The following is a 125,181-nucleotide window of genomic DNA, read 5'->3' as shown; positions in this document are numbered from 1 at the left end:
TAATAAAATATTTTATATTAGTTTTAACTTATATAAAAGAAAGAAATAATGATAATTTTTTAATACTATTTATAATTTTAATATATTATAATTTCTAATATTAAAATATAGAAATATTTTTTTATCTCTGCGATATTTTAGAAAACATAAGTTTTTACAATCATTTAAAATTATGATGTCAGAATTAATGTATAAAAAATTATAAGCATATAGCTAAATTATAATTATTTGTTTAATAAAAGTACAATGTTAAAAGTAAATAATTAAATGAAAAATAATAATATAGTATTAAAATATATTTAGTATATTAATTAATAAATATATTATTAAATTAAGGGTTAAATATGTTTGTAGTTTGGCCATTTCTGGTTTTCGTCCCTCTTTCAAAGTAAGGTACAATTTGGTCCTCATTCTTTTCGAAACGTTCGTTTTAGTCCTCAGAATTTTGGTTTTAGTCCTCATTTGTTGCTAAATGAGGACCGAATTTTTAAACAGTGTTTAGTTTTCGAGGACTAAAACGAACGTTTTGAAAAGAATGAGGATCAAATTGTACCTTACTTTGAAAGAGGGACGAAAACCAGAAACGGCCAATAGTTTAGGGACTAAAAACATATTTAACCCTTAAATTAAATTAAGTGTTAAAAAATATAATTATACTAATTCTAATATTTTTTATTATTTTTTTTTATATTAATATTTTCATTTCTTATCATTGAAACCAGTTCTAATCAATAATTAGAATAAAAAACTATTAGAATATGTGATTAATGTAAAGCTAACATATATATTTAATAGTAATGAAAGTAGAAATTGTTGTATTTAATGAGATTGAAACACATTTAAAAACAAGATTTCGTCTATAGAGGTAGACAATACGTCTTTCATAAGACAGTTACTTGTTTTTCATAAATTTTTTCCTATATTTTTGTATGAAAAAATTTCTTATTTTGTTCTTTTTAGATTCTATAATTTTGAACCTTTTTCTAAAAATTAATTTTGAATTTCACAATTTAAAAGTCAATTGATATTTAAAATGTGTCATTCGAAAGTCAAATTCTTCTCGTATTAGAAATCCAGAAACTTTTTTTCCGATTGCACAATGTGTAGAGGTATTCTTCTCCTTACGCAAAACTCATCTCTTAACTCAATGATTGAGAGTGATGAAGTCGTCTTAATACTACTCTCCGTCATCTTAGTAACAACCTCTTTGAGAGAAGAATAAAAGTTGTCCTTCAAAAGAATGATACGACATAATCAATTTGAATAACTTGTTAATATTGTCATTAGGTCACATACTGGAAAACCTTTAACCAATTAGAGTTGCTAGAGGACATCCTTAGGCTTTATGATGAGTTAGTGTATGGCTTCTATGGGAGAGGGTCTCTGCTACATCGATCTTTATACGACCTTCGAAGATGAGGGTTTGACAAAGACGATATCAGTTTTGTATCGGGTGATTGATGTCATTACCTCTTATAATATCTTGTTGGGACAATCATCATTGAACATGTTGGGAGCTATAGTCTCCATGTCACATTTGGTACCATGATAGATCTGGTAGGAGAGACCAAGTGTTTCCTTTTAACGAAGGACTGAGAATTGAAGATGGGGGTGGCCATAGACAAAAGGGAATTAAAGACATCTATCCTTTACCAAGCATTGACTAGTTAGTAGATGAAGTCGTCAATCATAATACGTTGAGCTTTCTGGACTCTTATTCCTAGTATAATCAAATACGCATGGCTGAAGATGACAAGTTAAAGGCAAGTTGAAGACAACCTTCATAATAGAGGAGGCCAATTACTTCTATGAAGTAATGCCCTTTGGTCTCAAGAATGCAGGGGCAACTTGGTTTGAGACACAAGGCATCATTTTTTTAACAGTAAAGATTGATAAGCATTGTAACCCTAGGTACACTCTTTCCTTACCTGATCTTTCATCCCTACAGAGGGTTTTGGCCGAGAAGGTTTAACGAGGCACCTTACTTAATAAAACAAGGGTCTTTTTAATGCATTACTTCTTCAAGGCAAAGTTATTTATGCTTTCATACAGTTCCCCATCAACAACCAATCAATATGGATCAAACTTTTCATGTAGTTCCCCATCGGCTGATCACCGGTCCAAGTCGACCTTTAATACAATTTCCCATCGGCTACCAATCGGTCTAGGTCGAACCATTCATGTAATTCTCCACCAACTAATTACTGGTTTGGGTTGAACCATAAAATATCAGACACCCTTTCATTCAGCAACATTGACAATGCAATAAAGTAATCCACGCATCTCGACGAGAATAATGGCAAATGTGGAAACACAAATATGAAACAGATATAGGACAAATACACTTCTATTTATAATTTTCAAGTTCTTAAAATACAAAGGCCTACTCGACCATACAAAATAACAGGGCCAACTAGACCATGTGCATTTGTATACAAAAGATATACTACAGAATAAAAAAAGAAATGGTTTTTAAACTTTATACAGAAAATCTAAAAAGTTACTTCTCCACTTCATTCTCTTCATCCACCACAGTGACATCAACATGAGTAAAAGGACTCAGTCTAGCCTTCTCACCCGAGACCTCATTAGCATCCTCCTTTACCGCCTCCTCCTCAACCCCTTCAATAACGACTCTCTCAACTTCCTTTGTGCCTTCTTTAGTGAAGAAATTTCCGTCACATCGAGCATCCAACCATCATAAATATCTTTGTTCACATCAAACCGACAATCGGTAGTCAACACCTCTTTATAAAGAAAATATATGCTTGACAAAGGGTCTTTTTAAAACCTCTTTTATGCTCATTGAAAACATGGTTATACAGCTCTTTCACCTCCTCAGTGGCAACCTTCTCCCTCTTGAGGGATTTTTTAAGGAGTTATTAAACTCCTTCATTTTCTTCTCGCCCTCGAGGCATTAAGTCTTCCATGACTTCAAACGTCGAACCTCTTTCTCAAGCAGCTTCTTCTCTTCACCAAGTTTTTATTTCATCAGCCAAAGAGCTTCATTCCTCTTTCCTAGCCTGTCTCCCCACAACTAAGTCCTCAGAAAGCTTCTTTTTATTCTCCCCCTTTAGTTCCTTCTTGGCTAGGTTCACCACTCAACGACTCAACACCAAAGCCCAACTTTAGAATTCAAGCAAACCCTAGAATAGAACCTTGAGATATGAATCATTCATAACCTTGAGGTTACGACCACCTAGCTTAAGAAAGACCTCCTTGCGTATGCGGATCAGTGGGCTCTTTAGCTCACTAATATCAAAAGCTCCTTTTCCAAATTTAGTGGAGGGCCCTACTTCATATGGAATAGCATGCTTAGAAAGAGATAAACCTAAGACTAATCATGACATTTAAGCAATGTAATTAAAAGATTAAAATGGAAGAGAGAAAGGATAGGAAAACTTAGGGAATTGAAGACACGCCACTTGAAATGATCCAAGATAAGTGTCAAGGTTGGGTCGCCACTTGCTTGTCACAAGATAAGACCCAAAAGATGACTAAGAGACAAAATTCTATCTCAAAAAAGATAAGCAAATGAATGAAAATCACTATTATATTCATTCAATCAAAGGTGTGTTACAAAGGAGACCGTTATGTTGCTTATATAACCTTAAGGAAGAAGTAGGTGAAGAGAACTAAAAGATGTGGGACTTGAAAAGCCTTCAAGTCTAGACCAGCAGCACCTCATGGTGATCTTAGTCCCACATCTCTCAATTCTTCCATTTCTTAAGGGTTCATAAGCTTCCTAACTAGTCTAGAAATCAAAACTAAAACTATACATGTGGTAACTTGCATTACAAGCAACTCTAAAGAGAAAAGACTTATTTAATCTTCTTTCTTTTAATTCCAAGCTATGTGAAGTCCCACATTGCTTGTACCTTAAAGAAAAGAAGAATATATAAGCTTCTTTACAACTAAATAAAGAGAAAGAAACTAGAAACTAGAATAGGCAAAATACAAGCCTAAGAAAACATATGCTATTTCTTTTTATTCTTGTTGTCACTCTTAAAACTCTTCATTGTTGCCCCACCTATGATCATATCACTACTAGCCCCTCCTTGTTCTTGCCCTCACCCAATAGGGCGGTCCAAATTTTCGTCCTTTCCTTGCAGACCCCGTAGGCTTCCTAGGCTCTAGCCTCTTCCTCACAAACCTAGGATAATGGATATTAGCCTCGGGCTGTTGTAGATTTGGGACATGGGCCTGTCCCGCCTCCTTAGCCTTATCCTTCATCTGCTTTGGAAGCTTGATGAAGAGGTTGTCCTCATTGCCAACCTTTTGCATGTGATGGGCCATGAAACTTGCAAACATGAAAAAACGTTAAGATCAATTCAACAAATGCCCTTACGTAACAATTTTTCTTTGCTTAGCTTTCAGTTCATATATAATATTACTACATAAGTAAATCCTAACAAGATTCCTAAAAAGCATCTGTTGAGGTAATTGCTCTAATACCCCAATAACCTTCCTGTCTTCGATAGATAACCGATCCCAAGGCTAGTCTTGATACCTTAACATATTACATGTCCAATAAAAGGGAAACTTCCTTTTATCGTCATAAAAGTGGGACCGACCACTTTCATTTATAACTATTCTAAAAATTCATTTGTTAAAATTTTTGAAAGATTATGAGTATGGTCTGAATAAGGGAACCCTTGGTTTCCTTATTTGAGATACCCAAGATGTCGACTTTCGAGGATGGGTACAATAAAAATATAAGAAGCACTCAAGGATCGAATCCATGTACAATCACTAGCACAAAAGTCTGAAAGCTTGTATACATCCCTACCCGTTTGGATGTAGTTACGTTGGGGCTACATTTAAGAGATGAAGGATGCCCATTGTAAATTCATTAAAGGAAATCTAGATGTGAAGTTGCGTGAATATATTGGTATATGCGTAGAATTGGTATATGCATAGAAAAAGTCATAATCATAACTCTCCATTCTTAAAAATATAAATATTGCTTACCTAATTATATTGTCTAGGCCCACCTATAGTTTGACGTCTAGGTCCGAACTTCAACTTCTACCCAGTCATACCCTTCCCTAGCTTCCCAAGAAGTCTTAGCATGTTCCTCAGGAGCATGTACCTGGGTTTGTTTGAAGTGCTCGGCGCTTACCCCTAAACCTAAGGAGGATGAAGTGTCCAAATAGTCGACACCCTACTACCAACACTATTATCACTAAAAGACTCGAACATACTTGATAAAGAGGGAAGGACACTTCACTTCAACAAAGAGAAACTTCTTTGGCAGGCGCAAGATAACAAGAGCACATATACTAGCGAAACTAAACAGTGAATTATGGTCCTCCCCTCCCTATTTATAACAAAATGGTGACGGTTCAACGTTTAAAAATTGTTGGGCCACAACCATTCAATCCAAGCCCGTGGACCTTATGCTTCGTCGTGAATCGTACTTACCTCATTATAAGTTGACACTTGGATTTACGTGCCAACTCTACCACTAAAAGTCACATCACTGCATCATGTAAACCCCTTCAGCATTTAAACCTCTTTACCGTTATGCTATTTGAGGCCTGGGGTCTACTATACCCGTAAGGGTAAGACCAAATATAACATTTTTTCTTTGCAAAAGCTTATTATGCAAATATCACAAATAATTGGGCTACCGAATATCGGGGCCGAAACATTGCTTCGGTTATGTGGGACAAAAGGCACTATTTACATGCCTTGCAGTCATATAAAGACTAGGGGATTGATGTACTATGTAGGGCTAAAGACCTTCTAACCATTCCAAATAAGGTCTGTAGTCTTAACATAATAATATATCGGGCACCGGGCACTAGGTATCCCAATCTGGATACCGGGTACCGATGTCTCTTAACGAAAAGCGTGGAGGGATTGTCAAATGGCTAAAGCTCATGGTTGGGCCTAAATAGGTAATTAGACCAGTGGGTTTCAAGGCTGATGGACCCACATAAGTGTGACCTATCCAGTTGAATTCATGATTTAAGGTCAAACACTACAAATAGAACAATAATAGTAATTTATTATTCACTTTTGCATTAATTGAAATTTGAACAAGGAGCTCTGACCAATTAGTAACTTAAGCATCATATAACCTTTTATAGGATTTTTTTCCCTATGGTTATATTTGGAGTACTAGAGGACATATACTAAGTACCGTAGGACGAATGTTGAACAATGAAATAGACAATAAATAAAAAAAAATCTTTACAATATATATTCAATCCTAAAATAAATACATACCTTAAGTCTAATAAATCAAATACATTCGGACTAGAAGAAATTCTCATATCGATTAAGTTTGATAGCATATATTTAAATGTTGAAATAACTTGTAGTTAAGTCAAGCAAATACTTAATAGTAAATACAAAAATATACAAAATGTGGTACACTTATCTTATGGAATAGTACCTTACCGTCATAAATCAATAAATTATGGAGACATACTTGAATACTTTTTCTCTTTTTTTTTTAATTATGTCATAAATTAATCTCTTCCATCGTATTATGATCTCAGTGTTTTATTGAATACAATTTTTTCATTGACTAAGATAATCTTGATAACATGTATGAGTAGCATGTTTAATCACTATTTTTTGTTTTACACTCTCTCCCATAAGGTTAGTAAGTTGTACTTGTAGGGTTTAAATGATGTATTATTTTGGATTTTAATTTCATTAACACATATATACCATTTTCAAGTTTAATATTGAATTAGAAAAAGAAGAAGTGACATCAATTTTTCAATTATAAAATTCGAAATATCACTAATGATAGCTTATTTAAGATGTAATTTTAAATACTGATGATTATTTTCAATTGATTAAAGATAAAAAGGTATAGATATCCTCTAAACATGTAAGTTACCCAAGGATCCACCATTTTTAAATTAAAAAATAAAATAAAATTTAGATTTATATAAAAGAACTTTGAAAATAATTAAATTTGTTTTCTTGTCCCATCTTCTATTTTTTTTTTCTCACTTTCCACAACCAAAAGAAACATATGTATCAACTGGGAATACGAGGTGGTAACAAAACTCTATTCTTTTGGTCCCCATTTCTCGTTTCTCGTTTGATCCACAACGCAACAGCGCGCAGCTGCGCCAAAAACACAATAACCCAAAATCCTCACTCACTTTATTTGCACTCTCTGCTATTCTCCTTTTTCAATCCCCACACCATTCATCACGCTGTTTCTGTAAGTTCCTTTTATTAATATTATTATTATTATTATTATTATTATTATGTATAATCATTATATATAAGATAATGATTTTAGTTCTCGAATATGGATTTTTTTTTATGCATTTTTAGGTTAACAAATTTGTACCTGTGTTTTGTACGGTGACATGTTGCCGTTGTACTTAGCTATAATATTCGATGCTATTGTTTCTTGTCTTTGGTTAGTTAGACTAATTGGAATTATTTTGATGGGAAATGAATATCAATTATTATGGGAAAATAAAAAAGTTTTTATTTTTCTCATTATTTCCTTTTTGGGGTGGAAATTACTTTTAATTCAGTTTGAGGAATGCTAGTAGCACACATTTTGCATTCATATTCTCTCCTACTAATGCAGTATGAAATTTTATGACTGCAGAAGTTGGGTTATTCTTAAGCTTATGCATAGAGTTGAGTTTTGGTTAATAATAGGGTTGGAAAGAAAATCTTATTCAGTTTTATGCCCTAGGAAGAGTGAAGAAGAGCTTAAAATATGACAAGGGTTTGTTTGATTTATGAAAATTCTTATAGTTTTCATTTTATTACTTATAATTACAAAAGGGTCCCGTTGTTTTCACTTTGATTCTTGTTTTCAAGGATTTTCATAAGAGTGGTGTAAAAATTCGTTGCATCATCAAATGAAATGAAATGAATGTGGTACTTTTGTAGGTATTTGTCATTTTATAAAAACGAACAGGCCTTAAATTTGTGTTGCCCAATAATTAATCTGCACTCCACCTTTTCATTGTCGTTGTTTTTTCCCCCCGGGATGGGGGAGAGGGTACTTAGAATAAGTAGTAGGTCTGTTGGTGTGATGTGAAGGGATTTTCCTTTCTCATTTACTATCTGGTTAAATGAGAATAAACACAGTCTGGAACTTTTTTTTTTGCTTGTTTGACCCAGCATGTTATTTTCAAAAATTTACTTTCTCTGTGAATGAATTTGTTTAGTATATATATTGAGAAACTTCTGAATATAAGGGACGGGGAGAGCTGGAAAACGAGGAGGGTTCCCCCTCCACTTTACATGTTTTGCTTGTTGTGAATCACCAAACTATTTTTCGAATCATGGATTGTAATTTTGTACCGACTTAAGATTTTGGTGCAGTAAAAAATATTTCAAATATAGCATATATAGTGTTCAATGTAAACAGTTACAACTAGTAATAGGTAAAAACAACTTAAGTAGAATTCATACAAAAACATTAGTTATATAAGCTTGTGAAGTCTTTATTTAGAAGAATGGAAACCGAACAATTTAAGAGCTATATAGAGTACATGCACCTAAGGTGAAAAAGTGAAAACATATGAACCGTTGAATCGTAAGGGTGATACAAATTTCATAGATTTAGTCATGTATTTTGAGATACAAAGTCATTTACGATTCATCTTGGTATACAAATTGGTAGATAGCCAGAATGTATAGAGTTGTGAGATGCATATCATGAATCTTAGGAATCTGATAACAGTGCTCCTAATACCAAGCTTGGGAGGATAGGACGATTATTTAGTAACACATTCCAGGTTAGTTAAAGGGGATACTAAAAGATTATTTTAAGATTTTAGTATTTAATTTATTACACAAGGCATTTGAGGTATTTATTTAAGTGACAAAATTTTCTCTTTGGCTGTTGATTGATAGAATAGAATACTCATTGACCTGATAGGCTAGTGATAGTGATAGGGTCTTAAGGGTTTATGTCAGGAGAAAAGGGGAAAAAAACAGGACATAAGGTGGGATGGAGGGGGGAGTTTATTAGGCAGTTATGTTTGGGTGGTTGTTTTAGGAATTAGCTATATAAAGAGGAATAAGTGTCTTGAAGGGACACGTTGTATTGTTTTGTAGTTGGGACAAGAATATTGCATCCTGTGGGGAGGAAGATAGGCTTCCTTGAATGCTTTTGTACATGGTTGTGTTACTAGAAATACAGAGGTAGATATTCTTTTGTGTGCTACAGTGCGAGTTATGTGTCTGGTGTTCACAGTAGGATAGTTTTTAGGGTTTCTTGTCACCATGAAATTCAACAAGTGGTCGTATCTACCAGATTTCAAAAAAGGGAAAGAAATGGAGGGAAGAATCAACATGATAGAAAGGATGGTCAATGAGCACGGAAGGGCGTTAGAGGATCTAAGGGATGGTCATCAAGAACTCACAAAGATTATTAGAGTTCTTATGAAAAATTCCAAGAAGTCAGACAAGAGTTCAGAGGATAGTCAAGGGTCGATGAATGGGGAAAGATTGGGAAGGAAGGACGAGGTGGAGGAGGAGATGGAAGAAGAGAAGGGGGAAATACAAAGAGGCTGGATGAAGAGAGTAGATTTGCCTACGTTTGAAGGGGTTGATCCAATGGGATGGATATCTAGAGCAAAGAAATTTTTCAAGATCCAAAATGTTTCAACAAAGGAAAACATAAGACTGACATTCATTAGCATGAAGGGAGGAGCCAACCTCTGGTTATAGTTCTAGAAAAAAAAGACCAAGAATCCTTCTTGTGAGAAACTAACGGAAGCTTTGATCAGGAGATTTGGAGGAAAAGATAGGTGCACAATGTTTGAAAAACTGGCTGCGATAAGACAAAATGGGTTTGTGAGGGATTATATTCAAGAATTTGAGAGGCAAGTGGCATAAGCTACTGAGTTGACTGAGGAACAACTACTGAGGTACTTCTTTGCTGGATTGCAGTGGAGTATTAGGACCCAAATCAGGCCCCACAACCCTATAGAATTGCTAAGGGGTATGGAGATAGCCAGGGATGTAGAGGAAGTTATAACAGATCCCAGACTAGACAAGGGAGTGGCCAATAAAGGTAGTCAATCTTCTAGAAGATATTAAGGGGGGTTTGGGGTTGTTTCCAAAAGAAAGACGTACAAAGGGGCCAAAAGTGGACAGGGTGAAGTATCGAGAAATATTAGAAGGGGGGTTGAATAGTGTTTCTGTAAATCCTTTTCGAAGTTGATATCTAACAATTGTTGATAGAGATTGAATGATCCTCACGAGTGGCTAAGTTCTTAAGCTATAAACGTTGTTCTGATAGGCACATTTATAATCCTAGTGTTTAGCTAATCTCTGTAGCGTTTAGGAGAAGTAGCTCTTAGAGGAAGGAGTGTCTGTTATAAGCGTGCATGTTAATGATTTGCTTTTCGCACATCTGATTTATTTGAAAGTGGAATGTTTTTAAAGCTAAGACATGACATACAAACATTTTATATTGGTTCACTCAACTGAGCAACGTCCAATTGTCGAGTTTTCCGATATCTTCCTGATACACTGTCTAATCGAGTTTAACCCATTCCTAGTTTTCTCTAGACAAACTTGTCTAGCTATCGTTTAACTCCACCAAGTTAAATGTCACTGAGTTTCACCTAGTCCTGGTTTCCACTAGACACACATGTCTAGCTACCGTTTAACTCTATTAAGTTAAACATCACTGAGTTTCACCCACTCCTATTTTCCACTAGACACACATGTCTAGCTAGTGTTTAACTCCACCATGTTAAATGTCAAGTGTTTGAATTCTCTTCAGAATTTACAATCAAAAGATTGAATACAAGTCCTTAGACGATAACTCTCACAAAGAGGATATGTATGTAATACAATTTAATCTAATAGACTCACTGAACTTTTCTCTCTCCTCTCTTCTTACAACGGTAAGCTTATAAGTCAATGAAGTTTGAGAGTCTTCTTCTTCCTTTTAAGCTTTTCTCTCTCTTTCTTCTTACACAAGAAGGTCTGATTCTAAATAGTTTTGAGAGAATTATTGATCTTTCCATGAGGATGATTTTTCTTTTCATTCCTTAAGTGTCCATCCTCTCGTTCTTCTTCTTCAAAGATCTTCTATTTATAAGCCTTTTGATAATGTAGTCGTTAGATGATGCTTGTCCTCGAAATTCGGCTCTTTGTAGCCTTTATCATAGGTGACTGTCATAGGTTGAGGTCTACTTGTCAAAGCAGACTTGCTTTTTCAGTACTTTATCAAAAGTAGATTGTGTAATCACTTTGGTGCGACTTTTGATGAGAAGATCGTTCCACAAATGTCTTCTTTTCTCTAACATCTATTTTTGCCTTATATTTGATAGAGCTGGTAGATGTGAGTAATAGAAAATCTACATAAAGTAGAGTAGATATGCATGAAACATATATGTCTTTTCTCTTATCACGTTTGTTGTTTTTAAACATTGAGCATTTAATGACATTTAATGTCTGCTCAGAACAACAAAGTGCTTTTTATGTTTTCTACTGTTCAGGCAGGATTTGATCGTTTAAGCTTTTCATTAAGATACCAAGCAGTTGATAAGATTTCATAGTTGGATGAAAACTTTGTTTTAGCACACGGTATCGTTTAGCCTATGAAGGGCTTTTCTTAATGGCACCATGTTTAGTAAATACGCGTTTAGTTCAAGAGCATGCTTAGTAAGATATCTTTTAGCATATGTTTATGGAATTATGTTTGTACCTTTAGTACGATTACCATAAACATTATTTTATAGTGAAAGTTCGTTTAGCTCGTTTAGCAAGGTGTAACACGAGTGATTTAGTAAGACTCTCATTCAGTATGATTTCTTGGATTATGTTTAAGACTTTTAGCTTACTTTCCAAAAATATCTTTTGACAGTTTCATCTATCAACATGTATTGAGAGTTCGTTTTATCATCGCTTAGTGATGTATAACACTGGTTGCATCCAGACTCTCATTGACATATTAATAGGCAAACCGTTGAATGGAGCGTCTTACAAAGGCTTTTTCTTCAGCCCTATTTATACGTCGTTTTTCCATTTGTGTTGTGAATTTCAGGAGGATAATACTTTGTTAAGCATCTTTTGGCTCAATGCTATTCATTAGTCCTCAAGAAGTGTGAAGTCACTAAACGATCTTGGCCTTTCCCTTAACGACCTTTCTAGACTAAGAGTTGATTATTACGTTTTGCATATTAAGTTCTTCAGATATTGTACTTGGTGCGCTCAGTGTTTCGTCAGTTTAACTTGGATGTTTCTTGTACTTGTTATATGTTTTTAATTCTTCTGTGTGAACTTCTGTTATGCTCCTATGTTGTTTTATCTTTTCTCTTCTATTATTTAACATCTTATGTAGCTTTTGACACAACTTTGATTAGGCTTGTTGTGTAGATGCTTCTTTTGTGTGTTTGATTACCCAAGACTATTTCGTTTAATGTTGTTTGTTAAACTTCAAAACTAGAGATGTTGTAGACGATCCTAGTCTCTCTCTCAGACGATCTTGTCTTAACACAGGGTACTTCAAGTGACATAAGCACAACAAGGAATGAGGGGCCGGTACTTTGGGAGTATCCAAGATTGGAAGTAATATGGCTAGAGATAACCGAAGCAGAGGGATAAGGAACCTTCCTTATCTAGAGTACATCCATACAAGGGAAAAGGGGAGATGTTTTCACTGTGGGGGCCTATACAGTCTAGACCATAGGTGCCCAGAAAGGAGTATGAGGATATTGATTATGGCTAAGTGTGAGGAAGAAGGAGAAGGAGAAGAGGAGGTGGAAATGGAGCATAAGTGCATGGAGTTGTCAGTCTTCTCGGTTGGGGGCTGACATAGTCAAAGACTTTGAAATTAGAGGGATGGGTAAAAGGAAGACGTGTGTTGATGTTAATTGATAGTGGCGCCAACCCCAATTTCATTTCAACAAAACTGGTGGCTGAACTAGGCTGGGTGGTGGAAGAAACCCCTCCCTACAAAATATGCTTGGGAGATGGACACATGAAGACTACAAGCAGATGTTGTAGCGACATTTCAGTGGTGTTGGAGGGGTGGAGGTGAAGGAGAGGTTTTATTTGTTTGAACTAGGTGGGGTGGATTTCATATTGGGGTAACATGGTTGGCTTCACTAGGGGAAAGTCAAAATCAATTGGGGAAATTTAACTATGAGTTTTGCCCAAGGAGAGAGGAAGGTGATGATTAGAGGCGATCCTACTCTGGCCAAGAAAATGGTGACCCCTGCGGCTCTACTAAAGGAAACTGAAATTGAAGTTGTTACTTTAGTTTGGAGTTTGGAAAAAACTGAGTTGGAAGAAAAAGAGAGAAGGCTGGAACAGTTATCGTCAAGAGAGTCCACATAACTTGAGAAGATTTTAGGGAAGTATGAGGAGATTTTCAGGGAACCAACAAAACTACCACCCAGAAGAGACCATGATCATAAGATCCCTATTAAAGTCAGAGTGGACCCTATCAACGTGAGGCCCTATAGGTATCCTCACCTGTTAACATCTGAAATAGAAAAACAGGTAGCTAAAATGCTGGGAATGGGGATAATTAGGCCCAACAAGAGCCCATACTCTAGCCATGTTATCTTGGTGATAAAAAAAGATGGCAATTGGAGTTTTGCATAAATTACAGATCTTTGAACAAGGCGATCGATCATTCCAGACAAGTTCCCTATTCTTGTTATAGAAGAATTGTTGGATGAACTACAAGGGGCCAGTTTTTTTTTTCAAAAGTGGATCTAAGGGCAGGTTACCATCAAATAAGGATGAAGGAAGAAGACATCCACAAAACAACATTTCGCACACACCAAGGACATTATGAATTTTTGGTCATGCCTGTTTGTAAGGGACATAGTAAGACTACACGACATACCTTCTTCCACAGTAAGCTATAGAGATCCTACGTTCCTAAGCTTGTTTTGGAAAGAATTGTTCAGATTTTAGGGAACAAAGATGCTGAGGAGGACAGGATGTGGCAACCATGAAGGACCAATTCTCAGATTTTCACCTTGAGGACAAGATTGTTTAGAGGTCAGCGAGTAATGAATGGGTCTTAAGGGTTTATGTCAGGAAAAAAGGGGACAAAAACAGGACATAAGGTGGGATGGACGGGGGAAGTTGGTTAGGCAGTTATGTTTGGGTGGTTGTTTAAGGAATTAGCTATATAAGGGGAATGAGTGTCTTGAAGGGACATGCTGTATTGTTTTGTAGTTGGGACAGGTAAATTGCATCATGTGGGGAGGAAGACAGGCTTCCTTGAATGCTTTTGTACATTGTTGTGTTACCAGAAATACAGAGGCAGATAATCTTTTGTGTGCTAGAGTGAGTTACGTGTCTGGTGTTCACACCAGGACAGTTTTCAGGGTTTCTTTTTTTTGTCACCAAGAAACGCAATAGATAGTTCATGATTGGAGTGGATTTTTTGTGTTTTCTTTTAAATTTTTGCATCATTATAAACTCAAATTATTTATTGTTATGCCAGTTAGTAAGAATATCTATTGCCAAGGGGAAAAGAATCTTGCCTTTGGTTTTGTTTACATAGTGTATAACCTAGAGAATGTATTTTAGCGTTGAGCTTTTTTATTATTGTGACAAAGCGATGGATCAACAACATGAAGATCATTTTGATAAGAAAGATTAAGAGCTCAAAATACTCACAGGGTAATATATTAAACTCATTGAAAATGATAATGATGTGAAATAAAAAATTCTATTTATAGATCTTATTGGACTGTAGTAGTCATATGTTACTAACCATAACAAGCTTACTAATCATGTACAATAATTATTACACTTAACTGCTCTGCCTTTGGACATTCAGTGTTCTTTTGGCAACAACTGCACCTAGAAGCAATGAATGATAATAATTTAAGGTGAGACTTTTTTTATGAGAAGACTAGAACATTTTAATTTGTATGACTAATTCTTTTTGACTCCGTGTTTTCGTGGACTATTTTACTTTTTCAAATTATCTTGTATTTAGAATCTTTTATGTAAGATGCTTACCTTCATTATACTTCCATTGATGTTACATTTTCTATTTATTGATCTTTAATTAAAAACCGTAATTTTGTTTTGATCTTATTATATAAGTAGCAATGATTGAAGCATACATCTGTAGCAACATGTGGCCATGACATTAGTTAAGCAAGAAAAAGAATAAAATGCTGTTGACTACTGTCGCTGCTCAGCTTCCAAGTTGTTGGTACCGCATTCCCAACCATCTTAACGTCCATCATCATGCCCAACAAAAGAGAAAACTCACGACTCTATCACTTGCCAATGCAGATAGCCAAATTTCCCTCAAAAACTTATGTGGCCTAAGTCTTCCTCAGACCCACAATTGCAGCAAAGGGAAAGAAAGCAATAACCGTTCAGTTCACAATTCCAATTCAAACCAGAACCACAAACACTTATTATTTCTACAATTGTTCCCTGACAGTGACACAGATGACATCAATAATCAACATCCAAGGACAAGAAACCACTACCATCATCAAGTAGACGACCAAGGAGAATTCAAGGACAATAACAGGGCTAGCCTTTTCACGAACATGTGGTGGGTAGATGTGAAAGCAGCACTTGGCCAAAGAATAAACTTGGAGGCCATTCTATGTTCAACTATGGTGATGTTTAAAGACCCAAAATTGGCAATGCCCCATATTTCTGTTCCTGATATACGGTACATTGATTGGGCTGTGCTGCGCAAAAAGGGATTTAAGGGAGTTGTCTTTGACAAAGACAATACTATTACAGCTCCTTACTCTTTGAAGCCCTGGCCACCACTTGCGTCTTCATTGGAGTGTTGTAAATTGGCATTTGGTCATGATATTGCTGTATTTAGTAACTCTGCTGGTAATTCTAGCTTGAAGCAATTAGAAAATGTTCTGAATTTTATGGTACAAGTTGTTCACTGTGTCACTTAAATTGTTTTCTGCTGCTTTATTGTTGTGAATCAGGACTTCATGAATATGACCATGATGGTTCAAAAGCTAGGATGCTTGAAGGTGCAATCGGAATTAAAGTAATCCGACATAGTGAGTTTTGCCTTCTATTTTAGAGCATTTTCTGCAATATTTCCTTATCTTGGAACTTGAAAATACATGGTCTCTCTGCTCTGTTTAAAATGTTGGGAGTGTGAATTATTCTCTTGGGATAAATTGCTTTGGTAGGGATGTTGATATGTGTACGAACGTGTTGTTAGTAAGACGTTAAATGCATTACTAGAAGTTGGTAGAATATTAAATGTATTAGTAGAAGCTAATAGAAGTTTCTAGAGGGTTTTTAGAAGATTGTAGAAATCTCTTTGTAATTATTACTTTAGGGTTAGAGTTCTCTATATATAGAGATTGATGTACTCTTTCAAAGAATCAATTTGAATAAAAATCTTCTTTCTTTCATATTAATCATTTCAAGTTGGTATTAGAGCTCCCGATCTTGGGAGCCTTGCTTCCGCATTTCTCCTTTACTTTCTTAGTTTTAGTTCTTTTTAGGGTTACTTGAAGTGTACCCAACTTGTGGAGTTGTTGGACCTTTGTCGGAGTTGTTGTCAGACCTTAGTTGAAACCTTTGTCAGACCCTCACCGAAGCTGTCGTTAGAACCTTGCTGGAGCTGTTGTCAAACCTCTCGTTGAAGTTGTCATCAAACCCTCATTGGACCCTTGTTAGAGTTGTCATCAGACCCTCATCGGAGTTGTCATCGAACCCTTGTCGGACCCTTGCCAGACTTCTACCGGAGTTGTCAAACCTTTTTGTTGGAGCTTCCGTTAAAATTGTCGTTGTTGCCACCTTTAGAGCCTTTTGTCTTATTGTTCTTTTTTAGTTAAGAGGGGCTAAGAAATCCCTATTATTTACTTAAGCATGACTGCTCCACTAAGCAATGTTGAGCTTCTAACTTTAGAGATACATGCACTATGTGCTGAAATTGAAGATTGAAAACTCTCATGGAGTCTACCAGTAGGTCACCTTATGGTACTTGCTTTCTAGCCATACTGGTAAAACTTCAATTCCTCTTTTAATGTTTCTAAAATTTTATGTAAGGACTCTTGGGTTCTCAAACCTGATACCGCATACCATATCCCTCATTAATCTCTTTTAGGCTATTGGGGTAGGTGTGTTTGGGTTAAGGTGTTAGCTATAAAGGGGGGAAGAATGTCTCGAGAATGACACATTTTGACAGGAATATTACATTATGTGTGAAGGAAGAATTGCTTCCTTGGATGCTTTCGAACAATTCCTATGTACCTCAAATATCAATACAATTTACTTTTTTGTGAGTTGTGTGCGTGTTGTGTGCTTAACCAAGGGTTGGTGCTACCAAGAAACCTATCAATTTGTTTGACCTGCCGAATCTCTGAAGGGGGGAAGTCATGGAAGGGAGAATCTAGAAATAATGGTTAACAAACAAGGAAGGTCCTTGGACGATTTATGGAGGAGACCAAAGTGTTCTTTAACCTTCATAAAGGACGATTTATGAAGGTCCCATGACATAAAGTGTTATGTAACCTTCTTTCTTACCCATTGTGTTTCCCAGAATCTTGCACTATTTTTGTGCCTTCTTAAATTACCTCTTGTCTCCAATCTTTCTATACTTTAGAGTCCTCTCAAAGTTGGCTTCTCCATCATTGTTTAGGACATCCTTAATTTTTTGCTCTAAAGTCCATGTTCCCTTCCTTATTTTTGAAAGAGTTTGTTGAGTCATTTAAATGTGATGTATGTCAACTTGCAATACACCATGTCATCACATATCCTCCTAGTAATACAAAGAGTGTATGTCATTTTGATTTAATTCATCATTTTGATTTATTTCATTTTGACGTTTGGGAGCTTGCATCAAACTATGATATATCTTGTTCTAAATGGTTTGTCACATTTATTAATGATTATACCCATTGTACATGGATTTTCCTCATGAAGGAAAAATTTAAAGTTTTTACTTATTTGTCAAATTCTTCCAAATGGTAAAAACACAAATTTTGGAAGTCAATTAAATATTTATGTTATGGTAATGGGAAGGAATATGTGTATCATGACATGTCTAAATTCCTTTCCGAAAATGATGTTGTTCATGAATTTACTTGTGTGAGTTCACCACAACAAAATGACATTATTGAAAGAAAAAATAGGCATCTTCTTGAGGTGGTACGAACACTTCTTTTCGAAATGAATATCCCTAGATCTTATTGGGGAGAGACTATCCTCACTACAGCCTATCTTATTAACTGATTACCCTCTCGAGTCCTATATGGTTCTAGTCCCATTGAGTTCATATTTTCCTTCTTTCCATATGTTCCTTTTCTCTCTAGTCTTCATAGTCTAATGTTTGGACATGTTGTGTTTATTCGTATTCATAGTCAATTTCGTGGAAAGTTAGATGTTAGAGTTGTTAAATGCATATTTGTGGGTTATGCATTTTATAAAAAAGGGGTATCGCTCTTATCATCCTTTGGTTCAAAGTTTTATACCTCCATCAATGTCACTTTTGATGAAACTAAATCTTTTTACTAATGTCCTCAGCTTTAGGGAGAGAGTTCTTTTGAGGCCAAGTCTTTTGAATCTCTTGAATAATGTTTTATCACTTTCATACAAGAACTGTAACGCTCCAAATTTCAGAGTGTCACGGGTTATTCAAAAACCGATAAAATACATAACTTTATCATAATGCAGAAACGTATTTTCAAAAACCTTAACCTTTAAACGACATAATGTATTCAAAACATAATAGTTCCAAAAGCATTTGTTCCATAGAAATAACGAAGGAAATAAAACAGTTTCAATTACATTGTTTTAACATTCAAATGCAATAACTTTGAAAAAAAACCCAAGTTTGTCCTCGTCATCTCTCGAATCAATCATGTCTCAGCATCATCTGCAACATCATCTGTACACATATAACGCATTATACGATCATCGCCGATAATTTTATTTACAAACACGTATGGGGTAAGCTCCCGATAAAACAATCATAATAACAAGATATAATATTCTGATTATATTAACAATATAATCCAACACCCCATAAATAGTAGTAATAACAAAAGAATTTCTAATCCTCTAATCATAACACTTCAATCACCATGAATTACTCTATCCTCGATCCTCAATCCTTGATCATTGATTTTTGATCTCTAACTGTTGATGTCATCAGTAACATCTCACACATAGATCATCATGATTATAACTGATGACAATCGATTATTGTCGAATTGAAACACATAATGGACATGATTCAAGCATTTAAACATACATACATCAATCCTAGATCACGTGGAAACATACTTAACACATCATACATGCATTCAAGCCTTACATACCCATGTAAACATACTCAAACACATATGAACTTAGAACTTTACAAAGTAACATTAGTTGCTAAAGGATTTAGTTAGACTTATGGTGCCGATTATGAGGAGACATTTGCTTCAATGGCAAAGATGAATTGCAATAATTTGAAGTGAAAAATGCTTTCTTGCATGGACAATTAGAGGAGGACATCAACATGGAAATTTGTCTAGGTTTTAGGCATATTGAAGAGGGGGGAATAAAGTATGTAGGTTGAAAAAAGCCTTGTATGAACTCAAGCAGTCACCTCATGCTTGGTTTGGTTAACTCACTCAAGTTATGATCTCCATGGGGTATCGACAAAGTCAAGGTGACCATATCTTGTTCATCAAGCCATCCCCAAAAGGTAGATTTCCACTACTCTTGGTTTATGTTGACGATATGATTGTTGCAAGAGATGATGAACATGAGAAACAAATCTTGAAAGAAAAGCTTGTCACTCAATTTGAAGTGAAGGATCTAGGAAGGTTGAAGTACTTCCTTGGGATAGAAGTAGCTTACTCAAAGAACGACATCTTTATATCCCAAAGAAAGTACGTTATTGATCTTCTCAAAGAAAAAAGTATGATTGATTGCAAGACCACTGGAGTTCCTATAGAACAAAACCATAAAATTTGTAGTGATGAAGGCACTATTGTGAATAAAGGCCAATATCAAAGACTTGTTAGGAAGCTCATTAACTTAGCTCACACCATACCAAACGTAGCCTATATTGTGAGTGTCATTAGTTATTTCATCCATGATCCAAAGGAAAGACATTTAGAAGCTGTAAACAACATCCTTCAATATTTGAAGACAAGTCTAGGAAGGGGATTATTGTTCAAGAGAAATGAAAAATGAAAAATTGAAGCATGTACATTTGTCACAAATAGGAAGTCTACCATAGGATATTGCATGTTCTTGGGTGGAAATTTGGTGACTTAGAGAAGTAAGAAACAAAATGTTGTTGCAAGGTCTAGTGCAGAGGCTAAGTTTCGAGCTATGGCACAATGGGTGTGTGAATTATTGTGGCTAAGAATTATCTTAAAGTGGCATGTGAAGAATTATCTTACAATTCTTTATTGTGATAATAAGTCAACTATTAGAATTGCTTACAATCTAGTTCAGCGTGGTAAGACCAAACACATAGAGATAGATCTGCCACTTTATTAAAGAGAAATTGGATAGTGGCCTTATCACTACTTCATACGTCCATCTGTGCTTCAGCTAGCAGATTTGTCTTTCCACTGAACAATTTCATGATTTCACATGCAAGTTGGGAATGATAGATATCCATTCACCAGTTTGAGGAAAAGTGTTGTTAGTAGGATATTAAATGCATTACTAGAGGTTGGTAGAATATTAAATGCATTACTAGAAGCTAATAGAAGTTGTTAGAAGATTCTAGAGATCACTTTGTAATTATTATTTTAGGGTTAGAGTTCTCTGTATAGAGACTGATGTACTGTTTCAAAGAATCAACTTGAATAAAAATATTCTTTCTTACATATTAATCCTGTCAAGTGAATGCTTCAGGGGTGAAGAAGCCAGGCGGTACAGCTGAAGAAACTGAAAAGCATTTTGGTTGTGAAGCTTCGCGATTAATTATGGTAGATAAGAATTCTGTAGTGTCCACCTTCTATCAGCTACTTTTTTGTAGTTTGATTCAGATTTATGTTAAAAGTTAAAGCATAATATCTGTGGTAGGTGGGTGATCGGCCATTCACTGACATTGTTTATGGCAATCGGAATGGGTTTCTAACTATTTTGACAGAGCCATTGAGTCTTGCTGAGGAGCCATTTATTGTTAAACAGGTATGCTTTTCATTTTACATTCTGGGTGCAAGAATTGTTTGTTGTGATTAATTTTTCTTGATTAGTGGAATTAATTGTTCATTAATGGAAGAGAAATGAGAAGTTCTGTTTGACAGATCCTATAACGAAAGAGAAATATAGCAGAGATAAAATCTTCAAGCTTAAAAGCTCCCGTACCTCTTGTATAGTCAACTTATGAGATTCTAGTAAAACTAAGAAAATATATTTTCCACAAAAATTGTGTGGAATGACTCATCTGCATCAAAAGCACTGTAGTAGTAAATTCTTAGAAAAGCTTGAGTGTGACCAAGTAATCTAACTCAACTCATTTTTAATGGAACTGTTATACATCTCTGGCATGATTCTTTGTGCCAATGGGGAATTCATGGTATCATGGCTTAAAGATTCTTTCTGCTATGGGTTGTGTTGGTGTGAAAAGTCTCTATAGATCTTTTATATAGCTTGTTAAGAGTAACTTGTTCGATAGAAATAAGCTCCATAAATAAAGCACTTAACCACTATTATTGTATCTTTTGTCAATATTCAAATCAATTACTCAATGTGTTACTTATCTCTATGAAACTTCTCTCATTCTTTGAGATCTATCTATCATGTATCATGATCTTTGACCTGATCAACGTGTAGTTACTTGTATATGTTATCTGCTTTCTGACATGCTTTGATGTTTTAATACCATTCGAATGATGGGTGTGTGAATTCTGTTTGACAATGCTGGCTAAACATTAGACAAATTTTATTCATGAATATTAATTAATTTCTTATGTTTGATTATTATTAATCAATTTGAAAAAAGAAATAACATTCCCTTAATAATTTTGATGATAGGTGAGGAAGCTAGAGAATTCCTTTGTAAGGTACTGGTCCAGAAGAAGGTTGAAGCCACTTGGCCAGAGGTTATTGCCAGATCCAAATATATGTGTGAGAGAGCCACATCCTTCACAAGACTAATCTCTAAACACTGCCTTTTTTTTTTACCATATTACTGCCCTTGAGTAATGCATACATGTCAATATTTTTTTAAATAATCAATTAGTTTATTTTTTACCAAAATGGAAAACATTCCCCAGCTGTCTTATATGTGGCAATTTATGTCATCTGGTTAGAGCCTGTTTAAATAACTAAATTTAAAAAATAATCTTTTTAACCAGTGTTTTTCTTATTGTAATTTTCACAAAATTTTCTCCTGTTTGTTAGTTAAGGTTATATTACACCTTACCGTAGAGCAGCGGCAACTACTGTCGTAGTGTAAGTAAATCATATTAAAAGATTAGGCTTTTTAATACAATATTAACTATTAATATAATATAATAATATAATGTATTATAATCAATAAGGTTAAATATGTTTTGAAGTTTCTAAACTATTGGCTAAAATCATATTTCGTCTCCGCTTCAATGTATATGTTGATTTCGTCTTTACATTTTATATGTAAAGTGTCTTTGGTAATAAATGCTAGTTATCGCTTTTAGAGTCTTTCTTCTTTCCTACAACTTTCTTTCTCTCCTTACTGCAAATCTTTTTTCTTTTTTTCTTCATTGGAACTCTTTCTTTAGAGGTGGGTTTAAAGGTAATGAGTTTGGTGGTAGTGATTACGGAGATAGATAGCGGTTACGAAGGTTGGTGGGGATTTAGGATTTTGGAAATGCATTTGATGTGGGAGTTATTCCATTCAACCCTGACGGTTGGCGATTGTTGGAAATTGCGTTCGTGGAGTGGTACATGTTCCTTTTCTTTTCTTGTTTGTGATTTCTGCCTCAACTTTCTTATTGCAACATTGTGGAAATTGATGCTATGGTTGGAAACGCCACTTAAGGTTGAATTTGAGGTGCGACGGAGGCTTACAGGAAGAATGAGGGATGAAGGTATGAAAAGTAAGAAAAACACTATAAAAAGGGTATAAATAGTGTTTTTAGATTCTTTTGCAAATGAATGCTTATTAACTTTATTAGAAAAGGGGTATAAATAGTGCTTTTAGATTCTTTTGCAAATCAATGCTTATTAACTATTGCAGGGTTGGATGATCTCTTATAGTAGTTAGGTGTGTGTTTCTAATAAAGTGTTTTAAGAAAACATTTTAAACTAGGAAACAATAACACAAATATTTTTATACTGAATTACTCAACTTGAGTTACATTCAACTTTCCTTAAGATCTCTTAAGGGGTTTTACTAATTTTTTTCAAAGATTATAAACCATTCCTGGTATACAATGAGTATTATTAATCACTCTTGGTTTCCAAATATTATAAACCATTCTTGGTTCCTCTACTTAATCTTGACTAGTTTGAGTTTTACCACTCTTGGTATATAAGTGGATAATGCTATCAAGTTAAGGAAGTTGTCACCTAAGTTTCTCGACCCCTATGAGCTTCTTAGGCGGATTGGACTAGTAGTTTACAAGATAGCGTTACCACCGTAATTGGCGAACCTGTAAAATGTGTTCCCTGTGTCATAATTGAGGAAACATGTCCTTGATCCAACTCATGTGTTGGAGTTAGACGACATACAAGTTCGTGAAGATCTCACTGTTGAAGTGGACCAGTAAGAGTATTAGATGTTCAGATGAAGAAGTTGCGAGGAAAAGTGATTCGCACAATGATAATGCTTTGGAATAAGGAAACCCAAGCTGGGCAGTTAGAATAATACTTGCGGAAGGAATACCCTCACTTGTTCGAGTAGTAGCTTAATTTTTGAGGACAAAATTTTTTGGAATTGGAAAGAATGTAAGATCCGTATAAAAGTAACTTTTTATTTTGTTATTGTATTTCATGGTATTAAATAAGTATTTATGGTATGTTATTGGGTTAGGAAAATGTTGAGAAAGTGAATAAAAATTAGTTAATATTAGTTTTTATTTTAAATCAACACAATTATATTTTAGGTTTAAACCCTCGGTTGGTCCTCGTATATATATGGAAATCTCAAAAGGGTCATCGTTTTTTTTTCGGTCTCAATTGGGTCATATTTTTTGTAAAAATGAGCCAATTTTACCCTAACCGTTAAGTTGTTCCAAACGGCGTTAAATTAGGTTGAGCTGTATATTTTGCTTTGATGATGTGGCATTATGCATTTAATTGAATTTAATTGAATGATCTCCGTGGCTACAGTGCTTCTTCTTCCTCCAATCACTGATGCAGACTCCTCCCGTGGACGCACAAGGATTCCGCCGTTTATGCGCTTCACACTGCGTGCTTCACACTGCGCTTTCTATCCAGAAAATCCAAGAAAGACAAAAGGTCTAAACCAAAGAATGATGTGCACAACCAGGTGACCCCTCTTCCTGAGCTAATTGTCGAGCCAACAAATGCAAGATCAATGTCCTTTGTTGGAACACACGAGTACTTGGCCCCAGAGATCATCAAGGGTGAAGGGCATGGAAGTGTTGTGGACTGGTGGACATTTGGCATATTCCTGTATGAGCTTCTGTTTGGTAGAACACCATTCAAAGGTCCTGCAAACCGTGCAACTTTGTTCAATGTAATTGGTGAGCCTCTAAGATTTCCAGAATCTCCAACCGTTAGCTTTGCTGCCAGAGATTTGATCAGAGGGTTGCTTGTGAAGGAGCCCTAGCATCGTCTCGCCTATAAACGTGGCGCCACAGATTAAAAAGAAAAACTTTGAGAGAAATTTCAGGGTTTTTTATCATAAGGAAATCTGAAGTTTTTCCCTTTGACTGGCAAGTTGAGCTAAAATTGTGAAATTTCAGTCTTGATCTAACTGCCATTCTCGCGCCTCTGTAGTTTCCAAATCCATTCAATTCCAATTTCAATTTTTCTCAAAAAGATAACAATGTTTTTTATGTCTCGTGAATTTTGGGTTTTAATTGGGTTTTGTTGTTTTGATATCAAAATGGTTTTGTTGCAGTGTGGTGTCATTGCAGAATGGAAAACAATGGAAAAGGACTGGAAAAGTTGAAAGATGAAGTAGAAGAGGAAAAAACAAAGAAAGATTGCAGCTTTTGAGCGTTGGAAGAGATGGGAGAGAGAGAAAGTGGTGAGACAGAAGAAGAAGTTGATTTGAGATGTGACGTGAACAATTTTAAAACACATAAGCCATTCAATTTTAATGAACAATGCCACGCCATCAAAATATAAAATACAGTTCAGCTAAACTTAACGCCGTCTGAAAGCATTTAACAGTTAGGGTAAAATTGGCTCATTTTTACAAAAAATATGACCCAATTGAGACAAAAAAAAAAACGATGACCCATTTGAGATTTCCATATAAATACGAGGACCAACCGAGGGTTTAAACCTATATTTTAATATTAATAAATCAACACAATTATATCTCTAATATTTTTTTACTTATAATAATATATTTTTTTCTAATTTATTATAATAAGTCTATCAATAATATATTATTATTATTATTGTATAATATCTAATTACATCCAATAATATCTTAAGATATCTTTTAATTAACAATATCTAAAAATATCTTTTAAAATATCTTTTAAAATATCTAACAATATCTAGTAATGGTTTTTTCTAATAGGCATAATACCCTATTTTGTCCCCAGTTTCGCTCGACAATGTCAAATTAGTTCATCTTTTAAAACGTGCGTCAATTACGTCCTTCCGTTAAATCCGTACAAACGGTGTTAATTATTTTTCTCTCTCTTCTATTAACACCGTTTGTACGAATTTAACGGAAGGGATTTCATTGATATAAATTTTATTAAGTAAGGACGTAATTGACGCACGTTTTAAAGGATGGACTAATTTGACATTGTCGAGCGAAATTGGGGACAAAATAGAGTATTAAGCCTTTCTAATAATAATATCTCTTTTGATCTTTAAACCCACGAAGATTAAATCTCCTATTAATTTTTCATTTTACTTAATTTGCATGTTTTTCCTTTCTATACCCCCTATTTTAATTTCTTGCACCTAATTAATAAAAGGTAAAAGACTCTTTTACTCCTAGGAAAAAATATAAATAAAATTAAAGAAATAACATAAGAATTATGTTCTAACAAAAATATACACTTAAGAACACTAATTTTCAAAACAAAAACTCAAAGTCTCAAAACTATTTTATTTTTAAAACTCCTATTTTCTCGGATATTATAATTGGTATTGGCATGAGTTGCCTTTAATGGATCGGTTGTATAGAGTTAATGGGTTGATCATGATTCCTTTTAAGGGAATATATGGTTTGTTATTTGTTAAGACATCGACCAGCGTACCGAATCGTATCAAGTAATAAACTAGTAAGACCATATATCGTTTTCCAAGAGACTCGTGTGACACTAAACGATCTTATGATTATTAAACTAATTAAGACTAAAGAATGATTTCATTGAGTGAGATTTAAGTGCAATAAAATTAAACATAACGCTTCAGATGTAAAATGATCTTTTGTAGCTAAAACAAGAGTAAATGAATGAGATTAAAGATGATATGAGTTGGTAATGTTGGGGTTAGATGTCACCTACTTCACTTTCATGTATATTAGAACTCATCATCTTCATTTAAATGATAATATCAACTTACTAAATTACTCAAAACCCAATTCCTTAGAATAAAGAGCCTAGACTTGGTTATTAGACTTCAATTTCTTGAAAACCCTAATAATCACTTCCGTATTAAGAAAAGAAGTTTATGATAACTAAAGGTCCTAGCTCTATTCCTAGATACTATTTCCTTTAGGTAGTTTAATCCAAGTCAAGGTTCATAAGTTATTTTCTAATATCAAATAAACCCCAAAAATCAAGTTATGAATGGTCAAAAACATAACAAGCATTAAGAATAGGAGAAAACTACTAAAATTCAATGAAAGAAGCTTAATATATTCAAAACATGTTCATATACATGAAGTTCAGAGGTTACATCCTTCTCCAACAAAAAAGAAGTTAGCTCTCCATTGTCATGGAGAGCTTGAGCTTACAGTGGAAGAAATGGAGGAAATGGGAAGCAATGGAGACCCAAGGAAGAAGAAGGAAGAGCTCCCACACACCCAAGCTTTCTCCAAGAGCTCCAAAAGTCTAAGTTTTGTGCTTCAGCCGCCAAAAGATGATACACTCATTGCATGGTAACATTAAAAATAGGGTACCACATCAGCAAGTGTCACGCTCAACGCCCAGACAAAAGGGTGCCCAGGCGCGAGAGTTACGCAATAGATGACACTCAACACCTTGAATAGGGCGCGCATGCGCCAGACTTGCGCAAGGAATGACGCTCAACGCCCTAGCTAGGGCGCCCAGGCATGGAAACTGTGAGGCAAATGGCGCTAAGCGCCTCTAGAGGGGCGCGGAGGCATGAAAATTTGCCTTCATTGCCTTATATTTTGATGCTTTTACTGCTTTTCTTGGGTTCCAATTCCTTGATGATTTTGATGCTCTTCCAATGCACATAAATTGCCTACAAAGTGAGGGAATTAGTGATGAAAACCATTAAGTGTGACCTAGACTAAATTTATTCACAAAAGTCAGAGAAAAGAGAGGATTAAGCAAGCTTCAAGCTAAAGAGAGTTGATTTGGTAAAAAAAATGCACCACAGATAATGTTAAGATTTACCGTTATCATTATTGCATTACTGGTTATAGTCTTACTATGTATTGATGTTATTTGTTGTGATAAGATCGTGGTAAAGACTTAATGATTGAGATATAAATGTTGCATTGTTGTTTTGATGTTTATTCGGTTATCTCACCAATAATTTTGTGTGTGTGGTGATGATCGTATAATGTTTGTGTTATACGGGAGTAGATGGAGATCTTGCAGGTACTGAGTAGACGGTTGAGAGAAGGAAAATGTTATCTCGGGTTTCATATGAATTATAGTTTCGCTTTGGAAAAGAAATTCAAGAATTTATATATTCGGTACAATTGAATTTTAGTATTTGGTTTGGTAAAAGTTTAATTAACATTTGAAATTTATTAAATGTATTCAATTTATTTTTTTAGGATTTGGATAATGTTACAAAAACGTTTAATTTTAGGGTGTTTTAGTGACTCCTGGAATTGAGGTGTTACATTTTCAGCCTAGTGTTCACCTTCCTCAAGGCATTCATTTCTTCAATGCTCATTTTCTTGAACTCAACAAACTCCTGCTGAAGTTTTGCCCAGGCTTATAAGAAAGTAACTATGTCGGTCGAGGAGGGTCATGCTTAACTCTCTCAAGTTCTCATAGGCACCATAAAATTTTCTCTTGACAAAATATAAGTTGATCCCACGATAGGCTCTAATTGTTCTTATAGAGCTAAATATATCATGCGAAGACTTTCAACAAACACTCCAAGCGCTTCAAGCCTTCAACTTCAGGAGTATTTGTCTTCTTTAAGAGTACTCACCCTCTCTTAGCTGAACATGGGTTGTGCCTATAAAAGACACTCTGACACCAAGTTAACTTAGTGCATTAAAAGATAATCAATGCAATAATAAATGAATGTAATTAATGTACCTCGTAAAATGTTCTATTTATACTTATTGTTCATGGGCGTTTACCTGGATGGGTATAACTTACAAATTAATGTGACTGATAATGCAATTGGTATGACCTCATCTTGGGTGAGTAGGTGTGGACTGAGTATATGTCAACCTAGTAGGCTGACAATGTATTCAGCTAGGATTAGATTATATACGGTCATGGCCAAACAATACTTCAATGTATATGATACAATAATCATTCGAATTTAAGAAGTATTTCAATGCTCAAATGCTTGTATTTTAAAAGTAAGTACAAATGCAAGGACTAAATAAAAGATAATACATTTTTAGATTAATCAATAAATTAAAATTGTTTTAGTATCTTTTGCAATTCTAAAATTCTTTTTATGTGTTGGATTTGAAAATATGTGAATTTTCGAAGCTTATGATATGTTAGAAATATCTTATGATTGCATCCAAATTTAAGATGTATTTTAATGCTTAAAAATTCGATAGGATGACTGTTAAGACTTCGACAAGTGTACCAAATTGTATCAAGTAATATAAAATGGTAAGACCAAGTATCGTATCCCAAAGGACTCACGACACTAAATAGTTATATAATTGCTTAACCAATTAAGACTTACGAAAATTTTTTGGGGGTTTTCAATGCAAATGCAATAAAAATAAACATGAATGCAATTTGATCAATTGAGGCTAAACACATAGATGAATGGATGAAGTTTAAAATATGAGATGAGTATGTTGTTGGGGTTTAGATTTCACCAAGTTTCCTCTCATGCATATACGAATTCTACTTCTTCATTAATGTCAATGTCACTATCTAAAGTACTTAAAACCCGATTCCTCGACGAAGAAAACCTATCCTTAATTATAGGTCATAATGTCTTTCATCACCCCTAATAATTAATTCTTATGAACAGAAGCTTAAGACAACCAAAACTCATACCCCCATTCCTGAGCAATACTGCTTCTGGGAATAATTCTCCAGAACCTGAATTGTAAGATACCTTTCGGTACTCATGCAAATCATACATCATGCTAATGAATGAGTTAAACAAAGCAAGCATTGAGTGAAGAAGAATTACCCTAACAATTAATGAAAGAAGCATAAATAATTAAGAATCAATTCAAAATACATGAGAATTTAAGAGGTTACATCTTTCCCCAACAACAAATAAGGTTTAGTTCCCCATCATCATGGAGAAACTAGATGAACAATGAAATAATGAAAGAGATAGAAAAACCCTAGAAAGAGAAGAGGAGAGCTGTCACATCCCCAAATCTACCCCAAAGGGGTGAAAAGTGTGTTTCTGTGCTCAAGCCATCAAAAGATATAGTCCCTAGGACGTCCAAGTCCTTAAATAGAACTAAAAAATAACAAAAAACAGGTCCAAGCCCACTTCGCTGACGCTCAGCGCCCTAAGTGAGGCGCCTAGGCGTGGTACGAGTCAAAACTGGCGCTCAGTGCCCCTGGAAGGGCGCCCAGCCATGGTGCGGGAAGAAAACTGGCGCTCAGGGGCGCTCAGCCCTGGCGGTAACATTCCAAAACTCACTTTTTTTGCTGTTTTGCTTGTTTTTTTTGGCTGATTTAGCTCTATACAGCTCTATATATTGTTGGAGATTCTTCCAAGCACATTATTAGCTACAAAATAAAGGGAATTTAGTGATAAAATCATACAGTATAACTTATACTCACTTATTCACAAAACTAAAAGTAAAAACACGAATTCAAGCAAGCTTCTAAGTCAAAAATGGTTCGTTTAGTATCAAAATTATATCACAGATAATCATATTTTCAACCGTTATCAATGACCTTTGAGTAGTGGTATTAATTTGACCAATGACCCTTAGGTAAATTCCAATTCACTCCTAAATAAGTACCTATTTTATGTGACCATCAATTGAGGGGTCTCGAAAAGCCTTAACCCCTTTTTAAAGTGGGTTAGGGTTAGAGCCAAAATGAGTTTTTGTTATAAGATTTTAATTAACTCCTAAATATATGACCTTAAGCTCGAACTAAAGGTTGAGCCGAGTCGAATCGTGCCAAAGGTCCAATTAACTCTGCCATGACCTTCATCCTCAATCGACTTTCGTAAATCTTGAACCTCAAGCTAAAGCACCTCAACCTTCAACCCTTTCAAACCAACCAAACTTGACTTGACCTTCAATTTATTCTAACTTGGTTTAACCTTCAGTTCGAACCAACTCATCTCGACCTTCAGTCCAAGTCAACTCAACTTGACCTTGAACCCGATTCGACTCACTTTAACCTTTAACCAAATCGACTTGCCTCAACCTTCAACTTAAGCCTATTCCACTCAACCTTTATCTGATACCAGCTTAACTTGATCTTCAGCGGGACAACTTGCTTCGACCTTCGGTTCAGGCCAACTCATCTTGATTCTTCAATTCGAGTAAACTTGCAATTCAAGTTAACTAACCTAGCATGGAATAAATCTAACTCAAACATGAGTAAATCTAACTCAAACTGAACTTTACCTAGACTTAACCTAGACAGAAGACTTAACTTGCACAACCTATTTCAACTTTATCTATAAATTATTTGGATCTAAAAATTAATATTAATTGAAATAAATTATATATATAGTTTTAGATTTATTTTTTAATTTTCTGAAAGTCATAAAATAAAAGAGTAGAACAAACTAAACTTATTTAACATGCATCAGTCTTACTTTTGACTATTGCTTTAGACAATCTCACATTTATTATCTGCACCCTCACAATAATATAAAAAGATTCAAATACTTTCGCCACAAATTATTGTCCTTGCTAGTAACAAGCCGCTGCAGAGAAAGAAGAAGAGAGATAATGTTGCAAAATATAATGAGAGAGAATATTCTGTTCAGAACACATTTTATGTATTTCGAAAATAGATTTCATGTAGAGTGTTCAAAAGATATATATATATATATATATATATATATATATATATATATATATATATATATATATATTCCAAAAAGTTTATTTTAGAAATTTTATTTCAGAAAGGTTATTCCAAAATACATTTTTATAATGTAGATATTTCAAAAATTTTGTTCAGAAAATTTTATTTCCAAAAATTTTATTCGGAAAATTTTGGAAAACTTGTTTTTAAAAGTTTTTGAAAGATTTTAGAAGTCACTTTATGAAGGGCAAAATGCTATTTTGAAATTTGAGCGGGTGTGCAAAGAAATTATGTGGTGCAGATGTCTATTTTTCATCACCAATTTAACAATTAAAAATCAATCAGTATAAAATATGAAATAAAAAACATAACATTAAAAGATCATATATTTATCCAATTTCTTGTTGTGTAAAGCATTAAATGACTGCCACATGCTACACACCCCATTTCCCATTAGTCACACCGAGATCACCTTTCAGGTTTATCCTTCGTCACCAGGACCTCCAAGCCAACCCATATGAGCAAACATCAGCTACTTTTCTCTCGCACTGTCTAACAACTCTAGCTCAAATGGAAATCATATTTGTACCTTCTCTCTCCCTTGCAAAATTCCCAAAGTCTCAAACTTTGTGGAATTCACCACTCTCGCTTCACTGCAAACCCACCTCAGTTGCTTTCAGTTCAGTAACCCACCATCATTTGCCCAAGTGCTTTCTGTTGCATCCACAATCTGGTGTTAGATCCATAGCAAAAGAAAAGCAGAACCTTGGAGTTGTACATGCATCAGAGGCTGCATCCTCAACAACAACCCCTACAACAAATGCCAATAATGCAGAAAGATGGCTTCTTGAACCAGTTGGTCAGTTACATCTTTCTCCTCTATAGAACCCTTTCTACAAACTAGAGCTTTAAATAATCCCTCTACAATTTTCTGTTTTCTATAAACTAAAAATCTTGCATACAATGTGCTTGGAGTTATGCAGATAGGATCATAGGAGAGTGTACTTGAACATGGAAAATTGGTGTTTATTTTTATTGATATGAACCCTTTTTATGTAGGGGTGGTGGGGAATTGTACTGGTCTATATTATGAGATGTTTTATAATTATGTACCCAATCTAGGATGCAGCATGCACACCCTTGATGACTGATGAGCACCTGTTACTAATTCCTAAAGGTTTCAATATGAAACAAAGAAATTCATGTTAGAATTTTATCCCAGGATTCCTTTACGTTTCTTACAGGTTATTCAATATTAGAGGAGTTATATAATTTGTCAAAAAAGGTGGTGACACCCTTCAATAGATGATTGAAAATCCTGTGGGAAAATTGGGAATTCCCTGCCAGAACAACTTTGAGATTTGCCTAGTAAATAGTTCTCACATTTGGTATAGTGCTCACATTTGAAATTTTGAAGACAGATGATATTATTTAAAGGACATTGGACCATAGTTTTATTTGTTTGGGAGGGTTTTCTTTTTGTTTGTTTTAGTTTCTTTAACTAGGGAGAGGGTAACTTTGTCATCTGAGACCTGTTAAAATACAAATGAATTGTTTGAACATGGTATTTTGTAAGATCCATCACAGTTATGCATGATTTTTCTTCAGAAAAATTGAGAAATTAGTTTGGAAAATGTAAGTTACAACAGCAGCAAAGCATTTGCCACTTGGTGGAGATGGCTAAATATTATGTTCTGTACTAAACCAATTCTTCAAAGAATCCATTTTATCATAGAGCCTTTTCATCAGTTTCATTTTGAATCTATTTTGGTTCTAATCCACCTTTTTCTCTAACTATTGGGATATCCTCTGTTTGATCAACTCTTTCAACTGGATTCTGTTAATCTTTTTCTCTAATGCCCAAACAATCTTGGGCTCAATTCTACTATCTTCTCAAATGTTAGATACCAATAAACCTTTATCACTCATCAATGCACTTAGCAGCCTTTATCATATGCTCTTGTGTTCTCCAATATTTAATACAATATAGCGTCATTAGTCTTGTGGTTGTGCAGTGTCAAAGTTTCTGTAGTTTTTTTTTTCTTGTTAGTAGACCTTAGTTGGTTATTTTGTTAGAAAACGCTCTTCTATTAGTTGCTTACTGCTTTCAAAACTAAACAAAACAAAACAAAAAAACTAAGATAGAGATCCCACTTTTATTTCAGAAAAGAGAATTATGTGTCACTAAAGTTAAAAATTACATGATTATGGATTTGGTTGGATGAATTTTTCCATAAATTCTTTTAGGAAGAAAAAATAAGAAAAAACTTCAAATTAGCTTCTTCACGAGCTAAAATTAATTTATTCATACTCTAATTTGTAAAAAAAGAAAAACTAAAAACTGCATAACCAAAGAGATTTGGATTTATGTTAAAACAGAAGAAGCCTAACACTTTCTTGGCCTAATCTATTCCTCATTCTTCAGCACACTCTTGACTCAGTCCAATCTGTTATATTGTTATGTTTGCTTTAAATATTAGTAGGTTCTAGAATGTTTTAGTTGTATTTGCTTATTTTGTCGTTTATGTTATCCTGGCTGATCCCTATCCAAAATGGTTTTTCACTTTGTATATATATTTTCCCTGTTGGGATATGCAAGATAGAAGAGAATATTTCGTGTACCTTCTTTTGTCATGCTCTTTTTCTCCTTTACATGTGTCTGAATTTAACCCAGAAAAGAGACCTAAGGGCACCTAAAACCCAAAACATTAAGACATTAATATTGTGAGTTTTCTCTTTATATATTGCTCATCTTAGCCATCTTCACTTGATGTGAGACTTTCAACTCCACACTTAATTCCTCACACTTTTTTTTCTGGTCTGATCACTTATTTAAGATGACATTATCATCTTTGCAACCCACCCTTACTATATTACTCTCATGCCAGCCCTTTATTTCTCGACATTCATTACCATAATAAGCATCATCACTTGTCATATGGAGTAAAATTTTTCTTTTAGCTTAAGAGACACCTTTCCATCTCCAATAACACCAAAACCATCCCTTGATTTCATCCACCCAGCTTAAATCCTTTGATTTAAATCTCCTTCTATTGCTTGTCACTTTGTGTGGTGGATCAAAGTCACCTAAAATGTGTGACTTGTAGTATAAAATAATCTGCATTTTTTTTCTCGAAGTCAGTGCTAGTATATGTCTTGTTGAACACTCATTCTTTATACTCTATTGCAACTATAGTTAACAATAAGATACTAGGAAAAGCCCAAATACGGCGAATTTTTTTCGTTGCCGTCGGAAAAAGTAGAAGTCCCACTCCTATTAACATTGGAACTGGGAATGGAATAAAAGGTATGATCCATGAATATTGATGTGTATATTCCATACAATAAAGAAAAAAATTAGGATTCTAATGAATTTTGTTTCTTAGGTTTTTCTTTTATCTTTTTTGTATATTGCTAGTTTGATACATGGACATTTAATATTCTGGAATGTTCTAAGCTTCCATGACTGCTTGAAGGCTAACGAATGGTCCACCAATCTTTTTGCCTCGGAAAGACTAGTCAATATAACAATCTTTGCTTCTTCTTTGATCTCAAACCTTTCAAGTTAAGCATTAAATAAGAAATAAATGGTTTAACTTAAGATTTTGATGGGGCTAGCAGTCCAAAATAGGAATCTGTGAGGTTTAAGGTAAGAGGCCCAAAGGTCCACCACTTTAAGTATTTGTTTTAATATGATTTTCTTTTTGTCAAGATTAACAAGGCTTTTTATTACATTGGAAACATAATGAATGTTATTTGATAGGAGATGGTGATACAAGGCACATAGGGTACAAGGTTGAGATGCCAGGTGTATATGAAATTGCTTCTGTAAGTAATTTTATGATCAATAATATTGTGTGGCCTAGTATATTTCTGAATAACTGGCTTTTGAATATGTAGAGTGAGGTGACTGTTGGACGTGTACCAGACAAAGCTGATCTAGTAATTCCAGTTGCAACAGGTATAGTGTTCCATTTCAGAAAGTAATAAGGTTGGAAAAATATATAAATCCATTACAAGTTTTTCAATCTGTTAATGATTAATTAGCAATTGATTTTAACTTCATATCTTATTTAGTTGTCTACGCATAAACTTTCTTGTTCGTCCCATTGACTCTCTTCAATCGGTTATAAATTTTGTTCAAAATTATGATTTTCTTTGTCTAGCAAGTTATATGATAATACTGAAGAAGATATTTGTCTATTCATTTAGTTGAACATTTATTATTCTTTGTGAACAAAGTTATAAAGTACTCTACAAAGAGAAAAAAAGATAATGTGTGATGAGAGAAAGAAAAGTTTGACATAGAAGCAATAAGAAAAAAAAGTCTTTCGATGGAAATTCATTGCACCAACATCGTTGGTGAAGAAAATGCCAAGTATTTGAGAACTTACCATATGAGATAGATAAAGAAAAAGTCTCAAGGTTTGAAAAAGATTGTTTAATAATAAATTTTTTTCATTCTACTAAAAAGTCTCGTGAAATCTTTTTATACCTTTTGAAAATGAATACCACCAACATATTTCTTATAAATAGTAGAAAAATATCTACTTATATGACCGACTTTCATTGTCCCCTTTAAAATTTTCGTTGAATACCAAAATAAAATGTTTTTTTAAAATCTTCTGAAATCTCAATTTAATACACCTAAAATTGTTGTCCTCCTTAAAAGATCATAATTGTCCTAATTTAATGACACTAGACATGTTATATCGTTTTCATTGAATATCATAAAACCTTTTATTCACAAATCTTTTAAAACTCTTTGAAATCCTAATCAGCTAATGTACCTGAAGTATAGTAATAAGTAATGTGAGGATTCATAAAGATTGTGGATGTCACATAATTCTTCAGACATAAAATATCTTGTTTGGTACAAGATCTCAAAATAAGAGATTGTACTATTTTTTGAGTATAAAGTCCAAAGATTTCAAAAGACTTGATTTAACTTTTGTCTATGGATATCTGAAGTTACAGGTCCCAAGGATTTGATAATTGAATTTTTAAGGTATGGAAATAAAATATTATAAAGGATGTTTGGAATTTAAAAGGTTATATGATATTTGCAGTGTCCGGTGTGCATGCACGGATTCAGAAGAAAGAAGGTAATCTTCTTGTCACAGATTTGGATAGCACTAATGGGACATTCATTAATGACAAACGTCTGAGACCTGGAGTAGCTGCAACTCTATCACCTGGGAGTTCTATTACATTTGGTAACTTTTACAAACTTCTAATTTTTCACAATTTTTTATTATATTTTAATAATATTTAGGATGTTAATGAAATGCAATAAATTTAATATGTTTGTAATTTTTAAATTTTAATTTAAAATTAGAATTTGTTTCTAAATTTTTATATATTTTAATTTTCAAACTTAAAAAGTTAAATTAATATAATTGTTTTAATATAATGAAGCTAATTTTTTTATGTATTAAATAATGGTTTATGATGACATTTGACTGTTTATATAATTTATTATATTTTAACTCAATTATCAATCCGAAATACTATTTAATACAAAAAAATTAATATTATTAGACAAAATAACTATATTTATTAAAAACTAAAATATTTTAAAATTTTGAAGAAAAGACGAATTTTAACTTTATGTTTAAAGATTAAAACATGTTTAATCTTAATATATAAAGATACATGAGTTTTTTAAAAGAAAAATCATTATTCAAATCCAAAAATTAGACATCGTAGCATATTTTGTCTGTCATTACAAATCTTACCATGTTTCAAAATGATAAATTGCTTATTTGTGTCCTCATCTTATATTTTATATGAATTTTGAGACCTAATTGTTATTAACATTTACAGGAGACACCCATTTAGCTATGTTTCGTGTATCAAAGGTGAAAAATGCGAAGGTTGCTGATACAGATGGGCAAACTGAAACTGAACTAGACACAAACAAAAAAAACGATGATACCGAAACAAGTTGAACATCAACTTCTAGTGTTCATGTTTATAGTTAAAATAAACAAATGGTGAAAATTTTGACTTTGGTTAATTAACACAATTAATGTATAATTCAATCTTGGTTTTAAAACGTTGATGTATACTTGTTAACAGGTTATTTATGATTTTGTTTGAATTTAGGTAAAAAGAAAAAGGTCATCAAATTTATTATCCTATAGAAAATTAAGTGCTGAAATATATTATATGCAAATTTTAAAAATTTTGTTCTAAAATTTTGATCACCTAGTAGTAACTTTTCATCACAAAATCACTGAAATACTTTATTTTTACAGTTAATGATCTATTGAAATATATAATTTCATAATCATGTTCTTGACATACCAAACTTTTTTTTTTACATAAAAATTTTGTTTCAGCAATTCTAAACTTGCTGTTGATGTATGGTTGTCTAAAACAATTTATTGAAGAGACTTTTGTAATGCAAATTATTCATAGTATTTTTCTAACTTATATTGAATCTCTTTTTTAACATTCTAATAGGATTTGAAAATTTTATTCTAAATAGCTTTTTATTAGGTTGAAAAGTACTACAAATTTTGTCAATAATATATGGTTGGATCGTGATATTTAACAATAAATTTTTGATAATGTCATTGTTTCGTTTCAAAATTATTTTTAAAACCAAAATTAGGGATGTGGAAGGAGAAATTAGGTCGAAAAGGTTTTGTGGTTTCTCCCATTTCACTGTTGCAAAAAGGTTTGAACTCTCCTCATCTTCTCTTTGTTCTCTCTCTGATTTTTCTCCTTAGTATTTTTCTCCTTTCTCTCTTTGTTCTCTCTCTGATGCTTTCTCCTTTCCTCCACCACCTTTGGCATGGTCATGTTACCTTACATCTGTTTGGTGGTTTGTTGTTTCGATAGCTGAAACGCTCCAAATTTTAAGATATCACGGGTTATTAAAAATTGGTAAAATTTAATATTTGTTTCTGCTGAATGGGACCGGGAAAAACTCCTGCTGCCTCCGCTCAGAAACACTCTTCCTCTACCGATCGGTTTTTAGTCTTTCGCCTTCCTTACGCTCGTTCTCAGTATAAGTGGGGTGACCTGCAGGAAACATTCCGACGCTCAAGTCAGAATTGGTCTTTACAGGTCTATGTAATTGTAAAAAACAGAGAGTTTACCTTCTCCTTCGATTGTTATTTATATGATTTCAGAGAATATTACCCATTAATTTACCTCTTAATGGCTTTCAATGCTAATCTTAAATACTCGACAACGACCGTTACCTCATTAATTACACATTCATGAGCATTCAACCGTTGTCTCCAGCAAACAGTTTTAGAGTCCCGCTCGATCGGACATATTCGACTTGAGAAACCCGATCGGACATATTAGACTTTAGAGACCCGATCGGACATATCTGAACACACCCGGTCGGTTACTCCGCCCTCGGTAGTAACACAAGTCCCCCAAGCCCTAGCAAAAATACCTTTTTGCGCAGGGTTTTGGAGCGGTCTCCGTTCGGCTCTCCTCTTTCTTTGTCCAAGCCTTTAACCTGCTGACACTTGCTCTGGCGAGAACCGTAAAGTCATGACTGTAACTTTTAGGCGGGAAATGTAAAAAACGAAACGTCAGATCGCTTGAGCCGTCAGATCTTTCTACAACTGAAACGTCAAGTCGCTTGGACCGTCATATCTCTTGGCGTTTGACGCTTCAAATGTGCCAGTTGAATCGGTTTCTATCTTTGTATAAATACCCATACTTTTACCCTAATTTTTTACTTCAGTCTCCTCGCCGTCGCCAGCATCTTCTTCCTCCCTGCTTCCCTTCTGTCCTTCTCGTCTTCAACTTCTCAGGTAACCATGTCTTTTGACTTCTCCGGCGACGAGGGTAGGGGGTACGCCGACGATGACGTTGCCAGTCCATCTTCGTCCTTGGGTGCCATTACAGGTCCCGACACTAGGGCTTCTCCTTCAGGGAACTCCTCCGATCTATTGGTGGACAGTGATGCTCCTAAAGAAGTTGCCATCCATGTGGACTCCACCGGCGCTTGGGATGGGAAGCCCCGAGCTTGGCCAACTGTCCCCGGCTATGACTGGGTGCCTCACGAAGTTAGGCAAATTTCCTCTTCTTTTCACCATCGCCAGCCCTTCCGGGATTTAATCGGCCACATTTCTCTGGTCAAGGCGGCTGCCGACGCTAGGCATTTCAAACTAGCCATCTGCCAAATGACCGAGCGCGTCTGCCATGATCGGGGGAACTACCCCACCGACTTCTTCTATGTTTATGTCACTATGTTCAAAGATTTGAAGGTTCTCCTCCACTTCTCTGACTTCCAAATGGGTGTATTGAGAACGCTAAACGTGGCTCCCACGCAGCTTCATCCAAACGGTTAGGCCTTCATGCAAGCGTTCTCCGCCATCTGCTCCGGCATAGCCCTTAAACCGACTCCTGCAGCCTTCCTTTATTTCTTTCATGTGCAGCCTCACCAGTCCAAACCTTGGGTCTCCCTTCGAACAGTCGGGAACAAACACCTGCTGACCCTTTACAACAACTCGTACAAAGACTTTAAAGGGCAGTTCTTTAAAGTCGTGCCCAGAGAAATTGGATACCAGAGCTTCTGCTCCCCGACCAAAGAGGCCAAGTTTCCCTTCTACTGGACCAGAGATCCTCAGAAGGTCATTTCCTGGCCCAAGCCTCGGATGACTCCCGAGGATCTGGACTTGATAAATCAGCTCTGTCAGCTACCCCCTAAGTCCTCTTGCCGTGTTCTGATCAGTTTTCTAGGCAACAAGAACCTTCCATCTAATGTGTTCGGTAAGCTATTTTTGACCGCCTTTTGTTGAGCAGCCATTTGGAACTTATCTGAATTTTCTTCCGCCTTGCAGATTACCTGTCCAAAATGGATCCATCAAAGAACAGCACCTTTACCCGCCTGTTCGCCTAGAGGGGGGGCGAAGTAAGAAAACCGGGCGGGAGCTCGTCCCATGCCCCGTCCACTGTTGCCGCGCCTGCCACCTCCCTTCCAGTCCAAAAGGCGTCCATTCCTCTGCCCCCAATCGAGGTTGTTACCGATCAGGCTCCCCCGCTCGAGTCCACCCCAAAGAAAAAGGGGAAACGAAAGGCCGCTCGGGAGAATTCGACTGAGTCCAAGCATGCTAAGAGGGGTTTACCTGTTGGGCCTCCCCTCTCAAGGCTGCTGAGTCCAAACTCATGGGTGGCGAAGAGCATCCATTTTGACCTCTTTGTTGAGGAAAAGACCCTGGTCAGTGGGATGACTGAGGAAGAGGCCTCCAACATGGCTCTAGAGTTGACTGCGCGGTCGACCATGTGCTTGACCTATGCCCCCCAAAAGAGAGCTTCCGCTTCCACAGAGCTTCAAGCTCTTCAAGCGATTTTTGATTCCGCCTTCAAGGCTAACCAGGACCTGACCCTTCGCCTGGTCGAGACTGAGCGAATAGCGGCAGAGGACAAGAAGAAAGCCAACACTCTGTTGGTCGAGGCTCGTGCTACTCAGTGCCGTATGCAACGTTCTTTGGACGATGCTAAACTCGACCTCCAAAAGGCCACCTCTTCCAACACGAAGGTGACGGCCGAGCGGGATTCGCTCTAGGATCGGGTGACGAAGTTGGAGGCAGAAAACAAGCTTCTGGGTGATGAGGTGGTAAACGAGCATCTGCTCGGGTTTGATAAGGCTCTCGCCCAGTGTAATCTTCTCTTTCAAGTGCCTACCGACGATCCCCGCATCGATGTGAGCATGATGGTGGTGGATAATAAGCTAGTTCCAATCCACATTCCCCCATCCTCTCCTCCGGCCGCCCAGAATGTCGACGCTGCTGTCGAAGTGATAGGAGAGACCGATGAAGCGGAAGACCAATCCTAGGTGTTAGACATAGGATTTTACTGCTTTTTGTTTCAACTTTATCTTGTAACAACTTTTGAACTTAATGAATATACGCCTTTTTAGTCTTTGCTTTCTACACATTTCTTGTATTTTCCTGTTTTACTTATCAACTTTTCGCGCATAGCCTTTCGCTTCGTGCTTGGGTTGCCTCCTAGGAGTTCCGCTCGGTTTAGGTCTTAGGAGCTCTCTAGAAGCGTGTCCTAAGACCAAGGTGAGATTTCACAAAAGAAATCTGCCTCACTTGCTCGGCTGCTAAGACATGACGAAGATTTCGTGTGATAAACATAATATTATTAATATGGAATAATAAGTACAAAGCTCTTAACTGAAATAAAATTTTAAGTGGGATGCGTTCCATGTATTGGGTATAGCCTTTCCCGTCGGGTGCTCCAGGCGGTATGCTCCATTTTGTAAGTTTTCCACCACCCTGAAGGGGCCTTCCCAATTCGCGGCTAATTTTCCCGCCAATCGGTTTCGTCGGGCTTCAGCCGTTTTTCTCCACACGAGGTCTCCTTCAACAAATTGTCGAGGCCTGACCTTGGTGTTGTAACGCCTCGCCAGCAGCCTTTTCCGAGCCTCCGCTCGGATCATTGCCACCTCTCTTCGTTCATCCAGAGTATCTAGCTCCACCCCAAGCTCATCATTGTTATCTTGCAGACTTTGAACTCCCCTTCGTATGGTAGGTTCTCCTACCTCGACCGGTAACATTGCGTCCATTCCATAAGTAAGGTTGAACGAGATTTCCCCAGTTGTACCGTGCGACGTGCAATGGTATCCCCACAGGACTTCCTGAAGCTCATCGACCCAGACTCCTTTGGCATCTCCCAGCCTTTTCTTCAGCTCGGCGACAATAACTTTGTTGGCCGCCTCCACTTGGCCGTTCGTTTGTGGGTGCTCTACCGAGCTCGTGACATGTTTAATTCCCAGCCTTTTGTAAAATTCTCCTAAGCCTTTATCAATGAATTGCCGCCCGTTATCTGTAACTATGACTTTGGGAATTCCAAATATGCATATGAGCGTCCATACAAACTTTTGAACCCGAGCGGCCGTGATCGTTGCGAGCGGCTCTGCTTCCACCCACTTAGTGAAATAATCAATCGCTACTGATAGAAATTTCTTTTGAGCTCGGCCCACTGGAAAGGGTTCAACAATATCTATTCCCCATTGCGCGAACGGCCAAGGTGACATCAAACTGTGCAATTCTACCGGTGGTAGATTGAGATTCTTGCCATGCTCCTGACACTTCAAACATTTCTGCACAAATTCTTTGCAGTTCTTTTCCACCGTCGGCCAGAAATAGCCCTCTCTTATCACCTTGGCACGTAAGGCTCGTTGCCCTGTATGCATTCCACATGCCCCCTCGTGCAGCTCCCTCATCACATACTCGGCTTCCTCCGAAGATACACATTTTAATAAGGGTGAGGAGAATCCTCGCTTATACAGATCCTCCCCTATTAATAGGTACCGAGCGACCTTTTTTGCCTCAGTTGCCCGGACGTGCAAGCCACTCTCCTGCCTCTGAATAATTTCTTTGATGGCTTTTCTCCAATTAGGTCGATCGGAGATCTCGTGAGCTGCCAGACACTCCACCGAAGGGTTCATCATAACCTGCCTTATGACCAACGACAAGTGATCCTTCCCCTTACTATTGGCGAGCTTAGATAAGACATTCGCACTCGCATTCTGCTCCCTCGGCACATGCTTAAATTCCACCGTCTGGAATTGCTTCACCAACTCCTTTACCTTATGAAAATAACGAAGCAGCTGATCATCTTTGGTCTGGAAGCTCTCAGTCAACTGCCCTACGACCAATTGGGAATCCGTTCGGCATTTGACCGAAACCGCCCCCAAGTCCTTAGCCAGTTCGAGCCCGGCTATTACTGCTTCGTACTCGGCCTGATTGTTACTTATCTTGAACCGAAAGACAATTGCTTGTTCCACGACAAAGCCGTACGGTCCCTCCAACACAATTCCTGCCCCACCGCCGGACCGCTCAGAAGAGTCGTCCACATAAAGGATCCACTCTTGGTGGCATTCTTCTTCCCACGGTAACTCGACCGCGAAGTCGACCAAATGTTGCCCTCGGATTGACCCTCTTGGTTCGAACTAGAGCCCAAATTCAGACAACTCCACGGACCATCCTACAATTCTCCCGGCCAGGTATTGTTTGCGTAGGATTTTCGCGATCGGGTGATCTGTTCGGACTATCACCTGATGACTCTGGAAGTACGGCCTTAGGCGCCGTGCCGCCATCACCAATGCCAAAGCGATCTTCTCGACTCGCTTGTATCTGGTTTCCGCCGGTTGCAATGTTCGGCTAACAAAGTATACGAGTTTAAACTCAGGTTGCTCTTGCACCAAAGCTGAGCTTACCGTGTCCTCCGAGACCGCCAGGAACAGTTGTAGCGCATGCCCCGAATCAGGTCGTCCCATGACCAGCGGGCTGACCAATATGCGTTTAACTTCGTCAAAGGCTTGCTCCCACTAGTCGTCCCAATCAGTGCCCGCACTTTTCTTCATAATCCTCACTATCGGTTTTATCCGCTCGGCCAGCTTTGGAATAAAGCGAGATAATGAAGTCAGCCTCCCCACCAGCCTCTGAACCTCCTTCAGCTTCTGAGGACTTCTCATTTCCAGTATTGTTCTGCACTTGTCGGGGTTCACCTCTATGCCTCTAGTTGTTAGCGGGAACCCTAGAAACTTTCCCGCCGGTACTCCGAAAGTGCACTTGGCCGGATTAAGGTGCATGTTGTACTTGCGAACCTGATGGAAAACCTCTGCAAGATCTTTCACATGGTCCTCTACTGAACGGCTTCTTACCACCATGTCATCCACGTAAACCACTTGGCTCTGTTTCCGAGATCTCTACAATAGGCAGTGTTTGGGCGCGTGCGGAAGATGGACGATTAGCTTGCGCCCCTCTAGCCGCATCCCGCTCGCCCCTAAGGGTTTCAATCTCTGCCTGCATTGCTTCCATTCTTCTTCTCATCTCCTGTAAAAACGCTGTCGGGTCTTGCTCCATCCTTACGGTCGTAAAAGGTTGTCTTCAATGATCCTCGGCCCTACGGTGGGTACCAAAATGTTTCTGCTGAATGGGACCGGGAAAAACTCCTGCTACCTCCGCTCGGAAACACTCCTCCTCTACCGATCGGTCCTTCACCTTTCGCCTTCCTTACGCTCGTTCTCAGTATAAGTGGGGTGACTTGCAGGAAACACTCCGACGCTCAAGTCAGAATTGGTCTTTACAGGTCTATGTAATTGTAAAAAACAGAGAGTTTACCTTCTCCTTCGATTGTTATTTATATGATTTCAGAGAATATTACCCATTAATTTACCTCTTAATGGCTTTCAATGCTAATCTTAAATACTCGACAACGACCGTTACCTCATTAATTACACATTCATGAGCATTCAACCGCTGTCTCTAGTAAATAGTTTTAGAGTCCCGCTCGATCGGACATATTAGACTTGAGAAACCCGATCGGACATATTAGACTTGAGAGACCCGATCGGACATATCTGAACACGCCCGGTTGGTTACTCCGTCCTTGGTAGTAACAATATTTATTCTAGCATGAAAAAGTACTAAAAAAAACTTATCCAATTACATTATTTCGAGTAACAAAATAATGAAGAAAATACTCTAATTATATTGTCTTAATTTTTAAAATAAAATAGTTTTAATTAAACCCCAAGGTTTCTCACCATCTCTCTTGAGTCAATCACGCCTCTAGAAGTAGCATTTTCCTGATGCTCTATCATCACCATACTCATCAACATGTGTACATCCATCATGATCACTACCATGAGTCTCCTCAAATACCATAACTGATGTGATCATGGATGGGCCAAGTAATGAAGAGAATAAAAGGATGACAAGAAGCATGACTAAAGGGAATCATTTTACTTCTTGTCTTCTTTACATGTTTGTATCAAAAAAAGTAGAATAGGTTCTCTTTGGGCGTGTATTTGCCTTTTGATTTCTTTCTCTTAGTTCTTGTGAATATTGGCTTATAAACTCTTCTTTCTCTTTAAGAACAAGCAATGTGGGACTATCCATGGCTTGATCTTAAAAAGAAGAGAAGAGAAAGTGAGCATTCTAGGCGTGTAGGAGTTAGTAGCATAGCTAGTTTTCATATTTTGAACTATAGGAGAACTAGTTGCCTTATAAACCCTTTGGAGTGGAGAGAATTGAGCAATGTGGGACTCAAAAGTCCCTAGCAGCTGCTGGACGGACTACACCCTCAAAAGTCCCACATCTCCTAGATCTTGCATCTTAGCTCACTCCAAAGGTTATATAAGAAGGCTTAGGGGTCTCCTTTTTGTACACCTTACCTTGATTCAATGAATTTGAGTTGATTTGCACTTTTGCAATCCTCTTTGAGATAGAATTCTGTCTCTAAAGTCCCAAATTTGGGCAGACCTTATCTTGTTCAAGCAAGTGGCGGTCCTCCTCTTGATGCTTATCTTGGAAGCTTGTTCAAGTGGCGCATCTTCATTTCCTAAGTTTCCTTTTCTCTAATCTCTTCCATTTTTAATTTCTCTTCCATTTCTTAAATGTCATTTAGTATATTCTCTCTAGGTATGCACTTCCCCATCAATAACACCCTAGTGGAAAGAATTAGTCACACTCCTATACCCTACCTCACCGACTGTAGTCACTCTTACAACCCAATCTGTAGCCTGCCCTACAGATATGTTCGAGTAGTCCTGCAGTCCAGCTAAAGAACATGTCTTCCTGCCACACAAGAACAAGGAAATCATCATCACCCTAACACAAGGAGGGTTCAATACACGAACAACCATAACTATTCGAAGACAAAAATCAGGATTTACTAGGTACAACGAGTAGACTTTTTCTTCAACTCTCATGCTCATCAACCACACACTTAGGTACACCCCAACACTCACTCATTCTCTTATCTCATCCACAAGTCAAACCTAACTCTAAACACAATTACTATTCTCATCCCATGTCTAACCTTACTCATTTGTCACTATCAAAAATTTCATTCAAACATGTAGGCTCAATGGACCCCTCAGGGATTCCACTCAATCATTAGATTACCAAACAAACAAATAAATATAATTCTATATCAAACAAAAAATAATAAATCATTTATTACATTAATTAATCCTTAAAGCTTCATTATTTTTCTTTTTATTACCATTAATCATTAAGACTTAATTATTTTCCTTTTTAAACCATTAATCAATAAGACTTTATTATTTACCTTTTTAAATCCAATTAACTTTTATTTCCAATTATACTATTAATTAATTTGATTTCTGATTAATCAATATTTTCTCATATTCATTTAACTTCTTGTACTAGATTTAATTAGGGAAGTGTGCTTAAATGTCCAATATTTCCTCAATTTTGATATTTGTGCTTAATTTGATAAGTAATTCTTATTTTAATTAATTTGAATTATATCAGCTTAATTATTCCCGTTATTATTTCTAAGGCAATGTATTCACGAATTTTAACCGATTATGTTAGTAATGTAATTGATTAAACCTTTCTCAGTGTTTCTCTATTTTCAAAAGTTTGAGACTGGTTGAAGTTTAATTTATTCAAAAACTAATAAAATCGATTAAACTGTTGTACTGGGTTTTTCCAATTTTCAAAAATTCAAAATGGCCTTCACTAAATTTAATCAATAAGGTCATTTATAAAACCCTATCTGTGTACAAGTGTCTTTGTGAACCCTGATTCTGTAATGGCTTCTTCATCTTCTCGCCGTGTAAACGGACAACACTAGTTAAAAGGCAAGCAAATCCCACAGGATGGATTAGTGATGAGAAAAAGCAAAGTGACTTCGTATGCTTCTGGGGATTCAAAGAAGTAATCAAACATAAGTTTTTGGGTCTTCTCTTCTTCTGTAGTGAAGGATTTATATTTCAGGAGTGCTGATTTATCAAGGTCTGGCTAACTTCATTGAAATGGATGGTGACTACTACCCAGACTTGGTGAAGGTATTCTACGCAAATCTAAAGCTTGAAGATAGTCGTATTCTTTCTCAAGTGAAAGGTGTTGATGTTTGTATTGATGAAGCAGTATGGAAGGCAGTTGCAGGGTTTCATCCTGTAGGGATTCAGTCTCATTTGGGTATGACTAGTATTAACAAAATGACTATTTACAAAGATTGTCTAAGATTTCCTGAAGAACCAAGATATTTCACTCTCTTCAGGGTTGGTGGTTTAAAAAGGGATGAGCATCTCTGTGCATTTGTTATAGCTTGGGTTCTGCTACCTAGAGGTGGAAATCATGCACAACTCACCACTAAAGATGTATTTCTATTGCATGCTTTGCGGGCTTAAGTTCTCACAAACTATATTTCTGTGATAAGTGATCATATGACCAAGATCACTAGGCAGAAGGTATACCAACTTCCATACGTTGTCTTCATTAGCAGGATATTGAGACATCATGGAGTTGATGTCACAAATGAAGTAACTGGGGTTGCTCAAAGAAAAACATGATTGAAAAACTTGTCCTACACCATATGGGACTGAGAAAGGATGAAAACGGTTGGTCATTCAAGGACGAACATCTACTTGTGGTGGAAGAGGTTGAGCCTATAGGTGTTGATAAGTCTAAATATTGTTTCAAGCCTCAATCTGAATTTGAAAAATTTGTGGTTGAAGAGTTTAAGAAGCAAGATCTCAAGTTATCCCTGGTACAAAAATCATTGTCTGGTTTGCACAGGAAGTTGGACTATACTGAAAATCAATGCCTTTGGGGGAACATTTGAAGATGACTCTATCAATGAAAAAGACAAAATAGATGAAGACTTCATAAAGATAGTTGACTCAGATTAGGAATTAGAGTCTATGTTTTAGAGTTTGTTTTGATGTTTTGTTTATTTTATTTTGAAATGAATGTAAAAATTGGCTATAAAGCCATTTATGTTTAAACTTTGTTATTTTGGTATAATGAATGAAATAGATATATTCTGGATTATATCATGTTCTTGATCAATTGTTTGAATGAATCTGATTGGATATATCTGTTGTATGAGTGCAAACTACTATTTTAACTGTCATGCACATTATTGCATACTCATACTCATTTGATGATTCTTATTGCTTCACAATTGTGTTGTATCACTGAACTAACACTCAACATAGTTGAGAAAGTTGTGATTTACAGGTCTATTACTGAACATGACAAGTTTACATGAACATACCATTGGTCTTAAATGGATTATCAAATACTTTACAAGAATTAATCGATTGCAAAAATAGTGAAATCATTTATCACATAAGAATGTGGTTTGATTTTCTTTTCTGCTGAATCATCAATTCTGAAACATTTATTATGAAGTTATATGATTTCATGCATTCTAATACTCATTATTTCATGCACACAAAAATTCATTGGCATCAAGTATTACTTTTATTCTTATACATTTCAATAAATATGTTACATGCTTGAAATAATTTCTACAATTCATAATCTGATACTTTCATTGAACTATATAATGTTAAATGTTTCTGTTAGCTCTCATACTAAACTAAGTTTTGTATTTGAAATGGTTGAAAAGAGCTACTGCATAATGATAGGGGGAGCATAAATTTCTACAATTGATCTGTAAAAATACATATTGATGTATCTCTGTATGCACTTATGTTCCTGTTGTTTCATATCTTTTTTGCTAATGCTCAAAGGGGGACAAATTGGAAATAAAACTGGAAATAACTGGAAAGATAGTTTCTGGTTGTGCATCATCAAAAAAGGGGGAGATTGTTGATAGGCGGAGCAATGTGAAAGCTAAACCCAATCCCTTGTGTGTTTTTGATGATGACAACAACTAAATGTTTCTATATATTTCTTGCACAACAACTAAAATGTTTTAATAATCATAGTTGCATTTATATGTTTCTTTGTGCTTGAATTGTTTGGTTTGCATACTTATTGTGGTTATACATGTGTTTAAATCTGTAGTATTCATATTCATGTTTTTAAGTGTCAAAACTACTTGAACAAAGCATATATGTATGAAGTAATCGATTACAGTGTTTATGTAATTAATTAAGTTCATCAGATATACGTTAATGCTTAATTGTAGCAAGTTACAAGTTTTAATCGATTACATTATATGTATAATCGATTAAAACTCGTGCCTTTGCTAACACCTGTTTTCTGAGTGCAGTGATGAGTTTTCAGAAGAAAAAATTTTCAAAATTGCTTAAGTGTAATACTTAATTGATTACACAGTTTCCTTAATTGGTTAAATCTGGTACACATTGAAAATCGTTTTCATGTTAAGTCTTAACTATCATAACTATCATATTTTAAATTGTTTTGACTTACAATAAGTGTGTAATCGATTACATTAATTGCGTAATCAGTTAAATCTGTTTTGATGTAATTCTGGTACAACACTGTTAAATGCTTAACCAATTACATTAATTTTGTAATCGATTAAAAAGTGTAAGACATGAGGAAATCTATATATTGACGCATAACGCTCTACATTGATAACTTTTGAGCTTTTGATCTTTAATATCTGACTTAAGAGAGTCAAGATAAGATTTTGTTGGTGTGTTGTTTCTCCAAGAATTAAGAAACGAAAGTTTTGCAGATTTGAAGGATTCTTGAAGGATTGATTTGTACTTTCATTGGTTGATCAATCATTCGCACTCTAAGGTGTATTCTTTGCAGATAAGTATTGTGTTTACAATCCATAGATTGTGGTTTCCCTGTTGCGTGTTCACTACAAGAAAATTGTGTTTTATATACGGATTATTACATACGGATTTTAATCCGTATGTATTAAACATATTACATACAGATATTATATACAGATTTTTAATTAATTAATAATTAAAAAAACTTTAGAAAAAGCTCTGATCTTCTTCTAACTTTGAAAAAAAAAACCTAACTACAACTCTCCAAAATGAGTCCCTCACTCACTCACTCACTGACCCTTCCTTTCTTCCTTCATTTCGGATAAAAAAAAACCCACAAATCCTTTCTTCTCCCTTTTTCTCAGTAGAAGAAACCCTCAGATGGTTTTGTTTCCTCATCTCACACCCTTACTTCTTTCTTCTTCCTTCCATCCTTGTAGCCACGCGTTCTTCCTTTGCCACGTCTTCATTCAGACCGCATCATCAGCCACGTTCATTTTCTTCTCGAGAGCTCACCATCAACGGTAAGTTTTCTTTCTCTTCACAGATTCATTATCTTATTTCATATTTCTTTCCTTCCTCAGCCTATTTAAGAACAAAATTCCTCTTCCACCGATTATCTTCATCTCCTTCTAGGGTTTCGTCATCCTTTCACCATTTTCTTGAAGTTTCACCGATTAAATCCTCTTTTACTCTGTTTAAAAGCTTTTCCTCCGATTGAAAATTCTTTTCCACCGTTCAATCTCGTTTTGAACCGATTAATCGGTTCATTTTAAGTTTCCTCCCTTTCTTGGGTTCCTTTAGTCCAGATTAGGGTTCCTACTCTATTTAGGGTTTCTGTGAGTCCTATCTCTGATTCGGTTCGTTCTCCTTCAAATTCTCTCTTCTATTTTTGCCTAGGGTTGGCGCAAAGGTTATCGCCATTAGGTCTTGGTAGAATCTTTCTTGATCTCTAATTCCTCGTTATTTCGCTGCGTTTCATTCTCGAAGAAGCTTCAAGATCCTTTAACTCAGCTCGCGTTGCGCATTCAGTCCTCTCTTCCTTGGAGCCTCTTCCATCAGGTGGTATTCAGAGCTCTGATTCTTCCACGCAATTCAAAAGCTAAGTATCTCTCTCCTTTGTGTCGTGTTTTCATTTGATTCATTATTGTGTTGACACTGTTTCGCATCTCTGTTTTGATGTTTTTCTCTGATTCATGTAAGGTTGAATTTGTATTGGCATGTTTTGTCTTAATTCTGAGTATTATATGTTAATTCTGCTCATAAAGTGTTTGTTTAAATGTCTAAGAGAGATAATATTGATATTGTTCATTCTTGATAACTTTCTACTCTTCATATTAAAATGCGCTCTCTGTATCCTCACGCCAAAGGCATACTGTTAGGGCTCAAAGAGAAAGGCATCGACGTTGCAATCGCTGCTCGCTCACCAACTGCTGACATAGCAACAGTTTTCTTTAACAAATTGGGCTTCTCGCCGTTGATCAATCTTTTTCATTTTTCTTTGTAATGGAGGTTTCTTTTTGTCATGTTAATACAGGGTTTGATCACAAATAATGAAAGGCATTAGAGGAGCCATTTGTGGATGAAGAGGATAATTATAGCGGTGTTGCATGTTTGAATGTGATAGCAAAACGAATTGTTACAGTTTTTGCTTCTTTAAGAGGATAATTATAGCGGTAATACTAGGATTAGACATCCTCTTTTCTAATTCTGAATGTTGTTTTTTCTTTCTTTTGGAATGATGGAATTTTGACAATGAAGTATATTTTATAGGTATGTATTTTTAATGTATGTTAATTATGATGCAGGGGCTAGTTTTTTAAACATTATAGTTTGTTCTATCATCCAACATGATTTGATTTTTATCTCTGCAGTCATGTCGGTATCCAGGTGGAAGATAATATATCTATTCTATGCTTAGATTTGTGATGAATGGTATAAGTAAAGATATCCTTGATTTCTTCTATTTATTTTAGAGGCGGCTTGGTTTCTACTATTTAACCATTTAAGCTATTTAGATTACTTAGTGTGTTTATAAAGAAATTTAGTTATTGTGTTTCAGTTCAATCATTTCTATAAGAATAAGAATCAATTAAAAAGAAAAAAGGCTTTATCATTTTTCTGTTAACTGTTCTAACTATATAGTATTTGTAATTTGTCTATTGATGCGGGTGCTTCATGCTACAATGATGAAGCGGTTTGAGATTGCAGAGCTGGTGGAGAATTTGAATGCATCAAATAGTCAAGTAAATTTCTTTTTGGTAATATTTTACATTCCAACATTTTATATGTACCAATATTTTACCCTCCACTTAATACTTTTTTATATATCAGCTTTTCTCAGCTTTGCAATTAATATTATCTACACATTTATATTGTAATTAATTTATTAATTTGATTTATGTTACTGGTTTGATTTTGAACCCAGTAAGTTATACATATTATACTATTTGCCAAAGAAATTAATTTTAATGTTTGAATACTAAATTAGAAATTAATGTGATTAAATAATTGATTAATTATTGATCAAATGTTATTACATTATTTGTTAGCTCTAAAAATATAAATAATGTGAAGATGCAATATTAGAAAATATTTTAGTTATGACAAAAGCTTTGGACTTAGTCAAAGTTGTTTTGATTTTGATTATGGTGAAGAAAGTCCGTATAGTTGATTGTCTATGTAGACCTACATAATTATCATACTATAATATTACAAATCGTTTTCTTATATATTAGTAGTAAATGTTCAAATGCATTTCCCAATGCGAAAAAAGGTGTGCTCCTTTTTGTATTTGTCTTTAGTCTATAACATGCATTTCCTTCTTAGTCTATAACATTATGCATTTTCCCTTTAAAATCTTGCAACTTTAAAGGAGCACATTTCATAGTCTTTAGTTACATTTGTGAATATTGTCTTTGTATAATACGTCATGTCTCAAGAGTGTTCAAGTAATGTGGTCTATTTTATATTTGCAGGTGTTAGAATTTTTTAACAATCGCATGGATGCCCAAAGAATGGATGGTGGATGGTCAGTCAATGAAGTACTCCAAGTGGTAATTGTAAACTGTCGATCTTGGCGTGTTGATGGGATGAAGGTAAAATGAAAATATCTATCATTTGTGGTTTCTCATGATCACTTGCTTTGCTTCTGTAAGACTGTATCTTGTTTGGCAGATGTTTACTCAACTGCACTTCACATATGAACAAGAGAGTCACCCAGAGGAGTTCTTCATCCCATATGTCTAGTACTCTCCAAATGGTATAGAGATTCTCATCCACACACCTTATGATGACTATTTGCAACTTTTTTCCTCTTTTATTGTTCGAACTTTGTTGATTATGGGGGTATATTAAATTCATTATCTTGTTTTTTACTGTAACTTTTGTTGATTACCTTCAAAAATGGTCTTCTTGCTCTGTGCATGTTTCTGATGTGAAATTTCTGTCGTCTGCAGTGAATTTGAATTCAATGCAACAACTATAAATTTGTTTCCAGCTGATATACCTACCAAAGTACGTATATGAATCTCCAGTATATATTTATATATATTTTTTCGATAAGCTCTATTATATATCTGTATAGCACTCCTTGTAATCAAATAACACAACTGTCTTTTTCCTCTAGTATTTTTGTTCCTCAATCCTTCCATAGTATCTAAACATGCTTGTTGCTGCCACTGCTTATATTACTGTTTCTATGATGGAATGAATACTACATTAGAATTTGTTTTTCCTGATAAAAGAACAAGCTAAGGAGTTAATATAAGTTCAGCTCATCATCTCTTTCTTTTCACGTTTGAAAGGAAATTGAGTTGTTGTTGTCCTGTGATCAAATTTATTTTCTGTGGTCAAAATGGAAAAATAAAGGATAATGTTTTCCTCTCTGTTTGGTTCACTTTTTTTTCAAAATACTAGAGTTCTAAAAACAAAGTAAAAGTCGTTTTGCAGCTTTGTTTCTCCATACAACATTGCTTCAATTATTTTTAAATGAGAGAAAAAAGGAGGCTAGAATGTGCAACTTATTTCTAAAAACTACTTCAGTCAGTTTTCCTTTTCTTGTCTAAAACCCACTTTATCCCTGCCTTTCTTTTATCATCAGCTCCCTAATCCGGAAGAGTTTTTCACCATTTTTTTAAGTAGAAGAAAAACTAGGAAAAAAGCTGAGTCAAGCAATACTAGTAAGGTCTTGTCTGCTGTCATTATTTCAAGTGATAGAACTTATTCCCGTCACATTTGTGTAATGCATAATTCTAGCTACGTTTCCTTTAATTCCTAAGCAACTTAATTGTTACTTGTCAGTAAAGAACCTAATTTGCACCAGCCATTCTCTTTGACTGATGAAAAAAATAATGGAAGAATTGGTTTTTTATGGTATATGATTTGTTGCTTTTGTTTCTTTTGCATAGGTTTGACATACTTATACATTAACTTGGATTATTGTCTTCAATGACAAAATTCACTGTGTTGCAGAAACTTGACAATGAGGTGGAAGGAAATACATTCCAAAACAGTGACTTTGACGAAGTCTGAGTATCAGCTTGATCCGTTGCCAAGTACTCCAATTCTGTTTGTGAATATTTGTATAGATAAATTAGTTACAAAAATGTAATGTTCTCATTCTTTTCTGTTCATAAATTTTGAGTGTAATTCTTCACTCCTGAAGATGAAAGTGGTTTGAGATATCCATGTAATGAATAAATGATGATGCTAACATGTCATCCATGTTATGAATAAATTTTTTTTTTCTCTATTGTATGTTACATACGGATTTATCTGTATGTAAAAAAAATATTTTTTTTATATATTATATACAGATATTATATACGGATTTATCCGTATATAATTTATATACGGATATATCCGTATATAATTTAGCTACAATGATTTTATATACGGATTTTTGTCCGTATATAAGTTGTATGTAACCAAGTATTATATACGGATTTTGGGTCTTATATACGGATTTTGGTTGTATGTAATTCAACTTTTTCTTGTAGTGGTTGCCAGGAAGAGAACGTGTGGTTCTAGTATCTTTGAGAGGAGTCTCAAAGGGGTTCTGCAGAAAGAGGGTTGTTCTTTCTGTATTGATTATGTTCCTATATTAGATTTGGAGTTGGAGAGAAGATTAAATTGAGAGAGGGTCTCTGTAAGTCTTGTTGTATAACTCAATCTTTATAGTGGAAGGTCTTTCAATCTCGGGTTGATTGAAAGGGACTGGATGTAGGCATTGAGGTCAAACCAGTATAAAAATCCTTGTGTTTGATTTTCTATCCTTTGACTCTTTTAGTGCATTATTTTCTTTATTGTCTTGTGTGTTCAAGAAAGTGCTAAAGATTTTTCAAAAGTTAATAAAAGAACGTATTTTCAATAAGAACCAATTCACCCCCCTTCCCCTTCTTGGTGTTAAGAAATAAGGCCTAACTATTCTTACATTAAGATTTTTACTTTTATAAATATCATAAACGCTAGAGTCTTTTTCTTTCCTTTCTCCTCATCCTCGTTCAATCTCCCGAGATCCAATTCATGCTCTCTGAATTTACCAAACAATGCAGTCATTGACATAACATTGAGATTTTGTGACTCACTAATAATGATCACCTTTGGTTACCAAGTCATGTCCAAAGATTTAAGAATTTTTATATTTAACTCATCATTATCAAAGGACTTACCTAACCCAATGAGATGATTCACAATATGCGTGAAGCGCTTCTGAACATCCACAATGGTTTCTCCCTGCTTCATGTAAAACTCATCAATAGTTAAAGCAGATGATATTATGTTACGAGCCCTTACATCCTATTTGGATCTTCTTTTATCATCAGCATTCCATTGCTCACATAGTTTGGGTCCTTGAAAAAATTGATTCCATAAAAAATTGATTCTAACTTTCCAAAAAGCATAGTTTTCTTCAATAAATAGTGGAGGTCTGTTGATAGATGCACCCTTAACAAAGGTTTGATGTTGCCCTGTCATTTTGAATTACTATCAAAGCAAACTCTGATACCAATTGTCAGAGCGATGTAGCAGAATGGTAAGTGTGAACAACAAACCAAAATGTGGATGAATTGGTTTCTTATCGCAAATCGTGCCTTTAATAATTTTCTCGTATTATTTAAATTCCTTAATGACAAATTAAAACAAATAAGAGAGTAAGGAAGAGAGAAAATTGCACAGATGATTTTTATACTCGTTCAGATCACATAGATTCCACATCTAGTTATTAATCTTAAAAGAGAATTAACGCTTCACTATCACAAACCAACAAACTATTACAATCACACAAAAAATAACAAAGTTTAAAGTTAGAACACCTCTCTTGTTATCACAAGAGATAAAACTCATTTTCCTTGAAATCCACAAGGGATGAACACCTCCTCCGAATGCTTCACGAAGGATGAACACCAACTTTGAATCTTCACAAAGGATGATAGGCTTTAACTTAGCAACAACAACAATACTCAATCACAACTTCAGTGAAAGTTCTCACTCTATGCCAACACCAAGTTCTCAAAGCCAAAGCATAAGGGTTACATAAACCCTAGAACAAATTTATCACAACACACAACAAAACAGATAAACTTTTCGAAATTCACATATTTCATATATTAGAATGAGAGTCTCAATCCAATTTCTAGAGATCTCACTTATAGATACCTCCAAAAGCTCGTTGTCAACTATTTAACGCGTGATTGATTATCTAAATGAGGTAATTGATTATGCATTTAATGAATGCACAACAGTCAAAAGCTTGCTTGAAAATTCTCATTAATGCTCGTGATAATCGATTATGGAAAATCATAATCGATTATTGATAATTGATTATCATTAATTGATAATCGACGATGCTGAGTGAAAATGAGGTTTTCTAATGCAAAACGAATTTTAACGTAACCTAAGGCAAACAATACACGGAATCAAAGATAAACCACATCCTATACATAATAACTATACTAAATTACAAAAGCTTTAATAAAAAAACAAATTTTCATGAAGATCTTCTTGCAACAAGAGCACTTGAGACTTGACTTTGAGACCTCATCAAAACTTCTAAGATTCATCTTTATGCTAACAAATTGTAGAAAACATGCAGTGGACTATTTAGCGTAGCTGACAAAAACCAAGAGGGAGGTGAATTGGTTCGAGTTAAAAATCACTTTCCTTTTAACAAATTTTTGCTTTTAAAAATTTCTTTGATAAATGTGAAAACTTACGTTGATTAAAAGCAAATAAATAAAGTAGATAAGGAAAGTGAAAAATTACCCACGTAATTTTTATACTACTTCAAATCAAAAGATTCTACGCGTAGTTGTTAATCTCTCTAAAAAATGGATTAACCTTTTAACTAAAATGAATAACAATTTACAATAGAGAATTAAATATGAGATTAGAAAACACCTCTCTTAATAGATAATAGATGACCAACACCTTCTTTTGGCACACAAAAGAATAAACAACTTGATTTTGCTTGGTAGATAAGCACCAATAACTTAGACACACTAAGTAAGAGCTTTTCCTTCTTCAAGCACCGAAACCAAAATCTTTCTTAAACACTCAGAGTTTTTCCAGACTACACTCTTGCTTTGTAATAGTTTAAGTAACACTAAGAGAATTCTAAAACACTATATTTATAACACAAGGTTCAAACTAGGTCAAAAGCTTAAAAGACACTTCCCAATTGCCAATGATAATCAATTATCCCAAACCATTGTAAAAGGATTTTCTCTATGATAATTATTTGTCAACCTTGGTAATTCCTACTTTCGGGAATAACAATTATCTCCCAAAAGATAATTGATTATCTGTGAATCAAGGTGTTTTCTGATGTTTCTTAGGATAATGGATTATCCCAAGTGAAAATCGATTATTCCAAATGAACATACATTCAGGGCAAATACAAGACTTTTTTTATCCAAATGACTAAAGCTTATCCAAATGACTAAAGCTATTACAATCTAAATCATTAAAAAAAGCTTTAACATAAATTCATCCAAACATATAAAATGGTTCTTCAAATATTTGAATACTTCATCATAAAAATCTTTCATAGCTTTGATCAACTTATTGGTAACATCACATCCACTGTTATCATGCTCTGTCTTCTAATGATTCAAAAGAAAATATTTCACTTCATCCTTGTTTATATGGTCACAACAATATATTATAATTTATCGAGAGTGCCAGAATGATGGGATAAAAAAAATAGCAATATAATTGATTACCACTCACTAGAAAATTTTTATTCCATATTTTTGACTTCATAACTAGTGAAGTAAAATAAGATATATATTTTCTTATGTAAGCTCTTACATCCATGCGAAGAATGTATAATTATTGCAATATATCGATATGATCGGCTACCATCTTCATTTATAAGGAGTTTACTTTTGATCACAACGATGATGTGGTTTTATCAAACAAAACCTTTTGTAACTTATTATCAATTATACATAATTGAATCATGGAAAGAGTCGTATAATATTTTCATTCCATTCAGATGGTGTATGAAAGATTTCTTTTATTTTCTAGAAAATATTACTTTCAAATTTTGCTGAGTTAACGCAACCATCCTACGAACTTGCCACATTCCAAAGTTGATGTGTTGATCAAACTCTTAGAATGTCAAATCCCAAAACTCAAATGCACGTAAAATACCACATTATTATTTTCTCACCAAGTATTAACACCCTATAAATATCAAATAGAAATATAAGTAACTAATATATTTTTAAGAGAGTAATACTATTATGTTACAAGTATTATTATTATTTTATTCACAAATGAGAATGACTTCAACTTATAAACATGGCATGCATTTGAGGATCATAAATTACATAAGAAGGGATGATATTTCTTCAATCGGCACATATTATGTCTCTAGACTAAACGAAAGAATGAATGGAAAAGAAAGAAAAAGAAAATCATATGTAACATGATAAATAACTAAAGACGACAAAAATAAGTTTTTGAATACAGTGGATTAAATACATCAAATATTAGTGATACTCTTACTTATTATACTCATGGATAGAAATATTTCTTAAGAAAATTAAGAAAGATTCAAACAGACAAAGTCACATGTCCTAGGTAATAGTGTGGATTAAGGACCAAAATCGTGGTTTAGGATGGAATGCCTTTAGTTTGTTTTATTGAAGAGAGAAAGTAGGGTCGAGGAGCACGTGGGGAGAACGAAAAATCCAGTGTGGGAGATGACAGTAGTTGGTCAGTTGTCCCGCGCTGCCCTCACTCAGTCTCTGTGGATCACCATATTCATGCCCACGCTTCTCTCCTTCTCACCATCCATACATTCATTCCACTCTTTCTCTATAAAATTATTTTCCCTCAAATTTCGCCACCACCCTCTCTCCGCTCCATGGACCTCCGCCGTCGATCCTCCTCCGCCGCCGCCAAGGCCTCCGACGCTCTCCCCCTCCCCCTCCATCTCACCAACGCCTTCTTCTTTACCCTCTTCTTCTCCGTCGCCTACTACCTCCTCAATCGCTGGCGCGACAAGATCCGCTCCTCCTCCCCCCTCCACCTACTCTCCCTCTCCGACCTCGCCGCCGTCTTCGCCCTCCTCGCCTCCGTCATCTACCTCCTTGGCTTCTTCGGCATTCACTTCGTCCAGTCCTTCGTTGCCCGTCCTGCCGACGACGACGTAGAACCATCGGAATGCAGCTCCCTGGATAAAGTCGACGGTCAAGAAGACAACGTCATCATGACCGACTCAGTAACCAAGGGAGCTGCACAACCTTCTCCACTTCTCTGTACCGAACCGGTGAAACTGGTGGCGTGCGGAGTCGACAATGGCATCATGGTCGATTCTGTCATGAAGGGGAAAAGAGTCATACAACCTTCTTTTCAAAACGTGAAACCGGTTCTGAAAGAATTTGCTTCTTCCGCTGACAGAGTCTATCATGATGAAGACGACGTCGTGATCGACTCTGTCGTAAACGGAATTGTTCCGTCTTACTCTCTTGAATCGCGTCTCGGCGATTGTCGCAGGGCTGCGGCAATCCGGCGAGAGGCGCTTCAAAGGACGACTGGGCGGTCGCTGGGAGGACTGCCTCTGGAGGGGTTTGATTACAATGCAATTCTCGGGCAGTGTTGTGAGATGCCGGTGGGGTATGTGCAGGTTCCGGTGGGGGTGGCGGGGCCGCTGCTGCTGGACGGGGAGGAGTACACGGTGCCGATGGCGACAACGGAGGGTTGTCTGGTGGCGAGCACGAACAGAGGGTGCAAGGCGATCTACGCGTCCGGTGGGGCGACTAGTGTGTTGTTGAGGGATGGGATGAGTAGGGCGCCGGTTGTGAGATTCGCGACGGCAAATAGGGCTGCCGAGTTGAAGTTCTTTCTGGAAGATCCTCTCAATTTTGATACCTTGGCCGTCGTTTTCAACAAGTCTGTGTTTTCTTTTATGGCTTTTTGTGTTGGTGGAGAAAAAGGGGATTGTTGTTTTCTGTTTTTGTTTTTCCATATATTTATTTACTTCTGATCTTAGTTTGAGTCTGGCTTGTAAATGTGGAGTTACCTAAATGGGAAGTTAAAGGTAATTAATTCCTTGAAAGTGGAATGCTTTTCTCCATGATTTGAACTTGTCAGAATTTAAAATGTTTTATTTGTAATGGTTAATGTGATAATACTTTTGATGTTGATTTTCTTTTATCTTGTTTTGGTTGATGGGTTAAGCAATCCATTATTCCAAATCAGTGTCATTTTTTGTTTGTTGATTTGGGTCATGCTATGTTTGATCTTGATGGATTTATCTTTGTTAGGAAACTAAGTTTTGTAACTTTGGTTGTTTCTGAACTTACAATAACCTACACCCTAATTGACTGGTTGTTATTTGAAATTTGGATTTATGAATTTCCTTTCTCTATTTTGAGTTTCCATACTGCAGTTGAATGATATTTTGGGCTGGGAATCTTTTTTGGTGTATGGATTAAGAAATTTATTGCTGTCAGTTTTTCTCTCTTTTCTGTCCCTTTAATTATTCTGAATCTGAATTTATTTATGTTGAGTTTTTGGTGTTTGGTGAGTTCCACTACTCCAGTGCTTCTTCAGAGTTTGCGTTTACTTTTATGAATTGGGATAGAATAAATAAGGAATAAAGAGCTAAAACTGGTTCTTTAATTAGAATAGGGTAGAGTCCATTTATTGCTGTTTTGAAAACATTTGTTTGTTTCCGGATGATTTCAGTTTTTACTGAAACTGATGTTTGTTGCTTGTGCTACAGGTCAAGTAGATTTGGCAGACTTCAAAGCATTAAGTGCTCTATTGCGGGGAGGAATGTTTATCTTAGATTTACCTGTAGTACGGGTGATGCCATGGGAATGAACATGGTTTCCAAAGGGGTTCAGAATGTTCTTGATTTCCTTCAAAGTGATTTTCCTGATATGGATGTTATCGGCATCTCTGGTAATTTTTCCCCCCTTTTTCACGTTACTGGGTAACCCTTACTGTTCGTTAACAAACTTGAGGTTATGCCACTGATAGTCTGCCTGATACTGATAACTAGTTGTGGATGGATACTTTAGATTTTTTGTGGGTCTCTGTTTCATTGTACATTTATTTTTCTTTATTTAGACGAAAGTGATCCTGCAATGCAATACACCGAAATTTTTTTTCTTATTTATTTCAGCAATATCTTTGAAATGATATATATTTACTTTTCAAAATTAATTTTCTACTCATTTATGTATTTTATTTGTTTCATATATACAGAATAGTTCGTTATCCGAATTGTGTTGACAGAATATTTTCCTAGTTAGCATTGAATCTGTTGTCCTTTAACTTATCAACCATGAATAGGATCTGTCAGTTTGATGTAAGAAGTTGAGCAGTCACGTCACTCCCGGACTCCGTCACCTGCTTCTATATCGCGTTAAATTCCACTTGTGTGCTACTACTGTAATACTATTCTTTTCTTTCAAAAAGTTAATCTCACCTTGGTATTAACTTTTCCAGTATGCATGCATTCGTTGAATGTGTGATGAACCAAGCATCTCCGTTTAAAATCTCATCTCAGAATTTGCAGTATTAAATGTAATTTTCATTATTGTCATACTTTGAAAAGTTAGTGAAATAATTACCTTTTCAAAGGGGAATATCGAAGTGGCCCCATTAGTTAATCTTTGGTTATCCTTGGGTGTTTAAACTGTATTTGCTGATTAATTGGAGTTTAATTGTAATGATTAGTTATGTATTGATTATATTATTTAGGAAATTACTGTTCGGACAAGAAACCTGCAGCAGTGAATTGGATTGAGGGACGTGGGAAATCAGTAGTTTGTGAAGCAACTATCAAAGAACATATAGTGAAAAAGGTGTTGAAGACCAGTGTGGCAGCTTTGGTTGAGCTTAACATGCTCAAAAACCTTGCTGGCTCTGCTGTTGCTGGTGCTCTTGGTGGATACAATGCTCATGCCAGCAACATTGTTTCTGCCATTTTTATAGCCACTGGTCAAGATCCGGCCCAGAATGTTGAGAGTTCCCATTGCATAACTATGATGGAAGCTGTGAACGATGGGAGAGATCTTCACGTCTCAGTGACCATGCCTTCCATAGAGGTGAGTTTTAGAACCGTGATAGATATTTATCATACATGGAGTCTTTTGGATAAACTTCTAAGTACTTCAAGGAGAAAAAACAAGAATGGATAAAACACATTGTGTTTCTCTACAAATTAAAATCATTTTTGGAGAATAACTTTTGCGAAAGTTAAATGAAGACCTCTAGAAATGTGAAGTTCAGTGGATTTAAGGATATCCGATTCGTTCAATGCATTTAACCTTCTTTTCTTCCAGACAAGTGTTTATGGAGAATTTTATGTACTTAATGTACCAATTCAATTGGTATGTTTGTGTAAGACTCTTGATTCTTTCAGGTGGGCACAGTGGGGGGTGGAACTCAACTACCATCTCAATCTGCATGCTTGAATCTTCTTGGTCTGAAGGGTGCAAGCAAGGATTCACCAGGATCAAATTCAAGGGTTTTGGCCACCATTGTTGCTGGATCTGTTCTAGCAGGGGAGCTGTCGCTGATGTCTGCTATAGCTGCAGGGCAGTTAGTGAAGAGCCACATGAAATACAACAGATCAAGCAGAGATATGTCTAGAGTGTCATCCTGAGAAGGAAGGACCATGTGGCTCCAGCCTTTACTCGTTATGTCAAAAGTGAAAGTGGTCTCTTTGATGGGTCAGGATTTTTTAGAGTGAAATGGAAGACATCACTTTGCTGGCACCCATGTGAAGTTTCTTTGCTTGTATTGATGTCTGTGAATGTATCATAAGTTGTACCGTGGCAAGTTTTGGAGAGCCCGTCTCGACCATTCATTCACTGTACAAGTTTGGTGCCTAGTTGGCGAGTCATCGAATGAAATCTTAATCGACTCCAAGACTTCAGATTTTCCTTTTGTTTTTTTGTACTAAGATTCTAAACTAATGTTCAGCACTGTATCATTTTCTCTTACATTTATTTTTCTAAGTACTTGGGGGACCAGAAAGCTGGGAGGTTTCTTACTTTTTCTCTTGTCTCGTTGCTCACTAGACCCAATGAATTAAATTGGACCACTTCTTCAATATAGTTTCCCATTTCTTTGGTGGACTTATGTGACGCTATCCATGTTTTCTGTGCTAATTTTCAAATCTGCAGAAGCATTAATAATGGTATTTATTTGACATGTTTTATTATTTTTTTTCGTTTTGAATGGTATCTGTATTTGCATGACACACTTACAAACAATAATAAATTTTATATATTTTTATTTTTGTTTCCATTAGTAAATTATTCTATTTTAAAATCTAGATATTTATCTCTCCATAAAGATGCCCTGAGCTACGCTTGTGTCACATTTTTTTAGTTGGGATTTTGTTTGCTTTCATTGTATCTATACTAGTATTTATACCCTGGGCGTTTTAAAAAGTAAAATATATTTATTATGCAAATTTAAATTTATGAAATATAATTAAAATTTAATATAAATATTTTATTTTGTAAAATTGAACTTATATTGGAAATATATTTATATTATTTCATGAAATCATTTTAAATTGAATATAATAATTGAACCATTTAAAATAAAAAATTTTATTAAACAAAATAAAAGTTAATAATTTTACATATATTTATAATAATTAATAAAATCTTATATTTTAGTACATAGAAATAAATAAATTTTACAAACTAAATAAAAATAGTAATTAAGGTTTAATTGTTTAATTTGTCTCTACTTTCATTGGTGGGGTGTCAACTTGGTCCTCAATTTTAAAAAAGTATCAACTTTTCATTCACACGTATAATGTGCATGCATCAATCAAGTCTATTCTGTTAATTTTGTAGAAACAGAGTTAACTACGTGATGACGTGACAAAAAAGCCTGTATTTTCTTCTCTCTCCTCTCTATGCAACGTAGACCCAACTATTTTTTTCTCTTTGACTCAGAGAAAAGAATATTTTCGTTTTTAATATTTTATTTCTCTCTCTTTCTCTCCTCTTTGACCAATGAATTTCTCTCTCTTTCTCTCATCTCAATTGTAGAGCATCAACCTTGTTATTGACGATCTTTTTCTTATCTCAGTTCTCTTTGTCGCTGCATCTCATCAAACAATTCAAGAGCCTCCTAAGACTGATCACTTTCAACATGACCAGATATGTTGGAATTTTGTGATTCAAACAACATTTGGTTGGAAAAGTCAAATAAGTTAAATAAAAATATATTTTTATCCTATTTTTTAGAAGGATTTTATGCATTATTTAATTAATTAAGTTTAGTAGATATTTCTCAAAGTCGGCTACCAATCCTGTAGTTTAAATATTCGCTTATGCTAAATAAAAGATATCATTTTCCCTTTTGTTTCTTATACTTTAAAACCCAAAAAGATATCATGACACTCCAACACACCAAGTCCTTCTCAACTATTTGGTAAAATATGAAGCACGCATCTTTCGCCAATCTAATCTTTGCATACCCCGAAAACATCGTAGTAGAAACAACTAAATGATTTAAGGGAAGTTGATCATAGACTTCCCTAGCCAGATACATAGAACCACAATACATAATAACAAGAGCAATATGTAGATGTGAGTCAACATGAAAACCATTATCCTTAATGAACTCATGAATTGCTTTGTCATAGCCTAAATTTCCCGCATGACCACAAGTAGAAAGCACGGTAAAAAGGATAATAGAATCAAGCTCCATACCAGAAATCTTCGTTTCTTCATAGAGCCTTAGAACATGGTCATAATGACTACTCTGGGAATACCCATCAATCATAATATTGCAGGTAACGACATCCGTGTGAGACATTTTGTCAAACACCAAACGGGCATCCATAATACGTCCACATGATGTGTACATGGCAATCAAGGCGATTTGAATAAAAGGGTCGTCATGGAAGCCCAACTTGAAAACGAGGCTGTGAACCTTCAAGCCCATATTCAAGGAAGAAAGTTTGGAAACGACCTTCAATAGAGTAGAAGAACATAATTCAGAATGACCACCGACACTGGCCAAGTTGTTTGTGTTACCGGCGCTTCGGGTTACATCGCTTCCTGACTTGTCAAGTTCCTCCTCGAACACGGTTACACTGTTAATGTCACTGTTCGCGACCCAAGTATGCTTTTTTTCTTCTGTAGTTTTTGTTTTCATGGGTGATTATTTGGAAGATTAAAGATTGGATAGTGTGTGATGTGCAAATTATATTGCTGCTGGATCATATACCACTTAAGTGTGATAATATAAGTGCAATTAATCTTACAAAGAATCCCATAATGCACTCTACAACCAAGCACATAGAGATTATGCATCATTTCCTTAGAGATCATGTGCAAAAAGAAGATTGTGAGATAGAATATATTGACACAAAACACCAATTAGTTGATATTTTCACCAAAGCATTGCTTAAAGATAGATTTTGTGAGCTTAGAAGAGATTTAGGGATATTAGAAATGTCTTAAAGTTCAAAATAGGCCAAAAATTGTGTTTTACGAAAATCAGCGTCAAGTTAATCGATTAACTTATCAAGTTAATCAATTAGCGTTAATCGATTAACTCATTAGGTTAATCGATTCACTCTGTACAAGTTGCAGAAAAACGATCATATTTCGAATTTTTGGACATTAGCAACCTATTTTCAGGGATATTTAACCCCTCTCATCCCTCCTTTCAACTATTTGTACTATCCATTCTTGTATGGTTGAATGTTTATTTGAATTCAATAAAATGTGTGTTGTTTTTTCCTTAATATTCCTATGCATACATGCTTTTATTAAGGGGAGTATATCTTCTAAGTAATTTAGGGGGAGCAATTAAACAAAACTTTTTAATTATGATAAAAAAAAGGGGGAGAAAATGTTTAAAGCTTATTTCTAAGTTCACTACTATTCTTTTCTTCCTTAAGTTGTGTTGTATGCATATTATTACTAAAAGTTTTAAATCAAAGGAGTTTTTAATCATCATCATCAAAAAGGGAGTGATTGTTAGCAAAATGATGAAGATAAAGTTTTGATGATGCCCAAATCAAGTCAAGATGAATCAAGATTCATGAAGAATTATTTTGAAGACTTGTGTTGTATTATAAAGCTTTTGTAATAAGTCTAGATTTAATAGGACTTAGATTAAAGAGTGAAAGATTTGTGTTTTGTGAAATCATTGTGGCAAAACACTGTAGCACTATTCATATGAATAGTAATACTATTCATGTGAATAGTGACGCTTAACGGCAAGAGTATCGCACTCAACACGAACGTTGGAGAAACTAGTCGTTTATAGCCGTTAGACAAACTAGTCGTTTATGGTCGTTGGACAAACTAGCCGTTAAGTTTGACTTTTAGTGAAAGGAAGCCTATAAGTAGAATGGAAGGCTTCATTTGTTATATATAGAACTCTTCCCTTGTGCTTTAGAACTCAGAAACTCTTGAGAATTGTGAGCTATTGTTCGGCTAAGGAAACTCTTGCTTGTGGAGCTGGTGCAGTGCTGCTACGGTGGCAGAGGAATAGCTGGTTCATCCTTGGTGTGTCTAAGGAAGTATTCGAAAGAGGAAGTCATCCTTCGTGAAGTATTCGGAAGAAGTGTTTCATCCTTTGTGAAGATTCAAAGGAGGTGTAGGTTTATCTCTTGTGGCATGAAGAGAGGTGTTTTCTAAACTTTTACAAATTGTATCTTTGTGATTGTAGTTTGTAATTGTTTTGTGATTAGTTAATTGTTTATCTTGTTTTTAGATAAGCAACAGGACGTAGGATTGGTAAGACCGAACCGGAAAAAAATCATCTGTGCAAATTTCTCTCAACCTTACTTTATTTACTTGTTATTATTATTTGCTAAGTAAGTTTAATTGAGTAGAAATTTTAAAGGCACACGCTTTTATTAAGAACCAATTCACCCCCCCTCTTGGTTTATTGTTCCACACTAACCCTTCCGCTACAGCCGCTCTAACATTTTTGTTCATTGTAATCGATTACAAGGACCCTGTAAACGATTACACGAACAAAAATCTGGTTTTGTACAAAAACTTGTGCTGTAGGAGCTATATATAGGCACATAAGTAGCCAAAGACATTTTACGTAATTGAATTGAATCTTTTTTTAGGCACATATGTGATGTGATTCTTTTTTTAGGCACCAACACTCAATTGAATTGGATATTTTTTTAGGCACCAACACTCAGGCCTATCAAGGTCGCTTACAAAATCAATTTTTGTACCAAACACCCATAACCAAATAAAAGTTTCAATATATATGGTCGAACAACACTAGTAGAGAGCGTATGGTACTAGATCAAAATTGAAATTTTATTCCTATAATATATTATCAGTACATATTACCCAACATTTATAATCATGACCTTTCGTATACAAAAAACATGTACAAGTTCCAACTCCAGTGAAAAATTTCTTTCGATTGAGAGGAAGACCCGTGAGAGTGAAAGCAATGCTCTAGACAAAGTGAAAATGGTGGAGAGAGACGAAGAAGAGGAAAATGCCGCCAACCCGAAAACAGGAACACACGAAGGCAAAATTTCTTTCGATGGATAGGAAGACCCGCGAGAATGAAAGCAATGCTCCACAGAAAGTGAAAATGGTGGAGAGAGACGAAGAAGACGGAAATGAAAATGGTGGAGAGAGAGGAAGTCTCAAATGAAACTGCGAAATGAAGTGGATAATCTCAAATGCCTTTCCAAAAATACCCTCCATGACAAAATGCACCATCTTAATAAAATATTACAAACCAACCAATAAAAAAACATCAGTGTCGTTGTCAAAAAGCTGACAACTTTGGATTGTCAAAGAAACGTTTTCCAAAAATAAAACCCTCTTATCAACCCTCTCTCTCAAAAACCAATGCATGTAGAACACTCATCAAAGGAACCCGTAGGTTAGCAACTCAAATTTAACACATTTTAATAATGCCATTTGTCACACTAGTATTGGCTTGTTTGAAATAATTTGTTTTTTTTAAAAAGGCTGACGTGAAAAAGGGTTTAGGTTCCAATTTTCTTGATTCCAAAAACAACTTTAACGTTTTAATGGAAATAAGGTCTATTCTTCTCCATTTTCTTTAGCATTCTCCCTCCAACCTCTCTCCTTTGTGTGTTCTTTCTCTCCGACGAACCAAAATCCCTCGTTTGTGTTCAAGTTGTCACTTTTTTCCTTTCATTCCATTGAGTGCATTTTGCAAAATGGAATTCTCTAGTGATGTAACATCCCAAAAATATAGTATAAACTATATAAAAGAGTCATCACAGATATGATATTATAGAGCAGTTATAAACTAGAATATAAAGTGGAACTTACAATCATCCAAAAATAACTATAAATTTCAAACTTTATATAGAAACTTAGATAAACCAAAACTAAAGACACCTAACTAGCTAAAGAGCTACACATTTGTTCATTCCTCCTCTAAGGCCTGTTCCACGGACATCTCCTCGCCCTCTGCTCACACCTACTGAATGATCATAGCCAAGAAAAGAGTACAAGAGCATACAAAGAAAACAAAAAACAAAAGGGTAAGCCAGATAAACAAGAGAGATTCATATTTATATAAATATATACACATTGTAAACCACAATTCAAGAGGATACAATACAGACCAATCACTTCACTCATTTTATACTCAACCATACTCATCTGGATTATATATGAATGTCGAACTATTGATAGTTTGTGCACTTGTACGGTACAACTGGCACTCCCCAACACCATACAAAGGTAGTCCATTTTAGTTGCCTAGGCTAAACTCAAAGCCCAAAGACAAGAACCTCCCGCTACTCTCACCACATGTATCATTCCTCTCTACTTGAGAATGAATGATCATTAGAGTGTTGGAATAGGCCACCATATTTCAAAGCTCCATACATTCATACAACGACATCATCAACAAGGGTACTATCATGAAATCTCACCTTGAGCCATGGAGTTACGTTCATTAATCACGTTTCTTAAGTAAAGGCATATCAATTACATAAGAATTACTCAATATAGTAAATAATAAGTATACTCATACATCATTCTTAATTGAATCAAAATACCTCTCATATCAATCAAAACAAAGCAAAGCATAAAAGACTAAACTAAAACCTGGACTAGTCGCTCAATGAGGGGTTCGTTGAGTGACCGCAAAGTTCTCTCGCTCAACGACTCTACTCGTTGTCCAAATCCACAAACAGTATCACCAGACTCCAAACCACTCGCTCAGCGACCTAATTCGTTGATCGAATAAAACTCATAGTGCTCCCAGACTTCAACCTCTTGATCAGCGACACAACTCGCTAGGCGAATCCTCCAGACAGTAGTCCAGACCCCCAACTCTCTCGCTCAACGACCCCATTCGTTGGTCGAGACTTGAGACAGTGGTCCAGACCCCCAATTCTCTCGCTCAGCGACCTCACTCGTTGTGTGAATAGAAAGACAGTGTGCCAGAATATCCAGGCACTCGCTGAGCGACTCCACTCGCTCAACGAGTCTGCATAATTCTGTAGCACGAAACTATAGAATTAACTAACTCATACCAAAATTTACCAACTCCATTTATTTTCCCCAATTTCTAATCCTCCTGGATTATTTTATATACTTAAATAGACATGGACAAGTGTTTCTAAACCGTACTAACATCATTCTAAAGTGTTTCCTAACTAAATTCCACTTCAAAATCTACAAAAACCTCAACTTATGGCCCAAATTTGAATTCTACCACTTTTAGCACAATTTTGTGAAACTTAGGGAGCCTAACAAGTCTCAAATGACATATCCCAACTGACCAATTCAAAACCTAACTCATAAATCAAATTTTCACCATTCCACTTCCTATAAATTAGCCCTAAACCAAGACAATTTGCCCTTATACGTAACCAGCCAATGTTAACACAGATTTTTCACATTTCATACATTCAACACAGTCTAAACATTATTCAATGCAGTTCATATTCAAGGTTTCTCCACTCACATAAAACCACCACATTGCATACATTACGTCTACCATCAAAAACCTAATTTCATTTCAATACATATTATACTCACATACTCTTCACACATACACAATCAATTACCAATTAAATTAAGAATCTAGTTTCCCTTACCTCAAAGAAATCTGCATAGCTCTATAAAACCCCGACAGTTGCTTGCACTACAAGGAAAATCTAGAAAAACCTACAAATCACCGAATGGTGATAGAAGAGAAACCTTAGAACCTAAATTGAGTCAAGAATTGAAGAAGAAGAACTCTTGATCCATGCAAACATAACTTCTTCACAGGATAAGAAACCCTAAACACCAAAGAAAGGAGTTTACCGCTTACCTGCTCGATTCAACAAATTGATCGGTCAGATTGGTAGCCCTTAACGCTGGGATCACATAGACACTTCCTGACAGTTGAACAAATGATTAAGGAATGAGAAAGGTTAAAGAGAAGTGAGAGGAAATAGAGAAGATAGTGTTTTATTTGTTTAAAAGGTATTTAGATAATGAGACGAGCTTTAGAAAGTCATATTTATATTATAAAATTATTTTAAATTAAAATAATTGGTCTCATTATTTTAATACACCTATCTAATATAATACTCTATTTTCTAGGTTCTTACAGCTGATATTGGTGGTGCGAGCAAGGTATATGTCGTATTCGCGTTTTTGCTTTCCCCTTTGGATTTGCTTTTTTCGTTTTGGTTTGTGCCCTTTTCTTTGTTGTTAACAAATTTTTTGTGTTTGTGGTAAGTAGTTTATGCAAAGCTTCTATAGCTTTGAAGAAAGGACAAGGTATCAGCAATATCTATGTTGATGGATGTGTTTACATGTTGTAGGTAAATTTTATATATTGATTGACATGTAAATGTTGTATGTTGTTGATTGAATTATGACTAATTTTGATGTTTTTGTTGTATTTCAGGTTTGGTTTTGTGATAATTTCATTCTTTCAAATTTTGTTGTAGACAAATTCACAAGACTATTGCATTGGATGAATACAAATGTGGGTGGCAAGTTCATTAAATGTGTTGTGGAGACGGGTGTGGTATGTAGTTTGTTATTTGAATTTTTTATGTTATAGTATATTTGGTGAAGTTTGTTCTTGAAATGACTAGTTTTATACAATGGTAAACGAGGGAGGCATTTACATTGACAAACCCATTATAAACAACCTTATGAAGGAAGTACGACGAAAGCGTTATAAGAGTAAAACTTGTAGAACTCCCTACACCGGATATCGTCTCAAACATGACTGATTTGTGTATTTAGTGATTATTGGCAGTAGGATATCAATGTAGAGAGAGGTAAAGGTAAATTTAAATGTATTGTAACAAATATTTTAAATGTTAATAAAGATGTAGCTTATTCCCTTTGTAATTGTCATTTTCATTTGAATTGTTGTTGGTCATCATTGTTGATCATTCATAAATTTTGATTTTATGAACAATTTTTATTTCATTTGCTCATGTTTGATGGTGAAAAGATCTTGAAAACTAAAGTTTGGCCACTCCATTGTGGAGGAAAGACCTCACGTGGGTGTTTTCAGCATAGTAGATCAAGTCCTGCAACATGTTCAGGAAACAGATGTCCCGGTAATTGATTACATCATCCTTGTAATCGATTATCAGGGGCTAAAGGCTTTTCTGTACAAACGTTAGTGCGTACTCCCCAACTGTGAGAGCCTCACTCCCCATGGGCATTTTTGGGTCCTTATTGGTGCCTTTCTCAAATTTTGTCAATGGAGGACACTTGTTCCTCATGGTTGATGGTGTGAAGACCTTGAAAACTGAAGTTTGGCCACTCCATTGTGGAAGGTGGGTGTTTTGAGCATGGTAGGTGAAGTCATTCAACATGTTCAGCCAAAAGATGCCCTTGTAATCGATTACATCATCCTTGTAATCGATTAAAAGGGGCCAAATGGCTTTTTGTACAAAAAGTTGGTGCTTACTCCCTAAGAGCCTCATTCCCCATAGGCATTTTTTTGACATTCAAGGTGTCTTTTTGAATATTTTACAATGGATAAAATGTCTTCCTAAGCGTTGATGGTATGAAGTGCTTAAAACTCGTACATTGCCCACTCCGTTGTGGAGGAAAAATCCCATGTGGGTGTTTTCAGCGTGGTAGGTCAAGTCTTGTAGGCAACAAATGCCCTTGTAATCAATTAAATCATTCATGTAATTGATTATCAGGGGCCAAATGGCTTTTTGTACAAAACATTGGTGTGTAATCCTCAATTGTGAGAGCCTCACTCCCCATAGACATTTTTTTTTATATTAAGGGTGCCTTTTTGAATATTTTGCAATGGATAACACGTCTTCTTAAGGGTTGACGGTGTGAAGTGATTAAAAACTATAGTTTGCCCACTCCATTGTGGAGGAAAGACCCCATGTGAATTTTTTCAGCATGGTAGGTCAAGTCTTGCAACATGTTCAAGCAGCAGATGCCTTGGTAATCAATTACATCATCCTTGTAATCGATTACAAGGGGCCAAATGGGATTTTGTATAAAAAGTTGGTGCGTATTCCCTAGATGTGAGAGCCTCACTCTCCATGAGCATTCATTTTGAATATTTTGCAATGGATAACACATCTTCCTAATGATTGATTTTATTCATACAATTCTTATTTTGCACCACTCATTGTGGAAGACCTTTGTATTCTACATAACAAATTGGAAAATGTATGTTATACATTAATAAAAAAAACCTTTCAAAATTGATAAATCAATAGATTAATAAAAAAACCTTATAATATTTATAAAGTAATACAGTATTTATAAAGTAATACAGTATTCAAAAAGTACATAATCAAACTAAATAACATTATGCTATCAAATCTAAGAAGGCGATTGTTCATCAAAGCGACTACGTGAGTAAATCATTTGTTTCTCTATGTTTCCAACTCGAGCTGCCATCATGTCAAATCTTCTGGCCATGTTGTCAAACTCGATGCCCACGAAGGTCTGAAGATCTTGGATGTCGTTTATGACTTCAGTCAGCGTTGCATAAGAATTGTCTTGTGGATTACCAGAAGTTTCTCCAACTTCATGCTCTTTATTACCCTCATCTACTTTGTGAACCCATATTCCCTTAGCATTTTGTTTAAAACCAAATGAGGCTATAACTTCACCTTCAATCCTATGTTTAATCTTAATTTGGGTAAAAGGATCAATGTCTGTAAGGACCCCAAAATGGTCCATGTATATGGTAATCAAATGAGGATATGGTAGATGGACGTTGTTCCTTAATACCCTTTTCATCCTATGTCTAATGAGATGCCCCCTATTAATCTAAACGGAATTGAAAAGGGCCCACATCAACATAATATCCTCTTTTGTTTCTTGTGCAACATTACTTGGACGAGGAACTAATATACGACAAAGAACGTAATGAAGTATCCTACTTTCAACCTTCATATTCCCGGCCAATATTCTAGTGTGTACGTTTGCACCAGGTTTGCAAATCATTTGCCTAGAAGTTACAGAGTCATATTCGTCCTTCCACTCATCAATAAAAGTTCCTTCAAAAGGAACACCAAGACAAGGGAGGAAATTGAGTTCATGAAAAAGAGTTGGGTTTATTGTCATTTTCATCTTTTTCACCTCGTTTCGAATAACTCCGGAATCGGAAATACACATGTTGTAGAAAACTCACACTAATTCAAGATTGAAATGTCTTCTATAGGAGACGAAATTCTTTAGCCCAGCATTTGACAAGATTTCGTAGAATTGAAAATTTCGACCTTCAAAGAAATCCTTAGTAAGATACTTTCCTTCGATGATGGGATGCTCAAAAAAATGGGAAGAAAACCTTTCATATTGCTCATCCGTGGAGAAAAGCTCATTACTTGTTGGTGGTGGGGATGACTGTGGGTTGTGGTGACGGCGACGACCCCCTATGGAAGAGGAAGCCCTTTTCTTTTTGTTAGCGTGATCTGCCATTGGGAATTTGGTAGGGTTTAGGGTTTTCGTAGTGGGAACAAAGTTGGAAGGGTATTTTGAAGGGGGAAGGGGGAAGTGGGAGAGAGAAAGAATTGTTACATGCAGAGTGTTGGGGACAAAAATCTAAGGTTTCAACAGTGGGCAGATAACAGGGTTTCAACTACAGCTTCTTCATTGGCTTTACCTGAAGGACCCTCTTCTAACTTTGCAGACTTTAGAACATGACAAAGTTCCTTTCTAAGAGCTGTAATATTCTCTTTCAAATTTCTTAGCTTCAAGTTGTTTTTTCCCATACTTTCCTCAGCGGCTTCTTTCCGACTGTCATCATCTTCATTTTCAGATCCTACTTCTTCATCCCTCGATCCTTCAGGCCTTACTCCCTCATCCACATGGAAAGCAGCTTGGATGAGGGGGTTTCGACTATCCTGCTCCCTTAGGTACCAATCGAAATATATCTATAATAATGAAACGCAAAAAATTACTCAAGCTTTGTTAAGTCTGAAAACATGCTTAGGATTTATTGAACATTCAAAACCAGGTGGTTGTTCCACACACACTTCTTATTTGATTTTTCCATTCAAGAATACACTTTTTACACCCATTTGATATAATTTCATTTTATTGAAAGCAACAAATGATAATAGATTATGAATGGCGTAATTAATACCTTCTTGTTGTGAATAAACTTTTGCAACCAGTCTTGTCTTATTTCTTATTACCTTCCCATCTTCGTCTAATTTATTACAATAAACCTATTGGGCTCCAACCACATATTTCCCTTAGGGCAGTTCCACAAGCTTCCACATATCATTCTTTTGCAATTGTCCAAGCTCTTCCTTTATTGTATCTACCCATGATTCATCTTCTAAAGCATCGTTAACATTGGATGGCTTTATTTGTGAGATAAGAGAAATTGGTGTTTGTTTGTAGTAAGATCTTGTTCTAATTGTTAAATTGTCTGTAGTCACACAAAAACAGAACAAATGTAGGAGCAACCAGGAAATCAATCCAAGGATTCAATTAAAACTAAGTTTGGAAAGTTAAGTGAAGTCTTTTATTATTTACTAATTATCTAGACAAGGTGGGAACAATTAAAATGGAATTAAAAAGGAAAGAAACTCTAAACTAAAATATGTTATAAAGAAAGAAAGGAACTAAGCAAAAGGAAGGAATAGAAAATAAAAATCTAAACTAATAGGAAATGGACCTAAAATGTATAATGAAAATTGATATGAGACAAGATAAAATAACACTAAAAAAATAAAACAGAACCTATTTAATATCGCTATAAAGAAAAAAATCATTATTCAAAAGGGAAAATTCAAATGAACAAACAATATGAAATCATTGTATAAGCTAAACTAATCTAAATTATGTTCACCAAGAATAAAAGCCAAGATAACTAAAAATACAAACATAACCTGTGATCAAAGTGAAATACACATTAATTTGGAAGAAAAAGTCAGAATGCACTTACACGAAGACATCTTGTTGAATTAAAATCTACTTTAGCTATTTTGGTTCGTATTTCAGAACCTAAATTGACATTTTTTAACCATTCATCCAATCAATATACATCATACCAAATTGCAAATTTTACATTAAAAAATACCAAGAACCAATAAGGACATGATCTAAAAATTTATCTTAAAACATAATCATAATATCCTATTCTAATTCGTGTAAATGTAAAAAAAATCCTAACCTACAAGCACTATTGCTATCAAATACCACTAGAATCATCTAAAAAAAATAGATATGAACCATGAATCAGTCTTAAAACCTATTTCAATATAAAAGAATCAAAACAAAAAACTAACTTGGACAAAATCAATGACTAATTCTATTTGCAAAACAGAACCAATTCTTAAACTTTTGTGCACCTTTAGTTTTAATGAGAAAACTAACACATAAAAAACAATTCATCTTAAGAAGCAAACTAGAATCAAGAAATAACACCTAACTACTCTCAACCAATCAAAATAACCTAACAGTAATTATCTAACTAAATTGAACTTCACATAAAATCAGAATATGTACCTGGAATTGATCAAAATGACTTGCTAAAACATAAAAAAAAAAGTTTAAACCCTCAAATGGTTTTCATATTTGTATGAGAATCTCAAGTGGGTTCTCATCTTTGTAATTGTCTCAATTGGGTCCTAATATTTGTAAAATTAAGCCAATTTTACCCTGTCTGTTAAATGTTCCCAAACTGTGTTAATTGATGCTAAGCTGTAATTATTTTTAAGAGGACCTGTCATTGTGATTGAATTTAGTGAGTGACGTGTTTTACCATCTCAATTCCACCTAACATTTAAAGAGGTGTGAGAGACTTCTGACTGGAACCATATCTTCTCCTCCCTCTCCCTCCGCATCCTCCCCCTGTTGTTACACTGGCGCCACCACCAACAACCACCACCGTCCAACGAAACAACAAATATTCAAAACTTTTGCCCTCTCACCGGCAGCGTCATGTGGGCCAGGCTTTCGAAGATAAGAAAGAACACCTTCCGTTTCAGACTGCCACCATAATTCTGCTACTTCCTTCGTAAGGATAACAACTAATCTATTTTCAGTCTCCAAATCCATTTTTGAGTGTCTAACTGTAACATCCCAAAATATAGTGATAACCATAATCAGAATTAATTACATTAATCATTAAAACAGTGCAGTCTTTACAAAAAGATACGAGGTCCAAAACGTCGAACGGCTTAAGATACAAAATGTAATGTAGCCGACGGTATACAAATTCTAAGACTAAACAAAATACTAACAGCTACCACATGTCGAGCACTCTAGGGCTCGACCTTAATCCCTACTTCAACCGGATCGACATCTTCTGAAATTTCTTCCGCCAGCGCCTCTTCCAGCAGCTCACTTCCATCTGCTCCCATCCACATGAATGATCATCGCAAGGACAAGACGGACGTACAAAGACAATCCACAACACAAAGAAGAGGACACAGGGTAAGCTTATTGAATTTAATTCAAGTAAAATCATTCATTTCATAGTACATCAACATATCAAATATTGCACAACATATAATTAAATCAATCCATTAACTCAAATCAATTCCTGATACTAGACTGACCGTCCGGACTGTATGAATCTGTGTAGCTACAGGCGTCCTTGCACCCGAGTGGTGTAGTAACTGTATTACACTCGACAGCTGCCACTCGAGGTTAGTCCGTTTCTTACGTCGCCCATGTTAACTTATGGACTAAGGACCTCCTGCCATTCCCACACATGAACCACTCTCCTCTACGTGAAAACGAGTGTCACGGAATATCAGGATGGACCAAGCCAGCATTAGCATGCCCACAGTCATACTTTACCAAATTCCACATTCAACATGTGTGAGTCGTTCCTCCCTGGAACGCTCGTACAACAATCATAACCATTTAATCATCTTATATTATGTTCGTCATTCAAAACCTTTCACTTTTATTCTCATTTTTGTCTTTCAGTCCGAGTACGTAAATATTGAACTTTCAGCCCTCTTTATAACGAGGACGACCGAGAACGGGTGCTCGACACTGTCGGTCGACACAGATGAATGATCTGTATTAAGGAGGGTGCTCGACACTGTCGGTCGACACAGATGAATGATCTGTATTACGAAGGGTGCTCGACACTGTCGTCGATACAGATGGATGATCGGTATAATCAAGGGGCTCGACATTGTCGGTCGACACAGATGAAGGATCTGTACTACGAGGATGCTCGACATTGAGGTCGACACAGATGAATGATCTGTATTACGAGGATGCTCGACATTGACGGTTGACACAGATGAATGATCTGTATTACGAGGATGCTCGACATTGACGGTCGACACAGATGAATGATCTGTATTACGAGGATGGTCGACATTGACGGTCGACACAGATGAAGGATCTGTATTTCAAGGATTTTTCAAGAAAAGAGTAAGAGCGCTTGGTGTAAGACCGAGCACTACCCAATACGATTACTATGTGTAAGATCGACACTGCTCATTTTTGAGCTCTAAGTAAAAGACCTACGCAACTCATGCTCGACCAGAATCCTTCCCAAAGGAAAGTATTCCATTTCAAAGAAGTTTACTGGAACACCAAACGGTCGAGAACCGTTTAATGTCGGACACACGTTATCATAGGGAATTTGATATTCAAGTTTCACTTACGTTCACTACTCCTAAGCAGGTATATTTCATATTCACACGTATCACTCATATCATACATTTCAACCAATCTATACCATGTTCATGCAGTACAACAACGTTCGACCATGCATACTCAACCAATATACACTTCATACTTATGATCATATATCAACAATCAGATAACACAGTTCATACTTCATGCGACACACATAATGTTCATACAGTACAAGACAAACATACGAATTAAATTTAATAAGCTTCCTTTACCTGGATCAGAAGTGAACGTCCTAACTCAAGGTGTTTGGTTCGTCCGCTAACAGTTCTCTACTCACACAGGATCACTTAATTCTTCCAACCCGATCTAACCATAAAAACCAAGAAATACTAAGAACTCAACCCTTGATGCAACCAGGATTTGGTTTTGCATGAGATAGAAAACGTTCGACGAAGAAGAGAGACTTACCAGTATCAGAACGTTGAGGTGATCGGTTCAAAACGAAGCTCACGACACCAGGAACGTTCCTACGGTTCTGAAACGTGGTCGGAGAAGAAGGTGATGAGTTACTGTAAAGAGAAAGTGAAGGTTTCTAGAGAGAAGTGGAGGAAACGAAAGGTTGGGTTCTGAAGAAGAAGATGAATGGTGCAGGTGAGAGAGGAAATTTTCAAAAGTTCTAGTTGTGTCAACTCACGTTCGGTCGACGAACGTCTCTCAAGTTGACACCTGCACACCGAACTCTAAAATGGGAAGCTTCTCCCGCGACAGGTTGCGTGTGTGCATGCAGTGTTGGGTACGTTTTTAATGTTTCAGAGAAATGATGGGTGCGGCTTTTCCGTGTACGACAGAGAGGGAGGGGATCAGATTAGGTAGTGGGTTTTACTGGCTGAGAAATGATGTGGCGTGCATTAATGGTGAGGATGTCAGAAATTATCTTTTGCTAAATATTAAGGGTCTTACATTCTCCCTAACTACAAAAATTTTCGTCCTCGAAAATTAAAACTTACCCGTAAACAAGTGTGGGTACAAGTCCTTCATGGCGCTTTCCACTTCCCACGTTGAGTCACCGGTTTTAGCGTCCCACACTACCTTCACCAAACGAACGTCCTTTCCTTTGTGTAGCTTGGTACGACTGTCTTCCACACGTACTGGTTGTAACTCCAGTGTTCGGTCTGGGCGCAATTGGACGTCTTCCAACTCCAACACATGAGAAGGGTTAGCTATATACTTCCGGAGTTGGGAAACGTGGAAGACAGGATGAAGGTTTGGCAACCGAGGAGGCAAGGCAAGTTCGTAGGCTACTGGCCCAATCTTCCTTAGTATTTGATAGGGTCCGACGAACTTCGGGGATAATTTCTTTGGTCGCATAGCTCTGCCGACTCCCGTAGTTGGGTTCAGTCTAAGGAATACGTGATCGCCAGCTTGGAACTCTAACGGTCTTCTTCTCTTGTCGGCATAGGACTTCTGCCTGCTCCTTGACGTTTTCAACCTCTCCTGGATTAACTTCACTTTTTCTGTCGTCTGCTGGATAAGTTCGGGTCCAGTTAGCACGTTCTCTCCTTCCTTGAACCAACAGAGTGGCGTTCGACATTTTCTCCCATAAAGAGCTTCAAACGGTGCCATTCCAATGCTCGCCTGAAAACTGTTGTTGTACGTGAACTCCACTAGCGGCAGGACCTCATCCCAGGCGCCTAAGTGATCTAGGACGCACGTTCTCAGCAAATCTTCCAGCGTCTGGATGGTCCGTTCAGACTGGCCGTCCGTCTGAGGGTGATAAGCTGAACTCATCTGCAGTTTGCTTCCCAACTCGCCTTGTAACGATTGCCAAAACCGAGATGTGAATCTCGTGTCTCGGTCAGAAATTATGCTCGACGGCACTCCATGCAGACGAACAATTTCCTGAATGTAGAGCTTGGCCAGATTGGTCATCGACATCTTCAAATTTACTGCCAGGAAATGGGCGCTCTTCGTCAGTCGATCCACGATCACCCAAATTGAGTCATGATTTCTGATCGTACGTGGTAGGTGAGTCACGAAGTCCATGGATATGCTATCCCACTTCCATTCGGGAATCTCCAACTGCTGAAGTAAGCCGCCTGGTCGTTGGTGTTCAGCCTTTGCACGCTGGCAAGTTAAACATGATGCCACAAAACGAGCGACATCACTCTTCATTCCAGGCCACCAAAATGATTTCCGGAGGTCTTGATACATCTTGGTCATGCCAGGATGCATGCTAAGACGGCTGTGGTGACCTTCCTCCAGAATAATTCTCTTCAGATCTCCATCATTCGAAATGCACGTCCGACCCTGATAACGTAAGAAACCGTCCGTTCCAGTGTTAAACTCTTTAGCCTGATCCGTACCGAGGGCATTAAATATCTTCACTAACTCTTCATCCTCTCGTTGCTTCGTTCTGATCCGCTCAAACACGTCGCTGGATATTCTAAGGTTACAACACTTGATACTGTTCGACTCCAGCTCGAATTGTAACCTTAGGTCTCTAAAGCTTTCCACCAAACTCAGCTCGCGCACCATCATGGACGACACATGTACCACTTTTCTGCTTAGAGCGTCCGCTACCACGTTCGCCTTTCCTGGATGGTAGAGTAGCTCGAAATCATAATCCTTTAAGAACTCAAGCCACCTCCTCTGCCTCATATTCAACTCCTTCTGATCAAAGAGGTACTTGAGACTCTTGTGATCACTGAAAACTTGGAACGTGGATCCATACAAGAAATGCCTCCAAATCTTCAGTGCAAACACGACTGCTGCCAACTCTAAGTCGTGGGTGGGGTAATTCTTCTCGTGAATTTTCAGTTGTCGAGAGGCGTACGCCACCGCTCGCCTTTCTTGCATAAGCACACAGCCCAACCCTTGATGGGACGCGTCACAGTATACTTCAAAGGGCTTGGACGTGTCCGGAATGATTAGTACTGGAGCGCTCGTCAACTTATTCTTCAACTCTTGAAAACGCTCTTCACATAAATCAGTCCACGCGAACGGTTGGTCCTTCCTGGTAAGCTGTGTCAGTGGCGCTACTATCTTAGAAAATCCTTCAATGAAGCGTCGATAGTAGCCCGCGAGACCAACAAAACTCCTTACTTCCATGACCGAACGCGGACTTTCCCATTCCGTAACTGCTCGTACCTTTGCCGGGTCCACAGAGATCCCTTCAGCTGACACAACGTGCCCCAAGAACTGCACGCTCTTCATCCAAAATTCACACTTTGATAACTTGGCGTACAGTTCCTTCTCCCTCAATACGCCAAGTACAACCCGTAAGTGTTCTTCATGCTCTTCATGGCTCTTGGAGTAAATCAGGATATCATCAATGAAGACCACTACGAACTTGTCCAGATATGGTCGGAATATCCTGTTCATGTAGTCCATGAAGATTGCTGGCGCGTTCGTCACACCAAACGGCATCACTACATACTCGTAGTGTCCGTAACGAGACCTGAAAGCAGTCTTCTGGATGTCGCTCTCCTTCACCCTGATCTGATGATATCCCGAACGCAAATCAATCTTAGAAAACACCGTCGCCCCATGCAGTTGATCCAATAAATCATCTATCCTTGGCAGCGGGTACTTATTCTTGATGGTCAGCTTGTTCAATTGCCTGTAGTCTATACATAACCGAGAGCTGCCATCCTTCTTTTTCACCAAGAGCACAGGCGCTCCCCATGGTGATACGCTCGGCCTGATAAAATTCTTCTCCATCAGCTCTTCAATCTGCTTTTTGAGTTCAACCAGCTCTGCAGGCGCCATTCGGTATGGTTGAACAGAGATGGGTGCTGCTGTCGTCACCAAGTCAATAGTGAATTCAATTTCACGAACCGGAGGCAGTCCCAGTATCTCGTCTGGAAAAACTTCAGGAAACTCTTCTATGACCGATCGTACTCCATACGGCTCATCTTGTGACGATCGTCCCCACTTCACTCCTTCCATTTCCTCATCTGAGTGCGTCATTATCAGGAAGCAGTAGGCGCCCCCTACTATATCCTCCTTCAGCTGACCGAGCGTCACACCCAAATCTTCTTCGTCTTCTTCAGGAAAAATTAACTCCTTAGCTCCACAATCTATGAGAATGCGATTGGTATTCAGCCAATCCATTCCCAAAATTACCTCTAAGTCTTTTAGAGGCAAACATATGAGGTTCACCTTGTATCTATGCCCTTCTACCTCAATAGGACATCTAACACACACAGTAGATGTCCTGATCTCACCAGCTGCTGGGGTCGACACCACCAGATCAAACTGCATCTCGCTCTCAGTTATTCCCAAATTATCAACGCACGCCTTCGAGATGAAGGAGTGTGTCGCCCCTGAATCAAACAACACACAACATTGCTTTCCATAAATCAAGCAGGTACTGGTGATGAGCGTACCTGAACTCGCTGCTTCCGCTCCGGTAATGGCATACACACGCCCAACAGCTTGGGCTCGACCACCTCTCCCTTGCTGGTTCCTTCCAGCGTTCGGCGACCTCATTATAGCGCGTCCGCCCATATTGCATTCACTCTCCAGATGCCCATTTCTTCTACATCGGGTGCAGAATTTACCTCCCATCAGCTTTGGGCAGGAAGAACGGTAGTGTGGTCCTCCACACTGGAAACAAGTAACGTTCACTTGCCCAGACTGTCCGACAGGAACGATTACCTGTGATCCACTTGCATGAGATGGTTGACTAGGACGAGCGTACGGAGTCCTGTTCCGGTTCAGATTGGGCCTCGACAGAACTGGCCCCCTTGACGCTTGTTGTTTCTTATGTCGTTCCACCTCAGCCATATTTTTCTCTAACACCTTGGCTCTCTCAACCATGGCTGGGAACGACCGAATGCACAAACTGGATATCAACACCTTAAGATCACTTCTTAGCCCGTTTTCAAACTTTCGGCACTGCCACTCCTCACTTGTCGCCATAGTATTGAACCTCACCAAGTGCTTGAACTTATTTGTATATTCTGAAACTGACATACCCCCTTGGACCAGTTGTAGAAATTCCACCTCTTTTGCAAACCGAACGCTGTCAGGGAAGTATTCTTCATAAAATTTACTTCTAAACACTTCCCAAGTGATTGGTTGTTGAGTGTCCGTCAGAATGGCTCTCGCGCTTGCCCACCAGTGGCTCGCTTCTCCAGTAAATAAATACTCCGCGTACGCCAACCTGTTCTCATCTGGACATCTCTTGGCGTTAAAAATCCTCTCTATATCCCTCAGCCACTGATCTGCCTCGTCAGGGAGGCACTTCCCACTGAATTTAGCCGGATGATGTTGGAGAAAACTCTCCAAGCTCCACTCAGCAGCAGGTTGGGCAGCGTTGGAAGAGGACGCTCCCGGCGTGCCTCTGGTGGCGGCAATGAGTTCCATTAATTGTCGCTGAGTAGCTTCGGAGTTCTCGCGTGCGGCCTCAAGACTTCTTAAAGCAGCTGCGTTCTGCTCCATTAGTGTAGCATTTTGTTGTTGCAACCGTTCGATCACGGTTTCCAACAATCTGGCACTGTCGGTCGTATCCGATCCATTGGGTGGTGGAGGAGGAGGAAGTCTAGGCGCCATTTGTTCTCTGGACACAGAGAAAACGAGCGTTAGTTCTGTCCAAGAGTTAAAATGATAATAACTCATTAAACATATAAAAGCACACAGCAAAAACACAGTGCACTCATAACCCTACAGTGTCCTTTAAAAGAACAAAACTGCTCTGATACCACTAATGTAACATCCCAAAATATAGTGATAACCATAATCAGAATTAATTACATTAATCATTAAAACAGTGCAGTCTTTACAAAAAGATACGAGGTCCAAAACGTCGAACGGCTTAAGATACAAAATGTAATGTAGCCGACGGTATACAAATTCTAAGACTAAACAAAATACTAACAGCTACCACATGTCGAGCACTCTAGGGCTCGACCTTAATCCCTACTTCAACCGGATCGACATCTTCTGAAATTTCTTCCGCCAGCGCCTCTTCCAGCAGCTCACTTCCATCTGCTCCCATCCACATCAATGATCATCGCAAGGACAAGATGGACGTACAAAGACAATCGACAACACAAAGAAGAGGACACAGGGTAAGCTTATTGAATTTAATTCAAGTAAAATCATTCATTTCATAGTACATCAACATATCAAATATTGCACAACATATAATTAAATCAATCCATTAACTCAAATCAATTCCTGATACTAGACTGACCGTCCGGACTGTATGAATCTGTGTAGCTACAGGCGTCCTTGCACCCGAGTGGTGTAGTAACTGTATTACACTCGACAGCTGCCACTCGAGGTTAGTCCGTTTCTTACGTCGCCCATGTTAACTTATGGACTAAGGACCTCCTGCCATTCCCACACATGAACCACTCTCCTCTACGTGAAGACGAGTGTCACGGAATATCAGGATGGACCAAGCCAGCATTAGCATGCCCACAGTCATACTTTACCAAATTCCACATTCAACATGTGTGAGTCGTTCCTCCCTGGAACGCTCGTACAACAATCATAACCATTTAATCATCTCATATTATGTTCGTCATTCAAAACCTTTCACTTTTATTCTCATTTTTGTCTTTCAGTCCGAGTACGTAAATATTGAACTTTCAGCCCTCTTTATAACGAGGACGACCGAGAACGGGTGCTCGACACTGTCGGTCGACACAGATGAATGATCTGTATTAAGGAGGGTGCTCGACACTGTCGGTCGACACAGATGAATGATCTGTATTACGAAGGGTGCTCGACACTGTCGTCGATACAGATGGATGATCGGTATAATCAAGGGGCTCGACACTGTCGGTCGACACAGATGAAGGATCTATACTACGAGGATGCTCGACATTGAGGTCGACACAGATGAATGATCTGTATTACGAGGATGCTCGACATTGACGGTTGACACAGATGAATGATCTGTATTACGAGGATGCTCGACATTGACGGTCGACACAGATGAATGATCTGTATTACGAGGATGGTCGACATTGACGGTCGACACAGATGAAGGATCTGTATTTCAAGGATTTTTCAAGAAAAGAGTAAGAGCGCTTGGTGTAAGACCGAGCACTACCCAATACGATTACTATGTGTAAGATCGACACTGCTCATTTTTGAGCTCTAAGTAAAAGACCTACGCAACTCATGCTCGACCAGAATCCTTCCCAAAGGAAAGTATTCCATTTCAAAGAAGTTTACTGGAACACCAAACGGTCGAGAACCGTTTAATGTCGGACACACGTTATCATAGGGAATTTGATATTCAAGTTTCACTTACGTTCACTACTCCTAAGCAGGTATATTTCATATTCACACGTATCACTCATATCATACATTTCAACCAATCTATACCATGTTCATGCAGTACAACAACGTTCGACCATGCATACTCAACCAATATACACTTCATACTTATGATCATATATCAACAATCAGATAACACAGTTCATACTTCATGCGACACACATAATGTTCATACAGTACAAGACAAACATACGAATTAAATTTAATAAGCTTCCTTTACCTGGATCAGAAGTGAACGTCCTAACTCAAGGTGTTTGGTTCGTCCGCTAACAGTTCTCTACTCACACAGGATCACTTAATTCTTCCAACCCGATCTAACCATAAAAACCAAGAAATACTAAGAACTCAACCCTTGATGCAACCAGGATTTGGTTTTGCATGAGATAGAAAACGTTCGACGAAGAAGAGAGACTTACCAGTATCAGAACGTTGAGGTGATCGGTTCAAAACGAAGCTCACGACACCAGGAACGTTCCTACGGTTCTGAAACGTGGTCGGAGAAGAAGGTGATGAGTTACTGTAAAGAGAAAGTGAAGGTTTCTAGAGAGAAGTGGAGGAAACGAAAGGTTGGGTTCTGAAGAAGAAGATGAATGGTGCAGGTGAGAGAGGAAATTTTCAAAAGTTCTAGTTGTGTCAACTCACGTTCGGTCGACGAACGTCTCTCAAGTTGACACCTGCACACCGAACTCTAAAATGGGAAGCTTCTCCCGCGACAGGTTGCGTGTGTGCATGCAGTGTTGGGTACGTTTTTAATGTTTCAGAGAAATGATGGGCGCGGCTTTTCCGTGTACGACAGAGAGGGAGGGGATCAGATTAGGTAGTGGGTTTTACTGGCTGAGAAATGATGTGGCGTGCATTAATGGTGAGGATGTCAGAAATGATCTTTTGCTAAATATCAAGGGTCTTACACTAACCATATTATCCAAAAACAAAAAAATAAAACAAAAGAAACGAGACTTTAATTGAATAAATAACCTTAAAAAAAGAATTAAACAACTCTAGACTGTTGTGCTGCTTTGTGTCAGCAAGGAGAAAGAACCAAAATATGCAGTAAAAAGTCGAAAACAAAAATATGATTTCACATATCACAGACATTTTTAAGTTCACAATGCCCTCTTGATGCAAAAGAATCAAATAACCTAAAATCATGTGGTCACAACAACAAACATCATTATGTATCTTTTATTCAATTGTACTTGATAAGTGAAAAACCTTGCAAAAAATATTTATGAATTTCAAATTGAATCCCAAATTCCCAATCTTAGCGAAAGCTTATGGCATGAAAAGTAACGATCAAGTCTTAAATCCCTAAAACGCACAAAACATGTAGATGATAGGATTTCAATCACAATTAAGAAGATGATGATGGTAATGATGGATGTAGAAGAAAGTACCGATTTTTAACTGAAAAAGGGTTGAAGTGCAAGGTGACCAATTGAAAGGTTGTTGGTAGCAAAGGTCGACTCCGTCACCGAAGTTTCTTTTCGATCAATGACGGTGGTGCTGAAATCGGAATCCTTACTTGGGGTGGACGATGGGAGAGAAGGAGAGAGAGGGCGATGGAAGAGGCTTCAGAGCGGAGTTTGGAGAGTTTGAGAATGAGTACGGAGAAGGTGATGGGGGCGGTGGACCGCGACGATTCGAGTGTCGCCACCGACATAACGGAGTTGGTTGTCGTTAGCATTGGTAGCTGCGTTTTGGAGTGGATTTTTTGGGCCAGTGGGCGTCTCAGCAGCAATGTCTATACGACACGAGGATTTATCACGATGCGAGGCTTTGAGTATCGATTGGGGTTTTTTGGATTGTTCATCTGAGCTTCTCTGTAGGTTAAGGATTTCATATTGGGTGGTTCATTGTTGTGTTTGGATGATTCAAGGACTGATTGAAGACTGTGGTTGAAGAGGGTCCAATCGTGATGGTGAAAATGGTGACTGCCGGCGGTGGCGGTAACGGTGGACCCTAATATGAAGATAAGTAAAATCCTATGTCATGTTATAATGTCTTAAATTAAATAAAAATTTCACATAATCAAATACTTTGACATCGACATGCAACACATCAGTAGCGGTTAACGTTGTCTGTGAAGATTTAACGGACAGGGCTTAATTGGCTCAACTTTTCAAATATTTGGACTCAATTGGCTCAATTTTACAAATATTAAAACCCAATTGAGATAGTTGCAAATATGAGGACCCACTTGAGATTCCCATACAAATATGAGGACCATATGAGGGTTTAAACCAAAAAAAAAGTAATGGATACTCTAAAATTCAAATTATAATGAGAATCCTAACAATAAAATAGATCAAGGCCAACTTCAGAATTGTCAAATGCACAAATCAAATATTTCGAGGCATCAAAATTTGAAACAGGCTTCAACTATCTCTATCCAAAACAATTAACAACCTAAAATAATGATTGAATCAAGAACAAAACTGAAAATTGCATTTAATCGAAAGTTAAAATGGAAATTGTAACAAATCAAAGTAAAAGTGAAGAAATCAATGTTTACTAAGTGTAAAATAGGAAATTACAAGAAAAACAAATAAACACAAACAAAACCTAGACGATCACGGGTTGTCACCACCGTTAATGGCTCTCAACAATTCAAGAGTTCAGAGACTATTCTACAAAATGTGAAAAGAAACCTAAAAAAAGAAAACCCAAACCTCGCAACAAAGTTCTCTTGCGTCTCTCGTCCAAAATCCCCACTCTCCACATTCTATATTCTATATAGGCTTAATACCCTGATGGTCCCTATTTTCGTCAAGTGCGTTCGATTTGGTCCCTATTTTTTTTGTTCAATGTTGTCCTAAAGAATGTAAAATCTGTTCAATTTGGTCCATTTTGCAAACGTCGTTTCAATCGTTAACGACAGACAGTCCAGGTGGGCACAATAGTGTTGAGATGGCATTTGACTACCCACGTGGATTCCCTACAGGAAAAGTGAGGTGGATTTTATGTTTTTTGAAAGTGTATTTCTGATATTTAATGAAACTCATCACTCTTCCGCTTCAGCTTCCCTAACTCGAGCCCAACACCTCAAACACCGCCAAAATGCTCCCTCAATCGCCACAACCCAAGTCTACCCCAAAAGCTATGGTGGCTACTCCATAGATCTCAACTTTGGAGCCCCACCCCAAACCTCCCCCTTCGTTCTTTACACAAGAAGTAGGCTCATCTGGTTCCCCTACACTCCCCGCTACATATGCTCCCATTGTCTCGTCCCAAACATTGACCCCATCAAAAAATTCCTCCACCGCCAAACTCCTCGGTTGCAGATCCCCAAAAACTGAGATTAAAAGCCTTCAAATGCACATTTTTCAATGTTTTGATATCTGGGTATTGGTCTAACACTTTTCCTAGAAGCTCCAAAACAAGAACTAGGTTTTGTGAGAACCCTGATGATATTTTAATTGAAGAAACAAAGATATGTAACTTGGAAAATTAATGAATCAACGAAGCAATTGGTTATTTAATTTTTTATATTAATTACTAATTGGTTATTTAATTTTTTTATATTAATTAATAATAAGATTGGTCTTTAGATTTATACTCTGCAGGTGTTGCCTTTGAAACTCACCGTTTCAATAATTCAGCTGCATCGTTTTGACTAAGTAGCTTTCCCGTCAACGGCCCAAATTGGTGCAGTAGCCCACTTAAGTGACAACTTCAAAGTAGCATCAGTTCCAACCCCATGTGTGGCAGCCTCAGCAGTGTAGCAGGTCAGCCCAATTAATCAGCCAACAATGTTCAGCGGCCCACTTCAGTTCAGTTTCTCTGGTGCCAGCAGCTTCCCACATGCTCAATCTAATTCAGATGGGCTCAAAATCTCTCTTGCAGCAGCCTAATTTATATCTACATCAAAGAAAAAGAATCGATAACAAATTAAAGAAAAGTAAATCCAACAATTAAAAAAAATTATTAAAGATTTTCTAAAAAAATATTATTTTCCTACTAATTAACAAAAACTAAAAATTACACCTAAAAACCTATTTTTAACTAAAATTCTATAAAACTACAAATATAAAGAAAAATCCTAAAACTAGCCTAATTCTAAGAAAATATTTTTAACCTAGAAAAATATGCAAATCTAGAGTGTTATCTTTGGTGTTCTTTGATCTTTCTTTTACATTTTCTTTACTTAGTTGATTCATCAAATCTTTGGATATTGATTTCAAATTTTAAGAACTCTTCAAAGATTTGAAAAAGATTTTATGAAAGATGGTTGGATGTATTGAGAAAATTTCAAGGATTGGAAAACTCCCTTCATCATCTTAGTCTCAACCTTAATTGTGGGAGTGATAGAGGGCTTTAGTAGCTCTTCCTCTTCTTCTCTTATCTCAATCTCTTATTTTTGTATCTTTTCTTTCTCATTACTTTCTTTTATCTTTTTCTCTTCATACTCTCTTCTTCTTTCCTCCTCATTTTTCTCTCTTATTACTTGCTCTTCTTTCTTTCTTTGTTCTTTCTCTCATTTCTCATGCTCCTCAAGCTTTCTTTGTTCTTTATTCCTTCTTTTGTCTTCCTTTCTTCTTCTCTTAATCTTCATTAAATTCTTTTGAACCTTTTCTTGTTTTTCATTAAGAATTCTAAGTTCTTCTTCTAAGGTAGAAAAACATTGTTTTCTTTCAACTATTTCTTTCTTTCCTATCTCTCTCATTTGTTCATCTCTTCTTCTTTGAATCTCTATTTTTCTCTTGTCACTAAAGAGCTTTCTCACTTTTTCTTCAAACTCATCTTCTCTTTCAAAGAACCCTTCTACACTTTTTAGAAAAGTTTTTCCTCTTTTAATGAGTTCTCTTATCTCACATATTTGCTCTTGGTTTATTACAGGGAAGAAGAAACAAATTTTCTTCTCATGCATGCTCTCAAGTCACATCAATCTTTAATTAGAGATTTTCTACCTTTCTAAACCTTAGATTCTCTTTGATTCCACCATTCATTTGAATGTCCTACATACCTACATATGCATAAACTAAGTATATGATATTTACCATGCCTAACTAGGAACGGATGAAGCTCTTATATTGTTTTCTCTCATGCAACGTATAATAATGCACTAGTATTTTCACCGAAGAATGGAAGGTCACTCTTAGCTTTATAATGTAGCTCATTCTCACCATGACTTAGATGCAAGCTAGTATAAGAAATCATTTTTTTTCAAAAGAATTTTGAAAAATGATTTTCACAAATAATCCTACACATTTTTAAGATTTTTGATATTGAATATGCCAAAAACTTAGTATTTCAAATAAAATTCATTAAGAGACTTAAGGAGATAAGAGAAGATTAAGTTCACTTCTAGGAAAGAGAGGTTAATCACTATAAATTTCTTAGACACCAAGTCTTTCCTAGCAAAAGTTTACCTCAAGTTCTCTTGTACCAAACTTCTCAAAGGGATTTAAACTTGAAATAAAATTTGACACACACTAGACTATCACAATTAAAGAAAGCAAATAAAGCTAATCTATGTGGCCTAATGGTGAAGTTAGAGGGAACGTTGGTTCCCTCACACTTACCAACTACAAAATGCAATATTAATCAAAGTCTAATGTTCTTGTTAGGACATATCATGACAAGGCCAAATATTACAAGTCCAAAAAGAAGAAAGGATAAAATTTTAACTTAGAATGAAATACGCACAAATCATTCTCCTCACCAAGTGTTTACTCTCTTGTTTTCTTGTAACTCCATCAAGACCTCAAGCTCCCACTAAGCCTTCATCACCTAGGGTGCTACCTCCAAGTGTTGGCTCATCATAAAGACAAACCTACACCACACCAAGGGAAATAACACCACAAAAACCAAAAGAGTCCAAGGATAAAGCAAGAAAAGGTCTAAAATGAACAAATACTCTTCAAAAGGAATTTGACATGGACAAAACAGAGTTTAATTATGAGACAAGCAAGCAATTAAATGGTCAAGAAAGAAGGTTTAACACATCAAAAGGAACATGAACTAAACCTTTATTGTTGTTCGGGAATCAATGTAATCCTTTGAAACTCTCATGTATTGAATTTGTTCTTCAAGATCTTTTTAAGATACATGCTTTCTTTCATTAATTGTTAGAGTTTTTCCTCTTTGCTCAAAGCATACATTTTTTAACTCATTTGATGTCATGATTATTGATTTTGTCGATATGGACACATACGAGGAAATCTAGATCTGGGGAATCTCTCCCAATAGTAGTATAAACCTAGACATAGGAGTATGATGGTTGGTGTCCTTTAAGCTTCTATGTTGTGTAATGCATGAGTAATTGCTAGGGAGACAATACATTATAAACTAGTGATTATGATTAGGCTTTCTTCGCCGAGGCATCGGGTTTAAGGTAATTTAGAAAGTGGCATTAACAATTAATAAAGAAAGATGAATTCTTGATTACATGAGAGTGGATAGGATGAAATTGATAAACCCCAACAACATATTCATTCATATATTTCAAATCATGTGTTCTGTTTCTTCTTGCCCATTGGACAATACATGCATTCATATTTACTTTTCAGTATTTTGCATTTAAAACTTACAAGAATTGGTTCTACAAGTCTTAGATAATCAATAAATCACATAGCTGTCTAGGCCGTGAGTCCTTTGGGAGAATGATACTTGGTCTTACCAGTTTTATTACTTGATACGATTCGGTTACACTTGTCGAGGGTTAAACAAGTTTTTGGCGCCGTTGCCGGGGACTCGTGGTTTAACTAGTGTGATTTTTTATTAACTTTGACTTGATTTGTATTTTGATTTATTATTTTTTTATTTTAGTTTTGTATATTTAAGTTTATCTTTTTGGTTTTTGTTTTTATCTTTTTGTATTTCTAATTTTATTTGTTTTATCTTTCTATCTTCTATTTTTTTTTATTCTCTATCTTTTTGTGCTAACAATTGTTTCTAGGAACTTGTTTTCTTGTGTATGCAGGAAGCAATTCGCACTTGAAGCAAGAAAAATTCAGAACCTCTTCTTGAAGGCTTGGACGAGAGTAGACGGAGGAGAAGAATTCGTACATCTAGAGAACTTTTCGCTCCTTCAGAAACACTCTTACAACCTTCACCATAAAGGTTTAACCAAAGCACTGAAAATATGGCAGAGGAGAATAATGGTAGACGCACTCTTGCATATTACACCACTGTGGTTGGCCCTCAACATTTTAACAGTATAGCAAGGCCAAGGGTCAATGCTGCAAACATGGAGGTGAAACCAACATTGATACAACTGGTAAAGAGTAATCAATTTAATGGGTTATCACATGAAAGTCCATATGAGCATCTCACTACCTTTAATGAAATTTGTAACACAATGAAGATAAATGGGGTGCCGGGTGAAGCAATCAAGCTTAGCTTGTTTCCTTTCTCATTGGGAGGCAATGCTAAGTTATGGTTAAACTCTTTTCCAGAAGGAAGCTTTACAGAGTGGGAAGCTGTGGTTGCAAAGTTTTTAAACAAATACTTCCCACAATCTAAAGTCAATAAAGGGAAGCAAGAGATATCTTCTTTCAGACAAGGCATGGAAGAGACATTAGGTCAAGCATGGGATCGTTATAAAAGTTTGTTGAGAAAAACTACCACGCATGGCTTTGATGAAGCAACAATAGTCTTACTTTTCCTTGGAGGTCTTTGTTCACAAACCAAGTTAATGCTAGATGCCTCAGCAAGAGGTAATATTAAATGGAAGACTCTAGAGGAAGCAACTGATTTGACAGAGAATATGGCTACTAATGACAATGAGTTGCACAGTGAAAGAGGAACTCCAATTCTACAATTGCAATCAAATGATGCCTTGCTCGCTCATAACAAAATCATTATTCAGAAGTAACAAAGAAGCTTTCCCTCTTACCTCAAGAGATAAATAATATTTCAATGGTTCAAAGGCAGCAGAAACAGTGGCAGCCACAATCTACTCCATATGTGAAAACAACAAAATTGGAGGATATCTTCCAACAATTCATGAAAATGAGCACCTCTTATTGTAAAAATGTGGAAGTTGCATTCAACAATATGAAGATGAATCTTAGGCGAGTGGTCAACAAGATAGAAGGCTGTGAAAAGAATGCAAAGAGTACTTTGAGGGAAGACTGTAAAACCATTGTAACAAGAAGCGGTCAAGTGTTAGAGGAAAGAAAAATAGAGAGAAAAGAGAGAGAAAATGAGAGTGGAAAAGAGACACTTGAGTGGAAAGATAAGATTGAGAAAGAAAAAAAGAGAGAGGAGGAAGATGAGAGAAAAAGAGAAAGAGAGTTAGAAAAGACACTTCCTTACCCAAAGATTTATTCAAGGAAGGAGAAAGAAAAACAGTTTGAAAGGTTCATGGAGATGTTTAAAAAACTAGATATTACTATTCCTTTCTCTGAAGCATTGCAACTAATGTCATTGTGAAGGAGACCATTAAAGTGCAAGGTAATTGCAGTGCAATCATACAACAATTGCCTCCTAAGTTTAAAGATCCAGGGAGCTTCACTATTCCATGCACCATAGGAGAATTGGAAGTTGGAAGGGCGCTGATTGATTTGGGAGCTAGCATCAATTTGATGTCGCTTTCTGTGTTCAAAAGAATTGAGGGTTTATAACTCAAACCCACTAGAATGGAACTTCAATTGGAGGACAAGTCTCTTAAATATCCGTATGGGGTAGTTGAACATGTGCTGGTAAGGGTTGACAAATTTGTTTTTCCAGTGGATTTTGTTATAATGGAGATGGAGGAAAATGGAGATGTGTCTCTAATTCTTGGGAGACCATTTATGAAGACTGCCAAAGTTCTAATTGATGTGGAGAATGGTAATCTTAAATTGAGAGTTCAAGATGAAGAAGTGAATTTTGATGTATTCAAAGCCATGACACATCCGAAAGATGATAAAGCATGTTTTCAATTTGATGTACTTGATGAAGTTTGTATGGTGCAAGAAAGGATGGTATGTTATTCTTCTCCACTAGAGAAAACTCTTATTGATGCTTGTGAAGACTTAAATGAAGAAGAGAAATTGATAGATGAATGTATGACAGACTTGGAGACATTGAAGGAGATTCTAGTGGAAGATGCTAAGTTTGAGACGCTTGATACCAAAGAAAAAGTCAAAGCAAAGAAGTTAGAATTAAAAATGTTACCATCACACTTAAAATATGTTTTTCTAGAAGAAGATGGAACAAAACTAGTCATCATCAATAATTCTTTGCTTCTTGAAGAAGAAGGAAAGTTGGTAGAAATATTGAAAGCCAACAAAGCAGCTATTGGGTGGTCAATCTCAGATCTTAAAGGTATAAGTCCAACTTATTGTATGCACAACATCTTTATGGAAGATGACTATAGGCCGAGTGCTCAACCACAGAGAAGACTAAATCCTGTCATGAAGGAGGTTGTTAGAAAAGAAGTATTGAAACTCTTGGAAGCTGGCATTATTTATCCAATCTCTGACAGTGAATGGGTAAGTCCAGTGCAGGTAGTTCCAAAGAAAGGTGGGATGACAATAATCTATAATGAGAAGAATGAGTTTATTCCTACTCGGACTGTTATTGGATGGCAAATGTGCATTGATTACAGGAAATTGAATAAAGCCACCAGGAAGGATCATTTTCCTCTTCCTTTCATGGACCAGATGCTGGAGAGATTGGCAGGTCATGCTTTTTATTGTTTCTAGATGGATACTCTGGATGCAACCAAATTGTGGTAGATCCAAAAGACCAAGAGAAGACGACCTTCACATGTCCTTTTGGTGTCTTTTCCTACAGAAAGATGTCATTTGGATTATGTAATGCCCCAGCTACATTTCAAAGGTGTATGCAGGCAATTTTTTCAGATCTCATAGAGAAATGCATTGAAGTCTTCATGGATGATTTCTCAATTTTTGGAGATTCCTTCCAAAGGTGCTTGGCGAATCTGGATATTGTCCTCAAAAGATGTGTTCAGACTAATCTGGTACTTAATTGGGAAAAATGTCATTTCATGGTAATAGAAGGAATTGTGTTAGGGCATAAGATTTCTTCTAAGGGGATTGAAGTAGATAAAGCCAAAGTAGAGGTTATTGAGAAACTTCCTCCACCAACAAATGTGAAAGGAATCAGAAGCTTTTTAGGTCATGCAGGATTCTATAGAAGATTTATTAAAGACTTTTCAAAAATTGCAAAGCCATCGAGTAATTTACTGGTTAAAGATGTACCTTTTGTGATGAATGATGAATGTTTAAAAGCTTTTGACATATTGAAAAGCAAATTGATTTCGGCTTCAGTGATTGTAGCTCCATATTGGAATCATAATTTTGAACTAATGTGTGATGCTAGTGATTATTCAATAGGAGTCGTCCTTGGTCAGAGAAAAGAGAAGGTATTTCACAACATCTATTATGCTAGCAAAGTGTTGAATGATGCCCAGTTGAATTATGCTACTACTGAAAAGGAGTTTCTAGCTATAGTTTATGCTTTGGAGAAATTTAGACCTTATCTCATTGAGTCTAAGGTGATTATCTACATAGATCATGAAGCCATAAAATATTTGTTGACAAAGTCAGATTCTAAGCCACGACTGATTAGATGGGTACTGTTATTGCAAGAGTTTGATGTAGAGATCTGTGATAAGAAGGGGAGTGAGAATTTGATTGCTGATCATTTATCTCGGTTAGTTAATACTGAGGTTACTGGTAAGGAACTAGAAATCTAGGAATCTTTTTCGGATGAAACACTCATGTATATTCAAAAGAGGTCGTGGTTTGCTGATATGGCCAATTTTAAAGCTGCAAGAGTAATTCCAGAAGATCTTAATTGGCAATAAAGAGAGAAATTTTTGCATGATGCCAAGCAGTTTATTTGGAATGACCCTTATTTGTTCAAAATTGGAGCAGATAATCTTTTGAGGCGATGTGTGACAAATGAAGAAGCTGAAAGAATTCTCTAGCATTGTCATGACTCACCCTATGGAGGACATTTCAATGGAGAAAGAACAACAACAAAAGTTCTCTAGTCAGGTTTTTATTGGCCTACTTTATTTAAAGATGCTCATAATCATGCCAGGAATTGTGATAGGTGTCAAAGAACTGGAACTATTTCAAGACGTCATGAGATGCCATTATAGGGCATTTTAGAGGTTGAAATCTTTGATTGTTGGGGCATTGATTTTGTAGGACCATTTCCACCATCTTTCAACAATAAATACATTTTGGTGGCAGTAGACTATGTGAGCAAATGGGTAGAAGCATTGACGTGTCCTAAAAATGATGCAAGCACTGTGATTAAATTTCTAAAGAGATAAATCTTTTCACGCTTTGGAACTCCTAGAGTACTTATTAGTGATGGAGGATCTCATTTTTGCAATTACCAGCTAGCCAAGGTACTCAAACATTATGCTGTGAGACATAAGGTAGTTGCACCTTATCATCCACAGACTAATGGGCAAGCTGAAGTGTCTAACAGAGAGATCAAGCGGATCTTGGAGAAAACAGTTGCTACGTCAAGAAAGGACTGGTCACAGAAACTTGATGATGCTCTCTAGGCATACAGGACTGCAATGAAGACATCTATGGGTTTATCACCTTATCAGCTAGTCTATGGGAAAGCATGTCATTTACCAGTGGAGATGGAGCATAAAGCTTTATGGGCACTTATATTTTTGAATTTGGATCCTTTTGAAACTCAAAATAAGCGTAGAAGGCAGATGCTAGAGCTTGAAGAGATGCGGTTGCATGCATATGATTAATCCAAAAGCTAAAATTCTATCATGACAAGAAGTTAATAAAGAAGATTTTTAATCCAGGGCAACAGGTGCTATTGTTCAATTCAAGACTGAAGCTATTTCTTGGAAAGTTGAAGTCAAAATGGTCTGGGCCATTCATAGTAAAGAGTGTGCGTCCACATGGAGCAATGGAATTAGTTGATCCAGTTGCTAATGATCAACAAAGAAGCTGGGTGGTGAATGCTCAACGTCTCAAGCATTATCTAGGAGGAGAAGTAGAGCGATTGTCCATAGTGATGAAGTTGGCTGATCCTTGAACTGTATTGGGTCAAGCTAGTGACGTTAAAAGAGCACTTGTTGGGAGGCAACCCAGTGATTTGAGAACTTTTGTTTTTGGTTTGGTGATGTAATTATGAACTTTTGTTATTCTTGTTTTAGTTATAAACTGTTTAAAAGGATTACATTTACTGAAGGACGTTGTGTGGAGGAGTATCTACTGAAGGATACTAGGTTTGCTTGCACTTATTGATGGGTGTTGGAGAATTTTGGGTCAGGCTCGTGACGTTAAACAAGCGCTACCTGGGAGGCAACCTAGTGTTTTAAATTCGTTAACTTATTTGCTTCTGTTTTTAGAATAGGGTTGATGTACTTAATTTGAAACTTTATCTGTTATGATGGTTTGCTTACGACTGTTGTGTGATAAGTAATGCTTGATGATGTTTTGATCTTGATTGATGTCGAGAATGTGCACATTATATGCTTATACAGGTGGTTCACAAGCATTGTGAACAAATGCATGATATTGTGATTATGATTATGATGCTATGCAGGATGTGTATGTGGAATGTGAATGAGCTTATATGTGAGATTTTGAGCTCTAGAGTTGTTAAGATTGAATGCTATTACTCTGAAACACTAGTGCAGAAATGACCTTTAACGTCACCCGTAGACGTCCGTCCATAACAGCCCCAACGTAAATAATTGACCAGTGGCATATCCGTAAATAAGTGAAACTCTAGATGTCCGTTGTGGGGGGGGGGGAGGACGGACGTCTATAATATTATAGACGTCCGGGCCCCACCCACGGACGTCTAAGAGGCTGGAACAATCACCTCTTTAACTCCCCTATTAGCCCCTTAAACGTCCGTTGTGGAGGGGGCTAGACGTCTATAATATTATAGATGTCTGGTCCCCCATATCGGACGTTTCGGGTGCTGACAGGGTGGTTGAAGAATTAATTGTCTTGAGCCCCTGAAACGTTCGTTGTGGAGGGGGCCGGACGTCTATAATATTATAGACGTCCGGCCCCCCATATTGGACGTTTCGGGTGTTGACAGGGTGGTTGAAGAATTAATTGTCTTCATCCCCTTAAACGACCGTTGTGGAGGGGGACAGACGTCTATAATATCATAGACGTCCAGCTCCCCATATCGAACGTTTCGGGTGTTGATAGGGTGGTTGAAGAATTAATTGTCTTCAGCCCCTTACACGTCCGTTGTGGAGGGGGACGGACGTCTATAATATTATAGACGTCCGGCCCCATCCACAACGGACGTTTAAGGGGCTGATAGAGGGGAGTTGAAGAGGTAATTGTTCCAGCCTCTTAGACGTCCGGGGTGGGGGGGACGGAAGTCTATAAAATTATAGACGTTCGGGCCCCTCCCACGGACGTCTAAAACCCCCGCGAATATCAATTTTAAATCCCCAAAGACGTCATATTAGTGATAGCCCCGACGTCTATAGGATTATAAATGTCGGGGCCCCATAGTACCGGACGTCTAATAGTATTTATACTAAAACGCGAACCGCGAGCAGTTACGCTCACTATTCATCGTCTTCCGCGCGAACGCTCTCGGTGGCATTGCATTTCCAGGTGTGTTTTCTCTCTTTTGGACCGTTTAAATTTACTTTCAATCCGATTACATTGCTCTGTGATGAAATATCTTTGATTTGAACCGATTAAAAATTGTTTTTGGTGTAGTTTGTTGTGGTATCTTGGGCGGCTTTTTGGACTGTTTTTGGCCTACGTTTTTGGCCGTGCCCTCCTCGATTTCCCTCCCTTTCATTTGGAATCTACTTTTCAAGTTAGCTTGTTCGTTGATAAAGGTTTTTTGTATGCATGTTATTGGTTTTTGTGTATGCATTTGTTTGACTCTAAGGTATGCATGTGTTATTGGCTTTTGAATATGCATGTATTAGTTGTGTTATTATAATTGTGATATGTTAATGTAAGTTTCAAATCATTGAGTGACACTTAGTTCTCGTTTGAAATTTAACACAAATGATTAATCTTTTAATCGTTTGTGTTAAATTTTGAATTGTCCGATTGGACAGTTTGAGAAAATTAATTTTCATAATTTGCAAAACATGTCAATTGGAGTTTATGGATAAGATTGATAAAATTTTGGTTCAGTATTTGTGTTGTTCTCCGGATGCATATTTGATTGTGGTCATCGTTGACTACTCTCATTTCGTGTATTTCGGAGACCAATGCGAAATGCTGCTGAAATCTTATCAATTTTATCATGTAGACTTCTTTGCACGTGTCTTAGCAAATTATGAAAATTAATTTTTTTGAATGGGTAGGGCCTAACCTTGTGAAAGTTAAAAAACTTATACTGATGATTTTACGAACATAGTATGGATCGAAGCTGGATGAATGAACGTCGCATCCGTGAAGAATATGATAAGGGTGTTTCGGAGTTCTTGCAACTTAACTTTGTTGTTTTAGGTACATGGACACAATCGTTGTAGACCAAGGTCGGTCTTCCATGTACGTGTTTGTTGAACCTCAGATCATTCAACCATCTGGTAACACACTTCAAAACAGACAACATTATTTGCAAACATGGATGGATGAGTCAAAAAGAGACGTATACCTTGTGCCATACATTGATGGGTAGGTGTTGTTATATGTGGCCAGTTCATTATTATAGTTTCCTTAATTAGTTAAATAACTATTTATCCTTTATGATAGCATGCACTGGCAGCTGATGGTCATCATTCCCAAAGTATGTAAAATTACATGGTTTTGTTCGTTGCATAGGAAGATGAAAAATGACTTGAGAACAATGCTTTAAGGGTAAGTGTTTCTCCAAAAAATGACTTTGAATTTGATGTTCACCTTCAACTTTTATGATAAATATAGTCATATTAATTATACTTTGTGTTTTCAATCTGTACAGAGTTATTGGTAAATCACGTGGTCAACTGGTTCAAATTTTGTATCCAAAGGTTTTAAGTCATTTATAGTTCTAATTCATTTTCTATGTTATTGAATGATCTAAATTCTTAACTATTTAGTTTGTTATTTTAGTGTAACTACCAGCTAGATTCATGGGAATGTGGCTTCTATGTGATGGTTGGATTAAGACCATCATTTGAGCTGTCATTACAAATGACTGGAATGAGGTAATGATGTATACATTGAATTACAAATCAAATTCATCTTCAAACATATATGAAACCATAATGAATCTTTCTAGAATTTTGCAGCGCTTCAAGAGTACATCGCCTATTCCAGAGGACACAATTAAACAGATAAGGCAGGAGTGGACCGCTTATCTTCTGCAAAGATGGAGTTAGGAATAGTTTTATTTGTTGTTGAACATTGCTTAGTTTTAGTTTAAGTTTTATCTTGATAGTTTTGGTAGTGGATTATATTTTACATTAAGTAGAACTTTGTTTATATGAAACACATATATATATTATTGCAAAATTGTTCTAGGACAATTTTCTGCTTTTCAGGTGTGGTTTTATTGCAAAAATAAATTAATTTTTAAAAAAATACGCCCAGTAGACGTCGGTTAGTGCACTGTCAGACGTCAAAAGGCCAAAAGAACGGACGTCTACAGTCCTTTCTGCACTAGTGAAAGCATGAATGACTTTGCCCAGGTTTTCTATGTTGAATTATTTGCTTGTTTGCATCATATGATCAAGGCCATTTGTTGGTAACCCTTTTGTTAGCCAAATGTATGATTTTAACCCAATCAAAAGAGAACACTATGTGTTCTATCCTTTGAACCCGTAACCTTGAACAAGATAGAAATCCCTCTTTAAAAAGCTTTACCTTGAGTTATGTTGAAAACATTTTGTGGTATTGATAAATGTTCAAGTTTGGGGTTGTTGGGAAGTTTAGAAAGGGAAAATAAAAAGCATTGAGCTAAAAGTTAAGCATGTGAAAAGCAAAAGAAAAAGGAAAAGAAAAGCTCAATGCAAAAGAAAGTTGGGAATAATTAAGAATGGTTGTGTTTAGATGATTCTCTTAACTCAAGGGTTTTGTAACTCAGAAAAACCAATTTTCTTGTTAGCCAGCCACATTATAAGCCATAGAGAAGTCCTTGTGATGATGTTTGCTTGTGATTATTTTTGATTGTGGTTAAATGAAAGGCAAAGTTAATTCATGTGACATTGTGATAGTAGAGTGGACGAGTGAGTGCCTCTTATACACTTTTGTGTTTGAGTGAAACACTTTATCTAGTGAGGAAAGATTCCATGAACATATAGGAAGATCTATGCTTAGTTGATTGGTCATTCATGAAAATAACAATTGTTGGATATTATGTGATTGAGTGAACACTAAAGCATGTGCACATCTTGATTGAAGTCTTTGTGAAGAGCTAATTTGAGTATTTACTTGTCCTGGAAGAAGAAATTTTGAATATGGTGAACCATTGTATGGATTGGTAGAAAATTGAGCTACATTTTGTTTGCTTGAGGACAAGCAAAGTTCTAAGTTTGGGGTTGTGATAACAGTTGAAAAACTGTTACTTTTATACTTAAAATTGATATCATAAACAACCTTTATGACTTAAAAACTAGCTTGGAATCATGCTTTTGCTTATGTTTTTGGAAATAAGAGAGTTGGACATGTTTTATGCTTGATTTCCTTGTTTTTGCAGATTTTAAGGTGAATTTGATGAAATAAGAGAAGTAGGAAAGAGATGGAATCAGAAAAGGACACAAAAAGTGCACAAGAAGAGAAGAACCAAGTGCCGCTCAACGGAAATTACCGCTGAGCGGTGTTCTTCAAGACTCGTTGACACCGCTGAGGGACAGAACTGCAGCTGAGGGGTGGAATAGAGGACATGCAATTACCGCTGAGCGGCATTCTGATGGGCTAAGGCTAACTTTTCTATAATTTTTAGAATACTATATAAGGTTTTAGTTAACCTAGGTCAGTCATCTTTGGCTGGGACGAAGCAGAAACACACTCTTTCACCCCTTGGAGGAGGATTTTGGATGCTACAACTCCTTTCTCACCTTTCTAGGGTTTTATCTTTCACTCTTTCATTGTATTTCACCTAGTTTCACCATGAATATGGTGAACTAAACCTTTATTTTTGTTGGGGAATCAATGTAATCCTTTGAAACTCTCATGTATTGAATTTGTTCTTCAAGATCTTTTCAAGATACATGCTTTCTTTCATTAATTGTTAGAGTTTTTCCTCTTTGCTCAAAGCATACATTGTTTAACTCATTTGATGTCATGATTATTGATTTTGTCGATATGGACACATACGGGAAAATCTAGATTTGGGGAATCTCTCCCCATAGTAGTATAAACCTAGATAGAGGAGTATGATGGTTGGTTGCCTTTAAGCTTCTGTGCTGTGTAATGCATGAGTAATTGATAGGGAGACAAGACATTGTAAACTAGTAATTATGATTAGGCTTTTTTCGCCGAGACATCAGGTTTAAGATAATTTAGAAAGTGACATTAGCAATTAATAAAGAAAATGAATTCTTGATTACATGAGAGTGGATAGGATGAAATTGATAAACCCCAACAACATATTCATTCATATATTTCAAATCACGTGTTCTGTTTCTTCTTGTCATTGATCAATACATGCATTCATATTTACTTTTCAGTATTTTGCATTTAAAACTTACAAGAATTGGTTCTACAAGTCTTAGATAATCAATAAATCTCATAACTGTCTAGGCCTAAATTTTTTGAAAGAACTATACTTGATCTTACCAGTTTTATTATTTGATACGATTCGGTTACTCTCTATAAAAGGATTTTTCAAAATTTTCTACTGTGTAGAAACATATTTAAATTTAATTATAGTTATTATAAAATTAAATTAGTATTACTTTGAAAGTCGTTACAAATCCATTCAATCAACCTTCACATGTTCTGAAGCTCAAAACTTCTCAACCTCCTCCTAAGCCATTGCATTGCAGTTCGTTCCCAACACCGCACTCTGCACAATCCCATTCCAAAGCGCCACTGCTTTCTCCGAGCAACAACCGTCAATGAGTTTCCCAAAAAGCCCTCGCCATTCTTCTCCTTATTCTCCCTCCTCCCCTTCCTCTCCTCCTTCCTACATTCCACCCCACCGTACCCAGCTGCACCCTCGCATGATCTCCCTCTATACTTCTTCTTCCAGTCACACAAATCCAAATCCCAACAAACCCCACACCGGAAAATGCCTTCTCTTCCTCTTCGCCTTCCTCTTCTTCACCGCTCCCTTTCTCTTCTACCTCTTCTCCACCGCCCTCCAAATCCACTCCTCCCCCAAATTCGCCGATTCTCGCCCTGTCTCCTTCGCCCTCGCTTTCCGCGCCGGCCCCGACGCTCTCCGCCTCTCCGTCTACCACTTTCTTGGCCCCGGCCTCGGCCTCCTCGCCGCCGCTCATTCCGCCGCCGCCGCTCCCGGCTTCGCTGCCCCGCCCGACGCGCTCCGTGGCGCCGTCGCCGAGCTTGTCCGGTTCGCTAAGGGCAAGGTGCCTCGCCGGGAGTGGGGGAACACCGTCGTGCGGCTTGCGGCCTCCGAGGAGCTCGAGCAGCTCGGCTCCGAGGAAGCAGAGAAGGTTCTGGAATGTTGCAGACAGGCCTTAAAGGCGTCCGGGTTCTTGTTCAAGGATGAATGGGCACGCGTCGTTTCAGGTTAGTTTGGGTTTGGTTCGATGTATTTGAGAAAATATAAAGCAAGGAGTTGGACAGTTAATGTAGTGAATCCAAGGTCGATTTGTTTGGACATTGTATGAGTTTAGTCCTTGGTGAAAACAATCCTTAACAAAGTTTTACTTCCTTTTGGGCTTTACATATTAGTATGTTCCAAAACCGTGGGACATTGGTGGACATGTCCATGAACTAAAGAAAGGTGAGAATTTAATTAGAAGGCACTAACGATGCAGTTCTAGTGTATACACACACACATTGATCACAAATTGCTAATATTTAAGGTGCCTATAATATATAAGGTAAGGTGTGCTTGACTGGCTTCTATAATATATAATTTCTATGGGCTGAAATATATGAGAAATATAATCATGTTCAGTGAGCTTTGAATAAACAAATTTTAAATAAGTCAAACTTATTTAATGTTATTATTTCAAAGATACCATTGTGGTTAAATATGGACACTATCCCCGATAAAATGTGATAAGGGTGATTTGGAATGTGATTTTATGAGATCAATAACATTAAGTGAACTTAAATAACATTCTTAATTAGGGTAAAATTAGGTAATTTTGCTAATATTTGAGTGTAGTAATTTATAAGTAATAAATAAATAGCATTTTTGTTTGCTTGAGTGTAAAATTCTTTATATTAACTCAAGAGTGTTTGTTTGGTTATGGGCATGCATAGTCTTAGGTTAGTCAATTAGTTGGGGATTGGTTCAACTTTTATACTATATACTTAGGCGCCTTAGGTAAAGATACCTTTTGATTGGTTGGGAGTGTAAATTCCAAATTCTAACAGTGCATTGAGATTGAACACTAAAGCCTGTGTTTGGGGTTGAACGTGTAATTTCAGGTTAGTCACCTAGAAGGGGTTTGGTTCAACGTATTAGAGAGAACATTGATATCTTTTTGAAAAGGGAGCAACTGTTTCTAAAAATTAGGTGAAGAATTTATTTAGAATGCTTTAGAGAGTGCCATGTATGATAGGCATGGTGAGTTTGCTGATTTTTATAATTTCTATTTTAGAAGTCATACATACGGTCATCTCTGGTTGGCAGTTGCACTTACTATACAATTAAACTCTAAAGTGAAAGCAATATTTTTGTTTATGCGTGTGATTTTTGTTAGGATCCCCTTTCGGAATTGAAAATGTCAAAGCCTAACAAGAAACAACAATTAACACAGAAAACTCATTACAATTATATTTCCTCTCTATTACTGAAAACTCATTACATACCAAGAACCAAGGTATACAAATACCCCTCTAAAGGAGAGTACTGCTTTCCACTGGAATCTGCCCAGTTCTTCAATGATATTTCCCTGAGTTGTCCTCTCTACCTGAGGGAGGTTTACCATTGTGGTTAAACATGGACACTACTTATAAGGAAAACTGAACTAACTCTCCTAACCTCCTCTTAAATTGTTACCCTTTTACTCCTTTTTTTCCTCCTACAATACAACTTTTAGACCCTTTTCCCTTATAAGTTTTTGCTCTGGTTTGGTCCTAACATACCTCCTCATAAACAAACTTGTCCTCAAGGTTAAATTCCGGAAATTGCTCTTAGATAATGGAAGATTCTTCCTAAGTAGCTTTCTGTGGAGATTTTCCTTGCTGATGCACAAGAACTTGATGAATTGTTGCACATGCTGAATAATTTCCGGATTGCCTAAGATGTTTTAAAGTTGGTATCCTTCTTCTGTACCTGTTAGGTTACTTTATAGCGATAACCTAATCTATTCCCTCTTCTCACCTCAAAACTCGATTAACAGAAGATAAATGTATGAGTATGTATTTTATTAACTCTGTAAAATATGGAAAATAGAACTACAAGTAAGTATCCCAAGGAAGCCTCCCTTCCTCCACTGGCAAGAATGTCTAGTCTTTACCCAAAAGATAATAACCTCCCTGAATTAGGTTACAGGAAGACTATTTATAGTGTCGCCTTCCTGCGCCCTACCCTTCTGCTAACCCAAATTACTTCTACTACATACCGTTCGGTACTAGCGTATAACTACCGTTCGGTCTTTGATCCCATCCTCCCTTCTTGATGCCGTTCGGTCTATACTCCCCCATGGCCTTACCGTTCAGCCTCTACTTCTCATGCTCTCTTCTTGATGACGTTAGGTCTATGCTCCCACCATTGCCTTACCGTTCGGCCTAGCTTCCCCTCTCTTACTTCGTTCGGCCTCGCTTCCTCCCTTTCGTTCTGTTCGGCCTCACTTCCCCTTTGCTTTACCGTTCGACATTATGCTACTTCTCTCTTTTATTCCTAACAGTACCCTACAACTCATAGAAGGTCTATGCCCACAAGATGCTATCCAACTGTTGTCTTGAGCTGGGAAACCTGAAAAACAAGGTAAATTCAGTCTTGTTTTAGAAGCTGCAGTTTAAAAGCTACTGCTCCTATTTTGTTTTAGAGTTGTCTTCTTTCTCTTCCTTAAGCTTTTAATGTAAGCAACTAATGCTTATATGTGTCTGTATATGTTAGGAAACCAGAATTGGACCGATAAAGAAGAGTAATATTCTGTATGGTATAGACTGAAAAGAAGACAAAAATAGGAGAGCATTCTCTCTTCCAAGGGTTTCCCCTTCACACAGGATGGTAATGATCCTGTCAACAATTCTCTAAACAACCCGAAAACATTTCCTGCCTACAAAGACCCCCCATTATATAAAGAAAAACTCACTCAACCTAACCACCCAACTAACAACTAATTCCTAATCTGTTTCCTTCTATCCTGCACACATTATATCCTATCAGTATATGAATCTGAATTAGTGGTGAGATTTGATCTCTCTAGCCCTTTTCCTCATATATTCTCTTTTAAGTGTTATAAATAAAATAATTCTTTATTTTCTTTCATAGTTCAAGTTGGTACCTAACTCCCTATATTGGGAGCCTAGTGTGTGTGTTAGGTTCCTAGATAGAGCAACCCAAGAACACCAATGCGAGACACCTAAACTCACTGTAAAGATCTTGTATTATTGATTCTAGGCACCAAGAACAACAAGAATGCCTACAAGGGACAATGTTCCCTTCACACAGGATGCAATGATCTTGTCAACAATCTCTAAAACATCCAAAAACATACCCTGCCTACAAAGATCCCCCCACACTATATAAAAAAAGTCTCACTCAACCTAACAACCCAACTAACAACTAATTTTTAGTCTGTTTCCTCCTCTCATACACATTATATCCTATCATTACACATTGCTGTAGAACAACCTTGTCCTCAAGGTTGGAACAGTGAAGCTTGATCCCATGGCTCATCCATCAACATGTTAGCATAGGAAGATAATCAACTGGCTACTGCCTGCCAATTCAGGTCTGGAGGCTTGGGTGGTGGTCGATATGAGAGAATTGTTGACTCCTTCATTCCATTAATGATAAGAATTGTTTCAAACCACTTCTTGCACGACTCAAAAATGCTGTAGCATATTTTCGCGACAACTTTCGTTTTCTCATTTCTACTTCTAGATCTTCCAGAATTATTTGGCCATCCCCATCCTTATCCAACTCCTCGAAGTACCTCCTCCCTTCAGCCTTTGGGTATCTAAACAAATTTTGCATTGAAATGAGTTTCTTCTTATCAGGATGGTCTTTAGAAGTTTTTCCTAGATGTGGTAACAGTTCAACCAGTTCTGTCAATGAAACTTCGGGTTTCTTGCAAAAACTCGGCTTATCTTCATCACACACTTTATGACACTTCTTCTTCACCTCCCAGATCTGAAATTCACTACATTCCCTCAGTGAGGCAATCAAACAAACACCCTTGACCTTGTTCTTTGGCCTTGCCAAACAATGCTCAAGATCCTTTGCCGCCTTCCAAAAACCTTCTTCATCTGGTTTACTACTCTATGGATATCTTCTTCCTTCTTCTCTTCATCATTAGCCAAGTACTCTCCTTTTCAGAGAATTTCTTGCCTTTCTTGATGTTTTGCATACTATCTTTCTAGCATCCATACCCGTCTTTACCTCTTTCTTTCCTTTCATGACAAATTTCTCACTTTCTTCTGAGCCCCTTCCCTGATTTATGAGTTGCTGCATGGCTTTCATTTCTTGGATGATTTCCGTTATCTCTTGCACACTGTCTTTTTTTTTTTTCCTGTCATGGCGCTTCCTTGTTTGCTGGCCCCTTTCTCCAAAGTATTTTCTCTTTCTTCCATCACTTCCTCAACCTCGTCCTTTCTTTCCCTTCTTTCCCCATTAATCGACCCCTGACTACCTTATGATCCTTTGTCCAGGTTCTTGATTTTTCACATCATATCTTTCATCAATTCTCTAAGTTCCTGGTAGTTGGCTCTGGATTCCTCTCTTGAATCCTTTATTGCTCGGCCATGTTGGCTGGCTAATCTCTCTATTGTACTCAATCTTCCTTCCATGTCTCTCCATTTTGATCCTGCAGGTCGGACCAATTTGTTAGGTTCCTAGATAGAGGTACCCAAGAAAACCATTGCAAAACACTGCAAAACACTTGAACTCACAGTGAAGATCTTGTATTATTGATTCTAGGCACCAAGAACAGCAAGAATGCCTTCAAGGGATAATGTTCCCTTCATAGAGGATGCCAATGATCCTGTCAACAATTCTCTAAAACATCTAAAAACATACCCTGCCTACAAAGACCCCGCCCCCCACTATATAAAGAAAGTCTCACTCAACCCAACTAACAACTAATTTTTAATCTATTTCCTCCTCTCATACACATTATATCCTATGAGTGTGATGAGGAAGTACTAGACATCTCAAATAGAGTGTGTAATGAGGAAGTACAAAGACATCTCAAATTGAGCTTATGTCCCCTAACCTAGAGCTAGGTACTCCCAAAAACAACTGAAGTGATTCTAGGTCTTGTCAAGGTCTTAGTAGAATGTCTACAAGTTGGTTGTTAAAGCTGACAAATCCAGTACATAGTTCCTTGGACAACAAGTTCTCCTTCATAAAATGACAGTGAACCTCCATGTGTTTGTTCCTTTTGTGAAACACAAGATTAGAAGCAATATGATTGCCTAATTATCATAATACGACTTCATTTGCTGAACATCAAAAAATTCAGCTCTTGAAGAAGTTGTTTAACCCACAAAAGTTCACAAGTGGCTAGAGCCATAGATCTATATTCAACTTCTACAATGGATTGAGCAACAACATTTTTGTTTCTTGCTCTCCCTATGACGGATCTTTTGTTAACATGATAACATGTTTAGTTTGCATCACAATACCCTATAATTTAAGTATTGTCTTTGTCCTCGTACAATATTGCTTGTCCCGGAACCTTTTTGATATATCTAAGAATGCAAATTACAACATTCTAGTGATCAATATGAGGATTCTATATGAATTGACTAACAACTCCCACAACATAAAATATGTCAGGTCCTGTAATAGTGAGATAAATGAGTTTTCCAATCAACCTCTTGTATCCTTTTGGATTTAAGAAAGTGTCACCTTGGTCCACCATGAGCTTTTTGATTTGGATTCATGGGACTATTAGTTGGCTTGCAATTTTCCAACCCGGTCTCCTCTAGAATGTGAAGAGCATATTTTCTTTGTGAAATGACAAGACCTTCCTTTGATTGACCCCTTCAAAACCCATAAATTACTTCAGAAAAGATCTTTAGTTCGAAAGTAATTGAAGTGATTTTCATTAATAAAATAATTCTTTACTTTGTTACGTAGTTCAAGTTTTATGATTTTGGTGAGGTTGTGAATATTCATATGATGTCTTTAGGTAAGTGTTAAATAGTGGAATTATAATCTTGTAGCTTAAGGAGAAGGGATTCTAGTGGAATGAAAGGTTTCTTTGGTCAAGAAATCTAACACTTCACGACACTCACTCACACGGAAGAAAGAAAACATATGTGTATTACTTTTGTAAACAAGCATACAATGTACACAAACCACACTATCAAGGGAGCACTCCCCCTCCACAGGATATAGATGTCCTGTCTATACAAAAGAATATCAAAAGCTAACCCTTTACAATAGCTCTCAACCTTAACATAAGGTTCCCCCATTCTGACCAACCGTTAACTGAAAAGCTAACAGTAACCCATTCCCCCTAACTGCCTAACCATCCTATTAATTTCTCTTCCTCCTCTCATACAATCTTAATACTCTATCATGGAATTATTTTTTCTTGAAGAATTTCAAGTCAAACTAATGCATTATTTATTGCAGGAGAAGGGATTCTAGTTCTCTACAGTTGTCGTCTTTCTTGTGTGCTTGGGTGGATGTATACACAGACACACACACTCACACACATATAAAGGTGATAATTTACTGGATATGAATTCTAGTTCTCTGGAAAGTAAAACTGGAAAGAGTATCAACTAGGAAACAAAAAGCCATGAGCTGATGCTGAACACCAACCTAAATAATGACAGTCAATGCCATGTCAGATATTCTATAAATCAGTGTGACTTAGTACTACAATTTCTTATATAGTATTTTGAAACAATAGTTTTACTGACTTTATATCTCTTACTATTGATATTGTTAGAGATGAAGTTATTCATGTCAATGATGGAGTTTATAATCTAAATGTAGGGGAAGAACAAGGTATCTCTTCTTGGGTTGCAGTAAATTATGCTCTTGGAAACTTGGGACGCGAGCCTCACGAAACAACTGGAATAGTTGAACTTGGTGGGGGTTCTTTGCAGGTGTTTTCATTCACTATATATGACCATTTTGTTCGTATATAAATAAATCCATCTGCATCAAAAAGTTATTTCTTTAGTCTGCAAAGGATATTTTCGAGCTTTCCTTGTAAACATGTTGTAATGTGCATTTATGTGATGCAATGACATTAGTTGTTTTTTCTCCTCAATAATCTTGATAATTGGCCGTTAGGAAAAGATCTTATAGGCCCACAAATAAGTGGTGAGGATCAGAATATTTAGCATTCTTAAGAGTTTGTTGATAGTTTTTCTTTTAATTATGGTCAATGTTGTTTACTTTTGTGTATTAACGGTGTTGGGATTGGATTATAAATCACTGTACATAAACTTTGCATTATTATGTTGTTTTGATATTTGTTTGGCCAAAAAAACCTGTCTCGTTCCTTTCAGTAGATAGGAGGAAAAGTTTAAGATGTAGATAATTTTTTTGTCATAATCATTTGGAGAGGAAATTACTTAGAACATCTCTAGTGGTGGTTTCTTAATGAGTTCTTTAACATGAAACCAAATCCTGAAAAAACCTGTCATTGGAGAGATCCTATGCAGCACATCCAGTTTCTTCAACTTAATTTTTTTTTGTATAAGAAATGATTCTTGTAGAATAAAAACACAAATTTCCAAATAAAGCTAAACAAAATCCTCATAAGTAAGATGTATTTAAAATTTAAGTAAAAAAAGTTTATAAAAGTATGAGTTTCTTGAAATTCTCTATTATTGGAGCAAAATTGAAATGATATATAACTCTGAGGACCACAAAATGTATTTCCTCTGTTAAATGTGTTAGGATATTTATCCTATTTTATCATCATTATAGTGTGTCAAGTCATCATTATAGTGTGTCAAGGGTTACCCTATTTATCATGATTATATTGTGTCTAGGATTACCCTATTTATCATGATTATATTGTGTCTAGGATTACCCTATTTATCATGATTATATGGTGTTAGGGTTACCCTATTTATCATGTACTTGTGTATCAATTTATTCTTATAAATAGAAGATTGTGAGAGGGATCAATCAAGCCCTCTAGAATTATTTTACAGTTTCTGTCCGGCGCCACAGTTCTTTGTCGCCTGCCACTGTCCGCCGCTGCCCGCCGCCGGCCACCGTCAACCGTCGGCCACCATCGTCCGTCGCCGGCCACCGTCCGGCCACCGTCGCTGCCGGCCACCGCCCGCCGTTGTCGGCCACCGTCGTCCATCACAGTCACAGTTTCCTTCGTCTAAACCCTTAGGGTTTTCTTGTTCTCGCTAGTACTATTCGTCTTCTTAAGAAATGGCGTCTGGCAGTACTCTTTCCTTCTCTGGAAGTCCATCAGTTACCTCCGAGAAGCTAAATGGAAAAAATTATCTATCATGGTCTATTGCCGTTGAAATGTGGTTCCTTGGCCAAGGGCATTATGACCACCTTGAGCGAGATGGAAGCCATGTGCCTACTGAAAAAGCTGATCAGTGGAAACAAGCAGATTTCCAGTTGTGTGCCCTGTTATGGCAATCAGTGGAACCCAAACTTCTTGTATCTTTGAGGGCTTTCAAAACTTGTCACTCCTTTTGGAAGAAAGCCCAAAGCATTTATGCCAACGATATTCAACGTCTCTATGACACTACGAACAAGCTTGCATCTCTTAAAATGGCAGACCATAATATGGTGTCCTTCATGGTTGAAGCCCAATCTGCTGTCGAAGAACTTAGGATGTTTTTGGAAATAGATCCATTAGAGGATATAAAAAAGAAACTAGACAAATTTTACATGGTGTTGATCCTTCGTGCCCTACATCCCGATTTTGATCATCTCAGAGATCAACTTCTAACTAGTCATGATGTCCCCTCTATGGAAACATTGACCACTCGCCTTCTGCGTGTCCCGGTATCTCAAACTCAAGAAGCGCATGAACTAGTGGAACCATCTGTCATGGTTGCCACACGAGGAAGAGGAGGACGTGGCACTAGAGGAGGAGGACGAGGAGGTCGGGGACGTCCTCAATGCACATACTGTAAAAGGATGGGTCATACTCAAGAGAATTGCTACTCCTTACATGGTTTCCCTTCCAAAACCGTCAATATTTCGAAGACTGAAACTTCCATTTTGAAAACTGAAACCTCCACTTCTATGTTTTCTGAGGTTGAATATCAAGAGTATTTAAGTTAAAGTCTAACAACTTGGCACAACCATCTCAATCTCCCAATACATCAACAGCCTGCGTTTCTCAATCTATGGAATGTCAAAATTCATGGGTAATTGACTCAGGTGCTTCTGATCACATTTCTGGTAATACCTCTTTGTTCTCATCTATTTCCTTTCGAGAAAAACCTCATTTCATAACCCTTGCAAATGGATCTAAAACTTCTTCCAAAGGAGTCGGTCATGTTTCTTTGTCTCCCTCCCTCAACTCAGTCCTTTTTGTCCCTAATTGTCCTTTTAATTTAATTTCCTGAAGCTAGTTGACTAAAATGTTAAATTGTTCAATAACCTTTGATCATAAATCTTTTGTTATATAGGAGCGTGGTTCGGGGAGACAGATTGGAGAAGGATATGAAGCTGGCGGATTATACCATTTTGGATCTCGTCCAAGGGTGTCTTGTGTTGCTGCTCCTAATCCTATAGTGCTACATGATCGACTTGGCCATCCTCATTTGTCCAAATTAAAAAAGATGTGTCGTGAACTTAGTGGTCTCCAAACCTTAGAATGTGAGTCAAGTCAATTAGGAAAACATGTTAGATCTTCCTTTCCTAAAAGGTCTCAATCAATATGTAATTCTAGTTTTTCCATCATCCATTCTGATATATGGGGACCTAGTTGTATCTCCTCCTTTGGTTTTAGATATTTTGTTACCTTTATTGATGAATATTCAAGATGTACTTGGGTTTATCTTATGAAAAATCGTTCTGAATTGTTAGCTATCTTTACATCCTTTTTGAATGAAATCAAGAATCAATTTGGTCAAGTAATAAAAATATTAAGAAGTGATAATGCAAAAGAGTATTTCTCATCCTCCTTTTCTGCCATCTTGAGTTCCCATGGTATCTTACATCAGTTTACTTGTCCTCATACACCACAACAAAATGGTATAGCAGAACGAAAAAATAGACACTTGGTTGAAACTGCTCGTACCCTTTTGCTTGGTGCTCATATTCTTGTCCACCACTGGGGATGCCATCTTAACTACATGTTATCTTATTAATAGGATGCCCTCCTCCTCTCTTGATAATAAAGTCCCTTTCTCTATTTTGTTTCCTAATGATCCTCTCTTTCATACATCTTCCTGAGTGTTTGGCTGTGTATGTTTTGTTCATGACATGTCTCCAGGTCTAGACAAACTCTCCGCTCACGCTCTCAAATGTGTCTTCTCAGGCTATTCTCGACTTCAAAAAGGATATCGGTGTTACTCTCCTGAAACTAAGAAGTATTACATGTCTGCCAATGTCACATTCTTTGAACAGACGCCTTACTTCTCTCCATCTGTTCAAGATGTTTCTATCCTCCAGCAGGTCCTTCCTATTCCAATGGCTGAGTCAAATAGCTCCACTGTCTCTGTCATTCCAAGTCTTGATCACAATCCTTCTACACCTGTTTCTCCACATACTGAGATCATCCCACACAAGGCCCCGATGGATAGTCCACCTCCCCAAGACAATGGTGAATCTCCTACTTCGGATTCTTCTTCCTCGTCACCTCCTCCCACGCCTCCTGGTGCAAATGATTCAGCATGACCTATTGCCCTCAGAAAAGGTACTCGTTCCACTCGGAACCCTCATCCCATTTATAATTTTCTAAGCTATCATCGATTGTCGCCCTCCTATTTTTCTCTTTTATCCTCAGTGTCCTCTGTTGTTATACCCAAGAATGTGAAAGAAGCACTTGATCATCCTGGATAACGACAAGCTATGATTGTAGAAATGCAGGCTCTTGACCACAGTAATACTTGGTAGCTGGTGCCCCTTCCCCCAGGAAAAAAGGCGGTTGGTTGTCGATGGGTGTATGCGGTTAAAGTTGGCCCTGATGGTGAAATTGATCGGCTCAAAGCTCGGCTTGTTGCAAAAGGTTACACTCAGGTTTATGGTCTTGATTATTGTGACACTTTCGTAGCCAAGATGACTACTATTCGTCTCTTCTTTGCCATGGCAGCCATTCGTTACTGGCCACTTCATCAATTGGATATGAAGAATGCCTTCCTACATGGTGATCTTGAGGAAGAAGTTTATATGGAGCAACCTCCTGGGTTTGTTGCTCAGGGGGAGTCTGGTATGGTATGCAAATTGCATCGATCTCTATATGGCCTCAAGCAATCCCCACGTGCTTGGTTTGGAAAGTTTAGCTCCATTGTTCAAAAATTTGGGCTAAAACGCAGTGAAGCAGACCATTCAGTTTTTTATTGTCATTCTTCTCTCAGGAAATGTGTTTACTTAATAGTATATGTTGATGATATTGTCATTACAGGAAATGATGCTGTTGGAATATCTCAACTAAAAGAGTATTTGTGTAGACATTTTCAAACCAAGGATCTTGGAAGTCTCAAATACTTCTTAGGCATTGAAGTAGCGCAATCAAAAGATGGAGTTGTAATCTCCCAAAGGAAGTATGCTCTTGATATATTACAAGAAACAGGCATGATTGATTGTAGACCGGTAGACAGTCCCATGGACCCAAACTAGAAATTAAGAACAGAAGAAGGTGAATTATTCTCCGATCCAGAGAGGCATAGGAGGCTGGTTGGCAAACTAATTTATCTCACTATTACAAGGCCAGATCTATCCTTTGCAGTTGGAGTGGTTAGTCAGTTCATGCAGGCTCCATGTGTTGACCATTGGAATGCTCTCATTCGCATTCTAAGGTATGTAAAGAAGGCTCCCGGGCAAGGATCTTTATATGAAGATAAAGGAAGCATTCATGTCTCTGGGTATTGCAATGCAGATTGGGCAGGTTCACCTACTGATAGACGGTCTACAACAGGATATTGTATTTTTCTGGGAGGAAACATTATTTCATGGAAAAGTAAGAAACAAAATGTAGTAACTCGATCAATCGCGGAAGCCGAGTATAGGGCAATGGCATCACTAACATGTGAACTTATATGGGTGAAACAATTCCTTCAAGAGGTTAAATTTTGTGACATCCATACTATGAAGATGTATTGCGACAAGCTGCTCTCCACATTGCATCAAATCCAGTGTTTCACGAGAGGACTAAACATATAGAAATTGATTGTCATTTTGTTCGTGAAAAGTTGTTGACCAAAGAAATATGTACTGAGTTTATTGGGTCAAACGATCAACTCGCAGATGTATTGACCAAGTCATTAAGGGTCCTCGGATTGAGTTTATTTGTTCCAAGCTTGGTACATACAATTTGTATGCTCCAGCTTGAGGGGGAGTGTTAGGATATTTATCCTATTTTATTATCATTATAGTGTGTCAAGGGTTACCCTATTTATCATGATTATATTGTGTCTAGGGTTACCCTATTTATCATGTACTTGTGTATCAATTTATTCTTATAAATAGAAGATTGTGAGAGGGATCAATCAAGCCCTCTAGAATTATTTTACCGTTTCAATCTTAAGTAAATGTAAGTAAATATATGTGCCTTATCTCTTTATATCTTCTTTGTATTTGACACACACATATATACATGCTCCTTTGTTATAATACAGAGAGCGAGAGAAATAATTTTTGTCTCTTCACCATATATCTTAAATTTAGGAGAGAGAATATATCTTTTATTGTTTGTCTCCTTACATGCATTAGATATATATACAAGAGCTTATTTAATGAGTAGCCTATTCTACGAAACAAATCCCTAAAATTGTGGGATTATGGCTTATTTAATGAGCAACCCCAATTTATCCACCAATTCCTTAGCTATGAAATTGTAGCTAATGACACTGTCAATCAAGATCAACACTCTCCTTCCTCTCACCCATCCGTCTAATTCCATCGTCTTGGGTTGAGTGAGAAAACGAAGACAAATTCATTTGCTTTGGTCTACCCCCTCCGTTTCCTCCTCTTTTCCTTCTTCTTTGTCCTCTCCCATAATCACCTCTCTCAAACTCTGTTCAGGGCATCGATGGCTTGGGCTATATGGCCTCCCGCAGTGGAAACACCTCCCTTCCTCCCACCGTTTGATGTATTCTTGGTATGGTAGGTTTATTATGCTTCTACCATGGCCGTCGCTGCCCGGGTTGCTTCCTGCTTTCGACGCCGTGGTACCCAAAGTACCCTGTTTCTTCACCGTACTCCCACTCTTAGACATCCCCAGTTGCCCCTGACGAATTTTGATAGGCTCTGATGTAGCGACAATCCTCATGCTTCCTTGGTATAGCCCCCAAGATTGATGATTCTTGGTCATTGTTCCTCCACTCGCCCTCGAACCCCGATGCGCCTCTTCCACATCTCTTGCGACTTCCATGGCGGTAAGCAACTCCTTGGGTTATGTGACCGAATTTGACTCCTTATGTCCTCCTGCAGGCCTGCGAAGAAATACCCTAGCAGTTGATCCTTTGTCACCCCATTTGTTTGCGCCACCAACATCTCAAAATCCTGGATGTATTCATCCACCGCCCCTCTTTGCTTGATCGCCGCCAACCTTTCGAACATTGTCCCCCTATCCCCACCTCTGAACCTTCTCACCAACGCCTCCTTCAGCTCTTCCGAAGATGGGCTCTTGGCTTTGGCTTTCTAGAATCGGAACCAATAGCTAGCGCTTCCTTCCATATAAATGTACACCAACCGAAGCTTTTCTCTCCTTGTCACATTCTATATCTCGAAGAACTTCTCCGCTTTGGAAACCCAACCCAGTGGGTCGAGACCTTCGAAAGTGGGTAAGTCAACCCTTTTCACCCAACTGGGTTGCACCTCACACCGATCGTAATCCAATTCTTTGTCGGAGCTTTCTCTTCTTCTCCTCTGATTTTCGTTCACCAAGACCTGGCTTCCCTCCTAATTGTGATCAAGATTCCTTGCTCGCTCTCCAAGAACTCGCGTAAGTTCTTTAATTTCTTGGCACAACGCCATCGTTTCCGCCTTCAATCCATCCATCGTGGTCTCCATCGCTTCCATCTATCCCTCCAGAACATTCATCCTCCCCTCCACTCTTCCTTTTAATGCACTCAATTTTATGTCCATTTCGCCCCTCTTTGACGATGATCCGGCAGGTCAGACCAATTGATCAGATTTTGGGTTCTCCTGTCATACCCAACTTTACTTCTACTTGTTCTGCTCTTTTGCATATACTGAGCAAACCAGTCATTGAGACATCTCCTCATACTGATGATTCCTTAGTTATGGCTGCCCAACGTGATGATCGAAGTCGGTCTTGCAAGCCAAGTAAAGGACGTCCAAAATGTGACCACTGTGGCAAGTTAGGCCACAAAGTTGATAGATGTTATGCGCTTCATGGACGTCCTCCTCGACCTGTAGCATTGGCTAATTCTGATTCACCTCCCCGATCACCGTCTGCAGACCATCCTACTTCATCTAATACCGTAGAAAACCCTGCAATCTTTAACGAATTTCTCATATGGTATGAGGATCGTCAGCACTCTAGTTCCACTACATCTGCATCTGTTGCACGTACAGGTACACCTTTTGTTGGTCTGACTCACTTTCACTCCCTCAGACCTTGGGTCCTTGACTCAGGCGCCACCGATATCACCGGTAACAAATCCATGTTTTCTTCCTTGTTATGTCCGGATAATTTACCCTTGGTAACAATGGCTAATGGGTCTAGAGTCTCATCTCATGGTGTTGGTACTGTTCATATTTTTCCATCCATATCCATTGATCATGTACTTTATGTCCCTAGGTCTCCCTTCAACTTATTGTCCATAAGTCGTCTAACTCGTACCCTTAATTGTGTTATTTCATTTACTAAAGATTTTGTTTGGTTGTAGGACCGGAGTTCGAAACACATGATTGGCACAGGATTTGAGTCTCATGGCCTATATCATCTCCGCCCTTCTCCACATGTTGGCGTAATCATGGAGTCATCATCCCTTCTTCATGCTCAATTAGGTCATCCTAGTCTTGCCAAACTGCAACAACTTGTCCCGAGATTGTCAAAATTATCAAGTTTGTCATGAGTCTTGTCAGTTAGAAAAGCATACTCGTAGTTCCTTTCCTTGTAGTGTCTCACAACGAGCGTCGTCCCCCTTTTCATTGGTTCATTCTGATATTTGGGGACCTAGTCGTGTTAAGTCCACTTTAGGTTTTCAGTATTGTTACCTTTATTGATGACTATTCCAGATGTACTTGGTTGTTTTTAAAGAAGAATCGTTCTGAGTTGTTTCCTATTTTCCAATCATTTTTCAATGAAATAAAAACACAGTTTGGGGTTTCTATTCGAAATTTACGTAGTGATAATGACCGTGAATACCTTTCTCAACCGTTTAAACATTTTATGGCTTCTCATGGCATTCTTCACCAAACCTCATGTGCTTATACCTCTCAACAAAATGGGGTGGCTGAGCGCAAGGATAGACACCTTATTGAAACAACTCGTATACTTCTAATTCATGGTCAAGTACCCTCACGTTTTTGGGGTGATGCAATTCTCACGGCATGTTATCTTATAAACCGCATGTCATCTTCCGTCCTAGATAACAAAATCCCTGATTCTATCTTATTTCCTCAAACCTCTTAGAGTTTTTGGGTCTATATGTTTTGTTCATGATTTTAGTCCTGGTCTTGATAAGTTATCTCCTAGGTCTCACAAATGTGTCTTCTGAGGATGTCCACGGTCACAAAAGGGCTATAAGTGTTTTTCCCCTTCCCTCAATCGTCGTTTTATCTCTGCTGATGTCACTTTTGATGAATCTTCTTTTTACTTTTCACGTCTATCTTCTAGTTCTGTACCTCCACCTGCTACTGTTGATATTCCTATTTTCTGTGATCCTCCTGGTGATGCTCCACCCATTTTGTCTCCTCATTCTTTAGACTCTCATTCACCACATGATCGTCCTTCACCACCACCCCTTTAGGTTTATAGTCGCCGCAATTGTCTTCCTCATGACTCACTTCCAGTGCCGCCTCCGGCTCCAGCAAATGAGTCTGACCTGCCTATTGCCCTCTGTAAAGGTATACGCTCTACCCGTAATCCTTCCCCCCATTATATTGTTCTTAGTTACCATAGATTATCTCCATCTTTTTACACATGTCTCTCATCTATTTCTTCTGTGTCAATTCCCAAGTCTGTAGGTGATGCCTTAACTCATCCTAGCTAGTGTTAAGCTATGCTGGATGAATTAAGTGCTTTACAGAAAACTGGAACTTGGGAGCTTGTCCAATTACCATCTTGAAAGTCTATTGTTGGTTGCAGGTGGTTGTATGCTATCATGGTTGGCTTTGATGGCACAATTGATCGTCTGAAAGCTCGACTGGTTGCCAAAGGCTACTCACAAATTTTTGGTTTGGATTATGGTGATACTTTTTCTCCAGTGGCAAAAATGACCTCTGTTCGACTATTCATTGCCATGGCTGCTCTTCGACAATGGCCTCTTTACCAACTTGATGTCAAAAATGCTTTCCTTAATGGTGATTTGCATGAAGAAATTTATATGGAACAACTGCCTGGCTTTGTTGCTCGGGGGGAGTCATCTGGATTGGTATGTCGTCTTCGCAAATCCTTATATGGCCTAAAACAGTCTCCTCGAGCCTGGTTTGGTAAATTCAGCTGTGTTGTTCAACAATTTGGTATGTCTAACAGTGAAGCGGATCATTCAGTGTTCTATCGCCACTCAAGTGCTGGATGTATCTACTTAATAGTGTATGTCGATGATATTGTTCTCACAGGAGAAACAACACCTTTGTCATCATTTTCAAACCAAAGATCTTGGCAAACTCCGGTACTTTTTGGGTATTGAAGTAGCACAATCCAACACTGGTATTGTCATATCTTAGAGGAAGTATGCGTTAGACATCTTGGAGGAAACAGGGTTAATGAACTCTAAATCTGTTGAGACACCTATGGATCCTAACATCAAACTCCTACCAAATCAGGGGGAGCCTTTCTCAGATCCTGAACGGTACAGAAGATTAGTTGGTAAATTAAACTATCTTATTGTTACACATCCTGACATTTCCTTCGCAGTTAGCGTTGTGAGTCAATTCCTAAACTCCCCATGTGAAAACCATTGGGATGCAGTTGTTCGCGTACTGAAGTATATTAAAGGATCACCTGGAAAAGGTTTGCTATATGGTCCTAACAAGGATACAAAAATCGTTTGCTATTCAGATGCTGATTGGGCTGGTTCCCCTTCCGATAGGAGATCTACTTCTGGTTATTGTGTCTTTATTGGTGGCAACCTGATATCTTGGAAAAGTAAGAAGCAAAGTGTTGTGGCAAGGTCCAACGCAGAAGCAAAATATAGAGCTATGACATCAGCTACTTGCGAGCTTGTGTGACTTAAACAATTACTTAGTGAATTGAAATTTGGAGATGTCACTCACATGACACTTATATGTGATAATCAAGCTGCTCTCCATATTAGCTCTAACCCTGTCTTCCATGAGAGAACCAAGCACATTGAAGTTGATTGTCATTTTATTCGAGAAAAAAATCATATCCAGAGATATCAAGACTGAGTTCGTTAACTCAAGCAACCAGTTGGCAGACATATTCACTAAGTCCTTACGAAGACCTAGAATTGATTATCTTTGTAACAAGCTTGGAACATATGATTTATATACTCCAGCTTGAGGGGGAGTGTTAGATGTTTAGATATGTGTTTTTGTTAATTGGGCTCATCCCAAGGGCATTGGCCCATATCTTACATTATAAATAACCTATCCTATGTGAATGTAAAAGACACAAGGGATATTTCTCCCAATCTTCCCTATTTCTCACAGATAGGTTTATGAGTATGAAACCTATCTAAACTCAACACACACACCAAACAAGAACACAAATTGCAAAAGATTGACTCTGTATTGATTTCTCTTCAGTCTGTACAATACCCAAAACCTCCAAGGGAGCCTAATTCCCCCTCCACAGGATAAAAGAGTCTTGTCTACACAAAGAATACTCAAAACTGAAACTGTACAAAGATACATCAGCTCTATTTATATGAGCTCATTTCTCGCCCCCTAACTGTTATTACAGTTAGTTCTCATTAATTCCCCTCACCTCCCCTCACCTCCTCTCATACTCTTCTTTTTCCTCTCAAACCCTCCATATCTTATTTTGAAGCTTCTTTCCATGCTTTCCCTTCTTCTTGATGCAGCTGGTTGGACCAATTTGTTAGGTTTCTTGGTGACAAGAAACCTAAATTCTATCTCAAATTAAACAATCACAAACAGAGACAAGAAACCTCACTGTGAGGTAGCAGTTTATTGAATAAAAAATATAAAAAACATTCAACAACATCAAAGGGAAAACATTCCCTTCTACACAGAACTAGAACACCCCCCTCCTTAAAAGACAAAACAAAAACTATGTAAGTACTAATTAAAACTTCCCCTAACTGCTATTTAAATTCCTCATAACTACCCTAACCACTTCATACTAACTTCTATGTTTTATTTTTGCCAAACTATCTAATAACTGCCTATAAACTGTCTAATACATTACATATCCTATCAGTGTTACAAGCTTTATAGATTAATCAAAGGTCACCTAATGTACAATTACAATGTTGATTTCATTTTTTCTTAATATTCATTGTGGCTTTTTTGTTTTGGAGATATCTTAGTCTCCTTTTAGCTCAACTTTCACTTGTTTATTCTATAATACGAAAACTTCCCGATTGTATTCAAAATAAATTATTTTGTACGAGCATATCTGATCAATTTCTGAATAGATTTTGAACTTTATATTGATATTTGCAGGCTACATCGACTAAACTTAATGCAGATTTAGCTCACACTTTGCGAACTATAAGATTGTCCAGGGTTACATACAACCTTTACACATGGAGTTTGCCACAACTGGGTCAGGTGCCATTCAGATTTTTCTGATGTTTGAAACCAGTTACATTTATTTTAAATTTAAATGTTTTGGATGATGCTTATTAGTATATGATATCAAATTTGTATTACTTATCTACCAATGCTCTGATGAAATGAAGTGTGGAAACAGGTCAAGTACACAAGGGAGGGTTGAATTGTGTATTAAAACCATTTGGTAATTTTTGCAAATGCAGCGTCTGATGATTTACAGTCAGACGCAGATTTTCCTTTGACAGGTGATCTATCAAATCTTTTCATGAACTTAGTTTGTAAAAGCACTCCTTCTTTTGTAAGAATGGATTCAATACATGCAATATAAATGAGATTAGGGAAAAGAAAGATTTGCACTTGGTATTTTTGTATTCGTTCGTCTGTAAACTCTGACTCTGACTATGTCCAGTTCTTGATCAAGTTGATCAAGTTCCACTAAGCAGATTAATGCTAAGAAGATACAAACCACTGTTCTTTGGACCTTTGACACTCCTATTTAAAACAACTCGAGTATTATTTGGAAACGCAACCACTCCTAGCTAAAAATCCAAGTATTATTTGAACAACAATCACTCTTTGCTAAAACCTGAGTATTGTTTTCAACTCAATCACTCTTGGCTAAAAAAACGAGTATTATTTGAACAACAATCACTCCTAGCTAAAACACTTTTGCTTACAAAGAGATGGATCTAAAAGATTATTGGGTTGCTAAATAAAAGTGATGTTACATCCTGAGACGAATACAAGGTTCACGTTTTTAGGCTGTGGATGAACACTAACAATGTTCTTAGGGCACATAGATTTTTCTCTTGAAGCTTTGATATCATACATTATTGTCTTTGTCAATCTTTCTTTAGCATGAGGATATTCTTTGTATTGAAAACTAAAGAAAGTAGTCATTGCAAATTCTTTTTGCCTTTTTCTTCAGAGAAGTTCTTCCTCAACTAGCATTTCCATGCATAATGTAGAGATGCATTGAACATACTTCAATTAGCATTAACCTCTTCAAGAAACATCCCAATATATATGGCTCAACTTATTAGGCCTTGTTTAGAGAGATTTTATCCAATCTGGAGTAATGCACAAGACCATGCAAAGCAGATCTCCTTTGCAGAGTTGACAAAGAGGCATGTCAGGATGGTTGTCCGTGTGAAGCTGCTTTAACTTGTCTTTCAAGAGATTGTTGTTGTAAACATGAGCTTTTTGATATCTTCTTGATGAACGTGACATGAAAACAATCTTTGTTGCAGAATAAAATAAGCATAAAAGATATTTTAAATCTTACAATGTTAGCTTAATACTGTTGTTTTATCATTTGACAAAGATTTTACTCATTAGATGAAACACTTGCGTCTTACGAGATATGTTGTTTATGAAAACTGGTGTCTATTAGACAAAGCGCTTTCATGTAAGCCAATTTGGCATAATCATAGAGAAAGGCATATGCAAGTGGTTGATAAAATTCTTCAATAAGTCAAGCTTAGAAAAATGGTTACTCTTTAGGATTGTCTATAATCATAGAGAAAGGCAACCTTATGCAATGGTATTGTGATAACAACTCAGCCATAAGCATTGCCTATAATCCATTATAACATGATGGGACCAAAATATTGAAATTGACTGACACATCATGACAGATAATCTTGACAAAGTTCTTGTGGTTACAACTCTCATGTCCCGCTCTAGGAGGCTTTCTTAAGGTGGATTTTTGGATGTAGGTAACTTAGGAATGATTGATATTCATTTAGCAATTTGAGGGGTTGTTTTGTGTTGTAATTTGAGATAATATCTTTAGAATCTTTCTAATTAGAGGAAATAGATACATAATCTTTTATTTTATTTTATTTTCCTAGATTTCCTAGTTTCCCTATTTCCCTTTTTAGGAAAATTAGATTATTACTGTTAAAGTTTAGGAGAGAAAATCTAATGATGAAAATATTATTGCATTGTGTCTAGTTTCTATTACACAAGGATGTCCTATATAAGGAACAATGGTCCAGCACCTAAAAGCCCAAACCTAAAAGTCCAATTATACAATACAACATATTTCAACACTCCCCCTCAAGCTGGAGCATATAGATCATATGCACCAAGCTTGGAACATATAAATTGAATCCTAGGCCCCCTTAGAGATTTGGTCATAATGTCTCCGAGTTGTTCATTAGAATTGACAAACTCAGTAACAAGTTCCTTAGTCAACAACTTCTCTCTAATAAAATGACAATCAATTTCTATATGTTTTGTTCTCTCATGAAACACTGGATTGGAGGCAATATGAAGGGCTGCT

General features: G+C 36.9%; 7 protein-coding genes and 1 pseudogene across 19 annotated transcripts; 6 read left to right on the top strand and 2 right to left on the bottom strand.

Moving 5' to 3' along the window:
- The first annotated feature begins 6,983 nt into the window (after positions 1 to 6,983).
- Positions 6,984 to 22,261, top strand: LOC124836592 (phosphatidylglycerophosphate phosphatase 1, chloroplastic/mitochondrial-like). Of its 5 annotated transcripts, none has more exons than XM_088094296.1 (7): positions 6,988 to 7,192; positions 15,040 to 15,147; positions 15,235 to 15,801; positions 15,906 to 15,983; positions 20,803 to 20,876; positions 20,974 to 21,081; positions 21,928 to 22,261. In XM_088094296.1, the coding sequence occupies exons 2-7, from the start codon at positions 15,111 to 15,113 to the stop codon at positions 22,048 to 22,050; spliced, it is 987 nt and encodes a 328-aa protein (XP_087950422.1). In that variant the 5' UTR covers positions 6,988 to 7,192; positions 15,040 to 15,110; the 3' UTR covers positions 22,051 to 22,261. The 5 variants fall into 5 exon arrangements, with proteins under 5 accessions (XP_087950423.1, XP_087950422.1, XP_047167723.1 ...); XM_088094294.1 differs by having other exon boundaries at positions 6,989 to 7,192; positions 15,043 to 15,147; XM_047311767.2 differs by having other exon boundaries at positions 15,043 to 15,801.
- A 9,636-nt stretch (positions 22,262 to 31,897) lies between these two features.
- Positions 31,898 to 37,465, top strand: LOC124836599 (SMAD/FHA domain-containing protein). Its single transcript, XM_047311773.2, has 5 exons — positions 31,898 to 32,262; positions 35,167 to 35,231; positions 35,304 to 35,364; positions 36,473 to 36,619; positions 37,230 to 37,465. The coding sequence occupies exons 1-5, from the start codon at positions 31,974 to 31,976 to the stop codon at positions 37,352 to 37,354; spliced, it is 687 nt and encodes a 228-aa protein (XP_047167729.1). The 5' UTR covers positions 31,898 to 31,973; the 3' UTR covers positions 37,355 to 37,465.
- Positions 37,466 to 50,133: 12,668 nt separating this feature from the next.
- LOC148195758 (uncharacterized) lies at positions 50,134 to 54,625 on the top strand. 9 transcript variants are annotated; one of them, XM_088093811.1, is made up of 8 exons: positions 50,137 to 50,396; positions 50,863 to 51,548; positions 51,747 to 51,807; positions 52,068 to 52,118; positions 52,851 to 52,970; positions 53,050 to 53,134; positions 53,331 to 53,388; positions 54,346 to 54,625. In XM_088093811.1, the coding sequence occupies exons 3-6, from the start codon at positions 51,805 to 51,807 to the stop codon at positions 53,119 to 53,121; spliced, it is 246 nt and encodes an 81-aa protein (XP_087949937.1). In that variant the 5' UTR covers positions 50,137 to 50,396; positions 50,863 to 51,548; positions 51,747 to 51,804; the 3' UTR covers positions 53,122 to 53,134; positions 53,331 to 53,388; positions 54,346 to 54,625. The 9 variants fall into 9 exon arrangements, with proteins under 9 accessions (XP_087949932.1, XP_087949931.1, XP_087949929.1 ...); XM_088093810.1 differs by having other exon boundaries at positions 50,139 to 50,396; positions 52,068 to 52,133; XM_088093806.1 differs by lacking the exon at positions 51,747 to 51,807 and having other exon boundaries at positions 50,134 to 50,396.
- A 4,313-nt stretch (positions 54,626 to 58,938) lies between these two features.
- On the top strand, positions 58,939 to 63,451 carry LOC124835565 (3-hydroxy-3-methylglutaryl-coenzyme A reductase 1-like). The gene is made up of 4 exons (XM_047310520.2): positions 58,939 to 60,273; positions 61,109 to 61,290; positions 62,095 to 62,441; positions 62,759 to 63,451. Exons 1-4 carry the CDS (start codon positions 59,246 to 59,248, stop codon positions 62,999 to 63,001), a joined length of 1,800 nt encoding a protein of 599 aa, XP_047166476.2. The 5' UTR covers positions 58,939 to 59,245; the 3' UTR covers positions 63,002 to 63,451.
- A 1,259-nt stretch (positions 63,452 to 64,710) lies between these two features.
- LOC148195757 (pentatricopeptide repeat-containing protein At4g14820-like) lies at positions 64,711 to 65,523 on the bottom strand. Its single transcript, XM_088095281.1, has one exon. It carries the CDS (start codon positions 65,521 to 65,523, stop codon positions 64,711 to 64,713), a length of 813 nt encoding a protein of 270 aa, XP_087951407.1.
- Positions 65,524 to 74,401: 8,878 nt separating this feature from the next.
- LOC148195756 (uncharacterized) lies at positions 74,402 to 83,855 on the bottom strand. Its single transcript, XM_088095280.1, has 8 exons — positions 82,799 to 83,855; positions 82,104 to 82,456; positions 81,000 to 81,896; positions 80,088 to 80,216; positions 79,418 to 79,973; positions 76,736 to 76,876; positions 75,122 to 75,228; positions 74,402 to 74,725 (listed from the first exon to the last, which is right to left on the bottom strand). Exons 1-8 carry the CDS (start codon positions 83,853 to 83,855, stop codon positions 74,402 to 74,404), a joined length of 3,564 nt encoding a protein of 1,187 aa, XP_087951406.1.
- A 13,342-nt stretch (positions 83,856 to 97,197) lies between these two features.
- Positions 97,198 to 97,679, top strand: LOC148195755 (uncharacterized). Its single transcript, XM_088095279.1, has 2 exons — positions 97,198 to 97,367; positions 97,472 to 97,679. Exons 1-2 carry the CDS (start codon positions 97,198 to 97,200, stop codon positions 97,677 to 97,679), a joined length of 378 nt encoding a protein of 125 aa, XP_087951405.1.
- A 23,151-nt stretch (positions 97,680 to 120,830) lies between these two features.
- LOC148195754 (secreted RxLR effector protein 161 pseudogene) lies at positions 120,831 to 121,932 on the top strand (annotated as a pseudogene).
- The last annotated feature ends 3,249 nt before the right edge of the window (positions 121,933 to 125,181 follow it).

This window comes from Vigna umbellata, chromosome 7 (genome assembly GCF_029865625.1).
Source record: "Vigna umbellata cultivar VRB3 chromosome 7, Vumbellata_1.0, whole genome shotgun sequence".
Classification (NCBI taxonomy): domain Eukaryota; kingdom Viridiplantae; phylum Streptophyta; class Magnoliopsida; order Fabales; family Fabaceae; genus Vigna; species Vigna umbellata.
The sequence above is the reverse complement of the archived record's forward strand: the minus strand, read 5'-3'. Positions and strand labels throughout refer to the sequence as shown.

Coding starts and splice junctions, on each gene's coding strand:
- LOC124835565 (XM_047310520.2), top strand. CDS start 59,246: ATGGACCTCCGCCGTCGATCCTCCTCCGCCGCCGCCAAGGCCTCCGAC. Junction 60,274..61,108: donor TTGGCCGTCGTTTTCAACAA/GTCTGTGTTTTC, acceptor CTTGTGCTACAG/GTCAAGTAGATTTGGCAGAC. Junction 61,291..62,094: donor GGATGTTATCGGCATCTCTG/GTAATTTTTCCC, acceptor TATATTATTTAG/GAAATTACTGTTCGGACAAG.
- LOC148195756 (XM_088095280.1), bottom strand. CDS start 83,855: ATGGAGCAGAACGCAGCTGCTTTAAGAAGTCTTGAGGCCGCACGCGAG. Junction 81,897..82,103: donor AGAATTTTATCAGGCCGAGC/GTATCACCATGG, acceptor ATCAGGGTGAAG/GAGAGCGACATCCAGAAGAC. Junction 75,229..76,735: donor TGGCCCACATGACGCTGCCG/GTGAGAGGGCAA, acceptor GTGTGACTACAG/ACAATTTAACAATTAGAACA.
- LOC148195755 (XM_088095279.1), top strand. CDS start 97,198: ATGAAGACATCTATGGGTTTATCACCTTATCAGCTAGTCTATGGGAAA. Junction 97,368..97,471: donor CTAGAGCTTGAAGAGATGCG/GTTGCATGCATA, acceptor GTTCAATTCAAG/ACTGAAGCTATTTCTTGGAA.
- LOC124836592 (XM_047311767.2), top strand. CDS start 15,111: ATGCTGTTGACTACTGTCGCTGCTCAGCTTCCAAGTTGTTGGTACCGC. Junction 15,802..15,905: donor TGTATTTAGTAACTCTGCTG/GTAATTCTAGCT, acceptor GTTGTGAATCAG/GACTTCATGAATATGACCAT. Junction 20,877..20,973: donor AAGCTTCGCGATTAATTATG/GTAGATAAGAAT, acceptor TATCTGTGGTAG/GTGGGTGATCGGCCATTCAC.
- LOC124836599 (XM_047311773.2), top strand. CDS start 31,974: ATGGAAATCATATTTGTACCTTCTCTCTCCCTTGCAAAATTCCCAAAG. Junction 32,263..35,166: donor ATGGCTTCTTGAACCAGTTG/GTCAGTTACATC, acceptor GTTATTTGATAG/GAGATGGTGATACAAGGCAC. Junction 35,365..36,472: donor AGTAATTCCAGTTGCAACAG/GTATAGTGTTCC, acceptor TGATATTTGCAG/TGTCCGGTGTGCATGCACGG.
- LOC148195757 (XM_088095281.1), bottom strand. CDS start 65,523: ATGAAAACAAAAACTACAGAAGAAAAAAAGCATACTTGGGTCGCGAAC.
- LOC148195758 (XM_088093805.1), top strand. CDS start 51,483: ATGTTTGAATGTGATAGCAAAACGAATTGTTACAGTTTTTGCTTCTTT. Junction 51,549..52,067: donor TTAAGAGGATAATTATAGCG/GTAATACTAGGA, acceptor ACAATGATGAAG/CGGTTTGAGATTGCAGAGCT. Junction 52,134..52,850: donor GTCAAGTAAATTTCTTTTTG/GTAATATTTTAC, acceptor TTATATTTGCAG/GTGTTAGAATTTTTTAACAA.